The 121,896-nt window shown below is 45.9% G+C and overlaps 2 protein-coding genes across 2 annotated transcripts; both read right to left on the minus strand.

Annotated features, from left to right (window-relative positions):
* Positions 1-25,790: 25,790 nt before the first annotated feature.
* On the minus strand, positions 25,791-104,699 carry LOC129712223 (V-set and immunoglobulin domain-containing protein 10-like 2). Its single transcript, XM_055660480.1, has 14 exons — positions 104,360-104,699; positions 87,731-88,084; positions 85,072-85,350; positions 81,930-82,211; positions 80,263-80,282; positions 77,241-77,370; positions 75,032-75,211; positions 73,255-73,488; positions 68,399-68,720; positions 58,429-58,832; positions 34,546-34,668; positions 32,546-32,570; positions 29,241-29,368; positions 25,791-28,130 (listed from the first exon to the last, which is right to left on the minus strand). Exons 1-14 carry the CDS (start codon positions 104,697-104,699, stop codon positions 28,018-28,020), a joined length of 2,934 nt encoding a protein of 977 aa, XP_055516455.1. The 3' UTR covers positions 25,791-28,017.
* A 6,386-nt stretch (positions 104,700-111,085) lies between these two features.
* Positions 111,086-121,469, minus strand: LOC129712436 (probable G-protein coupled receptor 139). The gene is made up of 2 exons (XM_055660862.1): positions 120,822-121,469; positions 111,086-114,934 (listed from the first exon to the last, which is right to left on the minus strand). Exons 1-2 carry the CDS (start codon positions 120,916-120,918, stop codon positions 114,033-114,035), a joined length of 999 nt encoding a protein of 332 aa, XP_055516837.1. The 5' UTR covers positions 120,919-121,469; the 3' UTR covers positions 111,086-114,032.
* Positions 121,470-121,896: the final 427 nt, after the last annotated feature.

Raw genomic sequence — 121,896 nt, forward strand, 5'->3', positions numbered from 1 at the left:
GTACTCAACTGGGTTACAACATAGAGAAGACTAAACCTTATTGCTCTAAATGTTACTCCCTTATCATGTGTCTATACACTAGTAAATGGCTTGATTGTAATCATGTATTGACTTTCCGCTGACTGGTTAACACCCAAAAAAAGCTTTTCACTGTACCTCGGTATACATGACAATAAACTAAACTAAACTAAATTAAATTAAATAAGACAGCCCTGTAAGTTTCTGATTCAGTAAAACTGTGCTTCTGACTGATGCAAGTGTTTGAGGCTAACAACTTACTAGCAGGTTTGTTGGCTACAAGCTTTTACATGCTTTTACCATCGACAAAGGGATCCATGGAGACTACTCTTCAGTTTCCATGTGTAAGAGGGAACTGCAGATGCTGGTAAAAGCAGATAAAAAATGCTGGGGTAACAGCGGGTGAGGCAGCATCTGTGGAGAGAAGGAATGGGCGATGCCCATTCCTTCTCTCCAGAGATGCTGCCTCACCTGCTTGAGTTACACCAGCATCTTGTGTCTGCACCCAGTCCATCATCGGCTCTGACCTCCCTTCCATCGAGGGGATCTATCGCAGTCGCTGTCTCAAAAAGGCTGGCAGTATCATCAAAGACCCACACCATCCTGGCCACACACTCATCTCCCTGCTGCCTTCAGGTAGAAGGTACAGGAGCCTGAAGACTGCAACGACCAGGTTCAGGAATAGCTACTTCCCCACAGCCATCAGGCTATTAAACTTGGCTCGGCCAAAATCTCTGAACATTAATAACCCATTATCTGTTATTTGCACTTATGTTCATTTATTCATGTGTATATTTACGTATATAATGGTATATGGACACACTGATCTGTTTTGTAGTCAATGCCTACTATGTTCTGTTGTGTTGAAGCAAAGCAAGAATTTCATTGTCCTATCAGGGACACATGACAGTAAACTCTCTTGACTTGACTTGACTACCTCAAAGCTTATCATCAATTCATAAGCTCATAATACATAGGAGCAGAATGATCCCACTTGGCCCATCGGGTCTGCTCCGCCATTTGATCATGGCTATTTGATCTATTTTATTCGGAGGCTCAGAGGGGATAGAGCCTTCTCTGTTGCTGCTCCGGCACTCTGGAACACCCTGCCGTTGCACATCAGACAGGCCCCCTCACTGTCCAGCTTCAAATCCAGTGTTAAAACGCATTTGTACTCCCTGGCTTTTGACCATGCCTGAGGCTTTGCTTCTGTTTGTGGTGTTTTTGATGTTTCTTTATTTTACATGTCTTTTCCTACTATTTCTTTTGATTGTTATTTTTGGTGTGTATTAACTTTTTTGTCAATGATTAGTGATGTACAGCACTTTGTTGCAGCTATGTTTGTTTTTAAAGTGCTCTATAAATAAAATTATTATTATTATTATTTTTTTTTCCCTCTCATCCCCATTCTCCTGCCTTCTCCCCGTAACCTTTGACGCCCTCACTAATCAAGAAGATTGGGTTCATAGTCGTGTTTCAACTCCATCTTTCGCACTCCACACGTGCTGACTAAGCGTAGAAGCTTCTCCACAGGTGCTCTCTCAGGGTGGTGCGATCGAACACATCGTTACGCAGTCAGGACATGTTTCCCAGGATGGAGGACAGAGCCGAGAGCTGAGAGGGAGAGAATGTAAAGGACAAGTGTGCGGCAGGAATTTTACACAAAGAGTGGTGGATACCTGGAATGCGTTGCTAGGGATAGTGTTGGCAGCAGATACAGTGGCTCTCTCACAATAGTGGTGTTTAAGAGGTTTTTAGATAGGCACATGGATATGCAGAGAATGGTGGGATATGGATCAAGTGCAGGCAGAAGGGATTAGTTTAATAGGTGTTTAAGAAGGAACTGCAGATGTTGGAAAATCGAAGGTAGACAAAAGTGCTGGAGAAACTCAGCGGGTGCAGCAGCATCTATGGAGCGAAGGAAATAGGCAACGTTTCGTTCCCGAAACGTTGCCTATTTCCTTCGCTCCATAGATGCTGCTGCACCCGCTGAGTTTCTCCAGCTCTTTTGTCTACCATTAGTTTAATAGGCATGTGTAGGAAAGAACTGCAGATGCTGGTTTAAACCAAAGACAGACACAAAAAGCTGGAGTAGTTCAGCGGAACAGGCAGCATTTCTGCAGAGGAGGAATGGGCGACGTTTTGAGTCGAGATCCTTCTTCAGACATAGGCATCGTGTTTGACACAATCATCGTGAACTGAAAGGCCTGTGCTGTTCTATGTTTTGTACCATAATCTCATGGGAGCTCAAGAAAATAGGATCAGGAGTAGTTTACTCTGACCCACAGGGCTGCCCCACCGTACAGTGTGATTGAGATTAATCTGTCCACAGTCTCAACTCTTCCTCTGGACCAGTTCACCAGATTCCTGCGTTACCCATGTTTAGTTTGGTTTAGTTTAATTTAGAGATACAGCATGGAAACAGGCCCTTTGGCCCAACAAGTCTGTACCGACCAGCAACCCCCATACGCTTGCACTATCCTACCCACTGGGGGCAATTTACAATTTTTACCAAAGCCAATTAGGGTACAAACCTGCACGTCTTTGGAGTGTGGGAGGAAACCAGGGCACCCAGAGAAAACCGACAAGGTCATGGGGAGAACATACAAACTCCATGCAGACAGCACCTGTAGTCAGGATCGAACCTAGGTCTTTGGCGCAACTCTACCGCTGCACCATTGTGCTACCTTCATAAGATTATCTACCTCCTCTTCATGCACCTCCACAGATCCGACCTCCACAACCTCCGGGGTTGAGACCATCAGAGATTCACCACCCTCTGAGAAGAAATTCTGACAAGCCTCAGCCTTGATAGACTGCCCCTTACCTTGTAATTATGGCCCTCCATGACCGTTGAGGGCAAATCCATTGCTCCAAGGGAAATAGCGGAAAGGGTCTTTGTGTTGAAGGCACCTTTATAAGGCGTTAACCTCACCAGGATCAACAGAGAGAGCAAGGGAACTAGTTGACTTTACTTTAACCTGCTTCAATAAACAAACAACTGGAGTAAGGCGGAGAAGAAAGGGGTTAAAACTTAATTTGGTCTCTATGTATCAGAGGAACCAGGGAACAGAAATCTGTTTCCAATTGAGGAGGCCACAGGCATTACATATGCTTGTTGGCCTGGGGTTCTGGTTGCTTGAGAGCACCAAACCACAGCCAAACTCCATAGCAAGACTCTGCAGGGTGAAAGGCTAATCAGAGCCTTGTGGGGGCTGAGGTTATGGGCTTGATAGGGGAAAGGGGGCCACAACAAGACGGGGGCTCCAAACCTATCGCCCCTCTCCAAACATGATTCCAACGCTTAGCATTTCCTTGTTGCCGCTGCAGTTTTAGCCCTCAGTACTTCGAGAAATACCACCAGGTGACGCTTCGGTGGCAGATTCGCCTACAGTCTGTCTGTCCTTTTCGTCTTTCTTTTGTTTATTTTTAGTGTGTTTTAAAAGTTTGTGTTAATGTTCTTCAGTTTGTTTTATGTGGGCGGTGGGGAGGGGGTCAGGGGGAAACTTTAAAAATAATTCTCTAACCTTGCCGGAGATGCGATTGTTTTCCGGATCGTATCTCCGGTTGCTCTGCGGCCTAACATCGTGGAGCTGGAGGACTTGCTTCGGACTGACTTTGAGCCCCACCGCGGGGACGTGGACTTACCATCGGAGCCGATTCCTTGCCTGGGATCAAAACTCCAAATGCGGCCTGCGAACTTTAACATCAAAGAGCTCGCAGTCTCGGGTAAGAGACCGAGTTGGGAAGCTCCAGAAGCAGCCCTGACTCGAGGGAGATCGCCTGGCGCAATCTACACCCATCGGTGGAGCTGAGATCCCCCCCCGATGCAAGAGCTTGATCGCCCCGACGAGGAAGCCTGCCGCCGGCTACGGGAATAAGATCGTCCCGTCAACGGCTCGAGGCACCCGACCACTGCAGGACAAAGGAGGGAGAGATTGAACTTTTCTTCACCTTCCATCACAGTGAGGAATGTGGAGGAGTCACTGTGGTGGATGTTTATGTTTTGTGTGTTCTGTTGCTTTTTATTAGTGTTACTGTATGGCTAATCAAATTCCTCGTATGTTGCAAAACATACTTGGCTAATAAAGTATGATTACGAGTATGTATGAAATTATTTATTTCCACCATGCAATTGTGCAGATATGACAAACAGCAACAGGGACAATTAAAAATGTTATTCTAAAAGGAGTGTGTTCAGCAGAACCCTCTTGCGAATATGTGGATGTCATTTTCATTGACCATTCAATGATCAGGCAAAATGGATTCTTCAACAACTCAATGTCTGGATTGTGGAAATGTTGGAGACCCTACATCTAGAAAGAATTGGACTTGTCTTAATGGACAAACAAGAACTTTTTGTTAAAATATGGGCTCCATTCATTAATTATCTGAAGGGGTAGATTGGCCCAGCACGAAAACCCAACTGAAACTTGAACTCAGGATTAGATGAAAAGTTACACTTTATAATCTACGAACCTATCTCCAATGACGTATTATAAGTAATTCATTCCACCTTTTCTGTTTTTTGATATTTGTAACTCTTTTTTATGTAACTATACTTTATAATATGTCTACTAATAAAAATATTTAAAAAAAACAAAAAACAACTCAATGTCCATTACACACTGATTGGATTTTACAGGGGCAAGTAATCTATTCTTCCAGATTTACGATGGGTAACTTATCCCACACCTCCAGCAGCCAGGACAAGAGGACTTTACTTGAGATATTACTTTAGACTTTCGAGATACAGCGGGGAAACATATCCTTCGGCCCACCGAGTCTGTGCCGACCAGCGATCACTCTATTCACTAGCACTATCCTACACACTAGGGACAATTGTATCAAAGCTGATTAACCTCCAAACCTGTGTAGGAAGGAACTGCAGGTGCTGGTTTAAACTGAAGATGGAAAAAAAATCTGGAGTAACTCAGCGGGACAGGCAGCATCTCTGGAGAGAAAGAATGGGTGATGTTTCGGGTTGAGACTGCAGAAGGGTCTCGACCTGAAGCGTCACCCATTCCTTTTCTCCAGAGATGCTGCCTGTCCCGCTGAGTTACTCCAGCTTTTTGTGTCTAACCTACAAACCTGTAAGTCTTTGGAGTGTGGGAGGAAACCTGAGGGGCCGGTTGTTGCAGTTGAGAGCTTAATGGTTATAGTGTAATGGCCTAATGGCTGTAGGGAAGAAGCTGTTCCTGAACCTGGAATCATAGTGAAACAGCACAGAATAAGGAACCGGCCATTTAACCCATCATTCAACATTGCATCTACACTAATCCATTTGCCTATGTTACGATCATATCATTCTATGCTTTGCCTGTTCAACTGCCAATCTAAATGTCTCCTCAATGTAATAATTGAAGCTAATTATGTCACCACATTAAGGATGGCATAATGGTGCAGCAGGTAGAGCTGCTGCCTCACAGCAGCAGAGGCCCACTTTCAATTCTGACCTTGTGTGCTGGCTGTGTGGAGTTTGCCCGTTCTCCCTGTGATCGCGTGTGTTTCCTCCAGGTGCTCTGGTTTTCTCCTACATCCCAAAGATGCGTGGGTCTGTTAGTTAATTGGCCCTCTGTAAATTGTCCCCAGTGTGTAAGGAGTGAACGAGAAGGTGAGATAACATAGAACTAGTGTGAACGGGTGATCGATGGTCGCCGTGGACTTGGTGAACCAAAGGACCTGTTTCCATGCTGGATCTTTCAATTCAATGTAATTAAATTAATTGGTAGCTGGTTTCAGATATTAACCACACTCTGTGTGTAAAAACCTTACCCCTCATATCCTTTTTCAAACTCCTTACACTCGTCTTAAACCTATGCTCTCTCAGTTTTAATATCCCGAGTATGGGAAAAAGATTTTAACTTTCCTCTCTGGGAGCTTGGGTCAGTGGGAGATATTTACTGAGGCAATAGTTGAGTTCTGGTGTCAGACAGCCACTCATGTTCTCCAAAGATGCTGCCTGACCTGCTGAGTTACTCCACCACTTTGTGCCCTTGTGTGTATTAACCAGCATCTGCAGTTCCTTGTTTCGACATCGGGAAAAGTTTTGTATATTCACCTTCACCTCCGCCATTAAATGCATCAACTCTCATCATCAACTATCCTCTCATTGCCCCGTGACGAAATGTGCTGTGGTTTCCTGACATATCTCCACATATCTTCATGCCCTAAGTGCTTCATCTGTTTCTGTTTAGTCATAGTCTTTATCAGCAGTGCTCCGCTTAAGTTGCAGACAATAAATGCCTTCTTTTCAATCAGGATCTCTCTAAAGGTGCACACTGCTCTAAAGAAATATTAAAAATCCCAAGCATAAAAAATTCAGAGGCCAATGTTTATCCAGGATTTGAATCAGAAAGTAGAGTCGGGACCTGCATTTATATGAGATCTTTCAAAATTATACAGTGTGGTGGTTAATGAAATTCAATGCAATGCAGGGACCAATGGAGGAGGCATCACGGACTGGTTCAGCAACTCCAATGCCCAGGAATGAAGGAGACTACACAAAGTGGGGGCATTGCCTGTTCCATCACGTAAGGCTTCAATCGGCCCATTTTCAGGGCCTTTCGTCGCCTGGCGAAGCTTATAATCAGCTGCGGGATCTTCTATCGCCCGGCAGGGGCTTTAATATCGGGTGCCACGATCACCTCGATGCCGCAGTTTTGACTGCCTGACCGCGGGAGAAGAAGCAAGGAAGAGATAAGACATTTTACCTTCCGTCACAGTGAGGAGGCGTTTGGAGGAGAGTCACTGTGGTGGATGTGTGTGTTAATTGTGTTAATTGTGTGTTTTGTTGCTTTCTCACTGCTATGACTGCATAATAGTGACATTTCGTTCAAACTTGCTTTTGAATGACAAATGAAGAAATTCAATTCAACCCAATTCCACTATTGAAGGGGTCTGCAGGAGATGCTGCCTCAAAAAGGCAGCCAGCTACATCAAGGGCCCACACCAATTTGACCATGCTCTCATTTCACTCCTGCCATTGTGAAGACCTGACCCGTAGGCTTGGCGGACGGGGAACAGGAAGAACGTGTAAACTCCCTACAGACAGCACCCATAGTCAGGATGGAACCCGGGTCCCTGGCGCTGTGAGGCAGCAACTCTAGCGCTGCGCTACCGTGTCGCCCTTCTGAACACCCTTCTTTAATCATCAAGCAAACCAGCTCACAAGCAAATATTTTTCATTTGCTCCACACCCTGAGAAGAAATAGAAAAGAAAGTTCAGGTGGAAGAGTGAGACGGAGAGATGCTTTATGATGCATTGTATTCCAAGACTGAACTCAAAATGGAACATGATCCTGAGTGGACAGGCTACAAGGAGGGAACTGAGAATCATTTTTCTGTGTGCAAGGCCCTGATGTTCAGGTGCTGACCACATCATGAATAAGTGATAAAGCAAGATGACGGAGACCCTGGAATGAGTCCAGTGTGTGAATCAGACATGACAGGTGCAGCTAACCCCCTGCTCGCCACCACACTGTCTTCCTCTGTCCCTTTCTCAGCAGCGATGACAGAAGACGTCATGACTCGGGCTCACATGGCCTAATTAGCCTGATCTCCCACAGCGTGCTGAAGGACGGGGGCACTGGAGAGTGGAAGGGCACTCGAGGTTTTTGTGTGGTGGAAGAGCAAGCGGGTTTGTGTCATACGCCAAGGTCCAGCTCTGGTTCAACCTTGGTCATGGGTTATCGTGATGGGTAGGTTGCAGAGACACAGACGGTCGCCTCTCCCCCACCACAGATCTCTCGGGCACTGTCTAAAAGTGAGTTGCATTCAGTTGAAAGGATCTGCTTGTTGTTTACATCTCTTCTTGCTGCTCAGAGCTATCAGTCTGATCTCTGGCATCTGTCTTCAGCTTGTCATCTCTATCTATCCTAGGTCCTTTGATCCAACTTGTCTCAGTCACCAATCGTGAAGTGAATTTTCATTCGGTGAAGAGGACAAGCCAGCTCAGGAAACATTGAAGAATGATCTAACAAGGGGGCATTATATAGAAGCAAGGAAGCCATTCACTTGTAAAGAATACCCTTCAGAGATATGTAGGTATAAGGAAACATGATCTCAAATCAGTTGATAAATGATGTGCAAGGTTTGTGGCGGGAGTTGGTCTTCTGTGCAATGGAAGCAATGTTCCTGCAATTATTTAGCAACTTCTTGGAACATGGATGGATGAACGTTGGGTCTCGACCTGAAACATCACCTTGTCCTTTTCTCCAGAGATGCTGCCTGACCCGTAGAGTTACACCAGCATTTTGTGTCTAACTTCTGGGTGAACAATGCTACTAATTTAGCCTGCGTCTAGTTCTTCACTGGACTGTCACAATGATTGATGTGCCTAATTCTGGAATCCAAATATTCCTCTGCAGCCACAAGGGCGTCTAAGAAGAGCACGGATGACTTGCTGAGTCATCGTTGCTCTGTGACCCAGGGCTAAAGCTTCACTCTCCAGAGTAAAGGTGTTGCAAACCAAATGAGTCTATGGTTGGTGATCATGGGTCTGCGGATGGTTCAGAGGCCTGGAGGTTCTACTGCATGGGCGTTAGGGAGCTTGGAGTTGGATGGTGAGAACTAGGAACTGTCAGTTCACAAAGTGCTGGAGTAACTCAGCGGGTCAGGCAACGCCTCTGGAGAACATGGATAGGTGACATTTCAGGTCAGGGTCCATCTTCAGATTGCAGAGGTTTGGAGATGCAGTCTGAAGAGGGGTCCAAACCTGAAACATCACTTATCCATTTTCTCCAGAGGTGCTGCCTAACCAGCAGAGTTCCTCCACCATTTTGTGTCTATCTTTGGTATAATCCAGAAAGTGCAGTTCCATTTTTATTCCACGTTATATTGCCCCTAGTGTGTCAGGAGTGGGCCTGAAAGTGGAATAACAAAGAACTAGTGTGAACGGGTGAACGATTGATGGTTGGCATGGACTCGATGGGCCAAAGGGCCAGTTTGCTTGCTTTATCTCAGAACTAAATTAAACTGTCGAAAAGGGGTTAGTTAGGCTTATTTTTTAAACAGCAAGTCCTTGTTCTAGGCACTCCTGCAAGTGGATAAGTCCTCCCCACATCCGCCCTGTCAGGATCTTATATATTTTTAGGCCCCTTTCACTCTCTGAATTCCAGTGGATATGAGGAGCCTGATCAACCTTTCCCCATAAGCCAAGTACATTGAGTAAACTTCCTCCGAACTGCCTCCAATGCGAGAGACTAATACTGTGTACAGCCTTTCAGGTGTGGTGTTACCGAGACTATATCAAAATGAGGCATTACCTTGTTACTTTGTATTCAGTTTAGTTTAGTTTAGTTTAGTTTAGTTTAGTTTAGTTTAGTTTAGTTTAGTTTAGTTTAGTTTAGAGATACAGCGCGGAAACAGGTTCTCGCCGACAAACACTACATTTATACCAAACCAATTCACTGACATACTTGTGCATCTTTGGAGTGTGGGAGGAAACTGAAGATCTCGGAGAAAACCCCATGTAGGTCACTGGGAGAACATGGATAGATCACGATTCGGATCAGGACTCTTCTTCAGACTGAGGAAACGTCACCTATCCATGTTCTCCGGAGATGATGCCTGACCTGCTGAGTTACTCCAACACTTTGTGCCCTTTTGTGTAAACCAGCATCTGCAGTTCCTTGTTGCTGGCTTTGGCTGCTATTACACTACAAAATTAAAATATTTGCATTGCCGGGGGCGTTGGTGGAGGCAGATACAACGGCCACATTGAAGAGGCTTTTAGACATGTACATGGATATGTAGGCAGTGGAGGAACAAGGAGCACATGCAGGCAGAGGAGACTAATTTAACCTGACATCCTGTTTGGCAGGGACGTTGTGGGCCGAATGGCCTGTTCCTGTGCTGTACATGTTTATGTTCCATTTTCATCCTTCACAGGCGTTTTGAGGAATCACAGAGTTCTAGTAAAGGGCCTGTCCCACTTGGGCGCCATTTGTGCGTCACGAAGATTGTGAATCCCAAAATCCTGGGGTGCCACGCACGACCGCACGTCACTGCGTGCTCCACCACGTCCCACCACGCACCATGCACGCGAGGCATGCGTCACGTGCCCGTCGCGATGCATGCGTGATGCATAAACGATGTCGCGTCGTGCATCGTGACGTGTGAATGATGTTGATTAAATGATGCACAAATAATGCCCGTGGGACAGCCCCTTAAGGTTCTTTATAAATGTAGAATCTACCTCTGAATAGAATGGGGCAGCAATCACTATGGGTGATGGATGGTCAGTATGGACTCAGAGGGCCGAAGGGGCTGCTTCCATGCTGTATCTCTAAACTACTCTCTAAGGGAAACGGAACTGAACCAGAGGAGCAATATTTTTCATGCAGGCTGTGGAACAAGCTGCCAGAGGAAGCTGTTGAGAGGAGTACAGTTAAATATGTACATGGGTAGCAATGGGTTAGAGCACAACAGACCAAATGCACACAGAGTAGCTCAGTTATAACACCCAGTCTGCATGGACATGTTGTATAACCCAAATAGACATGTCCAGCCTCCTAATTCTCTCCTTATTATTCGTGAGTATTTACAATTAAAAACATCTCTCCCTGTACGTAAACATTTTATTGCTGCCCCACTTGCAAGAAAAGACTCTCTTGAGAGTGAGTCTGACTCCGCATAAGGAACCACTAAGGTTCCATAAAGAGTGTTCAGCTGAAGTGCCTTTCTCTGTAAAACATGATTTGTTGGTGTTAATCTTTGTAGAGTCATCGGGTTCTACTGCATTGAAACAGGCTCTTTAGCCCAACTCGTCCATGGTGACCTAGATGCCCCATTCCATCCTAGTCCCCATTGCCCGCGTTTGGTCCAGATCCCTCTCATTTTTTTTTCTATCAGTGTACATGTCCAAATATCTTTTAAATGTTGCTATTGTCTCAACTACTTCTGTGGGAACTTGTGTGGGAAAGAACTCCAGATGCTGGTTTAAATCAAAGGTAGACACAAAATGCTGGAATAACTCAGTGGGCCAGTTAGCACCTCTGGAGGGAGGGAATGGGTGACGTTTCGGGTCGAGACCCTTCTTCAGACTCTGAATGGGTGATGTTTCATGTCGAGACTCACCTTCGGACAACTTGTTCCATGTACGCACCATCATCTTGTGAAAGGGTTGCTCCTCAGGTTCCTATTAAACCGTTCCCCTTTCACCTTAAATGTATGCCCCCTAGTTCTTGATTCGCCAACCCTGAGAAAAAAATGTGTCCATTCACCCTATCCATTCCTCTCATTATTTTATACGTGCGATCCAACCTTTCCAGAGCAGCCTACTCTGTGGAACCTTATCGAACGTCTTGCTGAAGTCTATGTAGACAAAATGTGTGGCAAGGAACTGCAGGTTCTGGTTTACACGTAAGAAAGATGCAAAATGCTGCAGCAACTCAGCGGGACAGGCAGTACCTCTGGAAAGAAGGAATGGGTGACATTTTGGGTGGAGATTTTGTGTCTATCTTCGATGTAGACACTGTCTACAGAACTGCCTCATCAACTTCCTTGGTTACTTCTTCAGAAAACTCAATCAAATTTGTGAGACACATTCTCCCAAGCACAAAGCCACACTGTGTTTACCTAATGGACTCCTGCCTTTGATATGTATATCTTATCCCTTAGAATCCTTTGCAGTAACTTTCCTACCACAGCTGTTACTGGTCTATGGTCCCCATGGTTTTCTTTTCCCCCTTTACCTTCAGCTAACTGTTTTATTGTGTCAATATACTGTAAGAGGTTGACTTTGTTCTGCACCAGCCTGTAGGTGGTGATAGGACCCATAGAGCCCAAACCCTAGGAATTCTATGGGACTTTGCCGGCTCAAACACCCAATGTCCTGAATGAGGAAATATCCCGGGAATGGCCAGGAACTAAGACCAGTATCAAAAGGAGTGGAAATATAAGCTTATGAATGTATTGGCTGTTTGGAAAACTCTGTTCTGTTATTTTTGTACATTGCTCATGCAGGCAGCTTGGATGGCCAATGGTTTTTATCATATTTTATTTTTCACCAGTTCAATCTGGCAAAAAATTCCTGGAAACTCAACCTTATGCCAATTGCAGAGACCAAGTTCAAATTATCAGCTCTTAATAATAATCTGAAACAGATAATGGACTGGGCAGAATGAGACTTGGTTTCCACTGACAGACATCGACAACCAAGCCTTTCATACATCAATCCAACCAAATGACTACCTGTCCAACTAACTACTAGTCCAACTAACTACCAGTCCAACTAACTACTAGTCCAACTAACTACCAGTCCAACTAACTACCAGTCCAACTAACCACTAGTCCAACTAACTACCAGTCCAACTAACCACTAGTCCAACTAACTACCAGACAAAAAACAACTGACTACCAGTCCAACCAACTGACTACCAGTTCAACCAACTGACTACCAGTCCTAACCAACAACTACCAATCCAACCAACTAACTACCAGTCCAACTAACTACCAGTCCAACCAACTACCAGTCCAACTAACCACTAGTCCAACTAACTACCAGACAAAAAACAACTGACTACCAGTCCAACCAGCTGACTACCAGTCCAACCAACTAACTACCAGTCCATCCAACTAACTACCAGTTCATCCAACTAACTACCAGTTCACCCAACTAACTACCAGTCCAACAAAGTGATTACCAGTTCAACCAACTGACTTCCAATCAAACCAGCTGACTACATGTCCAACCAAACATCAGCCGTGTGCAGGAAGGAACTGTAGATGCTGGTTTAAACCAAAGATAGACCACAAAATGCTGGAGTAAGTCAACGTGACAGGCAACATGTCCGGAGAGAAGGAATGGGTCAGGTCAACTCTCAGTCCTGCCAGCTGCCTGTTATTTTAACCAGCCTACGTTATGGGCCTGTAACGATTTTTTTAGGCAACTGCCGGCGACTGACATAGTCGTAGCAGGTCGCCGATAAACCGGCAACACGCTACGCCATCCTGGCGACAATCTATGACAGCACCTACGTCAGGAGAAGTCAAGTTACGCTCATTGGCATCAAACACAATGTCGCCGAAAATTTTTCAACATGTTGAAAATTTAGCGGCGACCAGAAAGATGCTTCGACTTTTTAACGCGACTGAGGAGACGACTCCCGGTGACCACCGGCGAACATGTGGCGACAAACTAGTCACCTGTAGCTGCCGAAAACATCGCCTAAATGGGACAGGCCCATTAGCCTAGACATCACCCTTGTTTGCTTTGACAGCATTTGTTCATAGGGATGGAGAATTACTTTTATTTAACCATTAACATGTATCAAGCCAAAGAAATTGTTTCTCATTTTAAAGCTGTGTTAACTCAATGTTGGTGGGCTTGGTCGCTGCTGCCAACTACAAACGCAATCTGTGACCTGCCAGTGGATGCAAGCAATGAATGAGTCAATGAAGGTGCAGGATCTCGCTACAGAACTGAATGAAGCCAGTCTCAAACACTGGCCCGTTTTGCTGCAATCCTTCCCCGAGCTAGTCTGAAACAGATCAGACCATTCCTGGGCGATGCACTCCACCTGGTGGCAACTTCTAGAAATACAGCTAGATGGAGCTGTATCAAGCAAATAGAGCTCAAAACGAATTGGGAATCCCTGAAAATATATGGTAGACAAAAGTGCTGGAGAAACTCAGCGAGTGCAGCAGCATCTATGGAGCAAAGGAAATAGGCAACGTTTCGGGCCGAAACGTTGCCTATTTCCTTCGCTCCATAGATGCTGCTGCTCCCGCTGAGTTTCTCCAGTATTTTTGTCTACCTTCGATTTTCCAGCATCTGCAGTTCCTCCTTAAAAACCCTGAAAATATATGTATAGAATACTCTAAAAGATCGTTTGAAGCGAATTATTTAGGTTCCTTGACAGGACTGATAATCAGTTTGTACTAACTATAGATAGATAGTTTGGCTTGTACTCGCTGGAATTTAGGAGATTGAGGGGGGATCTTATAGAAACTTACAAAATTCTTAAGGGGTTAGATAGGCTAGATGTAAGAAGATTGGTCCCGATGTTGGGGGAGTCCAGGACAAGGAGTCATAGTTTAAGGATAAGGGGGAAATCCTTTATGACCGAGATGAGAAAAACATTTTTCACGCTGAGAGTGGTGAATCTCTGAAACTCTCTGCCACAGAAGGTAGTTGAGGCCAGTTCATTGGCTATATTTAAGAGGGAGTTAGATGTGGCCCTTGTGGCTAAAGGGATCAGGGGGTATGAAGAGAAGGCAGGTCCGGGATACTGAGTTGGATGATCAGCCATGATCATATTGAATGGCGGTGCAGGCTCGAAGGGCCGAAGGGCCGAATGGCCTCTACTCCTGCACCTATTTTCTATGTTTCTATGTTTCTAGTTGGTTGGACATGGAGTCAGCTGGTTTGATCTGTAGTCAGTTGGATTGGTCATTGGTTGGGTGGTAGTTAGTGACAAGGAACATAATTTGTGTTTTCCTTCCTTCTTATAAAGGGTACTTTCTGAAATTCATTGTGAAAACCCTCCGGAATTTGCGTGGCAAAGTTGCAGGTTCAAATCCTGTGAACTGGCCTCTAACTATAGCCTCTGCTGTCAGTCTGAAGAAGGGTCACGACCTGAAACACCACCTATCCACGATCTCCAGAGATGCTGCCTAACCCGCTGATCCACTGGAGTGGATGTGGAGAGGATGTTTCCACTAGTGGGAGAGTCTAGGACCAGAGGGCACAGCCTCAGAATAAAAGAATCTACCTTTGGAATGGAGATGAGGAAGAATTTCATTAGCTAGAGGGTGGTGAATCTGTGGAATTCATTGTGAGGTGGAGGCCAAATCATTGGGTATTTTTAAAACGGACATTGATAGCCTCTTGATTGGGAAGACTGTCAAAGGATATGGGGAGAAGGCAGGACAACCTCAGATGTCCGAGGCTATGGGGACAAGGCAGGAGAATGGGGTTAGGAGGGAGAGATAGATCAGCCATGATTGAATGGCGGAGTAGACTTGATGGGCTTAATGGTCTATTTCTACTATTCCTTATGAACCTATCACCTTAAGAATGGGGTTAAGAGGGAAAAATCAAAGGGCAGGGATTTGATGGGCCAAATTGTCTAATTATGCTCCTGTGTCTTATGAATTTTCTGTTACTCCAGCACTATATGTTTTTTTTGTAAACCAACATCTGCAGTTCCTTGTATCTCCTCTACCGATATATAGTGTTTAACTGAGGAAGTGAGAGGCGTACACCTCCAGCTGAGCTCCTGTCCGCACTCCCGGTTGGTCACTGAGCAGCCCAGCGTGTGTCAAAGAGTAGCGGGGTTGTCCTCAGTTTCTTGGGTGGAACTGACCACTCATGCAATGTCAGCAAGACCAGCAGTAGTTGCCACCTCAGTGCCGGTTGTAGGCCTTGCTGCATGTATAGAACATAGAGCAGCACTACACAGGAACAGGCCCTTCAGCCCACAGTATCCATGCTGGACATGTTGCCAATTTAAACTAACGTCGTCTGCCTGCACATGATCTATATCCCTCCATACCCATTCATCTATAGAAAAGCCTCCTAAAAGCCACACATGTATCTGCCTGCACCACCACCCCTGGCAGCGTATTCCAGGCACCTGTGTGAAAAAGCTTGTCCTGCGTACAGCATCTCCTTTAAAACTTGCCCCTTTCACTTTAAACCTAAGCCCTCCAGTCTTTGACTTTTCCACCCTAGGGGAAAGGTTCTGACTGTCTATCCGATCTATACCTCTCATGGTTTTATATACTTTTATCTGGTCACTCTTAAAATATGCGTTGTTTGCTTTGAAGAGCGATGGGGATGGTGTGGAAAGAGAAATATAATGGCAAAGATTTGATTTGTTATTGCATTATGATTCATGGATGCAAACTCTGCAAGCTTTGGGAGAGCAGATCTAGTGAGTAAACACTCTATGCCATTACATCCAGTTTGACACAATTGTCTTGAAGATCCATAGGAAAACAGACAAGCTTGGACTAATTCAATTCCTATACTCTCTCTCTCTCTCTCTCTCTCTCCCCTCTCTCTCTCCTCCTCCCTCTTTTTCTCTCTTTTTCTCTCTTTCCCTCTGTCTCTGTCTTTCTGTCTATTTCTCTCTTTCTTTCTCTCTCTGTCTTTCTGTGTCTATCTTTATCTCACTCACTTTCTCTCACTATTTTCTTTCTCTCTCTCTCTCTCGTTCTCTCTCTCTCTCTCTCTCTCTCTCTCTCTCTCTCTCTCCACTCTCACTCTCTCTTTCTCTCTCTCTTTCTCTCTCTTTCTTTCTCTCTTTCTTTCTCTCTCTCTCTCTCTCTCTCTCTCTCTCTCTCTCTCTCTCTCTCACTCTCTCTCTCTCTCTCTCTCTCTCTCTCTCTCTCTCTCTCTCACTCTCTCCCCCTCTCTCTCTCTCTCTCTCTCTCTCTCTCTCTCTCTCTCTCTCTCTCCCCCTCTCCCCCTCTCCACCCTGCAGCCCCTTCCACAGCCTTGAGAATGAGATCAACTCATCTACTCTGACTCTGACTGGGACGTGACACCTTGCCAGACAATATGGGTGGTGAATCTACGTGGCACGGTTGGGACCGGCGTGTTATTAGGGAGCCAGGGTGTTGGCTGCACCTTTTCCAGCCATCCATCTGGAGAGCATAGGGAAGGGCAAAGAGATCGTGCCCATTGGAATTGTATCTGGAAGCTATTGCCTGTCCTGGCCATTTCCTGGTCTCTGCTCTAAGTTAAGCCCAATCTTGCTGTGTTCATGCATGACAGACACCATTACATCAGCCACGTACCAAAAGATGTCCTGGCCAAAAATAGTTGATTTTTAGATCAACTTTTCCTGCATGTAATAGGAACATGAGAAGTAAGGGTGGGAGCCTGTCATGTAACTGTTTAATCATGCTCTCCATTCTCCAAGCTCATGACTAATGGACCCTGGCACCATATTCTTGCTGAATCCCTCGATTCCCTTCATCCTCAGACATCCACTCACCTGCATTTTGAATGAACTCAATTTCTGAAGTTCCGCAGTCTAGGTGTAGAATTACAACGATTCGCCACCTTCTGCATGAAGACATCACTCCTCATCTCAGGCTGAACTGCTGCACAGTGACACAACTGCTAGAGCCACTGCTGCACAGTGCCAGAGACCTGGGTTTGATCCTCCCTTCACCTGCTCTCTGTGTGTGGAGTTTGCACGTTCTCGCTATGACCGTGTGGGTTTCCTCCGGGTGCTCCGCTTTCCTTCCACATCCCAAAGTCGTGCGGGTTTAGAAACATAGAAACATAGAAAATAGGTGCAGGAGTAGGCCATTCGGCCCTTCGTGCCTGCTACGCCATTCAATATGATCATGGCTGATCATTCAACTCAGTATCCTGTACCTGCCTTCTCTCCATACCCCCTGATCTCTTTAGCCACAAAGGCCACATCTAACTCCCTCTTAAATATAGCCAATGAACTGGCCTCAACCACCTTCTGTGGCAGAGAATTCCAGAGACTCACCACTCTCTGTGTGAAAATGATTTTCTTATCTCAGTCCTAAAATACTTTCCTCTTATCCTTAAACTGTGACCCCATGTTCTGGACTTCCCCAACATCGGGAACAATCTTCCTGCATCTAGCCTGTCCAACCCCTTAAGAATGTTGTAAGTTTCTATAAGATCCCCCCTCAATCTTCTAAAATCTAGCGAGTACAAGCCGAGTCCATCCAGTCTTTCTTCATATGAAAGTCCTGCCATCCCAGGAATCAGTCTGGTGAACCTTCTCTGTACTCCCTCTACGGCAAGAATGTCCTTCCTCAGATTAGTTTGAAGGTTAGGCCTCTGTGAATTGCCCCCAGTGTGCAGGGAGTGGATGAGAAAGTGGGATAACATAGAACCAGTGGGAACGGGTGATCGATGGGCTGAAGGGCCTGTTTCCATACTGTACCTCTAAACCAAACTAAACTAAGTAGCCAGGGTCCCCTGGTTCTGGAATCATCAGCCAAAGGAGGAACCTCCCTATTTTCAACCTGTGGTGACCTATAGACCTAAGTTTTCAGACCTCCCATCTACCTCATTGGAGACCCTCACACTATCTTTAATTGGACTTTACTGGACTTTATTTTGCACTAAATGTTATTCCAATAATAATAATAATAATAATAATAATAATAATAATAATAATAATAATAATAATAATAAACTAACCTAAAACAACAAGAAGATTTGCATTGAGGCCAGCTCATGTTTAGTTTAGTTTAGTTTAGAGATACAGCGCAGAAACAGGCCCTTCGGCCCATTGAGTCTGCGCCGACCAGCGATCCCGGCACACTAACATTATCCTACACACACTGGGGACAATTCACAATTTTACTGAGGCCATTTTAACCTATAAAGCTGTACGTCTTTGGAATGTGGGAGGAAACCGGAGCACCTGGAGAAAACCCACGCAGGTAACGGTGAGAACGTACAAACTCCGTAAAAAGAGAGCACCCGTGGTCAGGATCGAATCCGGATCTCTGGCGCTGTAAGGCAGCAACTCTACCGCTGCGCCACTGTGCTGCCCCAAAGAGTGTAAGGGCAGAGAGTAATGCCCCTGTCCCACTTAGGAAACCTGAACGGAAACCTCTGGAGACTTTACGCCCCACCCAAGGTTTCCGTGCGGTTCCCGGAGGTTGCAGGTGGTTGCCGGAGGTTGCAGGCAGTGGAAGCAGGTAGGGAGACTGACAAAAACCTCCGGGAACCTCCGGGAACCGCACGGAAACCTTGGGTGGGGCACAAAGTCTCTAAAGGTTTCCGTTCAGGTTTCCTAAGTGGGACAGGGGCATAAGAGTAAGAGGGTCTTACTCTCTTAAACGCTGTAACCCGGTACTAATCAAGCAGGAATCTCTGATAACCATGGCACTGATATGAAGAGGATGCCAAATGGTGCTTCCCCTCCCCCCAGCTTGTGGAAGTGATTAGATGGATAATGGCGAGGAGAACTGATTATCGGGGAGACGCAGGTGTACGCTCTCTAGACGTCTAGGAATGTGCAGCAGAGTATCTGGAAATGATGTTCTGTGCAGGCATCTGTGTGTTTGACCACAAATACAGCAGTGAAATAGAGAAAGTACATTCCTGACTACAGGGTATAGATTAAAGTGTGACTGGCAAACATATGTGAGCACTCTGCAGTGACCTTTCCCTGGTTAAACCTCTTCTGAAGATATTACAGTGATCTCCCTTTGATGGGAAGACTGTCAATAGCTCCGCCACATGAGACTGTCCCACGGAAAGCATTAAGATCAAGTCCGTGGACTCTGACCCTGTTCTCCACTTCCCTCAGAGATAAAGGGCCAGCACGGTGGCGCAGCGCTACAGTTGCTGCCTTACATCGCCAGAGACCCGGGTTCGATCCTGACCACGGGTGCTGCCTGTAAGGAGTTTGCACGTTCTCCCTGTGACCGCGTGGGTTTTCACTGGGTGCTCCAGTTTTCACCCACATTCCAAAGGCGTGCAGGTTTTTTTTAAGATTAGAGGTAGAATGCGGAATCAGGACCTTCGGCCCACCGAGTCCGTGCCAACCAACATTCCCTGCACATTAACACACACACACACATTCAGCCCATCAAGTTCTATCCAACAATTGGAAACTTTAAAAATCTTTCCCCTGCACGGAGAACCCGACCTTTCCCTGTCGGGTCTCCGTTGTCGTTGGGGCTGCAACGTGGAGCGGCCTCCAGCAGGAACGTCCTGGGGCTCCAGTCACGGAGCTGCGGAGCTACTCACCATCGTGGAGCTGGCCGAGTCCGGAGCGGGTGGAGCGGTGGTGGCGCGCTGCTGCGACCCGACCCCGGGGATTCGGAGGCTCCAACCGCAGGTCTGGTAGACAGTAACACCGGGAGCCCGCGGGTCCCTGCTGGGAGACCGTTTTTCGGGGCTTCCGCAACGGCGACTCTCCCGCCCGAGTAGCGGGGTCGAGGATGACCTGGAGCGGGGCCTGACATCATCGCCCGGCGTGGCTTCAACGGCTGCGGGACTTTGCTAGCGCCTGCCCAGGGCTCCAACAACAAGACCCGGAGCGCGGCCTTGCACCACCCGGCGCGGCGTTAATGGCCGCGGGACATTTGTTGTCGCCCGCCGGGGGCTTTGTCTTGGGCTCTGACTTTGACTCTGACATCGGGGGGAGAGGGAAGTGCAGGGGAGAGATAAGTTTTTTTTGCCTTCCATCACAGCGAGGAGGAGATGCGCTGTGATGGATGTCTGTGTAAATTGTGTTGTGTCTTGGGTCTTTTTTTTCTTGTATGTATGACTGCAGAAACAACATTTCACTTGAGCCTCTATGAGGTTCAAGTGACAAATAAATTGTATTGTACTGTATTGTATTGTATTGTATTGTATCTCTGGAGTCTAATTAACCAATAAACCCGCACGAATGTGGGACGTGGGAGGAAACCAGAGCACTATGAGGAATACCACCCGGCCACAGGCAAAATGTGCAAACTCCACACAGACAGCACCTCAGGTCTGGATCAAACCCAGGTCGCCAGTGCTGTAAGGCAGCGGCTCAACCTGTGTAGCCTCATCAACATCTTGTACAACTCCAACATGATGTCACAAACTCTATGCCCCTGTTATTCCTATTCATTCCCATTCCCATTCCCATTCCCATTCCCATTCCCATGCTGAACTTTCTGTCCGGACCTCCTCCATTGCCAGAGTGATGGAGGAACAGCACCTCATATTCTCCTTTGGAGCTTACAACCCAATGGTATAAACATCGAATCTCCAAAATAGCCAACAACAAACCATCCCCTTCTTCTGACACCCTCCCATTTTGCCCCCCCCACCCTTTTCCCACCTGGGCGTCCATCTATTTGTCCCTTCCCTCTCCCCTTCCACCTACATTCCTTCATCTGGCTTCACAATTTGCAACTCTTCCATCCTTTTGTCTCACGCCTGATTTTTCACCTCTGGCCTTTGTCCAACCATTTGTACATCAAAACCCGCCCCCCTCACCTGCATCCACCTATTAACTGCCAGACTTTGTACTGCCCATCAACTCTTCCAACTTTTTTTCCAAACACCCACAATCGGTCTGAAGAAAGGTCCCGACTCGTTACATCACCGGTCCATATTCGCCTGATCCACTGAATTACTCCAGCACTTTGCATCTTTTTTGTCCCAACTTCTACATTCAATACCCTGACATTCTTCCATCTAAAGAAGTTACAGTAGTTGATTCAAATATTAATTAATTAAATCAATTAATTCTGATTATTCTCAGACTTGTCAACCAGCCACTTAGCTCAGCTTTCTTGCAATGGACGAGTCATTCAGTAATGTAGCAGGGAAAAAGTCCCACGGCCCAACTTGCCCATGCTGACCAAGATGCCTCATCTACATTAGTCTCACCTGCCCACATTTGGCCCATATCCTTCTCAGCCTTTCCTATCCATGTACCTGTACAAATGTTGTTATTTTACCTGCCTCAACTACCTCCTCAGACATCTCGGTCCACATACACACCACCCTCTGTATGAAAACGTTTCCCCTAAGATTCCTATAAAATCTTGTGGCGCCATCTGGTGGTTGAGCCACTTATAGATCGAACCCTCGTCAGTAGAGGTGGAACGGTCACGTGACTGAGTTTGGCGGGAGTTTGCGAGTCCACAGGTGTGTCCGACAGCAGCAGCAGAGACCTGGCTAGAGCTCTCACTTAACGCACGCGTGTGGAACAATTGTATTTGCCGATAAAGATCGTTTTATTCACGACGCGTGAATTACTACTTCTTCTTCTCCTCACCTTAAACCTGCATCTGCATCTTGATTCCCGTACTCTGCACTCTGAGTTGATTCCCGTCTCCTTTCCCTTCCCCTCATGATCTTACACACCTCTCTATAAGATCACCTTTCATCCTCCTGCGCTCCAAGGAATAAAGTCCCAGTCTGCCTAACCTCTCCCTATAGCTCAGGTCCTCAAATTCTGGCAACATCGTCGTAAATATTCTCCACACTCTTTCCAGCTTGACGACATCATTCCTATATCAGGGTGACCGAAACTGAAGACAGTACTCCAAATGCAGCCTCGCCAACGTAGTGCACAACTGTAACGTGGAATGTTTCCAATCAGCAATGATACAGAGGTTTTCGATACTTCATTGAGTCAGTGATAATATAGATGGGAATGGTGGCCTCCTGGGACTCCTGCATTCTTTCTTCGGCATTAAAATTAGAACCAGAAGGCGAGGGATTATCTGTCAAAGATGCTGACAATGTGTGGCTATGAAAGTGGTGAAGCCAAACTTGAAAGAGGTCACATCATCAGCATAAAATCCAAACTGACAGCTTTATGAAAGGCAGGTCATGCAAAGATTTTTCTAAACTCTTTGAGGTCACAACACACTTGGGAAGTTTTCTGGAACTTGACTTACATCAAACCCTCGCCAAGGCTTTTGTCATGAGGCATGTCTGATGGGGAATCTCTCGTGGGGCCCACGGTGGAATTGTATATTGGATTAATTGGCAAAATGGGAAACAGAGGGAAAATGATGAGGCTAATGATGGGCAGAAATGGTCCCATGAATCATTATGTCCTGAGCAGCAGTTAGTGGGACTGGAGGTGCTTATATATTTTTTTAATTGAGTTGGGACGGCATGGTAGCACAACAGTAGAGTTGCCGCCTTTATGTCACCAGAGATTTTATTACAGCGTTTATGTCACCAGAGACCCAGGTTCGATCCTGACTACAGGTGCTGTCAGTGTGGAGTGTGTATGTTCTCCCCATGACCCACGTGGCTTTTCTCCAATATCTTTGCTTTCCTCCCACACTCCAAAGACGTACAGGTTTGTAGGTTAATTGGCTTCGGTAAAAATTAGAAATTGTCGCTAGGATAGTGTTATGCCCCTGTCCCACTCAGGAGACCTGAACGGAAACCTCTGGAGACTTTGCGCCCCACCCAAGGTTTCCGTGCGGTCCCCGGAGGTCTTACCTTCCACTACCTGCAACCTCCAGCAACCACCTTCAACTAGCATCGCAGGAAATAACAGGGAAACAATGGGCAGAGGTTCTCGTTTATTTCCTCACCAACATGGTTCATGTAAAGACTATTGATGCTGGCTTCAATGCAGTTTTTTCCATTCTCATTTTCCTTGCCGGAGTTGGTAGATTTGCTCCCATTGCCGACCTCTGTGGCTGACTTTGTGGGCCGGTATCATGGCTCCTAGGCGGACTGTTCTGGTACCTCTAGGCTACTCCCAGAGGCCATGACCTTTGTTGGTCCAGCAAAACAGATATTCCACAAAGGCTCTGGAACCAAGGGTGCCGGAAAATCGGGGTGGTGGGCCTGTATTACCGAATCTTTCATCGAGCAACTTTCAGGATGAAACATTCCTGCACAAAATAACTTACCACGAACAATATTTACCTTCATGGCCCCTTTTCGTTCATCATTTTCAATACTTCATACTTTAGTTTAGCTTAGAGACACAGCGCGTTAACAGGCCCTTCGGCGCACCAAGTCCACACCGACCAGCGATCCCCGCACATTAACATTATCCTAGCGACTATTTTAAATTTTTACCTAAGCCAATTAACCTACAATCCTGTACGTCTTTGGAGTGTGGGAGGAAAGCAAAGATATTGGAGAAAAGCCACGCAGGTCATGGGGAGAACATGCACACTCCACACTGACAGCACCTGTAGTTAGGATCGAACCTGGGTCTCTGGAGACATAAACACTGTAAGGCGGCAACTTTACTGTTGTGCTACCATGCCGTCCCAACGCAATTAAAAAATATATAAACACCTCCAGTCCCACTAACTGCTGCTCAGGACATCATGATTCATGGGCCCATTTCTGCCCATCATTAGCCTCATCATTTTCCCTCGGTTTCCCATTTTGCCAATTAATCCAATCTACAATTCCACCGTGGGCCCCACGAGAGATTCCCCATCAGACATACCTCATGACAAAAGCCTTGGCGAGGGTTTGATGTAAGTCAAGTTCCAGAAAACTTCCCAAGTGTGTTGTGACCTCATAGAGTTTAGAAAAATCTTTGCATGACCTGCCTTTCACGGAAACCTTGGGTGGGGCGCAAAGTCTCCAGAAGTTTCCGTTCAGGTTTCCGAAGTGGAACAGGGGCAAAAGTGGGACAGGGTCATAACAAAAAAGAAATGACAAATAATACACTGAGCTATTTTGCTAAATCATTTATTCAGTTTGTTTTGGTGGTATTTAGTTACATATTCAACGGTGAATCATCAGCGGTGAGTGTGTGGGTAACAATGTCTTATTTTATTCAGAGAGCAAACCGTAATTCTGATGAGATTCAGAGACAATCAATGCCTGAGATGAGGTCTCTGGACCTCACCGAAGGTGAAGGGCCCACCTGGTACAGAATTTTTTAAGTTATCCCAGTCGTGAGCTCCCTGCAACACCGACCCGTAGACAATGGGCCATTAAGGCCACGGTAAGACTACATATTATAGTTAAGGGCCTGTCCCACTTGGCCGTCATTTACGCGACAGGCTGGTAGTGACTGACGTGCGACGGTCGTGCGCATCATCGTGCGTCCGCACAGCCGTCTGGAGCACGTGACGTCATTTGAAGATAGACATAAAATGCTGGAGTAACTCAGCGGGACCGGCAGCATTTCTGGAGAGAAGGAATGGATGATGTTTCGGGTCGAGACCCTTCTTCAGTCTGAAGAAGAGTCTTGACCCGAAACGTCACCAATTGCTTCTCTCCAGAGATGCTGCCGGTCCCACTGAGTTACTCCAGCATTTTGTGTCAATCTCCAATCGTCTTGGCCCCGCTCTGGGAGTAGGAGAGAGGGCGGATCTGGATCCACAACGGCCGTGAGCCTCAGGCCCAGCTCGGCGATCGTTTGCCTGCTTCTGCTGCTGCTGGAGGTGAGACTTTGAGCCACGCCAGGGTCTCGGGCCAGTCCCACCTTGGCCGTCAGTTACGCCACAGGCCGGTGGCGTGCGAAGATTTTGTGCAGGCCGAAGTCCACACTCCTCCACACCACTCCATGCACCCGTCCCGTGCTACCCACGCGCTACCCACACGCTACCCGCACGCTAGCAGGTCACGGAAATGGCGCGTGAATGACGGCCAAGTGGGACAGGCCCTTAACAACTTGACGACTGAAGACCACAAGATGGTGCTTGAAACATGGCGCCCCCTAGTGTACTGCCTCGGTGAAGTCTGCTATTCCTACACTGTAATTGTCGCAGTTTTGTAATTATTAATGATTGCGCTTATGCATAGTATGAATTTACTGATCGTGTGCAGATTGTGTGGAGCCTGCACATATTTAGGTTTATGTTTATAATTCTTATGTGTACTGAGGTACTATGAAAAGCTTTGTTTTGCCTGCTATTAAAGCAGATCAGATAATACTATACATACATACATACAATCAAATCAAAGTACAGCAGGTAGAGCAAAGGCTAAGATAGAAAGTGCAGAATATAGTTAGACAATAAACAATAGACAATAGGTGCAGGAGTAGGCCATTCGGCCCTTCGAGCCAGCACTGCCATTCACTGTGATCATGGCTCATCATCCACATTAAATACCCCGTTCCTACCTTCTCACCATATCCCCTGACTCCGCTATCTTTAAGAGCTCTATCCAACTCTCTCTTGAGAACATCCAGATAATTGGCCTCCAATGCTTTCTGAGGCAGAGAATTCCACAGATTCACAACTCTCTGAGTGAAAACGTTTTTCCTCATCTCCGTTCTAAATGCCTACCCCTTAGCTCTCAACATTCTAGCGCATCAGTTGGTATCTTTTTTATTTATGTTTAAAGTAAGTTCTTTAGTTTTTTTTCTTTGGTGTTTTATGTGGGGGGGGGAAGAGGGCATGGCAAGGGGGAAACCATCCTTCAGCCACTTCCTGGCGAGGATGCGACTATTATCCAAGTCACGTTCTCGCCCCCTCCTCGCGGCCTACCAGCTGGATTGGCGCGGCCTTTCCTGCCGGGACCAGACCACAGCTTTAGCAGCGGCAACGCAGCGCTGGATACATCGCGGAGCGGGCAAGTCCTTACCTGGGATTGCCGTTTGGAGCTCCGGAGTGTTGGGCCTGCTGCATCGATATCGTGGAGCTGTGGTTGCGGAGCTCCCAGCGTAGGCGGCGCTGACTAACATCGCGGAGCCCTGGGAACCTTTGTCGGGAGTCGCCAGCGTGAATCTCCACCCAGCTCGGCCTGTGGACATCGGGAGCTGCGGACTCCGGTGGGAGGTGGCTGATTTAGAGGTACAGGCAGCTGAAGATGTTCTACCTTTCGACATCGGGGTTCCATCATTCCCGGCGAGAGGGCCTGAGCATCAGGCCGCCCGTAGCGCAACTGCGGAGGGATCGGGGGGACCCCGACCACGGGGGAACATTGGGGAACATCAGCGAGGAGTTTGACTGGACTTTGGTTCCTTCCCTCACAGTGGGGAACTTTGGTACGCTGTAGGGATGTTTGTGTTGTGGACTACTGTGTTCTGTGTTGTGTGTTTTTTTACTTGTATGACTGTAAGGAAAATAGTATTTTGTTGTCTCTTAATTGAAGACAATGACAATAAATGAATCCAAATCCAAATCCAAATCAGTTACATAAACTCAGTCCAATGTTCACAATGTGGTCGAGAGATGACTGGATCAGTCCCCTAGCTTGTGGAAGGGCCATGTAGAAACTTGGTCACAGAGGGGCAGAAGCTGTTCCTGAGTCTGTGGTGCGTTCTTTCAAGCTTCTGTACCTTCTGTCAGATGAAGCAGGGAGACGAAAGAATGACCGGGGAGTGGGTATTTGATTATGTTGATTGCTTTGATGAGGTAGCGTGGGTGTAGATGGAGTCAATGGTGGGAAGTCTGGCCAGTCTGGTGGACTGGGCCACATCTACTACTCTCTGCAACTACTCTCTGCAATTTCAGAGGTCTTAGGCAGGATGTGATGCAACCTGACAGGATGTTTCCTATGGTGCATCTGCAGAAGCTTCCCCTGCAACCCTGTGGGCTTCCTCTGGGTGCTCTGGTTTCCTCCCACATCCCGGAGAAGTGCAAATTGGTGGGTTGGTGGGCTGCTGTAAATTGTCCCCAGTGAGTTTTAGAATCTGAGGGGAGTTCATGGGAATGCAGCAGAGTTACTGCCTCACCAGAGGTCAAGGGGCCACCTGGTACGAGCAAACTCCACACAGACAGCACCTGTAGCCAGGATTCAACGGGGTTCTCAGGGGACCAAGGTTCAACCCTGGCAACAGGTGACATTTTCACATTCTCCCTGTTACCGCATAGGTTTTCTCCGGGGATATCGATCGGAATGTTACAGCTGAGCTACCCTACTTCCTCTGATTATTCCGTTAATGTTTTCCCTTGCAATGCTACCAATAGCAATTCCCGAAAGAAAATGATGTCTGGCACAAACCATCATGGGAATCAGATGTCATCAAAGATCCCACTAGAAACAATGGGGGCAGCAATCAAGGTGACTACTGGAGAATGTACAAGGAGCAGAATGGGCGGGTAGTGAGCCAGTTAGAGATGGCCCTGCACTCCTGATCAAAATAGCAAGCTGGGAAATTCGTCCCTAGTTTAGCATTAGTTTTAGTTTTAGAGAGACAGCATGGAAACGGGCCATTCGGCCCACCGAGTCCATGCCGACCAGCGATCACCCATTGGCTAGTTCTATCCTACACACTGTGCACAACTTACAGAACCCAATCAACCTACAAACCTACGCGTCTTCGGAATGTGGGAGGAAACCGGAGCACCTGGGGAAAACCCACGCGGTCACGGGGAGAACGTGCAAACTCCACCCAGGCAGCACCCGAGATGAGGATGGACCCGGGTCTCTGGCGAAGTGAGGGAGAAACTGCACCAATATGCCACCGTAAAGGACAGACAATGGTCATTATTTCTAGTTGCCAGGCAGTACTTGATCAGAAACAATTAAGCTCATATGATGTTTATTTTACGTGTGTTGTTTTCAAATTAATCGAGCGACGAACTATTATTGAGACTTTATGAAGGTTTTGGTGCTCCACAATGGCGATGAAACTCCAGCGGCTCCATCTCCAGCCCTCAGGAAGCGGGTGGCTCAGTTGCTGCAGCCTCGTCCTGCTCATCATTGACTGAAGGCTCGATGGTTGCTTCTGCGGTGCCTGCCTCCTCTCCCGAAGCTCCGGGACTGGACTCTGCAGGTTTAGAGTAAAACTGTTAGCACATTCTCCCCTCTCCCATCAGGCAAGAAGTCCAGACGTTTGCAAACACATGCTTCCAGATTCATGGATAGATCTGGAATGAGGTCCACCACCTACCGGAGACATTTCAGCCTATAGCCCGACATCGGATTAATTGCTGGGCCACTATTTATACAGCATTTGGAAGATTGGATCAGATATTGTGAACTAATGCAACTTTCCAAAAAATGTATTAACTCTGGGCTTCCAGATTATGATCGATGTCTCTCAATAGAAACATGCACCATTTTCCCAACTGCAACCAGAGGAAAATTCTCCATGGCAATTGGATGAAGGTATGTTGCTTTGATCTTCTTTCGGGGGGTCTGGTCCTCGGCAGGCATAGCTGAGAGCGTCTGACATGGGTCTGAGAGAACGTGTTACAGACTTTTCCCTCATAGAGCTAGATAGGAGCTGAGACACAAGAAACTGCAGGATCTGGGATTACCAGCAAAACACAAAGTGCTGGAGGAACTCAATGGGTCAGGCAGCATCTGGGGAAGGAATGAACAGACAATGCTTTGGGCCGGACTCTTCTTCAGACTAAAGAAGGGTTCTGATCCAAAACTTTGTCTGCTCATTCCCTCCTCAGATGCTGTCTGACCCGTTGACTTCCTCCAGTATTTTAGTTTAGTTGAGAGAGATGTGGAAACAGGCCCTTCAACCACCGAGTCCGCATCGACCAGCACTAATTCCACCCTACCACTAAGGACAATTTAAGGAAGCCAATTGAGCCACAAACACACACGTCTTTGGGATGTGGGTGGAAACTGGAGAACCCAAAGGAAACCCATGCAGTCACAGGGAAGAACATGCAAACTCCACACAGACAGTGCCCGAGGTCAGGATCGAACCCGGGTCCCTGGTGTTTTGAGGCAGCAACTCTACCGCTGCGCCACAGTGCTGCCCAAAACGCATTTGTGCTTTAGAAAGGAGCTACGATGGAGAGGAGTCAACCAAGGCCAGTTTGGGGGCAGCTTCCGGAGATCAGTTGCCCATTCCTCATGTCGAGAACCGATGGGACCAAAGGAGACAAAAAAAGGAGATAGAAAATCCATCTGATACCTTCCGCCTGTTCCCTGCTGGCCTCAGCATCTTGTCCTTCGGATGGCAACGCAACCTCAGGATCATCTCCCTCGGATGGCAACGCAACCTCAGCGTCCTCCGGCAAGTTAATCTGCTCCTGCAGTTCACTAGGAGGTTGGTGGAAAGCAAGGTGGAATGTTATTGAGAGTGAAGACCATCTCTATTCATTGGCAACATTTCAACTCAGCATCAGGCACAAAAATACCCATGCAGAGCCTTCCCTTCAACAGACCCTTTAAAATAATTACATCTGCACAATGCTCCTCCTTTGCAGGTAGGTCCCTTCAATCATATTTGTGATTTGTATAAAATCTTTATAGACCTCTTTTATAAACCTATATCATGGAGTTATAGTTATAGAATTATGCAGTAAAGAAACGGACCCTTTGGCTCACCATGTCCACGCTGACCATTAAGTACAAGAAGTTAGACACAAAAATTCAGCAGGACAGGCAGCATCTCTGGAGAGAAGGAATGGGTGACTTTACGGGTCGAGACCCTTCTTTAGACAGAGATGCTGCCTGTCCCGCTGAGTTACTCCAGCTTTTTGTGTCTATCTTCGGTTTAAATCTGAAGTTCCTTCCTGCACACCTGATCATTGTACAGGTAGTCTACCATAAAGATAGCACACTGACAAAATATTTTTATTGTAGTATGGATGTCAAAATAAACATACCAGATTGTCACTTTATTCCCTAATGAAGCTCTACTCTATCCCTGGTTATTGTTTTGTCCTTACTGGGGTTATATAATGCTTTGGGATTTTCCTTAATCTTATCCGCAAGTGACATCTCATTCTCCCTCAATGACCCATTTCTATTTGAAATCCTCCATGCAATTTCTATACATCTAAAGAGTTTTCTCAGTTTTCATTTCTGTAGATGTACAAGATTTTATGTTCTTCATTCAGCTCTCAACATCTCTCGATGTCCACATTTCCCTTGGGCTTGGGCTTGCTGTCTATACGTTTCACCCTCCTGGAAATACATTGGTCTTCCCTGGGCTTTATCTTGCACTAAACGTTACTCACATTGCTCCCTTTATCATGTATCTGCACACTGTGGATGGCTCAGTTGTAATCATGTCTTTCCACTGACTGGTTCGCAGGCAACAAAAGCTCTTCGCTATACCTCGGTACACGTGACAATAAACTAAGCTGAACTTGAATAATATTTCAGTTTTGAAGAACTCCAAATTGGTGAATGTGGACCAATCTTCAGGCATCTGTTCCCAGTCAACTGCGGTCAGGTCTTATCTTATGATATTGCGACTTAATTCTGGATTTCTGGGATATTCAATCCTTTTCCGTAATCAAATAATTCCGTAATCAATTAGTTATAGCCACTATCTACAAAATCACATTTCAGCTTCCTAGCCAGCAACATTCCTTAGGATTAGATCCAGTGTTATCCCTTCCTTACATAGACCGTCAACAATCAGCTCAAAAGGTTCTCTCAGTCACATTGTAAAATTTCTCTGTAACATTTTCCTGCTACATAATCTTTGATAACATTGATATTTAGCAGGCAATCACTTCGGCCACTGCAGGCAAGGAGGGGGGGAATTATTGACGCAGAATTGCTGCATTATGGTGAAAGGCTCCACCGTACCATTCAGCAGAGCAGGACAACCAGCACCTCAGCCACAAGTGGTCACTGGAATATCATTCTGCCGGAATAATAGCAAGGATTAAAGGGTTAAACGGGAACAGGTGGTTCAAATGCGGTGGCTTATTGTCCTTTGATTGTGGCAGATTGAAGGGTCATTCATTAAGTGGGGATTTAATAGAGTGAATGAAACGTAATGTTCCCACTGAGAGGGAATACAGAAGGAAGAAAACCAGGAACAGCTGGATCAGGAGTGGAATACAGAAGTGCTCATTTCACACAAAAGGGTGTTCAGTGTGAGAATTATCCCTAAAATAGATGGTGGATCCAGAAGGATAATGGAAGTTCTCAAGAGAAATCTAAGCTTTGAGTGGCACCCAGAGAGAGCCATGAAGAGATCTTTCGAGACCAGCCAGAAGAGCTGAATACTTGATTCATTTGGTTTAGTTTAGTTTATTGTCACGTGTACCGAGGTACAGTCAAAAGCTTTTGTTACGTGCTATCCAGTTAGCAGAAAGTCAATACACGATTACAATCGAGCAATTTACAGTGTATAAATAATACAGGATAAGACAGTAGACAATAGACAATAGGTGCAGGAGTAGGCCATTCGGCCCTTTGAGTCACCTCCACCATTCAATGTGATCATGGCTCATCATCCCCAATCAGTACCCCATTCCTGCCTTCTCCCAATATCCCCTGACTCCACTATTTTTAAGAGCCCTATCTAGCTCTCTCTTGAAAGCATCCAGAGAACCGGCCTCCACCGCCCTCTGAGGCAGAGAATTCCACAGACAATCGAATAACAAGGGAATAACGTTTAGTGCAAGGGTGACCAAAGAGGTAGATAGTTGTTCAGCACTGCTCTCTGGTTGTGGTAGGATGATTCAGTTGCCTGATAACAGCTGAGAAGAAACTGTCCCTGTGCGTTTTCACACATCTATACGTTTTGCCTGATGGGAGAGGGATTGGCAGGGGTGCGACTCGTCCTTGGTTATGCTGCTGGCCTTGCCGAGGGCAGTGTAAGGTATAAATGCAGCCTAGGTTCACGAGGTTAATTCCCGGGATAGCGGGACTGTCATATGTTGAAAGAATGGAGTGACTGGGCTGGTATACACTGGAATTTAGAAGGATGAGAGGATATCTTATTGAAACATATAAGATTATTAAGGGTTTGGACACGCTTGAGGCAGGAAACATGTTCCCGATGTTGGGGGAGTCCAGCACCAAGTGCCACAGTTTAAGAATAAGGGGTAGCCATTTACAATGGAGATGAGGAAAATCTTTTTCACACAGAGGGTTGTGAATCTGTAGAATCCTCTTCCTCAGAAGGCAGTGAAGGCCAATTCTCTGGATGCTTTCAAGAGAGAGTTAAATAGAACTCTTAGAGATAGCGGAGGCAGGAATGGAGTACTGATTGTGGATGATCAACCATCATCACAGTGAATGGCGCTGCTGGCTCAAAGGGCCAAATGGCCTACTCTTGCACCTATTGTCGATTGTCTATTGTCTATAAATGGAGTCAATAGCACGGAGGTTGGTTTGAGTGATGGTCTGAGCTGCATCCACTGCAATTTTTTGCAGTCTTGGAAGGAGCTGTTCCCAAACCAAGCTGTGATGCATTGTGAAAAATATACAGTCTGGCACTCCAAGGCATATGTAAGGTGATTTACTTACTGTTGAAACAGCAGGTCATGTAACCCTGGGGGGAAGAGATAATCAACCATTAAAAAGTACCAACGTCTCAATATTATCCATGAATTAGTTAAGGGAACACAGTTGGTATGCAAAGATCTGATAACAAACTTATTCCATTTAATTAAATGTGCTTTAGATGTGTAAAGTGTTTAGGCTGCAATTGTAGAAAATACAGCAGCTGCTTGTGAAGTTAATGGCCAATATTATGGAACAACCAAGTGATTTGGATTAATACCGGCTTTCACTTGAAAATTAATAATTTCCAAACAGTTCTTTCTTTCTCTCAGTCATTACCAAAGATCCTATAGCGAGCAAGTTGGTCCACTCGATGAAAAAGACGTAGCACGGTCATGGGCACATTCATGGGTAATTTTCGGCCCCATTTCCGTAACCGGCTTCCATCTCCGCACCAAAGATCCCATAAGATACTAGTGCGGAGACGGGAGCTGGTTATGGAAACATCCTCTTAAAAATAAAAGTTATTTGGTAAAAATCTTCTCCTCATTTTCAGAATTATAATTTATTAACACAAACCGTTCCCCCGCAACGTTGATTACACTGCGGGTCGGGTTGGGTCTGGTTACGGAAATGGATGAAAAAAAGGCCCACGTTCCATTCCATTGTGTACTACACATCAGCCCATTGCATTTAACAGGAGTGGTCTATCTTGCTCCACAATAGGATCTTGGTCATTACCCTCCATCTAACCAGTGGTGCAGTGGTAGAGTTGCTGTCTTGGAGCGTCAGAGACATGGGTTCAATCCTAATTACGGGCGCTGTCTGTATGGAGTTTGTACGTTCTCCTGGTGACCTATTGTTTTCTCCGGGTGCTCCGGTTTCCTCCCACACACCAAAGACTTGCAGGTTTGTAGGTTAATTTGCTTCAGTAAAATTGTAAATTGTCCCTAGCGTGCAGGATAGTGCGAGTGTACAGGGTGATTTCTAGACACATAATAATAATAAATCTATACCAATATCAATACCATCAACCACGCATCTACACTAATCCCATATTAATTCCCTTTTCTTTATTATCTTCCCATTCCTATCATGTCCACCAGATTCTACCATGCACCTGGGAGGAAACCGAACATCCAGAGAAAAACCCAATTTATTGACTTCGTAACCAAACAAAACCCACATGTCCTGGTGTAGTGGATCATAGAAACATAGTGAACCCAGAGGAGTAGGCCATTCGTGCTTCGAGCCTGAACCGCCATTCAATACTCATGGCTGATCAGACAGTATCCCACTGGTCAGAATCTAGCCACAAGGGTCTTTGGTGCTGTGAACCTCAACTACCCTCTGTGGCTTTGTTTACTCTCTGTGTGAAAAAAGTTCTTTTCTCGGAAAAAGGATTTGCCCACCTTATCCTTAAGCTGTGACTATCAATTACCTGTTTTCCCTAGTTCTATGTTATCCAACTTTTGCATCCACTCCCGTCACACCCCTTAAGAATTTCAAAGTTTCTCACTTATCCCCCTCCAAACCTGCGTGTCTTAGGGAGTATAAACCAAGTTCACTCACGCTTTCACATAGAGACGTACAAACTCCACACAATCAGCACCTGGTGGTCAGAATCGAACCTCCCTCTATGGTAATAATGTCCTTCCTCCTAGTTTGGAGGATACTGTACGCAATACAGGGTGGATCGCACCAGACCCATAATAAGCAATAAATCCCATATTATCCCTTTTCCTTTTGCTCTGAAAGCTCCCATTCCTACCGCTTCCACAAGATTCTACCACCTGGATGCCTCTTTGGAGCTGTGTGTGGGATGAAACCGAAGGTCTCGCTGAAAACCCCCGCAGTCCAATCGGCCACCATTTAGATAATAAACTCCGTATAGACAGTTTTTGCCCGTAGTCACATCGAACCCTGATCTCTGGCGCTGTGAGGCAGCAACTCTACCGCTGCGCCACCGCGCCGCCCTTAGATCTGAAAATAATTTATGTGCGAGCAGGATGTTTGATACTTACATGGAATGTTTTCACGGTTCCGTATAACGTAGCGAAACATCAACATGGTCCCGGCAACGGCAACCAGCATCCCGACCACGGCAGCACCAATCACTGCTGGCAAAGCACTGAACGGTGGGTCAGCTGAAAGATAGCCGGGAACAAGACCAAGAATTCAGCAACGCCCTTTCAATCCACGTAGAGATCTCAGTTCAGTCAAACATCAATAGCAAGCTTAAAATTCAACTCAACCAAATGAAATTATGTCATAAGTTCATAAGTGATAGGGGCAGATTTGGGCCATTCAGCCCATCGAGTCTACTCTGCCATTCAATCATGGCTGATCTACCTCTCCTTCCAAACCCCATTCTCCTGCTTTCTCCCCATTACCCCTGACACCCGTACTAAACAAGATCTATCTCTGCCTTAAAAATATCCATTGACGGCCTCCACTGCCTTCTGTGGCAATTTCCTCTGCAATTTCAACAAAACATCTCTTGGGCAATGTAAGATCATTAGAAGAGAGATGAAAAGTAATAAGGGGGAGAGAGCCAGGGGGAGGTTTTCAGGTAATATCAAAACCCAGCACAAAGCCTTGTGACTGAGGCTGCAGCAGGGACTGTGGGGTTGTACAGTCCCCCACAGTTCGTGAGTGGAAATTGCCATGTGCGCTGAATATGTACCAGAACAATGAAATTTGTACTTGTTGCAACCCTGCAGGCTCGTTAGACTCAACAACAACAAGAACTATAGAATAAATTGTTAGTTAATCTCAGAACAACGTGGGGGGGACCTCCGGGAGGGAGGGGGAGAACAAAGAAGGAACTGGCGCGGGGGTACTTTGCAACTTCGTCAGTGCCCTTTATGTAGCGACCATTTGCATACCTTGGGTAGGCAAGCAAAGAATTTCACTGTGTCTTGTTACATGACAATTGAGTATTCCATTCCATAAATTAGACCAGGATAAAGCAGAATAGGAAGTAGCAATCATCACAATGCAAACTCCGTAGTTGGGAGCTGAGGCAGGGTTGTGGTTAGGGTTAGTGCAAGGTGGTTCAAGAACCTTATGGTTGAGACGAAGAAGCGGTTCTCCAATCTGAGGAACCAGTTCTCAGGCTTAAGTATCCTCTCCCTAATGGCAGCAGCAATACATGAGCATGGTCAGGGTGGTGTGGATCTTTGATGGCATTAGCTGCCTTCTGGAAGTGGAGCTTCCTGTACAGCAGATCTCTCCGATGGTAGGGAGGTCGGTACTCCTGATGGATTGGGCCATGTCCACCACTTTCTGCAGCCTCCTTCGTTCTTGAGTGTCTGAATTTCCGCACTGTGTTGTAATTCAACCAGTCAGCTTGCCTTCCACCTGTAAAGGTTCTACAGTCAATGAGGTAAGGTGCTAAATCTCCTCAAACCTATGAGGACACAAGGGCATGGGTGAACTTTCTTTGTGATTGCATTAATATGCTGAGCCCAGGATAGATCAGCAGAGATGTGTACACCAGGAACTTGGAGATCTCCACCATCGGCTCGTCAATGAAGATAGGTGAACAGTCCTCGAACAGCAGTCGTTTTAGTGTCTGGCTACAGTCATGGGTATAGAGGGAGCTGAGCAGGCAAATATTGCAAGGTCAGAGAACCTTCAATGACATAGAACGTTAAATGTTTGATCAAGATCCTAATTTGAGGAAGGACATGCTTGTGATTGAGGCAGTGCAGTGTAGGTTCACGAGATTGATCCCTTGGATGGCGGGACTTTTCATATGAGGAAAGATTGAAAAGACTAGGCTTGTATTCACTGGAGTTTAGAAGGATGAGGGGCAATCTTATAGAAACATATAAAATTATAAAAGGACTGGACAAGCTAGATGCAGGAAAGATGTTCCCAATGTTGGGCGAGTCCAGAACCGGGGGCCACAGTCTTAGAATAAAGGGGAGGTCATTTAAGACTGAGGTGAGAAAAAACATTTTCACCCAGAGAGTTGTGAATTTATGGAATTCCCTGCCACAGAGGGCAGTGGAGGCCAAATCACTGGATGGATTTAAGAGAGAGTTAGATAGAGCTCTAGGGGCTAATGGAGTCAAGGGATATGGGGAGAAGGCAGGCACGGGTTATTGATAGGGGATGATCAGCCATGATCACAATGAATGGTGGTGCTGGCTCGAAGGGCTGAATGGCCTCCTCCTGCACCTATTTTCTATGTCTATGTCTATGTCTAACAAAAAGGAAGCGCAAGAGACTGCAAATGGTGAAATCTTGCACAAAAAATCAAACATTTGATGGACTCAGTGGGTCAGGTAACATTAGAGGTGGAAAATGGACATAAAATGTTTTGTGTTAGAAACCTTCTTCAAGACTGGAGTAGGAGATAGATGGTAGAAAGAGGTGAGGGGAGCTCTGGTCCCCTTCTAGTGTAAATGAGCAGTCTGTGTATTGGTCCAGGGGATGTAACAAGGTATTAAATGAATACTTCTAGTCTGTATTCACCAAGGTGAAGAACATGGAGGGTATCGAGTCTGGGAAGGAGTAGATGGATAGACTAAAGCACCTCAGGATAAGAACCCAGGCCAGATGAGATCTATCTTAGGTTTCTACAGGAAACCAAGGAGGTGATTACTGGAGTCCTGCTGGGAATGTCTGCATCTTCATTCGCCACCATTATATAGATGTTGGCTTCATGGAGTTTAGTAAGGCATTTGATCGCGTCCCAGATCAAACCCAGACGGTCAAGGTACATGGGATCCAAGGCAAGTTGGTTCATTGAATCCAATATCGATTTAGTAACAGAGTGAAAGTAGTATTGGAGGTAGACAAAAATGCTGGAGAAACTCAGCGGGTGAGGCATCATCTATGGAGCGAAGGAATAGGTGACGTTTCGGGTCGAGACCCTTCTTCAGTAGGTAGTATTGGATGTCTGCAACCAGTGGTGTACCCGCAGAGGTCAATTGTGGGACATTATTTGTCTGTTAGATGTATTAGCAACTCAGATGTGAAGAGAGAGAGAGAGAGAGAGGGAGAGGGAGAGAGAGAGGCTGTGTATTTCTCAGCTCCAGTGGCTGAGAGGTTTTAAGTGGCCTTTCAAGGTTTTTTGGTGGAAGGAGAACGAAGAGAGGCAGAGGGGCTTCATAGTTTAACTTATTGTTGGACTGTTGAAACTTTCCTGTGCTTTAAAAATGCCTCCACAAGTGTGAAAAGCCCTGAGATTTCTCTACATTGTCGAGGGAGCGGCTGCCATTGGCGGACTGCCAAGAGTGCCTGGAGAGCGAGGGTATGAAGTTTTTGGTGTCTTTGTCGTGTTTTTGGCACTGATTCTCTGCCCTAAAGTCATTTTGCACAGTGCGGCTGCCTGGCTTAATGTGAAGAAGGTGCTTTTGGTGTCGGCAAGAAAAGGCGAGGTTTTCTCGGCAGTGGATTGAACTTGGAGGATTTTCTACTTTCAGCTGGAGGACTTTGCTTTTTGAGGATTGCTTTGGACTGTGACTGTCCCTGGGAATTGATTTGCTGAGCTGCTGGGGTGCCGGGAGCTGGTTTGTGCCTCTATCCCGGATGGCGATGGCGGGGGCTCGGCAGAAGGCGAGGAGCTACGCAGTAGTGACATCAGCAGCGGAAGCGAGGACATCTGAACATGAGCCTCATGTTGACTTGGACTGGGACAGTTTTGGTATCTCGGTTCAAACTGGGCCCCAGATGTCCAGGGGATCAATTACGAAGGCTATGAATGCCCTTCTTGGTAGGGGGGCTATTGTCTCTTCCGAGCTCGAGAGGGGAAAGGTTGAGATGATATTGAAGAACCGGGAGGATGTGGCCAAAGTGGTGGAGAGCGGGATTTCAGTGGGGGGGGGGGGGGGTCCATATACAGGTGGACCCATGGGTGTCCAGGGTGAGACCGGTTCTCCTGCGGAGTTGCCCCACATGTATTCCGGATGCGACACTCATTCCACACCTGTCTCAGATTGGGGAGGTGCGGTCTAAGTGCTTTAGGCTCATGCACCCTGGGGGGGACCCGGAGGAAAAAGGGATTCTCAGTTTCAAAAGGAGGGTGTTCGTGAAGGTGGGGGAGGGGGAAGGTGATGAGGGGAGTTTCGAGGTGGAGTGTAGGGGTCTCCCCAGAACCGTGCGTTGGAGTTGGGGAAAGGCACGGTGTCATGCGTGCGGTGGTTATGGACATCTCCGAAGGGAATGTCCTAATCAAGGGGTCGCTGCTAGAACTTCTCGCGCAGCGGCCCAGGAATGCACTGCTGGCCCATCAGGGGTTGCTCGTCAGGTCTCGGAGGGGCGGGGTGGAATCGCTGACCTGGCAGGGGCTGCCGGCTCTGCCTCGGTGATCCGGGGCAGCGGGGATAGCCCTTCTGGGTCTGCAGTTTCAGCCTTGGGGACCCAGGGCAGCAAGGGCCCCCGCCCCCTACATCCTGAACCTGAGGGGGTGGCTGAAGGTGAGGCACAGGGTGAGGGGGGAGAGAAGTGGGAGCAGCAGAAGAAGAAGAAGAAGAATAAGCAGATAAAGATCACCCAAGCGAGTCAAAAGCAGGCGGGTGTGCTACTGCCGAGTGCGGAGATCACCCAAGGGGCGCCTGTCAGCTCCAGGGGGGTCCAGAGTGAAACTGCCGTGGCCCAGCAAGGAGCTGAGGTGGCTCTGAAGGGGGTAGGGAAGGCAAAACGCGCGGGTGGTAAGGAGGCGGGGGGTAGTGTGGAGGAGGAAGACCCTCTCCTTATGGAGGTTACCACACCGCCGCATGCTAGTGGGATAAAAAGGAGGATTGGGCCTGGTGAGGAAGAGCAGGGACGTGAGTCCAAAGTTAGGGGGGTGGATTTTTCCAGATCTTCCACCACCGATGTGGTTGGAGGTCAGGAAATGACGTCGTCTGGGTTGGAGGTTGAGCATCCACCTCAGGGATCTCTCGAGGGTACCACAGGGTCAGGTGATGGGGTAGACCCCTCTGGAGTTGTGTCCTCTGGGCGGGGGGATGTCCTTTTGTCTCAGGGGCCCTCCGAGGGGGGGATCTCATCGTGTGTTGATCTTGGCTCCCCTGGGGGTGTGTCTTCTGGGTCGGAGGAGGTCCCCTCGTTTCAGAGGCCTACTGAGGGTGTTAGCACGCAGGAGGGTGGGGTAAGCTCCCCTGGTAGTGCGGACCCTGAGACGGGGGATGAGCAGAGTCAGCCCGAGGGGGGGGGGTCGGGGGGAGTGGTGTTCCAATCAGTGCTCAATTTTAGAGCCAATGGTGGTTCTGAGGTGTGTATTGTATTGCCGGATGATTTAGCAGGGGAGGGGAAAAAAACTAGTGGAGAGCCTCTGGGTGTTGCCAGTGGAGGGGGTGCTTTCGGTGCTGTGGAGGTCGGAGTTACTTCAGGCAGCGACCTTCTTTCAGATTCTGGGGGTGCCAGTTTACCACAGACCCTGGGGGTGCCTCTTGTTTTCTCTTCCCCAGGCCCAGGTATAGAGGGTGAGGACAGAGCGCAGGAGCCCAGCCAGTCAGTGGGCTGCGTGATGCGGATAGGGGCTTCGGGACCCTTCCCCGGCATTGATCCTGGGGGTGGTATCATGCCGGAGGAGAGGGAGAGTGGTGGGGCCGATTTGTGTGGAGGGGTTGGCGAAATTCCAGAGAGCTCTGGTTTTTCGAATTCTGAAAATGACCTTGGGGATGCTGAGCGTGTTGTGTCAGGTGCGAGTAACTTGGACGATAGCCCAGGATCCAAGGACGAGTCTCATGAAATTGTTATCTGTGAGGTGAGGGAGTTTCTAAAAATAAGCCGCACCAACAGAACAAGGTTAGAGGCGGCTAAGAGACGGTGGGCTGATCTGTCGGCCTTAGTTAAAACTCTCGAGGCTATCCTTGCGACCAAGGATAGTGATCTTCCTGGCTCTGAGCAGTGTCAGTTTAGGGACTTTTTGGAGTTCCTAAAAAGAGAGGGGGCTACAGAGCCCAGGAGGAGAAGTATGAGGATTTCAATTTAATGTACCAGTGCATTCACGTTAGCTACCCTAAACTTAAACGGGAGTAGAGCGAGTTTTCGCAGGTTCCAGCTTTTATCGGTCCTTAGGGAGGGGAAATTTGCAGTGTGTTTTCTGCAGGAGACGCATACTGTTGTCAAGGATGAACCCACTTGGAGGTTGGAGTGGGAAGGAGAGGTCTATATGAGTCATCTTAGCTCAAATTCGAGTGGGGTGGCCATTCTGTTGGCTCAGAATTTCCTGCCCAATATTATAAAAGTGCAAGAAGTTGTGCCAGGACGTTTGCTCCATCTGGCCGTGAGCCTGGATGGCATGCCGTTGCATTTCATTAACGTGTATGCCCCCAGCTCCGGCACGATGCAGGCCGGCCTAATTCAGGAAGTGAATGCTCTGTTGAGCACTATTGATCGGGGAGAGTGTGTCTTCCTTGGGGGGGACTTTAACTGCACACTTGAGGTGCGAGATCGTTCTGGTACTCAGTGTGCTCCTGCTGTAGCAAAGAAGCTGAGAGGGTTGATTGATTCTTTTGAGTTGGTTGATGCGTGGCGGGACCTCAACCCAGACTCCACTGCTTTTTCGCGGAGGTCTGAGGGCGGTGGTTCCCGCATTGATCGAATATATATCTCCCGAGCGTTTGTTTCCCGTGTCTCAGCGGCCTCAATGCAGCTGGTGCCATGCTCGGACCACTGTCTGGTGCGTGTGGATTTTAATCCAGCACGCGTTCGGGCTGGGTCTGCGTACTGGCACTTTAATAACCGGCTGCTGGAGGATCGGTGTTTCCGGGAGTCATTCACTCGGTTTTGGGTGCGGTGGAGAGAGAGGCAGAGATGCTTCTCTTCCCTAAGGCAGTGGTGGGATGTGGGGAAAGCTCACATCCGTATTTTTTGTAAGGAATACACGTGGGGGTCGACCGGGCGGCGGGACTCAGCGGTTGAGAAGCTTGAGAGGGAGCTGATGGACGCAGAGTCTCGCCTGGGTCAGGTTGGAGGTGACTCTTGCGAATGGGGTGTGTTTCATGAGAAGAAGGAAGCCTTGAGGAACCTGCAACTTGAGCGGTCCCGAGGCGCTTACGTGAGGGCGCGGGTCCAGATGCTGCACGATCTGGATCGAGCTTCGCCTTTCTTTTTCTCTCTGGAGAAAGGGCGGGGAGCCCGCAAGCAGCTCGTGGAGCTGCTCGCAGATGATGGCTCCTCTGTCACGGATCCAGAGAGGATTAGTGCCTTGGTCAGGTCCTTTTATGGTTCCCTGTTCTCCGCAGGTGGAGTCAGCGGGGAAGCTCAGCAGGACCTGTGGGAGAGTCTACCGGTTATAGATAGGGAGGTGGCCGATCTTCTTGATGGCCCTTTATCTTTGGAGGAGTTGACTTGTGCACTGCATCAGCTCAGGAGGGGTAAGTCCCCCGGGCTGGATGGGCTGACGGTAGAGTTTGTAAGAGCCTTCTGGGGTATCCTGGGGGGTGATTACATGTTGGTTCTGGGGGAGAGCCTGGCGACAGGGGAGATGCCCCTTTCGTGGCGTCGAGCAGTGGTTGTCCTGCTGCCCAAGAAGGGGGAACTCCGCCTGCTGAAAAACTGGCGCCCGGTCTCTCTCCTATGCACAGAGTATAAAGTATTTGCACGGGCGATGGCAAATCGCCTGGGCTCTGTGCTGTCTCAGCTGATTCACCATGACCAGTCTTACACAGTCCCTGGTCGGTCCATTCAGGATAACATCCACCTGGTTAGGGACCTGATTCATCTAGCACAGGGAACTGGTCAGTCAGCTGCGTTTCTGTCTCTTGATCAGGAGAAGGCTTTTGATAGGGTAGAGCATGAATACCTGTTCGGAACGTTGCAAGCGTTTGGATTTGGACCGCATTTTGTGGCCCGGGTCCGCCTCTTGTATGCTGCAGCGGAGTGCCTTGTGAAGGTTAATGGTGCGTTGTTGGTTCCCTTTCATTTTGGGAGGGGGGTCCGTCAGGGGTGCCCCATGTCAGGTCAGTTGTACTCGGTCTGTGTGGAGCCATTCCTGTGTCTTCTTCGGAGGAGGTTGACAGGCCTGGCCCTACCGGGCCCAGGGGTGGAGTTGGTTCTTTCGGCCTATGCCGATGATGTACTCCTTATGTTCACCGATCCTGGTGACCTGCGGAGGATGCGTGATTGCCAGAAGATTTTCTCGGATGCATCTTCTGCCAGGATTAATTGGAGCAAGTGCTCTGGACTTTTAGTGGGTCAGTGGCAGGTGGACTCCCTGCCAGAGGAGATGGCAATGTTTGCGTGGAGCACCACGCACCTCCTCTATCTGGGGGTGTACCTGAGTCCCACTGAGGATGCTTGGCCGGCAAATTGGCAGGAGTTGGAGACGAAAGTGGTTGCCAGGCTGGGGCGCTGGTCAGGCCTGCTTGGAGTTCTTTCTTTTCAGGGGAGGGTGTTGGTCATAAACCAGCTGGTGGCCTCCATGTTATGGTACCGGCTGGCTACTCTTGTCCCACCTCCCACTTTTGTAAATGCTTTACAGAAGAAGCTGGTGGACTTCTTTTGGGGAAATAGGAAGCACTGGGTTTCCGCAGCTGTCCTGAGCCTCCCGTTAGAGGAGGGCGGCCAGTCCTTGGTATGCGTGCGTACCCAGGTGGCGGCTCTCCGCCTCAGGACTCTGAGGAGGTATATGTATATAGAGAACCCCCCCAGATGGCACGTTTTGGCCACGTATTTTTTCCGACGGGGTCGTTGTCTAAGGGGGGTCTCGCGGCTCCCGGTGGCGGGCATCAGTCGACCCGCCCTAAGGGGCTTGCCTGTTTTCTACCGGGATGTGTTAAGAGTGAGGAATCTGGTTGTTTTCAGCCAGCGTGTTGCTCCACGAGGGGAGGGGGATGTTGCGGCTGCGGGAGTGGCCGGTCCTCAACAAATCATGGCGGGTGTCGAGGAGAGGCGTGCGCCCAGAGTGGTTTTAAATGAGCCCTTACCCGCTCCGTCAGATCTGCTCATTGGGCCTCGGTTCCGGGATATATCTCGGGCACCGGTTCCACACAACCTGAGCCGCCTTTCGGAGATGATTAGCGTGCCGTTTCGTGACGCGAAGAGACGCTCACTGTATAGAATGTTCCTGCACATTCTGCACCTCCTTGCCTTCGTCTCCCGTCCCGACACACCATGGCGGACGGTGTTACCACCTGAAGGAGGGGAAGGTCCCCAGTGGGGGTCCCTCTACAAGGGAGTTGTCCCCCTATACGTGGGGGACCTGGGGTGGAGAGTGCTGCACAGAGCGGTGGCATGTAACAAACTTTTGAGTCGGTTCACGGACTCGTCCGCTGCCTGTATTTTTTGTGGCGAGGAAGAGACCGTGTTCCACATTTATATGGAGTGTGAGAGGCTACTGCCCCTGTATCAATATCTGAAGGGGTTGTTCCTAAAGTTCTGGTTACATTTTAGTCCTACGATTCTTGTGTTTGGACACAAGGCAGGGTGTGGGGAGAGCCAAGTGGGAGGGTGGGACCTACCTGTCGGTCTACTCCTGGGCCTGGCCAAGATGGCCATACGCGGGTCCAGGCAGCAGGCGATGGATGGTCAGGCAAGAGTCGGCTGCTTGCCCCTCTGTCGGGCCAACGTCCGTGCACGTGTGTCCCTGGAGAGGGAACATGCGGTGCTCACGGGGACTTTGGAGGTATTCCGTGGGCGCTGGTCACCGCCCGCGTGGGGTTGAGAGTATTGTGAATAATGATTGTAATGTTGTACTATAATGACACGATATAATGTAAGTTCCGAATTTTTGTGTATGACTTGATCCCCTTATTTGTGAACAGTCATCAAAAGACAAAAGATTTTCATCACACTGATAGACAAAATACTGCAGATGCTGGAAATCAGAACTAAATACAGAAAATCTTGAATATATTCAATGGCTCTGGCAGCGTGTGCGGAGAGATTTGATTAACTCTGTTTACTCTCCACAGATACTCTTCTGCCGAGTACTTGCTGCCGATTCCATTTTTCTCCCATTACCTTGAGGGGGGCTAACTTTAAAACCGCAATCTTGCCACTTTCCACAGAAAAACAAGTTTACAGAGACTTAAAGTAGCTTATAATGATGCCATGAGAATACTACTAAAGAAACCTAGATTATGTAGTGCGTGAAATGTTTGTGGCTGCAGGAGTCAGTACTTTATAAGCTATCCTAAGAAATCTTATGCATAAATGTATTTGCCTAATGACTCGGAAAATGAAATCATCTTGGCCTTATCAAACATAAGGTTTAGCACTACACGCCACCAATCCCAGCTGTGGAGACATTGGTATAGTTGTCTCATTGTAGGACACTGGTCTTTCTTTTATTCTGGATTTTAAACCATGTGTTGTGTTTTTGTATATAATTTGCTCGCATAAGTAATTCAGCTTTTATATGTCATTTATTGTGTTTTTATATGCAATGTATTCTATGTAATGTCGTCTTTTATCTGGAACTTGAGTCTGTAATAAAGTTTAATCATTATTATTGTTATTATAATATGCACAGACACACACACACACACACAGACACACACACACACATACACACACACAGTGACACACACACACAGACACGCGCACACACACACACACACATGCCACACACACACACACAGTGACACACACACACACAGACACACACAGACACGCACACACACACAGACACGCGCGCACACACACACACACACACACACACACACACACAGTGACACACACACACACACACACACACACACACACACACACACACACACACACACACTCACACAGACACCGACACACACACACACACACACACACACACACACACACACACACACACACACACACACACACACACACACACACACACACACACACACACACACACACACACACACACACACGCGCACACGCACACAGTGACACACACACACACAGTGACACACACACACAGACACACGCACACGCACTCAGTGACACACACACACACACACACGCACAGACATGCGCACACAGTGACACACACACACACACATACGCACACACGCACACAGTGACACACACACACAGCCCTATAATGGAGATATAAGAAACTACAGATGCTGGAATCGAGGGTGAAATACAAAACGCTGGAGCTACTCAGTGGGTCAGGCAGTACAGGTAGTTTGAAGAAGGGTCCTGACCTGAAACATTGCTTGGACATTCCCTCCAGAGATGCTGCCTGGCTCACTGAGTCACTGCAACACTTTGTCTTTCACACTAAGCTCCACAACCTTTCCTCACACCAGTGAAAGCGTTCCTAATTTCTCAGAATTAGATCTGAATCCACATTAATAGAAAAGTTGAATCTCTTCAAAGGAAATCTTCGTGAGTGATGTCCTCTAAATACTAACTTACTGCCGGTCGATGTTGTAGATTGCCAGAACAATAAGATATCCATCAGAGTCCTGCACGTCAAGTCAGCTAACTTTCAAACAAACTCCAGCAACCTTACAAAAGAGTGAATATTCACACCTATACAGTCAATCCTCTTTGCTGTGAGATTGCTGAGCCAATGCCAACCTTACGCCATCTGATTATAGCAACCATTTCCAGGAAAACACTCATACTTTGCAACAAGTATAAGAAAATTACAATAAAAAATAACGCAGAGGCTGAAAGTCTGAAATAAAAACAAGGAGTGCCATATATTCCAAGATGGCCCCCAAGCCCGGTGGCTCTTTGTGCTGGTCACAGAAGTGGGCAGCAATCATTAATTACAATTGCTCCACTCTTTTAAACCTCTACTCCAACAGCAACACTTTCTTGCACTAAATGTTATTCCCTTTATCATGTATCTGTACACTGTAAATGGCTCGATTGTAATCATGTATAGCCCTTCCACTGACAGGTTAGCGTGCAACAAAAGCTTTTCACTGTACTTCGGTACATATACAATAAACTTAAATAACTAACTAATTAACTAACTAACTATCAAGTCAGACAGCATCTGTAATATGGTTTAACAATAGCCGTTACCAGAGCCTGAAGCTTCTTGGTCTGTGTGATGAGTGTGATAAGGATAAGAGTTTGATTGATCATCAAGCACAGTTTAACAGCTTAACAGTCTACCCATTCATTTATCGTGGATTATTGTCGTGACAGGCTGATATTTGCATGTGCTCACTGGCAGTGACTGGGGAGGAATTATTTTTGGTATCTCATTTTTCTTTTATTGTTGTTGTCTTGTTATATGTTAGCATAAGTTGTTTTTTTATTCATTCTTTTCGTACACTCTGTCTGTAACAAATGGACAACGTTGCACTTTGTTATGTCCTGAAAACTAAATAATAAAAAAATATTTTGATTTAAAAAAGGATGAGAGTTTGGGACCGCCTTGTTTGGCCTGACTTATACAAGTGGGATAAGAAACACAAAGACAACATGATATACAAACAGAAACAGATTTTCCATTTGCTTTTCCCCCCACCTTCTCTCCTTCTGAGAACTAACTTGTATCTCACTCCATCCAAATCCCAATGCAGGGTGGCACACCTAAACCCTCGGCCACTTCTCTCTCCACAGATGCTGACTGATCTGTTGATTTTTTTTTTTTGTGGCATTTTTTTGAGTTTATAAAAATGGTGCAATCAAATTCCTTGCCTTTAAATAAACATTTCTGAATAATTAATAAAAGATATGAAGCGTCTGAAGAAGGGATGAGACCCAAAACGTTACCCATTTCTCCTCTCCGGAGATGCTGCCTGTCCTGATGAGTGCTCCAGCTTTTTGTGTCTATCTTCGAAAGATATTTTCCTACAAAGCAAATCGATCCAATGTATCAAATCATTGCTATGGTCAGGTCTATATCAAGCAGTGGCCACTCGAATCCCACAGCCCAACATTTATATTCTTCATTTGCCAGTCATAACATCATAAGTGATAGGAGCAGAATTAGGCCATTCGGCCCATCAAGTATACTCTGCCATTTAATCATGGCTGATCTATCTCTCCCTCCAAACCCATTTTTCCTGCCTTTTCCCCATAGCCCCTGGCACCCGAACCATTCAAGAATCTATCTATCTCTGCCTTAAAAATATCCATTGACTTGGCCTCCACAGCTTTATGTGGCAAGAATTCCACAGATTCCCCACCCTCTGTCTAAAGAAATTCCTCCTCATCTCCTTCCTAAAGGAACGTCCTCTATTTCTGGGGCTTTGACCTCTAGTCCTAGACTCTCCCACTGGTGGAAACATCCTGTCCACTTCCACTCTATCCAAGACTTTCACTATTCAGTACATATCAATGAGGTCCCCCCCTTAATCTTCTAAACTCCATCGAGTACAGGCCCAGTGCTGTCAAACGCTGATCATATGTTCACCCACTCATTCATGGGATCATTCTTGTAAACCTACTCTGGACCCTCTCCAGAGCCAGCACATCCTTCCTCAGATATGGTGCCCACAATACTTCAATGTGTGAACACTCCTAAAAAACACTGGCTACGTGAAGTAGGTTAGCAAATGCCTTTTATCATCATGAGCAGAAATCCAGTTAGAAATGAGAAGAGGCAGGAAGCAGGAAATCACTTCTTCATCTGGGAATAAGCAGTCCAATATCCAACTGTAAACTGGGATAATTGGGAGAGGGGTTAGAAACATAGAAACATAGAACATAGATGCAGGAGAAGTCCATTCGGCCCTTCGAGCCAGCACCGCCATTCATTGTGATCATGGCTGATCGGCCCCAATCAATAACCCGTGCCTACCTTCTCCCCATATCCCTTGACTCCACCAGCCCCTAGAGCTCTATCTAACTCTCTCCTAAATCCAGGTTAGGAGTGGTTAGATGACACACAGCATAGCATTGGAGTGTGTTTACATTACATTGAATTGCCTTTCAGGAAGGCTTAAGTGAAAAAATATTCTTTAGTTTAGAAAAAAAACATCAATAATTATATTATCTAGAAAATCAACGAGAACACAACGCCATTTACCATGCAAATGATATGAAAATCAAGGGATAAAAAATAAAGCCGTCTCTGCAAAATAGGTGCAAAGATAGTAAATGGATCAGCAAATAACAACATATAAGAACATAGCAATGACTACAGTTCCAGGAATACTTTGCTCTGCACATATTGAACTTGCAGATTCTTATGTTTCCTCATAAATCTGTTACTACATGGAATTAATTCAATAAACTCTCCAAGCAAACGAACGCTCCAATAAACTCCAAACTCTCCAATAAACTCTACCAAGTGCACATCCGATTGATTGGTGCCAAATCCTGTTGGATCATTGAATATTCTTAACATGTGCGGTGATTCAGCTCACTGATGCAGTACCACCTCCTTCACCCCAGGGGGCCACATGAGTGGCAAGGGTGCCGGGCATAACTACGGTTTTTGGGAACATGTATGGCCATGGAGAATGTCGAAGGAATTTTGACCTCCTCTTGTTTTGTATTTATTTTTTATCCTGAATAAAGTTTATTTAGATTTTTTTTTACGTATGACTGCCTTTGAAAACCAATCAAGTCAACCCTCATTTGCATTCTCCCCAAAATCTCTCTAATGTTTCTCTGAGGTAGTTTGTTCTGAATACTGGACCTGAAGGGCCTGTCCCACTTGGGCGTCATTTACGCAACATCATTACGCAACGCAAGGTTCCAGTACAGTTAAAACTGACATTTCCCCAATATCTCCCACAAAAAAACAGAACAATTACACTTCACCTCTTTAATCTGCCTGCTCTCAGTCATTGACCAAAGTGGCCATAGATGTGTCAAAAATGCCACTTGCTCACCAATATCACGCCCACTGATGCCCAGTTTGGATTTTCCTGGAGTCCTTATCTCCAGATCCCACTACAACTTTGGACCAGGTATGGACCAAAGATTTGTGTTCCAGAGAAGGGGTGAGAGGACTAGCTCTGACATCAAGGCAGACATTTACTAAGTGTTCCATCTGGGAGCCTTGGTCAAAGGACAAAGAGACTCAAGGAAAGCGTTTATGGTTGCTGAAGGTCAGTTACATAATTAAGGGCGGCAACGGTGGCACAGCGGTAGAGTTGCTGCCTTACAGAGCTTGCAGTGGCTGGAGACCCGGGTTCGATCCTGACTACGGGTGCTGTCTGTAAGGAGTTTGTACATTCACCCCTTGACCACGTGGGTTTTCTCTGAGATCTTCGGTTTCATCCCACACTCCAAAGCCATAGATTAATTGGCTCGGTGTATATGTGAATTGTCCCTGGTGTGTGTAGGGCAGTGTTAATGTGCCGGGATCACTGGTCGATGCAGACTCGGTGGGCCGAAGGTCCTGTTTCCACACTGAATCTGTAAAAACTAAAAACATCAACCTCAAGAGACCGTTGCAGGGATTATCTTGGGGCGTGCCTAAATCTAACCGTTGCATTATGCTGTCTCCAGTAGATAGTTCGTTAAATAATGTATTCCTTATCATATTCTTGGTGTCAAAGTATGATATTATTTCTGGGCTACTCACAAGCCTGCAGAGTGGTCATCCGCCATCTTGCCAACAACTCCAGCACTGGATGCTGGATGCTTAAATTGTATTAGTCAGTTGGCACTGGAGGGCAGGACATCTTCTCCATCTTTCCTTTTACAGTTGTTTCAGTTTGTGCTGATTTCAACATTCAACAAAATGGAAAGTCCACACTCCTAGTGGTCCAATAAACACAAATAAATTCATATGCGTTAGCTTCCAGGAAATGTAAGCTATTTCTTAACATAATCTGACGAACCGTCAAAATAAATTTCCAATGCAAACTTTCAATCAACACATACACAGGTCTAACACAAAGCTCACAAGATGCTTTGGTTTCTAATAGCGCTCAGAGAACTGGCCATGATTTGGTTGCTAGTCATTGTGTCCCAGTTGAACAAGAGTTGAGGTGCATCATCTTGAGTTCTTCTTCTTCTTCTTGCATAGCTTAAAGTTGGAGGACAACTTGTTCTATTTGATCTTATTTGATTGTGCACGCCGGGTCGATTGCATTCGTCGAAACAGGGTGGACCACGTGAAGGTTGCAATCTTCCACCCCATCTTGAGTTCATTATTGGCTTTGGTCTCCTGCTCCTCTTCCACAGTCTATGTCTGCCACGCCTGTCTCAATCCTCAGTGCACAGGTTTCAGGGTCAATATGGTGACAGGTGACTCCAGCTTCGCTGCTTCTTCCTGGTTGGTATCATGGTCGAATTTCGAGTGGTGGGAGTTCCTTCGCTAACATGTTGTGGTCGGACTTTCCTTATCGCTTTTCCCCCATCTGTTTATTCCATTTGGAGTGTTAGTTTTCCACCACCATCGGCTGTTGCTCTCTTTGACAATTCATCAGTCTCTAAACTTGGCTTTGACTGAACTCTGGCATCGGTGTCTGTCCGTGTTCCACGAAACTTAGCCGGCACCATGTTTCATTATTTGCTTTGCTCGGTAGCAGTTGATTGCCTTTAAAATATCCTCTTTCATTCCATTGGACTGTGGCCAGAGTGATGACCATGAAGCATGAGTGAATTTCCAAGTAGCTGAACACTGGAAACTCATCCAAAGCAATGTGTGTTTTCCCATCGCAATATCATGTCTGGCCAAAGGCGCTGTCAACTTATGAATAATAGTTGATGATCTAGTTCTATTGATGTAAACTATTTCCAGGATGCTGGATAAATAGCCACTTGTCATTAATGTATTGGTCTTGGCTGTGATGAGGTCTATTGCTATCATGCCCAAGACTGATGTGGGATCGTATGTTCAGGCATAGAAAACATAGAAACATAGAAAATTAGGTGCAGGAGTAGGCCATTCGGCCCTTCGAGCCTGCACCGCCATTCAATATGATCATGGCTGATCATCCCATCAGTATCCCGTACCTGCCTTCTCTCCATACCCCCTGATCCCCTTAGCCACAAGGGCCACATCTAACTCCCTCTTAAATATAGCCAATGAACTGCCTCAACTCAACTACCCTCTGTGGCAGAGAGTTCCAGAGATTCACCACTCTGAACAGGCATTTCTTTCCCAATGTAGATCATATAACAACTTCATGTCAAGCCTCTCAGCTCTACAGTGATTCCTTGCCATCACGATGATCCATCACCTCTCCGCAATCTTGCACGTTGTTCAATTCTGCGCACAATCCAATCGTGGACCGTCCAGTCCCTCAGATCACGGAAGTTATGATTTGCAGTCAGCGGTTTTGTCAAGTAAATGCAGAGGTTTTTGCAGAGACTGTAATTACTTGGCCCATTGCAATGATTCTTAAAGACTTTGAGAATCTCTATCAAAAATCTCACTGGTCACGCATTGGTCCAGTGAAGCGTCAGATACACCAGCATCTTCACTGTTGTTTTCTCCTCCTTCAGATTCAATTTCAATTCAATTTTAATTGTCATTGTCAGTGTACAGTACAGAGACAACGAAATGCATTAGTTGAACTTGTTAGTCAACCTTCCTCCTTCCTCCTTCTCTTGCTTCCACTTTGGTGATTTTTTTCTCAGTTTGCTCCACCCTAAACAAGCAAGTCCAAGTGTACCATCTAGAAATCCAGACCTACCCTTGCACCATGTATATATTATTTGCTACCTGGTGGGATTCTACCTACCTAATATCTCCCATAACCACCATCCTCTAAAATCTAGAGACACAAGAAACAGTCGAAGCTGGAATCTAAAGCAAAACACAAACTGATAGAAGAACTCAATGGGTTAGGCAGCATCTGTGGATGGAATTTCTTGGGACCCAAAATCTCTCTTTTTCCAAGCCTCTCTGCACATCTTTCTCCTACATCGGTTTGAATAAACATTGTCTCATCAGCAGTCTTTCAAGCAAAATGATACTAATGGGCCTGTCCCACTTACGCGACTTTTTCGGCGACTGCCGGCACCCGTCATAGGTCATTGCAGGTCACCGAAGATTTTCAACATGTTGAAAATCCAGCAGGGATCAGAAAGACGCTACGACTCTTTGGGCAACTGAAGAGACTACTCACGACCATACAGCGATATGTCGCGGGGTGAAGGCTGTATGGTCATGAGTAATCGCCCAAAGAGTCGTACCTTGTTCTGGTCGTCGCTGGATGTTCAACATGTTGACATTGTTCGACGACCTGCAACGACCTATGACGGGTGCCGGCAGTCACCGAATAAGTTGCGGAAGTGGGACAGGCCCATTAAAGTCAACATAAAGTAATTCAGACCTTTTTGGTTGTCATTTCTTTCAGTACTTTACTCGTTGTCATGTTCCATGGTTTCTGACTGAGGTACCTCTGAGCTCCTCACCAAACTTCATTGTGGACAACCTCCATTTTGTCAACATCTTCTGAGTAGGAAACGCCTGATGCACATTGTGTTTTTTATTTTTTGTTTTTGGACTGAATTCTATTTTTAATTTGTGTTTCTGTGATGTCTTTATTATTTATTTTCTGATTATATGTTTATATTCCTGTTAATCTATGTAAGTTGTCCTTGAGATGTCTGAAAGGCGCCCAATAAATAAAATGTATTATTATTATTATTATTATTATGATCAAGGTGCTTCCTTAAAATGATGCTAGATGGCTACTTCACATACACCAGCTTCAGCTAGTTTACCAATGTCCTTCATTCCAATGTAGGACCAGAGGAAGGGATGTCGACTGATGATTAGTCAAGGAGCAATGTTCACAGTCTCTTCCCAAGCAGCAGGTCTTGGACAAAATTTATGGACAGGTCGAGTATAATTTCTGTCATACAACTGCTGAGCAATAGCAATCTTCAAAATGAGTGTCGAACAACTGTCTTTGTCATTTAGTCATAGACATACATCACGGAAACAGACCTTTCAACCCAACTTGCCCATGCCAGACTAGATGCCCCATCTACATGTCCCGCCTGCCTGCAATTGGCCCCTATCCCTCTAAAGCTTTCTGATCCATGAACATGTCCAAATATCTTTTAAATGTGTTTACATTACCTGCCCCAGCTACTTCTCTGGCAGCTTGTTCCATATACCCACCACCCTCTGAATGAACACAGGCATTTGTGAAACTTTGAACAGTACAGCACAGGAACAGGCCCTTTGTCCCACTATGTCTGTCCTGACCACGTGCCAAATTAAACAAATCCCCTCTGGCTACATGTGATCTGTATCCCTTCCATTCCCTGCCTGCATATGTGCCTGTCTAAATGCCCCATCGAACCTGCTTCCACCACCTCCAACTATTCCAACTACTGTTGGTATAGAAAACTTCCCCCGTGCATCGCCTTCAAACATTCCCACTCCCAGGTTATAACTATGTCTTTGACATTTCTAATCTGGGAAAAAGATGCTGACAATCTACCCTGTCTGTGCCTCTCATAATTGTATATACCTCCATCAAGTTGCTCCTCAGTCTCCGACACTCCAGAGTTTTCCTAACCTCTCCTTAACCAAGCTAATGGGGCCTGTCCCACTCATGCAACTTTTTCGGCGATTGCCGGCACCCGTGGTAGGTCGCGAAAATTTTCAACATGTTGAAAATTCAGTGGCGACCAGAAAGACGCTACGACTCTTTGGATGACTGAGGAGACGACTCACGACCATACAGGTGACATGTCGCGGGGTGAAGCCTGTATGGTCGTGAGTAGTCACTCAAAGAGTCGTACCTTGTTCTGGTCGCCGCTGGATATTCAACATGTTGAAAATTGTCGGAGACCTGCTGCGACTATGACGGGTGTTGGCAAGTCGCCGAAGAAATCACATGTGGGACAAGCCCATAATTCGCTCCAATCCAGTTAACATCCTGATAAACCCCTTCTGCACCATCTCCAAAAGCTTCACATCCTTCCTGTAATGCAGTGACCTGAGCTGCACACAATATACCACAGGTGGCCCAACCAAAGGTTTATACACCTGTAACACGTCAGACTGTGGACTCTGTGCTCCGACTGATGAGGGCCAGCATCTTTACCACCCTTTCCGCTCCTGTTGCTAATTTTCGGGAGCAATGGATGTGTAGTCCAAGTTCCCTTTACTCATCGATGCTCTTAAGGGTCCCGATGTTCTCCATTTACTTTCCTCTTGCATTTGTTCTTCCAATGAATTTCCATTGAGTTTCCCACTGTCAGCATCCCTGGGGTCATCGTAACCTGTTACTCAACTGGCATATCACATTAATACTGTGGCTAAAAGTGCAGGCCAGAGGCGAGGAGTTTATTGCTTTGCTCATTCTCCCACTATCTCCAAGCCTAGAATCTGATTAACTATTGTCCATGTATCTGCATGGGTGTAGATCCAGTAATGACCTGGTTAATGTACATTTCAGACCATCAATGGATTTCTTGATTGACCACCATCCCCACCCATACCTCCCACCGTCATAGCTCTCCACCCTGAGAGGCTCCCTCTCTGAACAACTGCTCACAAAGCCAATGTCGCAATCTCCTGCACTAACCTTATCTGGCAGATTCTTGGCAGGACAACTAAAGGGCTGGTTCCGAGCCATACCTTTTGTGCAGATGCAAGTATACGATAGGATAGAAGCACTATTACATAGCCCAATGTTTTATGTGTTATGTGATTCCCTTTTAACCTGTAAACTGATCATCAAACATTAGCAGTAATGCCCCTGTCCCACTTAGGAAACCTGAACGGAAACCTCTGGAGACTTTGCGCCCCACCCAAGGTTTCCGTGCAGTTCCCGGAGGTTTTTTCAGTCTCCCTACCTGCTTCCACTACCTGCAACCTCCGGCAACCACCTGCAACCTCCGGGACCCGCACAGAAACCTTGGATGGGGCGCAAAGTCTCCAGAGGTTTCCGTTCAGGTTTCCTAATTGGGACAGGGGCATTACTGCTAATGTTTGATGGTCAGTTTACAGGTTAAAAGGGAATCACATAACACATAAAACATTGGGCTATGTAATAGTGCTTCTATCCTATCATTTACTTGCATCTGCACAAAAGGTAAGGTTCGGAACCAGCCCTTTAGTTGTCCTCTCCCATTACACACAGAGACCGGAGGACATATAGTGATGTCAATCAGCAAGGTCCTGCTGATGTGATGTTGTGGTGCAGAGGTGCTTTAGAAATGATGACAACTTTGAATTCAGGGACAAGACTTTGCTGAAGCATGGCGATCTGCTCCAGAAGTTAAAAGGCTTGTTCTTAGTCATGAAGCATCTCAAATGATTGTGGTGTCTTTAATCCAACAGCCACGTCCTTCATTCTCTGTCAATACAGAAGAGTGTGGGCTGGGAGCTCGTCTCCAACTACACATTGTTCTCTGGTCAGTCAGAGACATGGAGTGTCTGCTCCCACTGCCCACCAGAAACTTAAGGGTAAATCTGCTTTATTGTGAGACTATTTGCATGAGTCATCGAGTCAGAGGATATGGGGAGAAGGCGGGAATGGGGTACTGATTGGGGATGATCAGCCATGATCACATTGAATGGTGGTGCTGGCTCGAGGGGTCGAATGACCTACTCCTGCACCTATTGTCTATTGTCTATTGAGTCATAGAATCATACAGTGTGGAAACAGATCCTTCAACCCAACTTGCCCACATCGACCCACATGCCTCGTCTACACTAGTCGCACCTGCCTGCATTTGGCCCAAATACCTCTAAACACATTCTCCATCCACCAGCTTGTTCCATATATCTACCTCCCTTTGCGTAACAAAGGTGCCCCTCAGGCTCCTATTAAATCTTTCCACATTTAGCCTTTAGCTTGTAACCCTTCAGTAGATCTTGCAAGATATTTCACATCATGTGAATGAAAACAATCTTTCCCAAGAACTTGCAGGAAACTAATCTTGACCCTTCACAGTGTGCTATTGTACTGCATGTTTTAACACGTTAAAGCCACAAGATCTATATGAGGAAGGACCAGCTTTCCACCATCCTAACAACCTGAGTTTTGGATCACCTCAAAGTTAGCTGGTTCGATTTTTAGTGATCAGTGTGGGAATGCAGTTGTGATATGAACAAGCTACTAAAGTCTACCTAGTTAACTGTGAGTCAATAGTCAAAGAATCAATAGAGTCAATAGCCTGGTGCAGCACACAAACAGATCATTTGGCCAACTCATCCATGCCAGCCAAGATGGCCCATTTACCTGAATATTACACTAAATCTTTGCGATCCATGTTCTCATCCAAAGTTCTTTTAAATGTTGTTATTGTACCGGCGTTAATCACTTTCTCTGTCAGTTCAGAAAAAGATCATGTGCACTCCAAGGAATAAAGACCTCGTCAACACAGCTTCATAATTTTGAATGTCTTAGGAACAGAATTACGGCACTTGGCTCGTCCGCTATTCAATCATGGCTGATCTATCTGTCCCTCCCAACCCCATGCTCCTCACATAGCTTTTGACACCCCTACTAATCAAGAATCTGTCAATGTCAGCATTAAAAATACCTTGGCCTCCACTACCGCCTGTGGTAATCAATTCCACAGATTCACCACCCTCTGACTAAAGAAATTCCTCCCCATCTCCTTTCTAAATGTAAGTCTTTTTATTCTGAGGATGTGCCTCTGGTCCTAGACTCGCCCACTAGTGGAAACATTCTTTCCACATTCACTCTATCCAGTCCTTTACTTAATGAGTTTCACTGACAGTACCCTCACCGTTCTAAACTCCAGTGAGTTTCACGCCCTATGCCGTCAAACGCTCATCATACATTAACCCAATCATCCCCAGGATCATTCTTGTAAACCTCCTCTGGACCCTCTCCAATGTCAGCACATCCTTCCTCAGATGAGGGGCCCAAAACTGCTCACAATACTCCAAATGCGGTCTGACCAGTGCCTCACAAAGCCCTAGCTTAACATTTTCATTTTTTTCACACAGAGAGTTGTGAGTCTGTGGAATTCTCTGCATCAGAAGGTGGTGGAGGCCAAGCGGTTCTCTGGATACTTTCAAGAGAGAGCTAGATACGTCTCTTAAAGATAGCGGAGTCAGTGGATATAGGGAGAAGGCAGGAACGGAGTACTGATTGGATGATCAGCCATGATCACATTGAATGGTGGTGCTGGCTTGAAGGGCCGAATGGCCTACTCCTGCACCTATTGTCTATTGTCTATTGTCTATTGTCTATCCCTATTTTTAAATTCTAGTCCTCTCAAAATAAATGCTAGCGTTGCATTTGCCTTCCTTACTACTTATTCAACTTGCAAATTATCCTTTTGAGAATCCTGCACCAACACTCCCAAGTCCCTTTGCATCAACCTCTCCCTATAACAAAGATCTCGAATCCTGGCAAAATTCCAACAAAGCTTCTTTGCACTCTTAAAGCTTAACGGCACAATTTCTAGAACAGGTTGATCAAAATTCAAAATGATCGTCCCAAAATACTGGAGTAACTCAGCGGGTCAGGCAGCATCACTGGAAAGAAGGAATGGGTGACGTTTCAGGTCGAGACCACTCGTCAGGGGGGAGGGGTCTAGAGATATGGAAGGGCAAGGTGTGAAAATGACACATCAAAGCAGACGATGCTAAGGAAAAGTAGAATGGTCCATTGTTGGCTGAGGGGAAGGTGACAGGGAGGCGTACAATCAGTAAAATTAATCAGAAATACCATGAAACTAGTCAGAGAACCAAGGTGAGAAAGGGACACAGAGAGAGGGAAAGTAAGGGTTACTTGAAGTTGAGAAATCAATATTTATACACAGAAAAGCTGGAGAAACTCAGCGGGTGCAGCAGCATCTATGGAGCGAAGGAAATAGGCAACGTTTCGGGCCGAAACCCTTCTTCAGACGGGTTTCGGCCCGAAACGTTGCCTATTTCCTTCGCTCCATAGGTGCGGCTGCCCCCGCTGAGATTCTCCTGCGTTTCTGTGTAACCTTCGATTCTACAGCATCTGCAGTTCCCTCTTAAACTCAATATTTATACTGTTGGATTGTAACCAAAAATTTGTATCTGGAAATGGACAATAAACGTACCTTACTTTACGAACACCAGAGTCATCTTGAAATCACAAACTGAGACAGAGATTAGCTGCTCTTGTGAATTATTTAAAAAACTTCCAAACAATTTGATGGCCTACCTGGAGTTTTCACTTCTGAAGGATACCCTGTTGTCCTGTGATTGACGGCCAAGATGCGGAAAGCGTATAAGACGCGAGGGTCCATCCCGCCCAGTTTGTGACCCCTGACCGCAGGGTCAATGGCATTGGCGACAACCTGCCAGGGAATGTGTGGGTCGATGATGGATTCCTTCAAGTTGCCTGTGGCCCGACCAGCGAGGGACCTCCTTGCTGGTCGTCTCTGCACCATGAAGCCAGTTAAATCGCCAACCCCTCGGGTTATCCACTCCAGGTCCACCTCTGTCCTCTGGCGACTGTACAACAGCTTGCTGATGGTGACGTTTGGCGGCGTAGGATACTCTGTGAGGGGCAGAGGGACAATCACTTGTTGTACCACAGCATGTAGAGCCATCAAGAAAACACATTCAGTTCAGTTCAGTTCAGTTTACTCCCAAACTTAACGACACAGTTTCTCGAGCGGGGCAATCAAAGTTCAAAAAGATTGTCCCAAAATACTGGAGTAACTCGGTGGGTCAGGCAACATCTCTGGACAGAAGGAATGGTACCAAGGTATACTGAAAAGCTTTTCATACAGTCGTAGAGTGATACAGTGGGGAAACAGGCCCTTCAGCCCAACTTCCCCACACTGGCCAACATGTCCCAGCTACACAAACATGCTGGAGAAACTCAGCGGGTGCAGCAGCATCTATGGAGCGAAGGAAATAGGTGACATTTCGGGCCGAAACCCTTCTTCAGTCCCTTTCTCGCCCTAGTTCTCTGACTAGTTTCACTGTCTTTCTGATTAATTTTACTGATTGCACGCCTCCCTGTCACCTTCCCCTCAGCCAACATGTCCCACCTACACTTGTCCCACCAGCCAGCATTTGGTCTATATCCCTCCAAACCTGTCCTAGCCATGTACTGTTTCTTAAATGTTCGGATAGTCTCAGCCTCAACGACCTCATCTGACAGCTTTTCCACACACTCAAAACTTTTCCCCTCAGGTTCCCATTAAATCTTTTCATTTAAATTAAACCTATGGTCCTCGATTCACCTACTCGGGGCAAGAGACTCTGTGCATCTTTTGTTGTGTGCTATCCAGCCAGCAGAAAGACCATATATGATTATAATCGAGCCATTCACATAAGGGATAAGGGAATTCCAGAAAACACCTCACAAAGCTAATGATGAAGAAAGTCCAAAAGAAATAAAACATAGAACACAAAACAGTACAGCAGAAACAAGGAACCGCAGATGCTGTTTTACACAAAAGGATACGATGTGCTGGAGTAACTCAGCGGGTCAGGCAGCTTCTCTGGAGAACTTGGGTGGGTGATTTTTCTGGAACCTTCTTCAGACCGAACAGCACAGAAACCACAATGCCCCACAATGTCCACACCGAGCATGACGTCAAGTTAACATCCTCTGCCTGTAGGTGTTGCATCTCCCTCCATCGCCAGCATACCCATGTGCCTGTCTAAAAGCCTCTTAAATGCCATTATCGCATCTGCCTCTGCCATCATCCCTGGCAGTGTGTTCTAGACTCTCGCCACCCTCTCTGTTCAAAAAACCCTGCCCTGCACCTCTCCTTTACACTTTGCCCCTTGCACTTTAAAACTATGCCCTTTAGTCTTTGACTTTTCCATCCTGGGAAATAGATTGTGACTGTCCACATTATGTATGCCTCTCATCATTTGATATACTTCGATCAGGTCTCCCCTCAGACTCTGACGCTCCAGAGAAAACAATTCGAGTTTGTCCATGTTTACTGTTGTATTCGAGGGCTAAAGAATTCACAAACTATACTTGGTGTCCAGAACCCAAAGTGTATTTATTACAAGCCAAGCATGGCTGCCCTCCAGTCCTACACACTCCCCATGGAAACATTCATTTCAAGACTGAGCCCTCTAGTGGTGTCTCCAGGACACAACATTCACATCACCTGTCCATGTTCTCCGGTGATGCTACCTGACCCACTGAATTACTCCAGCACTTTAGGTTTGTTTTCCAACTTTGTCCAAGTTCTCCTCCTTACTAATACTCTCTAATCCAGGCAGCATTTTGGTTACAATGCAATATGGAGTGAGAAATATACTGGGCCATTGCATCAGGTGAGTGGGGTATAGAGGATATCCCACAGTTAGAGTTTGGTATGGAGTGGGATGTCCAATGTATGATACAACATGAGTGGAAATAAAGTCCAAACAATCTAATGAAAGGTCATCTCCCTAAAATAATAACATAACATATATTGGCAAATGCAATGCTAGCATTTATTTCAAGAGCGCTGGAATACAAAAACAGGGATGTAATGTTCAGGCTCTATAAGGCGCTGGTCAGGCTGCACTTGGAATATTGTGAGCAATATTGAGCACCATATCTGAGAAAGGATGTGCTGGCTCTAGAGAGGGTTCAGAGGAGGTTTACAAGAATGATGCCAGGAATGAGTGGAATGACATATGATGAGCGTTTGACGGCACTGGGCCTGTACTCACTGGAGTTTAGAACGATAAGGGTGTCTTCATTGAAGCGTGCAGAATAGTGGAAAGCTTGGATAGAGTGGATGTGGAGATGATGCTTCCACTAGTGGGAGAGTCTAGGACTAGAGGTCACAGCCTCAGAAGGAAAGGCCGTTCCTTTAGGTGTGCAGCGGTAGAGTTGCTGCCTCACAGCAAATGCAGCGCTTGAGACCCGGGTTCGATCCTGACTATGGGTGCTGCCTGTACACAGTTTGTACATTCTCCCTGAGACCTGCGTGGGTTTTCTCCGAGATCTTCAGTTTCCTCCCACACTCCAAAGACGGAGAGATTTGCAGGTAAATTGGCTTGGTATAAATGTGTGTGTAGGATAGTGTTAATGAGCGGGGATCGCTGGTCGGCGCGGACCCGGTGGGTCAAAGGGGCTTTTCTGCGCTGTATCTCTAAAGTAAACTAAACTAAAAGGAAATGAGGAGCAATTTCTTTATCGGAGGATGGTGAATCTGTGGAAATCTTTGCCACGGAAAGCTGTGGAGGCCGTCAATTGATATTTTTAAGGCAGATATAGATGGATTTTACTTCGGAGTCACGTGAGGGACTCCATGAAAGAAGCCCGCTACTGCGCATGCGTGCCATATCGCATACACGCATTGAACGAGTCAGACGTGGGAGAGGACGTCTCCCTAGAGAGAAATGCAAAGAAGCAGGTAAGAGACTGCAAAAAATTTTTCCACTTACCTTGCAGGTAGGAAATACAAGAAGCTGCAGGAGCTGGAGAGGAGACTGCAGAAATATTGCAGCCAGCGGCTAGCAGCAGCCGTTAGTGCGAATCCTCTGGAGGGGATTCCCAAACGGCTATTTTTAGCACAGAACAGCTGTGCCCGACGTCGCTCCCCGCACCGGCAAGATGACTGCTGCCGGGCGGGAAACAAAGCTACACGGCCCGGGGAGTTTCTAGACCAAGTCGGGTCTATTTTTAGATGCAGTCGTTAGGGGCTCCGCAGCTGATTGAAGCAGCTGCACCACCCGGGAGAGAGAGAGAGCCGACATCGGGGACAGCAGCCCATGGACCTGCGCTACGGGGTCCGTGGGGCTGCGGGAGGAAGGACGTTCCTCCGAAAACGGCAGGCTGAAAACCAGTACAGGTAAGAACAAATTTCCCTTACCTTTGTTGGTGCTTTTTTCCAGACGTGCTTGCTGTATTCTGAAGAGACTGGTGTGTTGCTGAACAGCAGGGAGCCAGCTAAGGACGTCAGGGCACAGCCACAGGTCGTTACTGGTGTGTTGCTGAACAGCAGGCAACCAGCTACTGATGTCAGTATAGAGCTGAAGGGCTGCCAACACAGAGTTTGCTGTTGTTTAATGACCAGCAGCAGGCAGCAATAAATGTCGGCACCAGCATCTCCCAGATGGGAGCGAGTGCCAAACTTCACCCTAAATGGGTAGAGGTGCCCGTGAGTACCAGGACCATGGGGAACGGTCCAGTGCCCGTAGGCATGGGGACGGGCTGTGGGATATACCGCGTGCGACTAGTGCCCGAGAGCACCAAGGTCGGCAGGAGCGGTCCCATATATTAAGCACCCGCGACGACTAGTGCCCGAGAGCATGTAAGTCGGCTGGAGCGGTTTGCTGGAGTAAATTTCTCCATAGTGGCAGGCTCCGGGATTGGAGGATAGCCACAGTGGGCAAATAATATAAGTCCCACAGCAGTTTCCCATATGGGCTGCATGAAATGTCGGACGCCTCTGAGGAGGGTATGGAAGGTCTGACGGGGTAAAGCCTGAGCAGGTGATGGAGCCACTGTCCCCTATTGAAGGGGGGGAAAACAACCTGCCGAACATGATGAGCAGTACTGCCAGCAGAACTCACGGAGAATGATTTCGAGAAGGATGGCTGTGAGTATTGAAGGACTGTGAGTCCACCCATTAACTTCAAGCTAATAGTTTGCTGAAGTGTTGGCAAGGGTTCTATACCCCGGGAATATTGTGGTGCTCTCAATGTAGCCATTGTTACAGGTGCATTTGCAGACGTGTTGGGAAGGCCGTAATACTCTGAAAGGTCTCATGGCGGGCATACAGCTTTGGCCCGCATGTTTTTTAAAAAAGGTGTACAAAATTAGTGACCTTAAGGATGCCATTAGCACTATTTTTGAAATGTGTAGTTGAAGGGCCATTCAGCCAGCTCTAGACCCTAGTTCGCTATACTATGTGAGCAAAGGGCTATAGACCCCGTTATTTGGGGGGGGGGGGGAGACCTGTCTAAACAGGTAAAGAATTGGCGTGGTGGCTTGACTTTGGGGCTGATTAAAGCATCCAAAGGATTTCTGGGGAAGACATTAACCTTATGTGCATCCTAAGAGAGGTAGTGTGTTTTTGTAATTATACTACAAAGAATTGGGCAGAGGTACCCAGCAGCAGCGTCCTGTTTAGGGTTTGGCCGGGACGACCACTGTGGAGATGCAAACTAACATTAACCTTTAGGCTCTCCACAACCGCATATGAAACCAAGGAAAATAACTTGGTTACCACCAATAACCATGGAGGTAGGTGAATTTGGGGCTCCAGTATTAATAGGGAGCACGGAAGTTGGGGGGATATTGCAACTTCATGTTGATGCTTGGTGTAATATATCCATGGACAGATATATCCTTAGCAGTTTTAAGGGATATCTGATAGAGTTCTACACGAACAAAACCCTCCAGTACATAACCGGATAGATATACATGCTGGTATGAAATAAACTAAACCTGAACACCAGGATTTGTCTCAAACATCTTTATTAGAAATAAGAAAGATGGGGGATGCCGTATTGTTATGGATTATCAATACTTCACAATGTTGTGCAATATATTCATTTTAAAAATGGATATGTTTAGCAGTGCTAAGATTTAGTGTGCAGCAGGCTAGTCTATGGGAAGTATTAATTTAAGATCCTTGCTATTCAATATCAAACTGGGGGAAAAATTTTAAACCAGTGTTGGGACTGCTGCAACACCAAAATCATAGAATTATGGTATAGTTGGATGATATCCTTATTGTGGGAATAATTTAGGAATTGGCATGTTAGGCAGTGGTTGCCACTAATCAATTGTTTGTGCAGCTGGGATGCATTGTCCATCCACTTAAGTCAAAATTGACACCATTAACACATTTAATATGTTAATGACTTACTAATATGGAAAGCCACAGAGGCAACCCGGCTGTGCTATTACAAACAGATGCCAGTGCAATTGGTGATGGTACAACTGATACCATCTCGAGCTATGGGGGAGATGGAATATATAAGAAGCTAACCTACATAACACTAAGGGTTAGAAATGTTAAGTGCATTTCATGGGCTAAAATCTTATTGCTCAGGAATGAAACTGCAGCATGGTAGATGGTAGATAGATAATACCTCGGTGATGGCATATATAAGTCATATGGGTGGAAAGATATCACCAGCTTGTGATGAATTGGCAAATTAAACTTGGGAATGGTGTGTCCAAAGGAATATTTGGTTATGGGCTACGTATCTACCAGGGATACTAATTCAGTGGCAGACACCAGGCCACGAAAAATTATTGGAAGTACTAAATGGGTGTTGGATAGATGGTATTTGCTAAAATCAGTAAAGTAGGTAAGGCCGGATATTAGAATTGCATCCGGGGTTAAATCACCAGTTACCGAGGTATGTATCATTGATACCAGATCCTGAGGCAGAAGCTACAGATGCTGTTTCACTGCACTAGGGGAGGGTTTTTTCATTTATGTATTACCTCCTTGTCTATTTATAAATTTGGGGTACGAAGGGACATTCAACAGGAATCGGCATCGGGGATGTCTTAGTACCTGATTGGCTTACCCAACTATGGTTTTCCGGGGTACAGGACATGGTGCTGGAACTATGTATAACGGTAGACGTAGTCCTAAGTTGCTGGTGCATCCAGTAACTGAGGATAGCTATCCATGTCATAGAAAATATTGATTTAGTAGGTTGTAGACTCTAAAACACCGCTACGGGACATGGGGCTATCAAAAGAACTGTGGACATGATCACAGCAGCACGAAGAAGGTCTACTCTATAACAGTATTTAGGTCATATTAAAATGGACTAATTACTGCCATGATAACTTTCTGGACCACAGAAATAAGGATGTTCCGGGGGTGCTACAGTTGCTTACCAGCCTGCAATATGGAGGACTGTGTTTCAGCACTGTGAATAGTGCCGAAAGTGCATTGTCAAGTTATTAATGGCAAGAAACAGTAAGATAACTATATTTGGAATGTAAGTGTGGCTTTGATCTTGCTAAGGAATTGGTCGCCGGCTACAGCATTAAATCTGGATAACTAACTAGAAATGGTAATGCTGATAGCGCTAGTCACAGTGCATAAGCTCCAGTTATTGCTAAAAGTAAGACTGGATGGCTTCACTATTGCGGCACGAAGATTGGGGTTTGTGATCCAGGACCGTATTATTAAACAAAATAGGCCAGGATTAGCGGGGCAGGTCATAGAATTGATGGCCTACCCGGAGGACAATGCCTCTGTATAGTAAAGTACGGTTTTGTTATACAGTAAAGGAAAAAAGGCTATCAGAGGCAAGGAATTGGTGTTTAATCAGCTATAAGATACTGTACCATAGAGTGTAACTCAGACCATTTCGCGGTGGCTGAAATATGGGATATGATAGGCGGGAGTGGACAATAACATATTTAATTCTCACCCCACCAGGGCTGCAGCTACATCTGCAGCAAAACGCCTTGATGTATCCATGGACCAAATCCTCAGGATTGCAGGATGGTTGTTGGAGAATACGTTTCAGAAATGTTAACAAACCAGTTAGCAGTATGGGAACGTTTTTTTCGGGGAACAATTTTAAGTTCTGTATGATAATTTATCCCTGAAGAATACAGGGTTATGATTTGAATTAATTCGATATTATTTATCATTTCCATTAAATAATTGGTATGAATGCTTTGAATATAATTAACAATTTCTCTCTAACTACCAAGGCAGTTGTGAAGCATGGACTCGTTTCCACGGCATGAGGTCACAGAGCTTTGAAATCTTTCATGGAGTCCCTCACGTGACTCCGAAGTAAAATAGTAAGATTAAACGAGAACTTACCAGTTTGAAGTTTGATCTGTATTTTATGAGGAGGAACGTTGAGGGAATACATGCCCTCCGCTCCCACCCTCATAGGGTCATATCTTAAGCTGGTATCTCTTTGATAATCTTGCTATTTTAGGTCAATATAGGGTATCTGTGACCTCACACCGCTGCTTTGAAGGATGACACGCATGCGCAGTAGCGGGCTTCTTTCATGTATTCCCTCAACGTTCCTCCTCATAAAATACAGATCAAACTTCAAACTGGTAAGTTCTCGTTTAATCTTACTATTCTTGATTAGTAAGGATGTCAGGGGTTATGGGGAGAAGGCAGGGGAATGGGGTTAGAAGGGAGAAATAGATCAGCCATGATTGAATCCATCACTTATGAGCTTATGAATTGTATTACAGGTGCACAACCTTTCATCCGAAAGCCTTGGGACCAGACACTTGTCGGATTTCGGACATTTTCCGATTTCCGAATGGAAGATTTTTTAGCGTAGATTAGGTAGGTAGCGCGGGCGGCTTGAAAAGTCTGGAGCGGCTGCCTCCTCCCCGGAGACCGGGGAATCATTGTAAATCATTGCATAAATGTTAGTCAGTTAGTTTGGAGGGATTTTATGTGGTGGTGGTGGGGTGAAGGGGGAAACTTTAATTCTTAGTCCCCTACCTGGTCGGCGACTCCCAACATCGCGGAGCTGGGGGCTCCGTCCGGCCGCAGGCAGCGCAGGTTGGAGCTCCGACCCCGGCAACTCTACCCCTGACTGCGAGGCGCTCCAAATCCAGCGCCGCCCGCGGCCAGACGCCCGCAGTCCCAGCTCCGCGAATGTTGGGAGTCGGTGGCCACAGCGCTCCGGAGCTTATCGAACGGCGACCTGGTAAGGCATTGCCTGCTCCCCGCTGGTATCCCAACGCTGCGACGCCGCCGACTCCCAACATTCGCGGAGCTGGGGCTGCGGGCGTCCGGCCGCGGGCGGTGGTGGATTTGGAGCGCCTCGCAGCCAGGGGTAGAGTTGCCGGGGTCGGAGCTACAACCGGCGCCACCCGCGGCCGGACACCCGCAGCCCCAGCTGGGAGTTGGCGGCCACAGCGCTGCGGAGCTTACTGCACGGCGACCCGGTAAGGCATTGACCGCTCCCCGCCTCTCCGACCAGTTAGGGGACTAAGAATTAAAGTTTCCCCCTTCACCCCCCTCCCCTCCCCCTTCACATAAAAGCCCTCCAAACTAACTGACTAACATTTAAGCAATGATTTACAGATGTTTAAGTGTCTCCCCGGTCTCCGGGGAGGAGGCAGCCGCTACAGTAGTACAGACCTGGGTTGACCGTGGGTCGTTTTGGGTCAAGTTTGGCGCCAAATGTGAGCTTTGGTGTGCAGACGACATCCTGGAAAAAATGGCCGGTTTTCGGAGTTTTTCGGTTTCCAGAACACCGGATAAAAGGTTGTGCACCTGTATTCTCTCTCCATGGATGCTGCATGAATTGCTGAGTAGTTCCAGCACTTTCTACTTTTATTTGCATGGTATGCATTTTAATTATGGGGTAGCAATTGACTTTGGAACCTCAACATTGCCCCGAATTTGCATAGGATAACCAGTGGTAGTCAAAATCAAAGCTTTAAAAGCAACGTGATCACAGATGTGGTTTAACTTTCAATAGCCATACCACAGTCTTAAGATGAGGTATGGTTCCAGAGCCTTTCACAATGATGCGTTTTGCTGGACCAACAGAGGTCACGTTCTCCGAGAGGAGTCCAACAGTACCGATCAGTCTGACTGGGATGGCCGAGAGCCGAGATACCAGCCCGCAAATGTCGGCTATGGGAACGGTTCAGCAGTCTCCAGCCGGGCCACAGAGCCCCGGACACAGGGGGAGAACTGGACATGCTGATCGGCATGGAAGTCCCAATGAAGTTGAAATCGACCGCCTCACCCGAATTTGGCGCCACATTTTCAGGGGGACCTCCGTGAGAGCTCGTAATTTTCTCTGGATTAATGGAGGTGCCGGAGCAGCAGTTGCCGGAATATCGGTGGTGGGCCTGCACACGCAACCACGTGCGTAATCCACATAAACATTCCTGCTCAAACATATACATGCACTCCAGTAGCCAACTGCAATTTCACACCTACCCACACGCACACATACAGAATGTTTACAACTCAATATAAAGGGCCTGTCCCACTTGGCCGCCATTTGCGCGTCACGCAGATGGCTCCCGAAGATGTTGTACAACGTCACAAAATCCTGTGACGTCGCGCGCGACCGCGCCTCACTGCCTATGTCATCACGTACCATACACGTGTAATGCGCACCATGCGCATCATGTGCATGTCACGACACGTGCGTCATGTGTCGTGACGTGTAAATGATGTCACGTACATTTCGCGCAAATGACGGCCAAGTGGGACAGGCCCTTTACTTTCTACAGAGCTAAGCGGTGGGGAAAGGCTGACTCACTGTTCACACGGAGCTTGATGCCCATGGTCGCGCTCCCCACCACGTTGACGGCTGTGCACCAGTATGTCCCATTGTCCACGTCTCCGTCTGTCTCCCGAATGGTCAAGTTTGACCAGAAGGCCTCGTGGTGAAGCTGGTACTTCTTGGGCCTGAGCCAGATGCTTTCGTTCCTGTTGTTGTGCCAGGCGATCTCTGAGGCGGGGTAGGCAGCTTTGAGGACACAGGTCATGTGGACGTCACTCCCCTCGAAAACTGTCACTGCATTTCTCAGGGTGAGAAGGTTGGGAGCCTCTGCAATCAGGATGAAAGCCGTCAATTATAGCTCTCAATAACACCTTTACTCCGGTTAAGGACAGGAGATCCCGGGGAGAGGTTGCGCTGAATTCTAAGTCTTTCAACTTAGATTTCCTGAAGTCTGATTGCCCTTGGGTGACACGGTAGCGCAGCGGTAGAGTTGCTGCCTTACAGCGCCAGAGACACAGGTTCGATCCTGACCTCGGGTGCTGTCTGTGCAGAGTTTTAAGGGGCTGTCCCACTTGGGCGAGTTTAGAAGAGTTTTAAAAAAATGACATGTTGAAGACCTCCTTCGACTATGTAGATGACTAGCTACAACTAGCTACGACTAACTTCGGGAAAATTGGACACCAAATAGTGGGGAGTGAAGACAACCTCCTTCAATCTCCTTTGACCTCCCTTCGACTATGATGGAGACTATCTACGACTACCTTCAACTACCCTCGATTATCTACGACTAATATGCCGACCTACTACGACCAAACCTACAAGTAAAAAAAGTATTGATTTTTTCCATGGCGCCCTTTTTTACTTGAGGGCATTTTTTAACATATTGAAAAAAATGCCGCGACCTAGCTGAGGCCCCGAGTACACGGAGACCACTCTCGAGCATGAAGGAGAGTTACGAAGACCCCCTACGACCTCGTGTCGACCATGCTGCGAGTATGAGACGAGGGAAAACTTTCCAGAATGCGCAGATTAAGTTCGCCCAAGTGGGACAGGCCCTTTACTTTCTCCCCATGACCGCGTGTGTTTCCTCCGGGTGTTCTGGTTTCCTCCCACATCCTGAAGATGTGCATGTTTATAGGTTAACTGGCCTCTGTAAATTGTCCTTAGTGTCTAGTGGGATAACTAGTGAGAAGGGATCATCAATGATCGGCGTGGACTCATTGGGACGAAGGGCCTGTTTCCATGCTGTATCTCTAAAACTAAAATTAAAACCTCCATCACCATTAAAGGAGTGGCCTATGATATCGTCAGCTGTTCATGTGGTGGCTGCAGGTTACATGGTGATAAGTTCAACCAGTGACATTGAGCTCCACGTGAATGGTGAGGGACCCCGTCACCAGCCACTATCACCGTCATAAGTTAGACTCAAATTGTGTGGCTTGGCAGGCGAATTGGCCGCTGTAAGGTGCCCCTGGTGTGTAGGTGAATGGTCAAGTCTGGGAGGAGTCGATGGAAACATGGGGAGAATAAGTTTGGATTAGTGTAGGATTGGTGCAAATGGGTTGTTGGTGGTCAGTATAAAATCGATGGGCTGAAGGGCCTGTTTCCATGTTGTCTAACTCTATACTCAAAGACTTCCTTTATGTGTACATATGTGAGTCTTCTTTCTTAGGCCCCCTTGGTGTCTCCAGGGTTGGAGGACGCCTGTGCGTGACTTTGTTTAACGTGGGGAGACTGGTGCACAGACAGTCACCCCACGGCCCTTGGCAGATCTGGGTCAGGATCCAGTGGCATGGAGTCCAAGACGACCGGAGACACTTTTTTGCTGCAGCCTTCATCCGCCTTCCCAGCTATTGTGACGCTCCACTAAAGTCAGCCATCGTCCTCCACCTGTTCCACCGTTGAGGTCTTGGTTGGATTGCTCTTTGTCAGAGACCTCCCCTCGACCTTACCGCCATGGGTGGCCCTACCAGGAGCATAGCTCCAGACGGCATCGCTCTCAGGATCTCAGGACCACACAAGCTTCCCCACCACGGCAAGGTGACAGTCCACGGAGAAGATGTGAGTAAGTGTAAATTTATATATGTGTATTTCAGTGTGTGTGTGTTATCTTTGTATGAATGCACATATTTGTATGTGAGTGTGTGTATTTTATCCATTGTGGGGCATTTGTACGAAAACAATTGTTAATCAGAGAATACCCAGATCCATTTTGCCTAAATCTCAATACTTGCTCGTCATTTCTTTACAAAAAGTGAAATGAACTAAATGTAATAAGCTCAGGATTGAGGAGCACTTCAACAACAACTCCGACCCCCGACGCATGTGGCAAGGCATCCAGGCCATCACGGACTACAGACCCTCCAACATCACCCCCACATCCAGCGACGCCTCCTTCCTTGAGGAGCTTAACCACTTCTATGGCCGCTTCGACAGGGACAATCTAGAGACAGCCATCAAGGCTGTGCTACCTGCCGATCACCAACCCCTCACACTCACCCCCTACGACGTGTACGTGGCACTGAGTAGGACTAATGCACGTAAGGCTGCTGGCCCTGACGGCATCCCCGGGCGCGTGCTCAGTGCCTGTGCTGCGCAGCTGACAGACGTCTGGACTGACATCTTCAACCTGTCACTTGCCCAAGCAGTTGTCCCCACTTGCCTTAAAGCCACCTCCATCATGCCAGTGCCAAAACACTCCACTGCGGCAAGCCTCAACGACTTCCGCCCAGTTGCACTTACCCCCATCATCACCAAGTGCTTCGAGAGGCTGGTCCTGGCACACCTCAAAAGCTGCCTACCCCCCACACTGGATCCCTATCAGTTTGCCTACCGCAAGAACAGGAGTACGGAGGATGCCATCTCAACGGCACTTCACTCCGCCCTCTCCCACCTTGACAACAGAGACACTTATGTAAGAATGCTGTTCATCGATTACAGCTCAGCATTCAACACCATTATTCCATTAAAACTGATCACCAAACTCGGTAACCTGGGCATCGACCCCTCCCTCTGCAACTGGATACTGGACTTTCTAACCAACAGACCCCAGTCTGTGAGGTTAGACAAGCACACCTCTTCAACCCTCACCCTGAACACCGGCGTTCCTCAGGGCTGTGTGCTGAGCCCCCTCCTCTACTCCCTCTTCACCTATGACTGCACACCTGTACATGGTACTAACACCATCATCAAGTATGCAGATGATACAACGGTGATTGGCCTCATCAGCAACAACGATGAGCTGGCCTACAGGGAGGAGGTCCAGCACTTAGCAGCATGGTGCGCTGACAACAACCCGGCCCTTAACTCCAAGAAGACCAAGGAGCTCATTGTAGACTTCAGGAAGTCCAGAGGTGGCACGCACACCCCCATCCACATTAATGGGACGGAGGTGGAACGTGTTTCTAGCTTCAGGTTCCTGGGAGTCAACATCGCCGATGACCTCTCTTGGACCCACAATACCTCTACTCTGATCAAGAAGGCTCATCAGCGTCTCTTCTTCCTGAGGAGACTGAAGAAGGTCCATCTGTCTCCTCAGATCCTGGTGAACTTCTACCGCTGCACCATCGAGAGCATCCTTACCAACTGCATCACAGTATGGTATGGCAACTGCTCTGTCTCCGACCGGAAGGCACTGCAGAGGGTGGTGAAAATTGCCCAACGCATCACCGGTTCCACGCTCCCCTCCATTGAGTCTGTCCAAAGCAAGCGCTGTCTGCGGAGGGCGCTCAGCATCGCCAAGGACTGCTCTCACCCCAACCATGGACTGTTTACCCTCCTACCATCCGGGAGGCGCTACAGGTCTCACCGTTGCCGAACCAGCAGGTCGAGGAACAGCTTCTTTCCGGCGGCTGTCACTCTACTAAACAACGTACCTCGGTGACTGCCAATCACCCCCCCCCCCACGGACACTTATTATTTATTTTTTTATTCAAATCGTTTGCTATGTCGCTCTTCAAGGGAGATGCTAAATGCATTTCGTTGTCTCTGTACTGTACACTGACAATTAAAATTGAATCTGAATCTGAATCTGAATCTGATAAAAAGGAACTGCTGATGCTAATTGAAACCAAAGGTAGACACAGTATATTGGTGTAAATCAGTGGGTCAGGCAGCATCTCTGAAGAAAATGGATTGGTGATGTTTCAGGTCGAAACCTTTCTTCGAGACATAAGAATGGTCCCCACCCAAACTTACCCTATCCATTTTCTCCAGAAATGCTGCCTGACCCACTGAGTTACTCCAGCATTTTGCGTTTATCTTTTTAATAAGGACTAAACACTGTATTAGCCAAAGTTTAACCACTCCACACTTTGAGGGTAAAAACATAGAAACATAGAAAACCAGCTGACTCCCATTGTCCAACCAACTAGAAACATAGAAACATAGAAAATAGGTGCAGGAGTAGGCCATTCAGCCCTTCGAGCCTGCACCGCCATTCAATATGATCATGGCTGATCATCCAACTCAGTGATTAGCTGTAGTTTAGTTTAGTTTAGACATACAGCATGGAAACAAGCCCATCGGCCCACCGTGTCCATGCTGACCAGCGATCCCCGCACATTAACATTATCCTACATACACTAGGGACAATTTACATTTATAGAACGGCAATTAACCTACAAATCTGTACATCTTTGGAAAGTGGAACCGAAGATCTGGGAGAAAATCCACGTGGTCAGGGTGAGACCGTAAAACTCCGTACAGACAGCACCCGTATTCAGGATCGAACCTGGGCCTCTGGCGCTGAAAGCGCTATAAAGCAGCAACTCTAACGCTGCGCCACCGTGCCGCCCGGCAACGGTAAAATAATAATTTTCTGGGAAGCGCTCCTCACCTAGTTGAATGTTGCAGGTCCTACTTCTGGTCAACGGATGTGTCGCTTGGCAGATGAATTGCTTGCCATTGTATGCTGGGCTGGACTTTAGCACTTGGTTATTGATGGATCGTTCAGCCTTGCCCAAGAAGACACTTCTCCAGTCTGTCCACTGCAGTGAAGCCTGTGGTAGGCCCCCTTCCCAGCTACACGACAGCATGGTATATACCAAGCTCTTCACGCTGGTTGCAGTACATGTGGGCCGTCCTTCAGGCAACACTGGGGGGGTAACCAAAACACAAGCACATTTTAAGATCAAATAGTCTTTATTTTACTTTAGATTTTCGATATACAGTGTGGAAACAGGCCTTTCGGCCTACTTAGTCTGCTCTGACCAGCAATCACCCCTAGCGTACACTTACACTATCCTACACACTATAGACAATTTACAAGTTACGGGAGTCAATTAACCTACAAACCTGCATGTGTTTGGAGTGTGGGAAGGCCTGGAGAAAACCCACACAGTCACAGGGAGCACGAACAAACTCTATACGGATAACACCTATAATCCAGATTGAACCTGGGTCTCTGGTTCTGTAAGACAGCAACTCTACCGCTGCACCATAGTACCACCGCTGAATGAATCATTGAATAACTCAAGGTGTAGGTGATTTAAAGTGAGGCGAGTTGATAAAGGACCGGGACAGAGTGGATATTTTCCCTGTGGGAAAACCTAAAACTAGAGTTCACTTTAAAAAATAAGTGATTTTCCAATTACGCCAGAAATGACGCAGAAAAAATGCCTCTGCTTATATTTAGGGTTACCTTTAGCTTTATTATTGTCATGTGTACCAAGGTACAGTGAAAAATAGTGGTTTTGTATTCTACTCAATCGTATCAGGTGATACTTTACATACATACAATCAAATCTAACTCATAGGTAAAGCAATTGAGAAGGTACCCAGTGCAGAATCAAGTTCTCAACATTATAGTGCAGCAGTCCAATGTCTGGTCAGGGAGGTGGGATTATTGGATATATTTAAGATGCAAACAGATAAATATTTGATAGATTATGGTATTTAGAGCATTGTGTTCATTTCTGGGCAGCATGTTATTGGAAAGATGTTGTCAAGCTGGAAAGGGTACAGAGAAGATTTACGAGGATATTAGCCAGAAATCGAGAACCAGAGGACATAAGTTTAGGGTGAGGAGGGAAAGAGTTAATAGGAACCTGAGGTCTAACGTTGTCACACAAAGGGTAGTGGTGGGTGTATGGAACGAGCTGCTAGAGGAGGTATTTGAGACAGGCACTACTGCAAAGTTTAAGAAACATTTAGATTGTTACATGGATAGGATAGATTTAGAAGGATATGGGCCAAACGCAGGCAGGTGGGACACGTGTAGATGGGACATGCTGGTTGGTGTGGGCAAGTTGGACTGAAGGACCTGTTTCCGCGCTGTGAGACTCAACGACTCTATTAAGGAATTGAGGGATTGGGGAAGTGCGACAGAACTGCGATAGAGTTGAGGCCGGTGTAGATCAGCAATGATCATAATGAACGAAGAGGCCAAATGGTCCACTCGTACCCCTAGTTCCTTGTGCTCTTGTGTTCGAACGTTCCAGCTGACCATTGTGCATTGAGTGCAGTATAAAGTTCCTACAAACAAATAATCAGAAGTTTCCGATGGCGGGAGAAATGATTGCTTTAGGGTTGAGTGGTGGAGGCTGGGGTGGGGAGTGATAGGTGGAGACGGCAGTGGGCATCATGGTAAGAGGCTAGAGCATTTTCTGCGCAGTTATATATGAACCAGTTCTACTCACGTGCGGTGGTTTTGCACGACCAGTCAGCCCTCAGAGCTGGGTGGGAAGGCCTGCAGGCGTACGTACTGTTGTGTGCCATCTCCTGGCCTTGGATGACTCTCGAAACACTGGACCTCCCCTCAGCATCGATGCTGCCGCTCAGCGGATTAACCCAGCGCAGGGTCGCTGCAGGGTCTCCACCTTCCCAAGAGCACCACAGAGCAATATCCTGGTTATCATTAACAGACAGCACAGTGCAGATGGGCCTCCCGGCTGGCAGATCTATACATGGCATGAAGGACTTAGAGAGATTAGTCACATCAAATCCGTGGAAGGCCAGCGATCAAGTCAGAATCTAGTGACAATTAGCCCATGGACAATCAAAAGGAACAGGGTATTACATATGTGAAGAAGGGTCTCAACCTGAAATGTCACCAATTCCTTTGCTCCATAGATGCTGCCTCACCTGCTGAGTTTCTCCAGCATTTTTATCTACCTTCGATTTTTCCAGCATCTGCAGTTCCTTCTTAACAGGGTATTACATATGGTTAACATGAATAGATCAATGAGGAAACACCTTATGTAGGAATTGGAAACAATTGATTAGTCCATAGAGATTATCCTGTCTCTTCTGTAAAACCAGAGCCTGCTCCTTTCCCTGAGTCCATACAATTTCCCTGCAACTCCTCCTACCATCATTTACCATCATTTCACCAGAACTGCTATCTATTGATTTTTACTATTGTAAGGTTCATAAGATTCATTTATTGTCACACACACCAATTGGTGTAGTGAAATTTCACTGGCCAGGTCAGTCATACAATTTATAAAAAGCAACACTCAAAAATCACATTTTAACATAAAACATCCATCACAGTGACTCCTACACATTCCTCACTGTGATACAAGGCGAAATAAAGTAGTCTTGTTGTCTTAGGAGCTAGCAATTCACAGAATCATGCAGACTTTTGTCTGCATGTGTTTTTAATATTTGTTATTAAAACATATAAATGTTCGTGGAAACACTGCCTTACCAATTGCTCAAGTGAAACATTAATGTCAGAGCAATATCGGGCAAACACACGGAGTCTCTTGCCCGGAGTAGGGGAACCGGGAACCAGAAGACCTGGTTTAAAGTGAGGGGGAAAAGATTTAATAGGAACCCGAGGGGTAACTTTTTTACACAAAGGATGGTGGGTGCATGGAACGAGCTGCCAATGGAGGTAGATGAGGCAGGTAATATCGCAACGTTTAAGAAATATTTAGACAGGTACATGGAAAGAATGGGTTTAGAGGGATATGGGCTAAACACAGGCAAGTGGGACTAGTGTAGATGGGTCATGTTGGACGGTGTGTGCAAGTTGGGCCGAATGGCCTGTTTCCACACCGTAAGACTCTACAACTCTATGACTCAAATAGACAAAGAACTGTCAGGAAACAAAGAAATTTGATGCCCTCATGCTTAAATCAGTTAAACCTGGTGGCCAAATGTGAATCATTATTAAAAAAATCTAATGGTCTACATCTCTACACCTTGGTGTGTAAAGGAAGAAGTCATTCTTGAATTTTAAGGAGCTTTAGTCAGCCTGCAAGCAGGGAAATGCACGCCATTGTACTGACTTGAGGTAAAATGTGACGAAACAAAAGATGGAAATCATTTCATGAGAGAATTTGGACCGCGAGGCACATCTTAAAGTTTAAGCTCGGTCATCCAGGAGTGAAATCCAGAAGCGGATCTTCATGTGTAGGAAGGGACTGCAAATGCAGCTTTAAACTGAAGATAGACACAAAAAGCTGAAGTAACTCCACGGAACAGGCAGCATCTCTGGAGTGAAGGAATAGGTCTGAAGAAGGGTCTCGACCCGAATCGTCACCCATTCCTTCTCTCCAGAGATGCTGCCTGTCCCGCTGAATTACATCAGCTTTTTGTGTCCAGCCAATCTTCATGGATGGTGTAGAAATCTGTAAATCTCTATCCAAAATGTTGGGTGGCCGTTTCACAGTTGTGATTGAAAATGATGTCAGTTTTAATAACATGATGCTAATAAAGAATCCGAACCAAGGGAAAGTACACAGATCATCTGTGATTTAATAGAATGACAGTACTGGTTCTGGTTACATGAGCGTAGATAGAGCATCAAGATGGTGTAACTACAAGCAGCTTGAGTAAGTCTCTTTCACTGATGGCCATTGTCTAAGTTTGAAAAAAAATATATATACAGTAACTTACCTGTAAGGTGAGCAAACCAAGGCTTGTGACTGGATGGCCCCTCGTCCTCCAACTGAAGCTCATGAGCACAGATTACATTTGTCTCAATCATTAGGATGTTCCAATTCTTAATTAACATTAGTATGAGCTCCTGCAGAGCACAGTAGACCTGAGGATCAATCTGCAGTCACCTCCAATTCTCCAACAATACGTTCCTTTAATTCTAGCCTATATATCTGTGTTGTCCCGAAAATTTAACCTTAAATCTCTCCCCTCTTTATTGTTTCCTCAACGTTTAAATACATCATGAAACATTGTTGTCAAACCTTTGGTCTTGTTCCAATATTAATGCGAGTTGGCGTCAATGTCCGATATGTCTTAGTGGCGGCGCCTAACGGCAGCGGCTCGACTACAGTCGTCTGTCTTTTTTTATTTTTGTCTTGTTAAATGTATGTCTTGAGTTCGTTTTTATTTTTTTTTTTAGCTGTGTATATGTGGGGGGTGGTGGGGGGCTGTGGGGGAAACCGTTTTAAATCTCTTCCCTGTGCGGGGACCCGACTATTCCCTGTCGGGTCTCGGATGTCGTTGGGCCTAACATCGTGGAGCCGGCGGCGACCTCCGGCCGGGACTAACCTGGAGGCTCCAGTTGCAGAGCCTGCGGAACTGACATCGCGGAGCTGGCCAACTTCGGAGCGGGAAGAGCTGTGGTGGCGCGCGGCTGCGACCCGACTTTTGGAGTTCGGAGGCACCGGCCGCAGACCCGGTGGACGGGAACATCGGGAGCTCGCAGGTCCCTGGTGGGAGACCGCTTTTCCGAGATCCGCAACAGCGACTTCTCCCGCTGGAACCGCGGGTTTAAAGGACATGGAGCCGGGGCCTAACATCGCCCGGCGTGGCTTAAACGGCCTCAGGACTTACCATCGCCCGCCGGGGGCTTTAACATCGGAGCCCCAGTTCGCCTCGACACTGCAGTTGGACTGCTGGACCACGGGAGAAGGAACAAAGGGAAGAGATAAAGACTTTGCCTTCCATCACAGTGAGGAGATGTTGGAGACTCACTGTGATGGATGTTTATGTAAACTATGTTAAGTGTGGGTCTTGGATTGTTTTGTAATGTAAAAAACTGTAGAAATGATATTTCGTTCAAACCTAGGTTTGAATGACAATAAATTGCATTCTATTCTATAAATGAAACTCTTTAGGACACTTCTCAAATTTAAGGGAGCTATAACAATGAAATGTGTTGCTATCGAAACAAATTCACTGGCACTGAGTCTTGGGAAGCTTTGTCTATTTTGGTTACAGAATCCATCTTAAAAAAATGGCTATTAAACTCAGCCATCACTGTACCTGCCACCGTTCTAGTATGTGAACTCTGTACACTGTGCAGTCCAATTCAATCAACTCTCACTGGAGAGCTTCTAATTACATAAAGCCCCCAAGGGTCCTGATCCGAAACATCACCCATCCTTTTGCTCCAGAGATGCTGCCTGACCCGCTGAGTTACTCCCGCAATTTGTGTCGACCGATTGGGAACCTAATCACCAGTCACATTAACTGCCATTGCAAATATCTAGTACGATTCAGATATCCAATGTCAAAATTGCATCAATTAAAATAGTTTCATGCTGAGATTAACGAGGCCTGGCATTTCACCGAGAAGGGCCGTTGGGGGGGAAGGGGATGTGGCGGGGAAGGTAAACGGACAGGAGTTGCATCTCTATAATAGCGTGGGAAAGTGCCATAGGGAGTTGATGGAGATGGAAGAACAGACCAGGGAGTTGCAAGATGAACAATCCCTATTGAATGTTGAAAATGGAGAGGGCGAAGATGATCTTCCACCTGTAAGGACTCCTAGATCGTGCAAAGGAAAGGGGGTTAAAGGGCAAGTGTTAGCTTGAAGCTGGTTGCCTTTGATGTTCCATTGAGAGATAGGGTAATTTAAACAGATTGAAAACAGAAATTGTGTCTTCCATTCCACAATGCCTCCATCATTCTGAATCTGCAGAACCTCTGACTTGCCTTGTGCAATGCCAAAGGTGGCACATTTCAAGAAGTAAAAGTTAGTCAGACGAGGTGTTCTTCTGTGGTGAATCCATAATTGTGGGAGAATGTTGGCTTCATTCTCAAGAAATAGACATTATATTCTGTTTAGAGATATAGTGTGGAAACAGGCCCTTTGGCCCATCGAGTCCATGTCGACCATCGATCACCCATTCACACTAGTTCTATGTCATCCCACTTTTGCATCCTACATTCTAGGGGTAATTTACAGAAGGTAATTAACCTACAAACCTGCGTGTCTTTGGAATGTGGGAGGAAACTGGAGCAGCCGGAAGAACGTACAAGCTACTTACAGATAGTGCCCGTAGTCAGGATCAAACCTTGTTCTCTGACCCTGTGTGGCAGCAGCTCTACCACTACGCCACTGTGCCGACCAACTGGGTATATTCTGAACAGGTACACCCCAGAGATGCTATGATTTTAAAGAAGACATCTCACCATGGACAGGAGATCACAGTGAGGGTCATCCTCAGTATTCCTGTCCAAGCAACCAGCTCCATTCAAATGGACTTCAAATGTTTCCACCAGTGGGAGAGTCTAGGACTACAGGTCGTAGCCTAGGGAGGAGATGAGGAGAAATATCTTCAGTCAGAGGGTGGTGAATCTGGAATTCTTTGCCACACAAGGCTGTGGGGGCCGAATCAGCGGATATTTTTAAGGCAGAGATAGATTTTTGATTTGTGCGGGTGTCAGAGGTTATGGGGAGGAGGCAGGAGAATGGGGCTCGGAGGGAGAGATAGATCAGCCATGATCGAATGGCGGAGTAGACTTGATGGGCCGAATGGCCTAAATCTACTCCAATCAATTATGACCTTATGACTTTTGCCTCCAATAACCACTTTCCCCTTCAGCCCTCAGTGCTCCATCACCGTCACAATACCAATGTTATCACGTCAACTAGGCTAGTTCTTCCTAACGTCTTCTTTAAGCATGAGATCTAAGCATATATCTGGATAATATTCAGATGTATGTTAGTCACCTGCTTGGGCTCACGGGAATCTGTTGACAGGAGCATCAAAGACGGCGGTTATTGGGAAAAGCACCCAAGTCTGTGGTGGCTGGGTCTAAGGTGGTTAATGCAAGGGTGGGCAATAATGAACCCGCAAATCTTAATGCCTCCCTCAAACATCACAAAGGAATGATCTAATGCTACATTTCCATCATATATAATTCCTACAGATGCGCCGTAGAATTATCGGGATACATCGCAGCTCGGTTTGGGAACAGCTCCATCCAAGACCGCAAGAAATAGCAGAGAATTGTGGACGCAGCCCAGACCATCACACGAACCGACCTCCCTTCCGTTGACTCTGTTTATACCTCACGCTGCCTCGGCAAGGCCAGCTGCGTAATCGAGGGTGAGTCGCACCCCGCTCACTCCCTCTTCTTCCCTCTCCCACCGGGCAAATGTATAGAACTGTGAAAACGCACACCTCCAGATTCAGGGACAGTTTATTTCCAGGTGTTATCAGGCAACTGAACCATCCTACCACAACTAGAGAGCAGTCTTGAGCTGCTATCTACCTCACCGGAGACGATCTTTGATCGGACTTTACTGGCTTTATCTTGCACTAAATGTTATTCACGCTATTTCATGTAACATGTATCTGTACATTTTGAAAGGCTCGATTGTAATCATGTATTGTCTTTCCGCTAACTGGTTAGCACACAACAAAAGCTTTTCACTGTACCTCGGTACGCGTGACAATAAACTAAACTCAAACTCATACTGCAAATGTGTTACTTATTTGAATACATTAAACCAATCTTCAAATATCTCCACAGATTGTAATTAGTGAAACTACTGAAGCTTGCAACAAATATAGATAGAATAATGTATTGTTCATCTTACATAGGAAAGTAAGAGACCCTTAGAACTCTCTTTTCCATGAATTCATCAATGCCTTCCACTGTGGCAGTCCCTGACAGTAACTACGGTGGCTGATTTTAGCCAGAAAGATGGCAGAGGGTAAGACAGTAACTTCCATTCATGCAACCTATGGCCCCTGTTTTAGCTTCCATTTACTGTACATTCTGAGTATAATGTTGCATAATTCTTTAACTACATGATAGATAATTGTTTGAGAATAATATCATAGCATTCACAGAAACCATCAGTCGCTTTCCAAAGCCATATTTCAATTTCAATATTTCAATTAACCTGGATCTGTCCTAAACATTACTCGCAATACAAAAAGCCATCACAGCTGTGTTGACTGCCTCAATGGTAGTGTTCGTAATTGGTGCAGGATGTTACAATGATATACTGACAGCACCTTGCACATCACAAGTTTATTAATCTCACAACAGAGGTTTGAGAGGTCTCCATATCGTTGACAATCTTGACATTTGCCAAAAAAATTGAGCTTTCCTAAGATCACTGCATTCAGTAATACAGTGAAGGCAAGAGAACACAGAGAATTGAAATAAAACAGAAAATGCTGGAAATACTCACAAGGTCAGGCAGCATCTGTGAAGAGAGAAACACAAGCAATGTTTCCCGAGGATGGTCGTTCACAGATGCTGCTTGGTCAGCCGAGTTTTGCCAGAATTTTATTTCAGATATCCAACATCTGCAGTTTTTGTTTTTGCGCGTTCCGTTTAAATTGCAGAAGGATTCGTGAAACTTTTTGAGATTAAAATTCTACTCACAGTAGACAGTGAGTAGGATGGCGGACTTAGTTCTGGTGTTGAGGACTGTGTTGTGGGCAAGGCACATGTACGTCCCCGTCTGACTTTGGGAGATCCTCTCGATGACAAACTGCTGCCCGGCGTAGACCTGTGAGTTGTTGTGGAACCACACGTACTGGCTGGGCGGGTTGGATGGGGCTGAACAGATCATGGACACGGTGTCTTGCTCAATGGCTGAGTAACCGACTGAATTGAGAGAGTAGGGAGTTATGTTGATGGCTGGCTGATCAGGTCCATCTGAAAAATATCAGGGTGAGCCACCATCAGTTCAAGAGCAAGACATGATCCTCCAACACTTTCGCCACCTCCAATGGGATCCCACTATTAGCTACATCTTCCCATCTCCACCCCGTTACGCTTTCCGCAGACACCGTTCCCTCTGTAACTCCCTGGTCGACTTGTCCCTTCCCACCCAAACCACCCCCTCCCCAGGTACTTTTCCCTGCAACTGCAGGAGATTCAACACCTAGAAACATAGAAACATAGGAACATAGAAATTAGGTGTAGGAGTAGGCCATTCGGCCCTTCGAGCCTGCACCGCCATTCAATATGATCATGGCTGATCATCCAACTCAGTATCCCGTACCTGCCTTCTCTCCATACCCCCTGATCCCCTTAGCCACAAGGGCCACATCTAACTCCCTCCCAATGAACTGGCCTCAACTACCCTCTGTGGCAGAGAGTTCCAGAGATTCACCACTCTGCGTGAAAAAAGTTCTTCTCATCTCGGTTTTAAAGGATTTCCCCTTTATCCTTAAGCTGTGACCCCTTGTCCTGGACTTCCCTAACATCGGGAACAATCTTCCTGCATCTAGCCTGTCCAACCCCTTAAGAATTTTGTATGTTTCTATAAGAATTTTGTAAGTTTCTATAAGAGTTTTGTAAGTTTCTATAAGACTCCATCTTTCCCTCCACCTTCGACCCCGACAGTCTTTTCAGGTGAGGCAGATGTTCACTTGCACCTCCTCCAAACTGATCTACTGTATCCGCTGTTCCAGGTGTGGACTCCTGTATATCGGCGAGACCAAGCGCAGGCTCACCGATCGTTTCACTGAAGACCACTGCTCTGCTCAGTCCGCCTAAACCGCCTGATCTCCCGGTTGCTAAACACTTTAACTCCCCTCCCATTCCCAATCTGACCTTTCTGTCCTCCATTGTCAGTGAGGCCCAGTGCAAATTGGAGGAACAGTACCTCATATATCACTTGGGCAGCTTACACCCCATCCAAGTAGCCTTTGCTTTCCCTCTCTCCCCATTCTCTCCCCCTTCCCAGTTCTCTGACTAGTCTTACTGTCTCTGTCTATCTCTGTACTGCCCACTCCCCTGACATCAACATGATTTGTCACCCATTCCTTCTCTCCAGAGTTGCTGCCTATCCCGCTTAGTTACTCCAGTATTTTGTTTCTACCTTTGATTAAACCAGCATCTGCAGGTCTTTCCTACACAAAGTTTCAATGGGCAGCCGTGATCCTTGCGTGGTCACACACATCTTCCATTTGGCCTTCTACACCAGGCACCTCAAAGCACTGGCACCACACCAACAATGCTGTCACTGTAAACTCCACCAAAAGTAAAATAATGTCCATATCCTTCCCCAGCATAGAGGGCCTAATTACAAACAGTCTGAAGAAGGGTCTCGACCCGAAACGCCATCCATTCCTTCTATGCCGGTCCCACTGAGTTACCCGAGCATTTTGTGTCACATTGAAAAAACTTCTTGGACTTATTGCATTTAGGAACTATTCAAATCATTTAAAATATAAAAATTATCTGATAAATGATCTAATTTAGAGATACAGCGCTGAAACAGGCCCTTGGGCCCACTGAGTCTAATGAATGAAAAGTAATACATGTAATTACACAAATGAAAAACGAATTAAAAACTTTGAATTATAGTAAAATCAACTAAAATCATAGAACATAGACCAATACAGTGCAGGAACAGGACCTTCGGCCCACAATGGCTGTGCCGAACATGATGCCATGATATAATGATCTCATCTCATCTGCACATGACCCATGTCCCTTCATTCCATGCTAATCTAAAAGCCTCTTAAATGCCACTATCGTATCTGCCTCCTCCACCACCACCACCCACGTTTGTGTAATAAACGTGCCCCGCATGCCTCCATTAAACTTGGCTCCTCTCAAATTAAATCTATGCCCTCTAGTCCTTGACATTCCCACCTTGGAAAAACGATTCTGAATGTCTAAACTCTCATAAACAATCACCCATTCACACTAGTGGCATGAAGAAGGGTGCAAACCCAAAATGTCGACTGTCCTTTTTCTCCAGAGATGCTGTCTGCCCCACTGAGTTACTCCAGCACTTTGTATATATCTACATTAGTTAACACACACACATAATGTGTTCTCATCCACTCCCGACACACTAGGGGAAAATTACAGCAACCAATTAACCTACAAACCCGCATGTCTTTGGGATGTGGGAGGAAACAGAGTCAACCAGAGGAAACCCACCCGGTCCACAGGGTGAACGTGCAAACTCCACACAGACAGCACCCGAGTTCAGGATCAAACACTGGTCTCTGGTGCCGTGAGGCAGCAGCTTTACCAGCTGCACCACTGTGCCTCGCTAAACATGAGGGGTGAGTAATTTTTCCAGGCCTTGTGACTGTGAGTGCTGTCCGTATGGAGTTTGCATGTTCTCCCTGTGACCGCGTGGAATTCCTCTTGGTGCTCCAGTTTCCTCCCACACTCTAAAGAAGTGCGGGTTTGTAGGTTAATTGGCTTCTGTAAATTGTCCCTAGTGCATGGGCGGCATGGACTGGGGGGGGGGGGGGGGGTGGGGGGGGGGGGGGGGGGGGGGGGGGGGGGGGCGGGGGCCTGTGTCCATGCTGTATCTCCGAACCAAACCAAACTGACTTTCAGACCATCTTGACCCACCAGGAGCTCTTGTCCGAGGTTACGGGGCGAAGGGATTAGAATGGGGTTAGGAGGGAGAGATGGATCAGCCATGATTGAATGGCGGAGTAGACTTGATGGGGCCGAATGGCCTAATCCTACTCCTATCACTTATGATCTTCAACTGTACGCGTCAATAAGTCCTGTTGCCCGAGTACTGATGGGGACTCACAGATGACGTCGAGCCAGACCCGGTTGCTGCTGGCCTCATTCACCTCGTTCCTGGCAGAGCAGGTGTACCAGCCGGTGTGGTTCCTGTTTACCGTGGTGAGGTTGAGCAGGCTGCTGTCTGTCTGGGAGATGTTGACGGGGCTCCTGGACAGAGTCGCCTGCCTGCTCCAGGTGTACTCCAGCGGCCCAGTCCCATTCTCCACAGAACACAGGATTGAAACCGTGGAGCCTTCCACTGGCGCCGAGGTGCTCATCTGAATGGACGGGTTGGTAATTGGAACTGTGGAGTCAAAGGAACATGGTCAATGCCACATAAATAGCACCGATATTTTCACTTCAATTCAACAACCCCTCCTACACCCCGACTGAAACCATCGCTTGAAAAATGAGATTATGTGGTCTTGGTCCAGTTCATGACCCAATTTCATGACCCAATTCACGACCTCTGCCTAGCCCTTGACTCATACTCGCAGCATGGTCGTCACGAGGTCGTAGGATGTTCTGGGAGGCCGTAGGTAGGCCGTAGCAGGCCGTGATGCTAGTCGTAGGTACTGGTGGCATCAAGTAGGTCCGGGCGTTTTTCTAGCCTGATGAAAAATGTCCACCAGTAAAAAAGGTTGTGAATTATGTCGTGAAAGTGGGACAGGCCTAATCCTAAACCTGTCCATGGTTTAGTTAGTTTAGCTCAGTTTATTATTGTCACGTTAGCAATACGAGACGATACGATAAAACTTTATTCATCCCCGGAGGGAAATTGGTCAGAAAAGCTTGGGGTATAAACTCTCAGGTGTGCTGCACACAATCCAACCTTCCTTCCATTGACTCCACTTGCACCTCACGCTGCCTCGGCAAGGCCAGCAGCATAATCAAGGATGAGTCACACCCTGGTCACTCCCTCTTATCCCCTCTCCCATCGGGCAATAGATGTTGAAGTGTGAAAACGCACACCTCCAGATTCAGGGGTAGTTTCTTCCCAGCCGTTATCAGGCAACTGAACCATCCTACCACAACTAGAGAGCAGTCCTGAACTACCGAGGTGACCCTCGGACTATCTATGATTGACCTTTGCTGGCTTTACCTTACACTAAACGTTATTCCCTTACCATGTATCTGTACACTGTGAATGGCTCGATTGTAATCAGGTATTGTCTTTCCGCTGCTTAGCACGCAACAAAAGCTTTTCACTGTACCTCGGAACGTGAGAATAACTGGATTGCTTTGTGAATCGTAGAAACATTACAACTCAAAAGGAAGCCATTCAGCCCATGAATTCCGTGCCAGTCTAATAAGAACTACCCCATCCAAAGGCCACCTCCCTGCCCCAGAACCATAGCCCTGAAGTCCATGGTTCTTCAAGCACACGCCCACTTTTTCTCAAACAGTACACTGGAGAAACACAGCATCATTCCAGTGTTGATGAACAGTCTCAACTCAAACCATCAACGAGTGGCACAGTGCCGCAGCAATAGAGTTACAGCGCCTTACAGCGCAAGAGACCTGGGCTCGATCCTGGCACAGGTGCAGTTTGTGTGGAGTTTGCAGGTTCTCCCTGTGACCGCGTGGGTTTTCTCCAGGTGTTCCAGTTCCCCCCCACATCCCAAAGACATGCAGGTTTGTGTGTAGGATAGAACTGGCGTATGGGTGATCATTGGTCGGCGCAGACTTGGTGGGCCGAAGGGCCTGTTTCCACACTGTATCTAAATCAAACAAAATCAACTTGCAACTTTAGCCTGCACTGCTGCTGAGTGGCCGCTAATTCCTCCAGTGTTCTATTTTTGTTTTACCTTCCAGCATTTATTTGCCTCGATTAAATCTCCTTTCAGCATCTTTCCTCATCAAAATGGCAAAACCCTCCTAAATGTTGCCTTTTGTCTCTGGCGTTTTATAAAGGCGGAAAGAGTTTTGTCTCCAACCTTTCGTTCAGCAGTGAGTTCCAGATTCATCTCACCATCCTGGTGAAAATATCTCTTCATTCCCTCCTCGTTATTCTTTCTACCAATGTATTTTATCCTTGGTTCCTTCCTACTTGCCTCGGCTCTTTATAATTTTATTTACTAATTTCATTCAGCTAGAGATGAATATGGTACAATAATCCTGACAAAGCCGAACAACTCCCCGTCAGTCACCCCAGAGAGAATCGCTGATGAACAATCTGCTTATCAGGATGTTGCTGAATGTAACTGGACATTCGTATTTTCTGTCATGTCTAATCCAGCTTGATTGCTTATAACCAGTTGAATGATACAGGGATTGAAACGGCCTTTCTTCCCACCGAGTCCACGTCAACCATCACAATCTCCCGTTTACACTAGCTCTATGTTATCCCACATTTGCATTCATTCCCTACACACTGATAGCAGTTCACAGAAGGCCATTTAACCTACAAACCCACACATCTTTGCGATGTGGGAGGAAACCGGAGCACCCAAGGACACACACACACACACACACACACACAGGGAGAACGTTCAAATTCCACTCAGACAGCACCTGACGTCAGGATCGAGTCTGGGTCTCTGGCACAGTGAGGCAGTAGCTCTAATAAATGTCAGCATGCATATCTGCATCCTGGTGAGAAAAATACAGCGAAGCAAACTCAATCACGCACAATGTACTGGACTGGGCTCGCACTGCCTCGCAGATTCAAATCTCACACTCACCAAGGACGTGCAGATCCACATAGATGTACACCAGCCTGGCTCCATCGTTGCTGTCGTACAAGCTTTGACACGTGAAGCGGCCCTCCGCTGCCAGCTGCAGATTGGCTATGACCAGCGACGCACTGTCGGAGAGCACTTTCACCTCACCGAACGCGGAAGCCATCTTCTGCAGTTTGGCGCCCATCCCGTAGTCATAGAGCACGGCTCGGATGCCGCTGGACCCAGGCCGGGTGAATCCCCAGATGTAAATGGTGGGCAAGGACTGGCCGCATTCCAACACCACAGATCGACCTATCACCCCTTTCACCTCGACCTCGATGTACGTGACCTCCTCCGGATCCAAGATCACCAACCCTGGATCAGAAAGGAAAACAAGTTAAATGAACAAGTAAACGCAGAGAGTATTACGACCAAATAAACCAACACTGCTGGTGGAGAGAGGAACAAATAGCATTTCAGTTCTTCAGTAAGAATGTCATTGTTCTATCTGGGACATATGACAATAAAACACTCTTGACTAATCTTCCAGGTGCGGGAGATGCCATCTTTTTCCGAGGGTGAGAACAGGGGCGGCAAGTACAGAAGAGATGGAGCTACTGGATAAGGATAAAGAAGGTGGTTATGGCCAAAGGTAGACACAAAATGTTGGAGTAACTCAGTGGGTCAGGCAGCAACTCTGGAGAGGAGGAATGGGTGGTGTTTCGGGTTGAGACCCTTCTTCAGACTGGAAAGGCACGGGAAAGGGAAACGAGGGATATAGATGATGTTGTAGAATGAAAGATATGCAAAAAAGTTACAATGATAAAGGAAACAGGCCATTGTTAGCTGTAGCTGGGTGTGAACGAAAGCTGGTGTGACTTGGGTGGGGTAGGGATGGAGAGAGAGAATGCAGGGGTTACTTGAAGTATGAATATTCATACCCCTGGGTCAAGTTAGATGTGGCCCCTGTGGCTAAGGGGATCAGAGGGTATGGAGAGAAGGCAGGTACGGGATACTGAGTTGGATGATCAGCCATGATCATATTGAATGGCGGTGCAGGCTTGAAGGGCCGAATGGCCTACTCCTGCACCTAATTTCTATGTTTCTATGTTTCTAAGTAAAGGAAGAAGTAATGGGTGGAGAAGGTGTTAGAGCAGAGAAGCAGAGGGTAGGTTGAAGAAAAGCTATGAAAGAGGAGACGGCTGCCATAGACTGAGAATGTGGTCATGGAAGGCGGGAATTGTCCAAGGGGTTGGCCAAGGGAAATGCCAGATTGTTGAGCGGATGATTCCACAGTTCAAGCAGAAGCTCAGACTTGCACCACACCTAGATGTTGCCAACCTCCATCGATGCAAACTGGGAGCGGTGCTGAACATGGAAAGTTGTGGAAGCCAACACAAAGTGTCAAGTAGAAGGGAAAAAAGTCAATGTGTGACCCCACGCCACAGACGCATTCTTCAGCCAGGCTCGTATTTACATAACGCCTCACTTCATCCCAAATAGACATTTTAAACTTTCCTCACATATAATCACTTTGAACTGTGATGAGTTCCATTTTATTGATGAACAGAACCAATACCCATCCTCAGCGAGATCATGCAGACAGCTGAGTGATTGAGCAGTCAAGCTAGTTCTGGTTGGTTTGGTTGGGAGATATGATCAGCCAGCTCTTCGAGTAAACTTGCCACTGTTCTTTATGTTTTGTCATGTAACTTATATATACACTTAACCAGGTTTGATATCCTGCCCAAAGCACACACCCCCAACACCACAATACCTCCTCAGTACCTGCCTGTCACCTTAGATTATGATCAAGGATAGCAACCTAAGCCTATAAACTCCTAAAAGATTTTCACGGCAGACTTACACAATAGATTAGACTTTATTGCCTTCCACTACAGTGAGGGATGTGGGGAATCCACTGTGGTGTATGTTTATGTTAACTTTTATATAGTTGTGTGTCTTGTTGCTTTTTTTTAGTATGGCTGTACGGTAATTTGAATATCACTGTACCTTAATTGGTACACATGACAATAAAAGACCTTGGAAACCTTTGAAACCTTACAACCCCATATCCTGTAACACTAGATGCAAGGAACTGCGGATGTTGGTTTTTAAAAAAAGACACAAAGTGCTGGAGTAACACCGCAAGTCAGGCAGCACGGCTGGAGAACATGGGTAGTGACATTTCCGGTTGGGAACCTTCCTCAGACCCGAAAAAAAGTCCCGACCTGAAATGTCACCTATACTCAGTTCTCCAGAGATACTGCCTGATCCGCGGAATTACTCCAGCTCTATGTATCTTTTTTTCCTGCATTACTATCACAAGAATTCAGTGATAGTAACGCAGGAAGAAAAGATACATAGTGCTGGAGTAATTCCGCAGGTCAGGCAGTATCTCTGGAGAACATGTATAGGTGACATTTCAGGTCGGGACTTGTAAAAAAATTTGAAAACCATGTATCATTTTCCTTCCACTTCACAATTATGCACCACTTTGTGTTGGTCTATCACATAAAATCCCAATAAAATACATTTACGTTTGTGGTTGTAACGTGACAAAATGTGGAAAGGTTCAAGGGGTATGAATACTTTTGCAAACCACTGTAGGTGACATTCCGGCTTAGTATCTACTTTCAGTCTGCCGAGGCTCACGACCCAAAACATCACCCATCCCTTTTCAGAGATGCTGCCTGTCCCCCTGAGTTACTCCAGCACTTTATGTATTTTTTTTGTAAACCTTCTATAGTTAACCCTTAAAATAATTATCTAGCCTCCCTTCAAATGGACCGACGTATTTGACTCAGCCTCTCCTGCAGTAGCCAGTTGCACAAAGTCCCACTCCTATCAAAGTTTTTTGCACCACTGTCGGAGAATCTGGTCCATTCAATCTTCCAGCAGAAGAGAGATATTTTATATCTCTGATCTCCTTTTGCTCTGGTCTCTTTCGCAGAGTCTTTACAATGAGAAACCTGGACTAGAATCCAACCTGGAATTTTTTGTCCCAGGAACGAAGGCTACTGATTTACCCAAGCTACAGGCAGTTTTCATGAATTAAGTAATTTGGGATGATCATACCCATTCCCCAGCTGTGTATCAGGCAACTGAACCATCCTGTCACCAACTAGAATGCAGTCCTGGCCAACCATCTACCTACCTCATTGGAGATCCTCAGACTATCTTAATCGGACTTTACTGGACTTTATCTTGCACTAAACTGAATTCCCTTTATCCTGTATCTGTACGCTGTGGACAGCTTGATTGAAATCACGTATAGTCTATTCACTGACTGCATTGCACAGTACAAAACACAACATTCATTGTACGACTGTACACGTGACAATAATAATATAATAAACGGAACATTTTGTTTGAAACACGGTCAGAAATGCATAGCCAAACATCCTCCTGTAACAGTACTTCATTACCCGATTGAAACCAACCATAGATATTGCTGGAGTAACTCAGCGGGTCAGGCAGTGTCTCTGGAGAAAAGGAGTAGGCGACGTTTTGGGTCGAGATATTTCTTCAGACACTCGGATCTCAACCCGAACTTCTCTCCAGAGATGCTGCCTGACCCATTGACTTACTCCAGCATTTTGTGTCTATCTTTGGTGTAAACCAGCAGCTGTAGTTCCTTCCTACACATTTTGAAACCAACCAGTCTAATTGTAAAGTATTGTGTAGGAAGGAACTGCAGATGTTGGTTTAAACCAAAGATAGACACAAAAAGCTGGATGGGCAGCATCTCTGGAGAGAAGGAATAGGTGATGTTTCGGATGCCTGTCCCATTGAGTTACTCCAGCTTTTTGTGTCTATCTTCAATTGTAAAGTTTTGCTCTTTGACACTAAAACACAGTTTATAACTGTAGACTAATCTTGTGTGGGGTTAGGAACAGACAGGTTGCACGTCCAGTTCTTACCAAGAGCCAATGGAGGCAGGATCCAGAGAAACCTGAACAGAGGTTGAGAATTCCAAGTCAATCCATCACCCATTTCGGGACCATGCTGCGGAAGAGGGCACTGGATGAGCGGAGAACACCCCTCTGACCAACGTGACGTCAGAACAAGTTGTCCTGGGGTGCGTTACTCAGTCCTTTCAGTGGGATTTCCAGCCACGGTGCTTTCATGGGAAGACTGGTGCAATCACAGTGAGGTGCCTGGACTGCTGCGTACAGGCATGGCCCAAGGAACAACAAGAGGCACCGACTGACCAGATCTCAGATAACTATGAATTATTTATTTCATCGTCACTGATAAACTCCTCTCAAGTTTACTAATCTGCTTTGTGCTCTATCTATTATGCAGAAGTAAACATCTCTCCTTCCCAGCCACTTGTCTGATTGTCTTACTCAATTTAAATAATAACCAAACGAAACGTTTTTATTGAGGATTTGCTCAAATTGCAGAAATCACTCCTTTTCACATTGATACCTGAGAGTAAGAGACAGAAATCTTACTAATGAATAAAGTGACATATTTATAACTTTAAATTATAAGATAGTCTTCATTCTTTAGGCAAAGGATGACTTGCTTCTACCAGTTTTGTAGGTTCTGGGTGACCCTTGAAGTCAATGTTGGAACCATCGAAGGGGCAGGAGGTGGCTGAACGGGAGACGGGTGAGCTGTTGTTGAGATGTTATGCCATTTCAGAATTCATATAGGTCTTCTGTGTGCTTCTGATGCATGGACTTGTGGTTCTCAACACCATTCTATTTGCTCTTTCTTTACTTTGGTGGACTGGGAGGCCATGTTGCAGTTATATTGGGAGGTCATGTCACAGTTATATAAGTTGTTTGTTAGGCCACATTTAGAGTACTGTGTTCAGTTCTGGGCACCATGTTATAGGCAAGATATTGTCAAGTGGGAAAGGGTACAGTGAGGATTTATGAGGATGTTGCTAGGACTAGAGGGTCTGAGCTATAGGGAGAGGTTGAGCAGGCTGCGACTCGATTCCTTGGAGCGCAGGAGGATGAGGGATGTTCTTATAGAGGTGTATAAAAGCATGAGATGAATAAATCTGGTAGACGCACAGAGTCTTTTGCCCAGAGTAGGGGAATCAAGAACCAGAGAACATAGGTTTAAAGTGAAGGGGAAAAGATCCAGGAATCTGAGGGGTAACTTTTTCACCCACAGACGACACACAAAACAAGATGTCAGAGGAGGTAGTTGAGGCAGAGACTATCGCAAAATTTAAGAAAGAATTAGACAGGATAGGACAGGTTTAGAGGATATGGGCCAAATGCTGGCAGGTGGGACTATTGTAGCTGGGACATGTTGATCAGTGTGGGCAAGTTGAGCTGAAGGATCTGTTTCCACACTCTAGGACTATGACTCTATGACCATGGGCCAGGTAGTCAGCGAGGACATTACATTTCTTTGAAGAGGCTTTGAGCTCATCCTGGAACCGTTGCCTCAGTTTGCCTGGTAATCCCTTCCCTTGACAAGACTCAAGGCTTGCCTCTTTATTTCAGGAGTCTGTTGTTGGCTGGCCAAGCAAAGTGTAAACAGGGTCTGGTTGCTGGTTGCTGAGAATGTTGCTGGCTCGACTATCTTGCCAGTCCACAAATACACGGCATCAGGGAGCGTGTTATCCAGGGATTTGAATGCGTTATATTAAATATTAAAATTAAATTGATAAAAGAAAGAAAGTGATCAGCAGAATTAGTTTACAGTTGATTCTAACAAGGGGTAGTACTAGGAGCATTGGGTTATGAATGGAACAGAACCCTGTTGTATATTGGGGATTTTTCGGCAGAGACTAAGGAGATACAGACAGATTGGAAGGATGGACAGATAGGTGGTAGATTACATTTAAATGTGAATAAATGTGATATTCGAAATGTTGGTGGGACGAATAAGAAGAAACAACCTAAACTAAACTGGGTACAAAGGCAAAGAAGTCTGCGGGTAAATACACTTAGAGGATTGAAAATGGAAGGACAGTTTGACTCCCACGGCTATCTTGACTTCTCTTCCTCCCACCCTGCTTCCTGTAAGGACTCTATCCTCTATTCCCAATTCCTCCGTCTACGCCGCATCTGCTCCCAGAATGAGGTGTTCCACACCAGGGCATCGCAAATGTCCTCATTCTTCAGGGAACGGGGATTCCCCTCCCCCACTATAGATGAGGCTCGCACCAGGGTCTCCTCCATACCCCGTACCACTGCTCTCTCTCCCCATCCCCCCACTCGCAACAAGGGCAGAGTCCCCCTGGTCTTCACCTTTCACCCTACTAGCCGGCACATACAACAAATAGTCCTCCGTCAGTTTCGCCACCTCCAACGTGACCCAACCAATCGCCACATCTTCCCATCTCCCCCCATCTGTCTTCCGCAAAGACCGCTCCCTCCGCAACTCCCTTGTCAATTCTTCCCTTCCCTCCCGTACCACCCCCTCCCCGGGCACTTTTCCCTTGCAACCGCAAGAGACGCTACACATGTCGCTTTACCTCCCCCCTCGTCTCCATTCAAGGACCCAAGCAGTCGTTCCAGGTGTGACAGAGGTTCACCTGCATCTCCTCCAACCTCATCTATTGCATCCACTGGTCAAGATGTCAGCTGATCTATATCGGTGAGACCAAGCGGAGGCTTGGCGATCGTTTTGCCGAACACCTCCGCTCGGTCCGCAATAACCAACCTGACCTCCCGGTGGCTCAACGCTTCAACTCCCCCTCCCATTCCGTATCTGACATCTCTGTCCTGGGCCTCCTCCAAGGCCAGAGTGAGCAACACCGGAAATTGGAGGAACAGCACCTCATATTCCGCTTGGGGAGTCTGCACCCTAGTGGCATGAACATTGAATTCTCCCAATTCTGTTAACCCTTGCTGTCTCCTCCCCTTCCTACCTCAGCCCTCGGGCTCCTCCTCCTCCTTTTTCCTTTCTTCTCCCCACCTCCCCCCACCCCCTATCAGTCTGAAGAAGGGTTTCGGCCCGATACTTTGCCTATTTCCTTCGCTCCATAGATGCTGCTTCACCCGCTCAGTTTCTCCAGCACTTTTGTGTACCTGAGAAAGTAGGATCCTGGTTTTATAAATTCAGGTATAGGTTACAAGAGCAAAGAAGTCACGACAAACATTTATAAAAGAATACTTTGACCATAACTGGAATATTGCGTCTAGTTCTGATGTCACAGACAAACATTATGGAGAGGGTGTGGACAGATTTACTAAAATGATGACACAGGGAACTGCAGATATTGGGATATTGGAGGAACTGAGTGGGTCTGGCAGCTTTGCATGGCACTGTAGTGCAGAGATGCTGCCTTACAGCATCAGATGCCCAGCTTTGATCCTGACTACATGTTCTGTCCCTGTGCATGGGTTTTCCCCTGGTGCTCCAATTTCCCCCCACACTCCAAAGCCATACAGATTTGTAGGTTAATTGGCTTTGGAAAAAAATGTAAATTGTCCCTAGTGTGTAGGATAGTGCTAGTGTCCTTGGATTGCTGGTGAGTGTGAACTTGATGGGCAAAGGGTTTGTTTCCACGCTGTATCTCTATACTAACCTTAACGAAGCATCGATAGAGGGGATGGGCAGGTAATATTTCACATCGGGGTCCCTCTTCAGACTGAGTTCTTCCAGCACCTTCTGTTTTACTAAAATGATTTTAGGGATAAATAACTTCAGTGTTGTGAATGCAAGACTTCTTCTCTTTAGAACGGAAGAGGATGTGGGAGGCAATGGAAAGCTTAGACAAGGTGGCTAGAGAGAAACTGATCCCATTGCTGTGTGTTATACAGGATAGAATCAGGCCCAGCTCATCCATGCTGACCAAGATGTTTGCCTCTTAGTCCTATAAACAACATCCTTGGAACATAGAATGATAGCGACTGCAAAAGAAACAAAATAACATATGGAGAAACATTTTTACATGGAGCTTTATGAGGTCTGGACTCCACTGTTAGCAAAGGTTTAGTTTAGTTTAGTTTGGAGATACAGCGCAGAAATAGGCCCTTCGTCCCACCGATTCTGTGCCGACCAGCTATCTTCGCAGATTACTACGATCCTAGGGACAATTTGTAATTCTATCAAAGCCAACTAACCTACAAACTTGTAAGTCTTTGTAGCGTGGGAGGAAACCGGAGCACCCGGAGAAAACACACACAGGTCACAGGGAGAACTTACAAACTCCATACAGACAAGCGCCCACAGTCTGCATCAAACCCGGGCTCTGGCACAGTAAGCCAGCAACTTGCCTCTCCTCATGAGTTTGAGGGGCAGAATTAGGTAATTGGCCCATGGCTGATCTATCTTTCCCTCTCAACCCCGTTTTCTTCATATTAGTGGAAGTGAGTTTGATTACCTCTAAAGGGTAATTGGATTGGAAAGGAAAGAATGAGCAAGGTGAGGGAGTGGGGCTAGGTGGATTGTTCTAGCACATAACCAGTACAGAATGGATGGGCTGAATAACCTTTATCCATGCTGGAAACATTCGACAATCCTTTGAGAACCTAGAAACTAGGGTGGAGAAGGGTTCTGACTAATAAGGGCAATATTTGCAATTAAATTCCAGTAATAACCCACTGCAAGATACTCAAGACCCAATGAATAGGTAGTCTTCATCAGCAAGAAACCCAAGCTCTTCAGTGACTTCAGCCAGCCACAGATCACCATGACTACGCTCCCTTGAAACATATAGGCTTACAGAGCAGTGTACAGACCACACAAGCTGATCACCAGAGGAGCCAGTCACGGCAGACTCCAATTAAGTGACCACCTTCAGCTCAATTGGATTTTGTTCCGAATTCTTGTAAAGTACCGTGAGAAAATAACATTTTACAATTGTACTCCTCTTTTTCTCTTCGGTTTGTTAACAAACTGCAATTTCACATGGCAGGCAAAGTGAAACATCAGATCTATTAGAAGGCTGAAGCAAAGAGTAATAAATCATTCAGCTCGATTCTCAAGTATCAAGTCTGGTCCCAACTTTCCACCTTATTAACGTTCAGGGACATGGCAAAGTTTCACTATAAACAAGCACGGAGCCACATTGAATGACGGTGCCAAGATCCACCATTGAGGTCATTATTAAGCTCTGAGAGTTCACTGAATAATAGATTATATCCTGCTCATTTTCAGTGAAAAGGACCTAAAGGAAGTATTGACCACAGAGAGGTTAAAGCGCCAATATACACAGTGTGTCATGAATTAAAATGTAGATGAGTGAATATTGATTTCTCTAATTTTAAGTAAATATTAATTCATCCAAATCTATGGGTTTTTAGTCCAGTAACTTAAACACCATGTGACTGTACCAGTTCTAAACCTTCAGAAAGCATAGTTTAGCATGCAATGAGTGAGCAATTTTAGGAAAAGATAATCTCAGACTAATAATTCCCCAAACTTTCCATCACTAGAGTTTTCCTCGTATCTAATGTGTGTCATTATTGTACATTAATTGATAAAAAATAATGATCAGCCCTTTATCACCGTTACACATAACTGACCAGGTGAGTTTTTGAGTCGGAGTCATGGAGTATACAGTATGGAAATAGGCCCTTCTGCCCAACATGTCCATGCTGACCAAGATGCCCCATCCAAGTTGGTCCTATATGCTCGCATTTGGCACATATCCCTCTAAACCTTAGATAGGTTAGTGGTGAAATCATTGGACAAAGTCAGCATGGATTTACGAAAGGTAAATCATGTCTGACGAATCTTATAGAATTTTTTGAGGATGTAACTGGTAGCATGGATAGGGGAGAACCAGTGGATGTGGTGTATCTGGACTTCCAGAAGGCTTTCGACAAGGTCACACATAAGAGATTAGTATACAAACTTAAAGCACATGGCATTGGGGGTTCAGTATTGATGTGGATAGAGAACTGGCTGGCAAACAGGAAGCAAAGAGTAGGAGTAAATGGGTCCTTTTCACAATGGCAGGCAGTGACTAGTGGGGTACCGCAAGGCTCAGTGCTGGGACCCCAGCTATTTACAATATATATTAATGATCTGGATGAGGGAATTGAAGGCAATATCTCCAAGTTTGAGGATGACACTAAGCTGGGGGGCAGTGTTAGCTGTGAGGAGGATGCTAGGAGACTGCAAGGTGACTTGGATAGGCTGGGTGAGTGGGCAAATGTTTGGCAGATGCAGTATAATGTGGATAAATGTGAGGTTATCCATTTTGGTGGCAAAAACGGGAAAGCAGACTATTATCTAAATGGTGGCCGATTGGGAAAGGGGGAGATGCAGCGAGACCTGGGTGTCATGGTACACCAGTCATTGAAGGTAGGCATGCAGGTGCAGCAGGCAGTAAAGAAAGCGAATGGTATGTTAGCTTTCATAGCAAAAGGATTTTAGTATAGGAGCAGGGAGGTTCTACTGCAGTTGTACAGGGTCTTGGTGAGACCACAGCTGGAGTATTGCGTACAGTTTTGGTCTTCAAATCTGAGGAAGGACATTATTGCCATAGAGGGAGTGCAGAGAAGGTTCACCAGACTGATTCCTGGGATGTCAGGACTGTCATGAAGAAAGACTGGATAGACTTGGTTTATACTCTCTAGAATTTAGGAGATTGAGAGGGGATCTTATAGAAACTTACAAAATTCTTAAGGGGTTGGACAGGCTAGATGCAGGAAGATTGTTCCCGATGTTGGGGAAGTCCAGGACAAGGGGTCACAACTTAAGGATAAAGGGGAAATCCTTTAAAACCGAGATGAGGAGAACTTTTTTTCACACAGAGAGTGGTGAATCTCTGGAAATCTCTGCCACAGCGGGTAGTTGAGGCCAGTTCATTGGCTATATTTAAGAGGGAGTTAGATGTGGCCCTTGTGGCCAAGGGGATCAGAGGGTATGGAGAGAAGGCAGGTACGGGATACTGAGTTGGATGATCAGCCATGATCATATTAAATGGCGGTGTAGGCTCGAAGGGCCATATGGCCTACTCCTGCACCTAATTTCTATGTTTCTATGTTTCTATAGACACAAACAGCTGGAGTAACTCAGCGGGACAGGCAGCATCTCTGGAGAGAAGGCATGGGTGACGTTTCGGATCAAGTTCGTTCTTCAGACTCTAAACCTTTCCACCCACGTTCCTCTCCATGACAACCGGCGGTTGAAAGTGAACTACTGAAAAGAAACTGAAAGCAGACAAAATTGCTGGAGAAACTCAGCGGGTGCACAGCATCTATGGAGCGAAGGAAATAGGCAACGTTTCGGCCCGAAACGTTGCCTATTTCCTTCGCTCCATAGATGCTGCTGCACCCGCTGAGTTTCTCCAGCACTTTTGTCTACCTTCGATTTTCCAGCATCTGCAGTTCCTTCTTAAACAAGAAAGTGAAAGCAAATGAGTAGGTTTTTTGTGGAAGAGAATGGAACCTTGAAGCTGTTCACCAGACTCCCCGGCACTGCCATCATTAATTGTTTTGTAAGCCTCTTCATGAAATGATAAAAGCTGCTTTAAATATTCAATCCTTTCATTCATGCTTTGACAACAGGGGAGGGAATCTTGTCTTCACAAAGCAGGAGAGGAACTTGAGACGATGATGTGATCCAGGGATTTCAGACATGATGGTGTAGAAGCAACAATGTTAATTTAAACCACGATCGTGGTCCAGGAAGAATGGAGTAAGGAATGTGAGAGGTTTCACATGGCGCCAGAAATCAGGCACGTCCACTTGGAGCAGTGGACTCCGACTGAATATATATCCAATGATAATTACCCATGGATGGTGATCATGTTGCTGTGCAAGGATCATCTTGCTCTTTGTCATTTCGAGGGCGGAGTGACTGAATGACTAAGTGACTGGGCATCTAAGCGAGACGTCAAAGATAGACACAAAGCACTGGAGTAACTCAGCGGGTCAGGCAGCATCTCTGGAGAAATAGGATGGGTAACATCTAAACATGCTGTGGACATAAACCACGAGAGAGTATTATTTTATCCTAGATATTTGTCAGAGATAGATATCCATCATTCATGGGCTGAAAAGACAGGGATGAATTTAGACACTTCACGATGTACCACTCGAACTTAGCATCTGAATGGAACTTAAGAAGTCATTAGACAATAGCAAACACACAGAAACATTGTCAAGAGCTCAAAAACAGATTTATAAAAAAGAGGTCTGATATGCTTGATGTGATGGAACGGAGTACTGAATAATTCACACAGTAGAGAGGAGTTTGTTACAGATTGAGTTTCTAATCCTAACTCCCTTTTTTTGTGTAACCTTGCTAAAAGAGAGGTCTGATATGCTTGATGTGATGGAACGGAGTACTGAATAATTCACACAGTAGAGAGGGGTTTGTTACAGATTGAGTTTCTAATCCTAACTCCCACCTGCTGAAAGATTCTAAGATGAAAGCATCAATAATTGAGTCACTTGTTTTACATTACTGACCTGCTGGTCCACTCCCACAGTGAAGCAAAATCGTGCCCGCGTGTCCTTGGAGAGGGAACACGCGGTGTCCACGGGGACTCTGGAGGCCGCGGGAGGTTGAGTGTATTATTGATAAAGTTGGTGATATATTAATTTGATGACAGTTTGGTTGTCGATATAGGCAGCCTTTGATTGTGTTAATACTCTCTATGTCTGTTTTTGTTTTATGAATAAAAACATTAGTACAAAGAAAACCGTGAAGCAAAATGGTTTTATCATGTAACAATATATGTTGTAAAAGCTTGCTGCCCTGCTCACCCCACATGTCCCCAGGTACTGACAGAGCTTGGCAAGGCAGGGAGAGAGCAGACTGATGAATTTCCTCTGTACTCTGCTGAGAACATAAGAACACAAGAGAGAGAAGCAAGAGTTAGTTTAGTTTAATTTATTTAGTTTAGTTTAGTTTAGTTTAGTTTAGTTTAGTTTAGTTTAGTTTAGTTTAGTTTAGTTTAGTTTAGTTTAGTTTAGTTGAGAGATACAATGTGGAAACAGGTCCTTCGGCCCACCGGCTCCTTGCCGACCAGCGATCCCCATACACTAACACTATCCTGCACATTAGGGACAATTTATAATTCTATCAAAGACAATTAACCATGAGCATGTACGTCTTTGGAGTGTGGGAGGAAACCGGAGCACCTGGGGAAAACCCATGCTGTCACTGGGAGATCGTACAAACTCTGTACAGACAGCACCCGTAGTCAGGATGGAACCCGGGTCACTAGTGCTGTAAGGCAGCAACTCTACCGCTGCGTCACCATGCCACCTAAACATGACAAAAAAAAAGACTCAATGTAGTGGAGTAATTAACAGGACAGGCAGCATCTCTGGAGAACATGGGTCGGTGACATTTCAGGTTGACATCCTGCTTCAGTCCGGGGAAAGGCCCCAATCTGAAACGTCACCTATCCATATTCTTCTGAGATGCTGCTTGACCAGCTGAGTTACTCCAGCACTTTGTATCTTTTTTTATAAACTAGCATCTGCGGTTCCTTGGGTCTCCATGGTGACTGACAAATGGTTACATCTCCCTTTCCTTTCTCTCTCCCTATATATATATGTACATTCATTTAATAAAGCAGTTTCTAACTGCTGGCCCTCAGATCTTAGATTGCAAAGGTATCAAAGCAGTAGGCTCCGATCAGATTTCAGATTCAGATTCAGATTCAGATTCAACTTTAATTGTCATTGTCAGTGTACAGTACAGAGACAACGAAATGCAGTTAGCATCTCCCTGGAAGAGCGACATAGAATATGATTTCAATAAATAAATCTATTTACATGTATACAGACATAGTGTTTTTCCTGTGGGAGGAGTGTCCGGGGGGGGGTGACTGGCAGTCATCGAGGTACATTGTTGAGTAGTATGACAGTCGCAGGGAAGAAGCTGTTCCTGGACCTGCTGGTTCAGCAACGGAGAGACATGTAGCGCCTCCCGGATGGTAGGAGGGTAAACAGTCCATGGTTGGGGTGAGAGCAGTCCTTGGCGATGCTGAGCGCCCTCCGCAGACAGCGCTTGCTTTGGACAGACTCAATGGAGGGGAGCGAGGAACCGGTGATGCGTTGGGCAATTTTCACCACCCTCTGCAATGCCTTCCGGTCGGAAACAGAGCAGTTGCCATACCATACTGTGATACAGTTGGTAAGGATGCTCTCGATGGTGCAGCAGTAGAAGTTCACCAGAATCTGAGGAGACAGATGGACCTTATTCAGTCTCCTCAGGAAGAAGAGACGCTGGTGAGCCTTCTTGACCAATTGAGGTATTGTGGGTCCAAAAGAGGTCATCAGAGATGTTGACCCCCAGGAACCTGAAGCTGGAAACAAGTTCCACCTCCGTCCCGTTGATGTGGATGGGGGTGTGCGTGCCGCCCCCCTAGACTTCCTGAAGTCTACAATAAGCTCCTTGGTCTTCTTGGAGTTAAGGGCCAGGTTGTTGTCAGCGCACCATGCTGCTAGGAGCTGGACCTCCTCCCTATAGGCTGACTCATCGTTGTTGCTGATGAGGCCAATCACCATTGTATCATCTGCATACTTGATGATGGTGTTAGTACCATGTACAGGTGTGCAGTCGTAGGTGAAGAGGGAGTAGAGGAGGGGGCTCAGCACACAGCCCTGTGGAACGCCAGTGTTCAGGGTGAGGGTTGAAGAGGTGTGCTTGTCTAATCTAACAGACTGGGGTCTGTTGGTTAGAAAGTCCAGTGTCCAGTTGCAGAGGGAGGGGTCGATGCCCAGGTTACCGAGTTAATGCTGTGCAAGAGTGTTTTCATGCAAGGACAAGTTTCACAGATGGGGAGTTTGTCAAAAGGAGACTTCTCTGCGAGTCTGGGAGAAGTTCACATCTGGGGAAAAATTCCTTAGAAGGAAGCAGCACGGTGGCACAGCAGTAGAGTTGCTGCCTTACAGCACCTGCAGCACCAGAGACCCAGGTCCGATCCCAACTACGGGTGCTGTCTGTACGGAGTTTGTACGTTCTCCCCTTTACCTGCGTGGGCTTTCTCCGAGATCTTCGGTTTCCTCCCACACTCCAAAGACGTAAAGGTTTGTAGGTTAATTGGCTTGGTGTAAATGTAAAAATTGTGTGTGTGGGATAATGTTAATGTGCGGGAATCGCCGGTCGGTGCAGTCTCGGTGGGCCGAAGGGCCTGTTTCCACACTGTATCTCTAAACCAAGCTAAACTAAAGGAAGCGTTGCACTAGTGGAATTATTGCTATCAAACTGGGAGAAGAATTTTAAGCGATGAAGGTCTCAGATGCAGGGGTATTTCTGAGGCCAGCGTTTCACAGTGAGGAAGGTCACACACAGTAAGGTTGCAGTTTCAGCGAAGAGCAAGTAACTTTCTGCAGATTTTGTGCATAGAGTTTCATGGACAACTTTAGCATAATAGTTGGCCAAACATTGTGTTGCAGAAAATAATGTTATGAAAACAATGACGTCGTTGGGGAAAGAAGGGTAAGATCTAGAAAGTTTCTGGCTCGCAATAAAAACATTATTTTTTCCACAGGATTTCAAAATCAAGAGTAGTAGGTTTATTTTCGATACTGCAAGCTAAAATACTAAAGGAAGTACGGTACATTGTTTTACAGAGTATCATTACACATATATCAATAGAAGCAATTGTTTGTCAACTTCTATGATCCCCTGTTGTGAAACTAACATACTGTGTTTTAATGTGATAATGGTGTCTGATTTCTGCGAGGTGGGTTACATGAAAACATTTTTCTTTTGTTCTCTTTGCTGTTTAAATCACAGACAGCTTTTTTTCTGCTTGTCAATTTCCAAAGTAACTTTTAAGTGGTTCTCAAGTTCACAATCAAAATTCCATTATAAACAATTCAGTCCACATATTACAAATAACGTTCCCTAAAGCATCACACAAGTTATATCCAATATGTTTTATGGAAACATGCACAATACGAGGCGATAGACCTGTATTTATCTCAGGAGAGAAAGTCATAAAAAACACAACATACATGAAACATGTGTTAGGGCAGAACTATTTGTGCAATGAAATAGGTGGCCCATTCACTTCTTCCCCATCCTAACCCTTTCTGTATCTATATTACAAAACCTTCGGGTACTGTCTGTGTGGAGCTTGCAGATTCTTCTGACGACCACGTGCGTTTCCTCCGATTTCATCCCACATCGCAAAGACGTGCAGGTTTGTAGGTCAATTGCCCCTCATGCATGGTGAGTGGATGTAAAAATGGGATAAGATAGACCTAGTGATTGGTGATTGGCCTGGACTCGGTGAGCTAAAGGGCCTGTTTCCATTGCAGTCTCTCTAAACCCGATGAATTCTGCAACAACAGTTAGGAGGGCATCTCAGCATAGTCTGCAAATGCTCTCTGAATTTAGACTGGGTCAATGCATAGATAAAGGTGTTTGTGCAGCAGCTCAGCAGCTGAAGCATGAAGCCGATCTCCTGAACAAAGTTGGGTGGAGTTTCAGAACTGAAACCAAAATACCATGTTTTGTTCCACAAGCAGTGCACAGCCAAGATTGACCATAACAGTATGAAATTCCCAGAGATGAGAAACAGCAAAATGATAGACTTCCTTCGGTTCTCCATCTCTGGGTCTCTGGAGTTCTCCAAACTATTGTGACCCCGGAGCCGTCTCCTGGCCTTGCTGACTACTGAGATGTGCCTGACCGTTAAACCATTGAACAGCAGAATCATAACAAATGCCATCCCTGGGGTAAGAATGTAATGCAATGTTTCAAAAGCCCCCCAAGCCCGTGAGTATAGAGAATCATATTCTATGTTACAAAACCAAGGGTTGTTCAGTAGCCAGTATTGCCCGCTGAGCATGAAATACCAGCTGATGTTCTTCAGGCAGCTCAGCGCGGTCACCGTTCCCAGGACCGCGGCCGCCATCTTGCCCGTGCAGTGCTTGGTCTTCAGCTTCTGGCAGCAAATGCTCACAAACCGGTCGAAGGTGAAGGAGACGGTGAACCAGACAGAACAGTCGCTGGCGGCAAAGAGGAAGCTGGCGTGGATGTTGCACACATGCAGCGAATCCACAAACTGGAATAGGCCCCTGAAAACAATCGGGATGTGCCTCAGGATCAGGTCGATGATGATCACCAGGAGATCCGCCGCTGCCATGGCAACCAGGTAATGAGTGACGTTTTTGGACAGGCCACACTTTCGCTGAGAAAATATTATAATCGTCATTATGTTGGCTGTGAGAGTGGGGAACAAACAGGGAAATAGTACATCAGGCCACAAGTATGTTTATCAGTTTGGTTAAGTATTATAGTGTCAAAAACTCACACAGCTAAAACATACAGGTATATGTGTAAATTGTCCCTCGTTTGTGTAGATTAGTGTTAATGTGCCGGGATCACTGGTCAACGCGGACTCGGTGACCAAAGGGCCTGTTTCCGCATTGTATCTTTAATCTAAATTAAAGACCTTCCAACCTGCCATGCTGACCAAGACGTCCATCTAAGCTAGTCCCATTTACATGCATTTGACACGCATGCTTCTAAACCTTTCAAAGAAACATAGAAATATACAAAACAGGTGCAGGAGTAGGCCATTCGACCCTTCGAGCCTGCACCGTCGTTCAATATGATCATGGCTGATCATCCAACTCAGTATCCTGTATCTGCCTTCTCTCCATACCCCTGGTCCCTTTAGCCACAAGGGTCACATCTAACTCCAGATGTCGACAAATATTCACCTGAACTGGCTTCAAACCTTCAACCCAGAGAATTCCAGAGTTTTCACCACTGGGAATGTGTCAGTTTTCCTCATCTATGGACCTAACAGATTTCCCCTCGTTTCGTAAATGGATTGTCCCCTATTGTATCTTCTAAATTCACCGAGTGACAAACCGAGTCTATCTCAGTCTTTCTTCCCTAAATTCCTGTCCCCCAGGAATCCTGGCAACTCTTCTCTGTACTCCCTCTATGGCAAGAATATCTTTCCTCAGATTAGGAGACCAAAACTGTACGCAATACTCCAGGTGTGGTCTCACCAAGATCCTGTACAACTGCAGTAGAACCTCCCTGCTCCTATACTCAAATCCTTTTGCTATGAACTATTCAAATCAATCTACCTGTCCAAATGGCATTTTGATGTTGTTATTGTACCTGTCTTAATTGTTTTTCCTGGCACCTCATTCTAACTACGTACCACTCTGTGGGGGAAAAAGTTACTCCTCGGGTTCCTATTCAATCTTCCCTTCGCACTTTAAATGTGTGCCCTCCAGTTCACGGTTCCTCAACCCTGGGAATGTGTGCATTCACCCAATCTATGCTTCTCACAATGTTATACACCTCTAAAAGATTTCCCCTCAGTCTCCTACTCTCCAAGGGATAGTCTCCCCCAGCCTCTCCCTAGAATTCTGTCCCTCGAGTCCTGGCAACATCCTCATGAATCTTCTCTGCACTCTTTCCAGCTTAATTGTTCTTTCTTTCAGCAGGATGACCAAAACTCCACACAATACCCCAATTGATGCTTCACACATCAACGATTTGTACAATTGCAACATAAAATCCCAACTTCTATACTGTACGCCTTTACTGATGAAGGTCAACATGCCAAAGGTCTTCTTCATCACTCTATCTACTTGTGATGCCACTGTACTTATACTCCTACGTCCCTCTCTTCTATAATACTCCCCAGGGACGACCGTTCACTGTGAAAGTCCTACCCTATCTCGGTTTGATTTCCAAAAATGCAACATCTCACACCTTTCTAAATTAAACTCATTTATTTTAAGATATCCAGGCCCTCCTCTATTGTAAAGTGGACTATCCCTAAGATATCTCCGAACTCCCAAATCTTCATGTCTTTCTCCTTGGTAAAAAAGAGGCAAAATATCCATTGAGGACCTCGGCCATTTCCTGCAGCTCCACACAAAGATGTCCACTTTAGTCTCCGAGGGGCCCTATTCTCTCCCTAATTGCCCTTTTTCTCTGAATATACTCGCAAAAGCTTTGGATTCTCCTCAATCCTCACTGCCAAAACTATTGTATTTCCCCTTTATATTTGCCCGATTTCCTTCTTAAGTATACTCTGGTATCCTTTATACTCATCCAGGGATTAACTGGATCCCGTTTGCTTGTCCCTGACACTTGCCTCCTTTTCTCTGACCAGAGCTCTTGCAATCCAAGGTTCCCCACTCCTAATGGCCTCGCCCTTCACTCTAAGGGGAACAGGCAGAGCAAGACCTCGCACAATCTCACTTTTAAAATCCTCCAGATTACAACACGGGCCATTGCCTGCAAATATTCTACTCCAATCAATGTTTGCAAGCGCCTCCCATCAAATACCATAAAAACATAAGACTAATAGAAATGTGGTCACTGGTCCTAAAATGCTCTCCCACTGACACCACAAGTGTGTCATGATATCAGCTGATTTGTTACTGTATTAAAAGTGTTATTTGTCTTCTCCATTTGCAGGAATTCAGTGAGCTTCCCTCACCATTGTTGAACTGAGATGAACATGGATCAAGGTCACACTACGGAAACTGGATATAGATGGTAGAGTTTCTATCAGGTCAGGACATACACAATACAGATGTTATTTTACAGCAATCCTGTAGTTTTGTGGCTACATCCACTGGCTAAAAACTTTATTAATATCTAAAAAGATTATAATATCTTTGTATTGCAACAAGGTGGCACAGCGGTAGAGTTACTGCCTTACAGCGCCGGGACCCGGGTTCGATCCTGACTATGAGTGCTGTCTGTACGTAGTTTGTACGTTCTCCCCATGACCATGTGGGCTTTCTCCGAGATCCTTAGTTTCGCCGCGCACTCCAAAGACGTGCAGGTTTGTAGGGTGATTGGCTTGGTCGAAATGTATATTGTCCCCAGTGTGTGTAGGATAGTATTAGTGTGCGGGGATTAGTGTGAGGGTAAATGGAGAACATAGATTCCTTATTTATAGGTATAGACACTTTGGCAAGTTAGGAGATGAGACAATTGCCAAAGAATACCCAGCCTTTACCCTGCTGCTTCAGACACAGTATATACTCAGTTGGACCAGTTGGGTTTCTGGTTGACGATGACCGTTAGAATATTGCTGGTGGGGATTCTGTAATGGTCACGTTGTAAATGTCAAGGGGAAGCAGACAAACTCTGGCATGTTGAAGATGCTCATTATCTGCTACTTGTTATTTGTCACCCATCACACATGCCTGAAGATTGTTTGCATCAGCAGAGTGTAGACTTGGCTTCACCACAAGAGCAATGCAGGTGGGTGTAAACCTGTGGGCTATTTTCTCTTGACTGTAGGAGGTTGAGGGGAGATTTGATAGAAGTACATACAATTATGAGGCATAGATAGGGTAGACAATCAGAACCTTTTTCTCAGGGTGGAAATGTCCAACACTAGAGGACATAGCTATAAGGTGAGAGAGGGGAACATTATTTTCGATAAACACATGGTAATAGAGGGATGTGGATCATGTCCAGGCAGATGAGATCAGTTTAACTTTGCTTCATGCTCAGTACAGCCATTGTGGGCTGAAGGGCCTGTTCCTGTTCTGTTCCATGTTCTGAGTGGCATATTTTCTGGATTATTGGATGTAAATGGCTGAATACTCCAACACTGATTTAATTTACATTTGTATTAAGATGTTAAACAGTAGTTTAATCCATTTTCCAGCAAACCCAGCAGGTTTCAAGTGCGTAGTGGAAGCAGTATCCAGTGAGATAGAAACTTTACCCTCAGGAAACAACTTGTACACCTCCTGCCCTCATCTCTTTTTCTCTGCCCCTCCTCTGTTGCACACCTTTCTCCCACCCCAGTCACCCTGCTCCTTTGCTCCCAACCCATCCCCATACGCTCCTCTCACACCCATTTCTTGATTATCCCCTATTCTCCCCCCCGCCCACTCCCATTCCTTTTCCTCTCCATGTCTGACACCGTTTTGTCTCATTTTCATCTCTAGCCTTTGTCACCTACTCCATCTATCTGTGAATCAAGCCCCCTCACCTGTATCCACCTATCACTTGCCAGATTTTGTCCTGTCTCCACATAACTGTTTTCCAGTTATCCTCCCCTACTCCATCAGTCTGAAAAAGGGTACCGTCCCAAAATGCCACCTGTCCATTCAGTGGTGCAGTGGTAGAGTTGCTGCCTTACAGCGCCAGAGACCCGGGTTCGATCCTGACCTCGGGTGCTGTCTGCGTGGAGTTTGAACATTCTCCCTATGACCACGTGGATTGCCTTTGGGTGCTCTGGTTTCCTCCCACATACCAAAAACATGCAGGTTTGTAGGTTAATTGGTCTCTGTAAACTGTAAAAATATTTAAATCAAATGAAACATGGGGGTGACAGTTCAAGAATTAAAGGGGTTTCCATAAATTGCATGAATTTGAAAGCTAAATAAATAGCGTGACATTTAGTGCTTGTGTAGCAGATCATTAAGGGCGGAGAGCAAGTCGATGAGTTGTTTTGAAAGGTATAGAAGTGTGAAAACTCACACCTCCAGATTCAGGGACAGTTTTTTTCCCCAGCTGTTATCAGGCAACTGAATCATCCCACCTAAACTGGAGAACAATCCTGAACTACCTCAGTGGAGACCCTCGGACTATCTTTGATCGGGCTTTACAGGCTTTATCTTGCACTAAACACTATTCATGTTATTCCCTCTATCATGTACCTGTGATCCGTGAATGGCTTCATTATAATCATGTATTATCTTTCTGCTGACTGGATAGCACGCAACAAAAGCTTTCCACTGTACCTCGGTACACGTGACAATAAACTAAACTAAAGGAATGAGATTATGGTCAAATTTTATAAATCTCATTTAGCTTTTGATTGGAATCTTTTGAATATTTGCGAACCTTGCTCTTCAGGGTATCTACAAAGAATGTGGAAGTTATGCTGGAGGTATTTTTTACCAGTTTGTTTAGTTTAGTTTAGAGATACAGCGCGGAATCAGGCTCTTCGGCCCACCGGGTCCGCGCCCATCAGCGACCCCCGCACATTAACACTATCCTTCACCCACTAGGGGCAATTCTTCCATTTACCAAGCCAATTAACCTCCTAACCTGTACGTCTTTGGAGTGTGGGAGGAAACCGAAAATCTCAGAGAGAACCCACGCAGGTCACGGGGAGAACGTACAAACTCCGTACAGACAGCACCCGTAGTGGGATCAAACCCGGGTCTCCGTCGCTGCATTCGCTGTGAGGAAGTAACGCTACGCTTTATCGGGCTACGGGGCTTTACATAAAGTGATGGCACCGGCACTACTCTCAGAGCTGGGGAAGATTTAAAACTAAGCTACTGAAAGATTTTTGAATCTATTGAGGTTTTGGTAGAGAGAAAGTAGAACCTTCTGAATGAGTGAGATGGTGACGAGAGATCAAGAATTATTTAGCATTAAAATCATTGGCAAATGTTCAAGAGAACACACTTAGAATTGCAAGGATTGGCACACTATCAGAAAAGATGATGGGAACTGATTCCATAACACATTTTAAAAACGTAATCAGGCAGACCATTACATTTAAGGAGTCTACAGGATTGGGGACAAAACTGAGATACAGAATCAGGCACAAAGCAAATCTATAAGAGTCCCTTCCAGCACAAAGGACTAAATACAGTGAAATATGTTTTGCAGATGTAATAGAGACACAAGGGACTGCAGATACTATTTGTTACAGAATTAATATCTGGATGCAGAGTTTAACGAGGCAGAGATGGAGAGAGAATGAAACAGGAGCAATGCACTAAAATAAAACGCATGGAATTAATTTTGTGGACCACGAGACTTACCAGGAACACCCACAACTATGAGGATAGGGTAGTAGACTTTCTCCACATCATGGAGGGCAAATAATATCTGGGTCTGCAACTGGATCCAGTCGACCATTCTGAGTTCCTCTGGTGGTGCTGCTAATCCTTGTCAGTGCTGGAGACTCTGCTCTCTCTCAACCTGTGGATTTACAAGCAGTCAGCATCACCTTTTTAACAGGAGGGAATTCTCCAGTGGCACAATTAGAGTCTTTGGGGAACGAGGTTAATTGCAGGCACTGTGGCCAATGGCAAGAACATGTTTTACCCCAAATACATTGGCATTAATGGGGCCAGGCTGGGTTGTGATTATAATGGCAATTTATGTTCATCTTCACAAAGATTGTCCCAATGTGTAGGATGGGACTGCGGACGCTGGTTTAAACCGAAGATTTCCTGTTTATTGTGTGTTTGTTTCGTGCATGTTTATTGGCTGTTTTTTCCAACACTGTAGATCACTGAAGAAGGGTCTTGACCCGAAACGTCACCCATTCTTTCTCTCCAGAGGGGGGGTGTGTGGGGGGGATGGGTTAGTGTGACTGGGGGGGGGGGGGGGTGGTGTGGGTCAGTGGGGGGGGGGAAGGAATGCGGGAGGGGTAAAGGGGGTGTGGGGGGGAGGGGGGGGGTGTGTGGGGAGAAGGGGGAAGGGGGGGGGGTTGGGGGGGGGGGGGGGGGGGAGGGGGGGGGGAAAGTGGAGGGGGAGGGACTCCACTCAGCGGCCATCGTCCACAGCACCACACAGCACCTCTCGACTCCACACTGCGGATTTCCAGACTCCACTCTTGCGGACTCAATTTGCACGGCTTATTTACTCAGCCCCACCCCAGTCACCATGAAGGGCCGTTACCTTCATGGTGACTGACAGGCATGAAGACCAATCTGGTAACTTCACGAATTTTAAAACCTTTGTAACTTTTCTCATATTTCACCGATCGGAACAAAACTTGGTGTCTTGGAGTAGACGAGAACGGTGAGAAAAGTAGCGAAGAAATCCTAGTGATATAGGGTACTGTTTTTGAGCAAATTTAATTACAACGCAGACCGGGTCAAGATGAGAGTTTTTGTAATAGTATAGATAGATAGAAGATAGATAGATAGAGAGATGCCATGAGACATGTGTTAAATAACTGGACAGGCAGCATCTCTGGAGAACATGGGTCGGTGACATTTCAGGTTGACATGCTTCTTCAGTCCGGGGAAAGGCCCCAACCTGAAACGTGACCTATCCATGTTCTTCAGAGATGCTGCCTGACCAGCTGAGTTACTGCAGCACTTTGTGTCTATTTTTGTAAATCAGCATCTGCGGTTCTTTGCGTCTCCATGGTGACTGACCAATTGTTACATCTCCCTTTCCTTTCTCTCTCCCTATATATATGTGCATTCATTAAATGAAGAAGACTTCTCTGCGAGTCTGGGAGAAGTTCACATCTGGGTGGAAATTCCTTGGAAGGCAGCAGCACGGTGGCACAGCAGTAGAGTTGCTGCCTTATAGCGCCTGCAGCACCGGAGACGCAGGTCCGATCCCAACTACGGGTGCTGTCTGTACGGAGTTTTTAACGTTCTCCCTTTACCTGCGTGGGCTTTCTCCGAGATCTTCAGTTTCCTCCCACACTCCAAAGACGTAAAGGTTTGTGGGTTAATTTGGCTTGGTGTAAATGTAAAAATTGTGTGTGTGGGATAATGTTAATGTGCGGGAATCGCCGGTCAGTACAGTCTCGATGGGCCGAAGGGCCTGTTTCCACACTGTATCTCTAAACCAACTAAACTAAAGGTAGCGTTGCACTAGTGGGATTATTGGTATCAAACTGGGAGAAGAATTTTAAAGCGATGAAGGTCTCAGATGCAGGGATATTTCTGAGGCCAGCGTTTCACAGTGAGGAAGGTCACACACAGTAAGGTTGCAGTTTCAGCGAGGAGCAAGTCACTTTCTGCAGGTTTTGTGCATAGAGTTTCATGGACAACTTTAGCATAATAGTTGGCCAAACATTGTGTGCTATGAAGACCATTACGTCATTGGGGAAAGAAGGGTAGGATCTAGAAAGTTTCTGGCTCGCAATAACAAAATTATTTTTCCACAGGATTTCAAAATCAAGAGTAGTAGGTTTATTTTCGATACTGCAAACTAAAATACTAAAGGAAGTATGGTACATTGTTTTACAGAGTATCATTACACAAATATCAATAGAAGCAATTGCTTGTCAACTTCTATGATCCCCTGTTGTGAAACTGACATACTGCGTTTTAATGTGATACTGATGTCTGATTTCTGCGAGGAGGTTACATGAAACATTTTTTTTGTCCTCTTTGCTGTTTAAATCACAGACAGCTTTTTTTTCTGCTTGTCAATTTCCAAAGTAACTTTTAAGCGGTTCTCAAGTTCACAATCACAATGACATTAAACAATAAACAATTCATAATAATACAATTACAATTCATTCATAATACAAATAACATTCCCTAAAGCATCACAAAAGTTATATCCAATTTGTTTTATGGAAACATGCAGAATACGAGACGATAGAACTGTATTTATCCCAGGATGGAAATTGATCTGCCAACAGTCATAGAAAACACAAAATACACGAAACATGTGTTAGGGCAGAACTATTTGTGCAATGAAATAGGTGGCCCAATCAACACTTCCCCATCCTAACCCTCTCTGTATCTATATTACAAAACCTTCAGCTGAATAGATTGGGTGAATGCAATGTCAGTTATTTGCCCTGAGTAGGGGAATCAAACACCATAGGTTCACGGAGAGAGGGGAAAGATCTAATATGAAACTGAGGGGCAACATTTTCACACAGAGTGGTGAGTATATGGAATGAGCTACCAGAGGAGTTATATATGGCAGGTACTATCACAACAGGTAAAAGACATTTGGACAGGTACATGGATAGGAAATGTTTAGAGGGATATTGGCCAAACATGGGCAGGTGGGACTAGCATAGATGGGGCATATTGGTCAGCATGGGCTAGTTGGGCCGAAGGGCCTGTTTCTGTGCTGCGACTATAACTGTAATCTGATCTTGACAACATGGGCATGTTGGTTGGCATGGGTACGTTGGGCCGAAGGGCCTGTCTTCATGCTACATGACTCTATAACTCCATGATTTTAAGTAGTTCTCTAGTTCCCAATCAAAATTACATTATAATCAATACAGCACCTCCTATTACAAATAAAGTTCCCTGATACATCACATCTTAAATACAATTCTTGGTTTGAATATATGCATTGGGGAAGAACATTCTGCATAATCAACAAGCTGGCCCATTCAACCCCTCCCCACCCTAACCCTCAGTGTGTGTCTCTGTGTAAGCCAAAACCTTCAGGAAAGTAATGGTCAGATAGAATACGAGATGAGATGAAGTTTCACCATTGGAATCTACCAGCTATGGCACAGTGGCACGGCTAATTGAGCTGTTTCCTCATCTCGGCAGAGTCCCTGGTTCCACCCTGACGTCGGGTACTGTCTGTGTGGAGTTTGCAGATTCTCCCGACGACCACGTGAGTTTCCTCCGATTTCCTCCCACATCCCAAAGACGTGCGGGTTTGTAGGTCAATTGCCCCTCATGCATGGTGAGTGGATGTAAAAATGGGATAACATAGACCTAGTGATTTGTGATTGGCCTGGACTCGGTGAGCTAAAGGGCCTGTTTCCATTGCAGTCTCTCTAAACCCGATGAATTCTGCAACAACAGTTAGGAGGGCATCTCAGCATAGTCTGCAAATGCTCTCTGAATTTAGTCTGGGTCAATGCGTAGATAAAGGTGTTTGTGCAGCAGCTCAGCAGCTGAAGCATGAAGCCGATCTCCTGAACAAAGTTGGGTGGAGTTTCAGAACTGAAACCAAAATACCACATTTGGTTCCACAAGCAGTGCACAGCCAAGATTGACCATAACAGTATGAAATTCCCAGAGACGAGAAACAGCAAAATGATAGACTTCCTTCGGTTATCCATCTCTGGGTCTCTGGAGTTCTCCAAACTATTGTGACCCCGGAGCCGTCTCCTGGCCTTGCTGACTACTGAGATGTGCCTGACCGTTAAACCATTGAACAGCAGAATCATAACAAATGCCATCCCTGGGGTAAGAATGTAATGCAATGTTTCAAAAGCCCCCCAAGCCCGTGAGAATAGAGAATCGTATTCTATGTTACAAAACCAAGGGTTGTTCAGTAGCCAGTATTGCCCGCTGAGCATGAAATACCAGCTGATGTTCTTCAGGCAGCTCAGCGCGGTCACCGTTCCCAGGACCGCGGCCGCCATCTTGCCCGTGCAGTGCTTGGTCTTCAGCTTCTGGCAGCAAATGCTCACAAACCGGTCGAAGGTGAAGGAGACGGTGAACCAGACAGAACAGTCGCTGGCGGCAAAGAGGAAGCTGGCGTGGATGTTGCACACATGCAGCGACTCCACAAACAGGAATCGGTCCCAGAAAACAATCGGGATGTGCCTCAGGATCAGGTCGATGATGATCACCAGGAGATCCGCCGCTGCCATGGCAACCAGGTAACGAGTGACGTTTTTGGACAGGCCACACTTTCGCCGAGAAAATATTATAATCGTCATTATGTTGGCTGTGAGAGTGGGGAACAAACAGGGAAATAGTACATCAGGCCACAAGTATGTTTATCAGTTTGGTTAAGTATTATAGTGTCAAAAACTCACACAGCTAAAACATACAGGTATATGTGTAAATTGTCCCTCGTGTGTGTAGTATAGTGTTAATGTGCCGGGTCTCGCTGGTCAACAAGGACTCGGTGGCCAAAGGACCTGTGCCGGGATCACTGGTCAACAAGGAATCGTTTCGCCAAACACCTCCGCTCGGTCCGCAATAACCAACCTGACCTCCCGGTGGCTCAGCACTTCAACTCCCCCTCCCATTCCGAATCCGACATCTCTGTCCTGGATCTCCTCCATGGCCAGAGTCCTGGATCTCCTCCATGGCCAGAGTGAGCAACACCGGCAATTGGGGGAGCAGCACCTCATATTCCGCTTGGGGAGTCTGCACCATAGTGGCATAAACATTGAATTCTCCAATTTATGGTAGCCCTTGCTGTCTCCTCCCTCTCTCAGCTCTCCCTCAGCCCTCGGACTCCTCCTCTTCCTTTTTCCTTTCTTCTCCGCACCCTACATCTTTCTGAAAAAGGATTTCGGCCCGAAACGTTGCCTATTCCCGTCGCTCCATAGATGCTGCTGCACTCGCTGAGTTTCTCCAGCACTCTTGTCTACCTCCCATATGCATGCATTTGACACGCATGCTTCTAAACCTTTCAAAAACCTTTCAACCTGTTCAAATGCCATTTTGATGTTGTTATTGTAACTGTCTTAATGGTTTTTCCTGGCAGCTCATTCTAACTACGTACCACTCTGTGGGTGAAAAAGTTGCTCCTCAGGTTCCTATTCAATCTTCCCTTCTTACTTTAAATGTGTGCCCTCCAGTTCGTGATTCCTCAACCCTGGGAATGTGTGCATTCACCCAATCTATGCTTCTCACAATGTTATACACCTCTATAAGATTTCCCCTCAGTCTCCTACTCTCCAAGGGATAGTCTCCCCCAGCCTCTCCTTAGAATTCTGTCCCTCGAGTCCTGGCAACATCCTCATGAATCTTCTCTGCACTCTTTCCAGCTTAATTGTTCTTTCTTTCAGCAGGATGACCAAAACTCCACACAATACCCCAATTGATGCTTCACACATCAACGATTTGTACAATTGCAACATAAAATCCCAACTTCTATACTGTACGCCCTTACTGATGAAGGTCAACATGCCAAAGGTCTTCTTCATCCCTCTATCTACTTGTGATGCCACTGTACTTATACTCCTACGTCCCTCTCTTCTTTTTTTTTTTTTTTTTTTTTTTTCTTTTTTATTAGAAGTACGGTAAATTACAATACTACACAACACATATATCTTAATACATTTTTTGTACTGCTTCATTTTTTTTGAGCTTTAAGAAAAAGGTAGAAGTAAAGAAAGTAAAGAAAGTGCGCGAGAGTCGTGAAGTGCAAGAGTGTTGGGAAAAGAAAGCCCCTTAGAAAATAAGTTAGAGAAGGAAGTAAAGTGAGAAAATAGACCCTAGAATAGAAAGAAAGAGAAAATAGAAACAATCGCTCTATTATAACATTAAACTCCGCAGAAAGGAGACTACCAACCAAGTCTGCTTTTGTTGTTTTACCTCCCGTTACCAGGTCCTGATACCACTTATTTATATATTTGTTTTTTTAAATTACTATTGCACCTCATACTTGTAATAGGTCCAGAAACATAGACCACGTCTTTTGGAATTGGTCTGCTTTACCTGCTAAGAGGAAGCTCATCTCTTCCAGATATAGTGTTTCAAACATATTTGATATCCACATTTTTATTGTTGGTGTGGGCGCATTTTTCCAGAATTTAAGTATAAGCTTTTTTCCCATTATTAGCCCGTAATTAAATAAATTCTTCTGAAACACGTTTAATTCAGGGTTACCTTCCGATATTCCGAAGATAATCCATTCTGGTTTTGGTACCAGTTTTATTTTGATCAATTTTGAAAAAATATCAAATATTTCATACCAGAATTTTTGGATTTTTGTACAAAAAACAAAAGAGTGCGCTATGGTAGCTTCTTGACACAGGCATTTATCACAGATTGGTGAAACATTAGGGAAGATTTTATTTAATTTAGTTTTTGAATAATATAATCTATGTAATGTTTTAAATTGGATGAGCGTATGTCGTACGTTGATCGAACATTTATGCACCTGTAGTAAATGATTATCCCAGGTCTCTTTTGAGATTTTTATAGCTAATTCTTGTTCCCAATCTTTTCTAATTCCATCTGTTGTGGGTATTTCTATGTTTAAAATGATATTATATAGGTACGATATTAAATTAGCTGATTCCGCCTTTGTCTTCATTGCTTCATCCAATAAATCGGAAGGCATATTATGATAGTCTTTTGTGTGTTTTTTCAGATAATCACAAATTTGAAGATATTTAAAATATTGGTTATTTTTCAAATTATATTTCAGTTGTAGTTGTTGAAATGATAGTAAATCCCCCAATTCATACAGATCTTTGAGCGTTTTAATTCCCATTCTTTCCCATTGTATAAATGATTTGTCTACGATTGATGGTTTCAACGATGGATTATTGACTATTGGTATTAAAAGAGAAAGGTTTCTTAATTTTAAATTCTGTTTTATTTGTTTCCATGTTCTTATTGTGTTATGTATAATTGGATTTTTATTATAATTTTTATTATTCAAATTTATTGGTGAGAGGATGGTCGCTCCTATATTACTCGGGGAGCAGTCCCCTTTTTCCATTACCATCCAGTCCGCCTGCTGTGCAGAATTGTCCAGCAGGTGAATCATATTTTTAATATTTACTGCCCAATTATAATACATAAAATTAGGGAGCCTATTTTATGTATTATAATTGGGCAGTAAATATTAAAAATCCCATAATCCCATATCCCATAATCCCATATAAAATTTGTAATGTCTGAGTCCAATTTTTTGAAAAACTTTTTTGGGAGATATATAGGTATTGATTGAAATAGGTATAGAATTTGTGGTAAGAAAATCATTTTAATAGCATTTATTCTGCCTATTAAGGACATCGGAAGTGTTTTCCAGAATTTAATCAGATTATTCAATTTCTTGAGTAAGGGATTATAATTGGTTTTAAACATATCCTGGTAATTTCTAGTAATTTCAATTCCCAAATATTTGAATTTTTCTGTAGCTATTTTAAAGGGAAATTTCCGGAGATGTGTTGAGTCTTTTGGTTTTATCGACATAATTTCACTTTTGTTCCAATTTATTCTATATCCCGAAAAGGATCCAAAGTCCTCAATTAAATTTAATATGTTTCGTATACTAATTTGTGGTTTTGTGATGTACAGTAGTACATCATCGGCATATAGGGATATTTTATTCTGTACACCCTTTACTGATGAAGGTCAACATGCCAAAAGTCCTCTTCATCACTCTATCTACTTGTGATGCCACTGTACTTATACTCCTACGTCCCTCTCTTCTATAATATTCCCCAGGGACGACCGTTCACTGTGAAAGTCCTACCCTATCTTGGTTTGATTTCCAAAAATGCAACATCTCACATCTTTCTAAATTAAACTAATTTATTTTAAGATATCCAGCCCCTCCTCTATTGTAAAGTGGACTATCCCTAAGACATCTCCAAACTCCCAAATCTTCATGTCTTTCTCCTCGGTAAAAAATATCCATTGAGGACCTCGGCCATTTCCTGCAGCTCCACACAAAGATGTCCACATTGGTCTCCGAGGGGCCCTATTCTCTCCCTAATTGCCCTTTTTCTCTGAATATACTCGCAAAAGCTTTGGACTCTCCTCAATCCTCACTGCCAATGCTATTGTATTTCCTCTTTATATTTGCCTGATTTCCTTCTTAAGTATACTCCAGCATCCTCTATACTCATCCAGGGATTAACTAGATCCCATTTGCTTGTCCCTGACCCTTGCCTCCTTTTCTCTGACCAGAGCTCTTGCAATCCAAGGTTCCCCACTCCTAATGGCCTCGCCCTTCACTCTAAGGGGAACAGGCAGAGCAAGACCTGCGCACAATCTCACTTTTAAAATCCTCCAGATTACAACACGGGCCATTGCCTGCAAATATTCTACTCCAATCAATGTTTGCAAGCGCCTCCCATCAAATACCATAAAAATATAAGACTAATAGAAATGTGGTCACTGGTCCTAAAATGCTCTCCCACTGACACCACAAGTGTGTCGTGATATCAGCTGATTTGTTACTGTATTAACAGTGTTATTTGTCTTATCCATTTGCAGGAATTTAGTGAGCTTCCCTCACCATTGTTGAACTGAGATGAACATGGATCAAGGTCACACTACGGAGACTGGATATAGATGGTAGAGTTTCTATCAGGTCAGGACATACACAATCCAGATGTTATTTTACAGCAATCCAGTAGTTTTGTGGCTACATCCACTGACTAAAAACTTTATTTTTTGATCAATTAATTGCTTGATTTTACATCCCTCCGCTGCTGTGATGGAATCTGATCTCCCACCCCAGTCACCCTGCTCCTTTGCTCCCAACCCATCCCCATACGCTCCTCTCACACCCATTTCTTGATTATCCCCCTCTCCCCCCCGCCCACTCCCATTCCTTTTGCTCTCCAGGTCTGACACCGTTTTGTCTCATTTTCATCTCTAGCCTTTGTCACCTACTCCATCTATCTGTGAATCAAGCCCCCTCACCTGTATCCACCTATCACTTGCCAGATTTTGTCCTGTCTCCACATAACTGTTTTCCAGTTATCCTCCCCTACTCCATCAGTCTGAAAAAGGGTACCGTCCCAAAATGCCACCTGTCCATTCAGTGGTGCAGTGGTAGAGTTGCTGCCTTACAGCGCCAGAGACCCGGGTTCGATCCTGACCTCGGGTGCTGTCTGCGTGGAGTTTGAACGTTCTCCCTATGACCACGTGGATTGTCTTTGGGTGCTCTGGTTTCCTCCCACATACCAAAAACATACAGGTTTGTAGGTTAATTGGTCTCTGTAAACTGTAAAAATATTTAAATCAAATGAAACATGGGGGTGACAGTTCAAGAATTAAAGGGGTTTCCATAAATTGCATGAATTTGAAAGCTAAATAAATAGCATGACATTTAGTGCTTGTGTAGCAGATCATTAAGGGCGGAGAGCAAGTCGATGAGTTGTTTTGAAAGGTATAGAAGTGTGAAAACTCACACCTCCAGATTCAGGGACAGTTTTTTCCCCAGCTGTTATCAGGCAACTGAATCATCCCAACGTACAAACTCCGTACAGACAGCACCCGTGGTGGGATCAAACCCGGGTCTCCGTCGCTGCATTCGCTGTGAGGAAGTAACGCTATGCTTTATCGGGCTACGGGGCTTTACATAAAGTGATGGCACCAGCACTACTCTCAGAGCTGGGGAAGATTTAAAACTAAGTTACTGAAGGATTTTTGAATCTATTGTGGTTTTGATAGAGAGAAAGTAAAACCTTCTGAATGAGTGAGATGGTGACGAGAGATCAAGAATTTTTTAGCATTAAATTAATTAGCAAATGTTCAAGAGAACACACTTAGAATTGCAAGGATGTGGCACACTATCAGAAAAGATGATGGGAACTGATTCCATAACACATTTTATAAAGGAAATCGGGCAGACCATTACATTTAAGGAGTCTACAGGATTGGGGCCAAAACTGAGATACAGAATCAGACACAAAGCAAATCTATAAGAGTCCCTTCCAGCACAAAGGACTAAATACAGTGAAATATGTTTTGCAGATGTAATAGAGGCACAAGGGACTGCAGATACTATTTGTTACAGAATTAATATCTGGATGCAGAGTTTAACGAGGCAGAGATGGAGAGAGAATGAAACAGGAGCAATGCACTAAAATAAAACGCATGGAATTAATTTTGTGGACCACGAGACTTACCAGGAACACCCACAACTATGAGGATAGGGTAGTAGACTTTCTCCACATCATGGAGGGCAAATAATATCTGGGTCTGCAACTGGATCCAGTCGACCATTCTGAGTTCCTCTGGTGGTGCTGCTAATCCTTGTCAGTGCTGGAGACTCTGCTCTCTCTCAACCTGTGGATTTACAAGCAGCCAGCATCACCTTTTTAACAGGAGGGAATTCTCCAGTGGCACAATTAGAGTCTTTGCGGAACAAGGTTAATTGCAGGCACTGTGGCCAATGGCAAGAACATGTTTTACCCAAAATACATTGGCATTAATGGGGCCAGGCTGGGTTGTGATTATAATGGCAATTTATGTTCATCTTCACAAAGATTGTCCCAATGTGTAGGATGGGACTGCGGACGCTGGTTTAAACCGAAGCTGTCCTGCTTATTGTGTGTTTGTTTAGTATATGTTTATTTGCTGTTTTTTCCAACACTGTAGATCACTGAAGAAGGGTGTTGACCCGAAACGTCACCCATTCCTTCTCTCCGGAGATGCTGCCTGTCCCGCTGAGTTACTCCAGCTTTTTGTGTCTATCTAAAGATTGTCCAAGCTTTATCTGGTAGCAGGTCATGAGGAATCATTGAGTCTTGTCAAACTGTGAGAGGAGAGGAATACAGGAATGTTATTCACTCACACACTATTCAACCGGGGGTGGCGTCTGGATGGCAGCTTCGCCAGTAGCCTGTGCATTACTTCAACATTTTTTTTTTATCATTTTTAGTGTGTCTAAAATGTATGTTTTAATGTTTCTCTGTATGTTTTTTGAAAGCATTCCAGAAACGCCCACATGCAAGATGATTTAAATTCTCTCTTTTTTTTGACAATCATGTCATAAGAGCATCTAAATCGTCTATATTTTGTGTAATTGTCTATCCATATTCAATATTGTTATACTAATCTAGACTAAGTGGGACCCGTTGGGTCCCAGCATCACACAGGAGGGCTGGCCATCCAACGCAATATTCCACCACTCCATCAATTCTAATATTGGTGGCCAGTTGGGGGGGGTGGGGGGGGGGGGCTTTCTGGAGCGCTAGTATA

Source organism: Leucoraja erinacea, chromosome 32, assembly GCF_028641065.1.
Source record: "Leucoraja erinacea ecotype New England chromosome 32, Leri_hhj_1, whole genome shotgun sequence".
In the NCBI taxonomy this organism is placed as follows: Eukaryota; Metazoa; Chordata; class Chondrichthyes; order Rajiformes; family Rajidae; genus Leucoraja; species Leucoraja erinaceus.

Excerpts from the sequence above, each read along its gene's own strand:
- LOC129712223 (XM_055660480.1), bottom strand. The coding sequence starts at position 104,699 with ATGGCAGCGGCGGATCTCCTGGTGATCATCATCGACCTGATCCTGAGG. Across the intron at positions 82,212-85,071 it reads GGTCTGGCTCGACGTCATCT|ATGGACCTGATCAGCCAGCC; the intron begins GTGAGTCCCCAT and ends GATATTTTTCAG. Across the intron at positions 77,371-80,262 it reads ATTCCCGTGAGCCCAAGCAG|GAGCTCATACTAATGTTAAT; the intron begins GTGACTAACATA and ends TGTGCTCTGCAG.
- LOC129712436 (XM_055660862.1), bottom strand. The coding sequence starts at position 120,918 with ATGGTCGACTGGATCCAGTTGCAGACCCAGATATTATTTGCCCTCCAT. Across the intron at positions 114,935-120,821 it reads CATAGTTGTGGGTGTTCCTG|CCAACATAATGACGATTATA; the intron begins GTAAGTCTCGTG and ends CCACTCTCACAG.